Genomic DNA, 134,294 nt, shown 5'->3' on the forward strand with positions numbered 1-134,294 from the left:
CGAGCCACTAATATTTCAGCATGTTTATTTATTGTTACTTGCTGAGATCAAGTTCTATTTTGTGTTAACGACTTATAAGATTTGTCGAAATCACTTTTAAATTTTTTAACTCCTTGTATAACTCATTCCATTCCATTATGGTATGGATGTGAATTATTTCCTATAAACTACCATTATAAGAGTTCTACCCAGTATGTCATGATCGTCTATAATCGATCTTACTTGAATACCTGGGATTGTACTCAATATAATTGCTTTCGCGTCGCAGAGCAATGCATTAATGGCGATATGTCAAGATTAAAAATATCCATATAGTTATATTCTAACCTCGCTAATTTTGGTTGGGGTCGTTGAGACCAACCCGCTGGAATACGTTCAGCGAAGAGACTATCCCTTTCATAACCTTTTCGAATTACCTCTTGGGTATTCATGTCTTTTATTCATATAGTTTATATAATATATGTGGAATATTTGATTTGACTCTAGTCCAAATGTAATAACATAACCACGAGTTTCCAAGATAGGTTTTTATACACCCATACAAAAATAAGATCTTATGTTGTCTTGTTTTTCACAAGCTACATTATCAAATATCATAATATTATTTATTATTATTATTATTATTTATTTTTTGCTTCACTGGGGTCTAATACACCATCGTTATGAGAGAAAGTATGATATCCCATTCCTTTAATAGGTTTTATTAATTTTTCCAAGTACTCATATTAAGGTTGATATAAACTCTTAGAAAACACGTAAATATTTTCGAATTTCAATCCGTAGAGAGTCCCTATGACTGAGTCCCTAAACTGAGCATAATGTTGGTTTTGCCACAATTCGAAGGTCCAACAATAAGGGCTCTTATTGTATTAATTAAGAGAGAACTATGTCTTGGGGGTTGTTTTTTCTAGTTTTCATCGTTGATATTTATTACGATAATTTTTTGTTTTTGACTTATTAAAAGCATTCTTAAAGCTTATGTTCCTCATTCGATGGGAAATCTTTGATGATTAAACATCAATATAATGGGGAAGCGTTTTTATAATCGATTCATTAGTGTTGGAGTGGGGCGGATTAAATTTTCACACGGCAGATATATCGCAATTTTATCACTTTTTATTTTCGGTAGTCAACCGTCTTCGTACAGTGTTAAATTAGAATAGAACTTAATTCTACGGGGGAAAAAGCAAGTGCCGCTCGGAGAGCGGAGTGGAGACCCTTAACAGTGCGAGAGAGCGAGATGAGAGCGATCTGGAAGAACTGCTCTCACGACTGTTAAGGCCACCAGGGCCGGAGGAGTAGACTGGACTGGCGGACTGGAATTGGGCCGCTTTGGCGTGAACGGATACAAGCCACTCGAATACCGTGCTCTGTGCTACGGGCAGCCCGTCACGTATATTTAGGAACCCGGGCCGGATTACCGCGGGGTATACATCCGAGCCTAACACCAGTGAGACTGTTGTCGGGCGATGGAACCGCTCGTCGGCAAGACGGATATCTCTGAATTGGGCGCGCATGTCATCACAGAGTGCGCAGATCAGGGTCCGGATGCGTAGGCTGGGACTGATCTTCAGGAGCACGTCGATTCGGAAATCCCCTGTTCTTGACCGGATGGTCGTCGAACAGACCTCTTCGCCTCCCACTGCCGTCGTGGGTAATTTGAATGCCGCTGCCAGGGAGCTATCGATGGTGCTGACGGACGTGCACGAGTTGATCAACGCCACCGTCTCGAAGGTGTTGGTCCCAGATTCCAGTAACACGAGGGCCGTCGGGAGAATGTGGAGGCTCTGATGCTGCAGTAGCGCCGCTATTGATGGGGTTGCTGCTGAAGCTGGACGTCGTACCGGTGTACGCGCTTGCCTTGCCGATGGAGGAGTCCGGGAGACTGACATTGACAGCCGAGCGGTCGATACGGGTTGCTTCGAGAACGGCGATTGGCGGCGTTGTGGGGAAGGCCGCTGACGCCGTGGCGGGGAAGGTGGCTGACGCCGTGGCTGAATGGGCTGTCGACGAGAAATCCCGGCCCTTTCGTGCAGATGGAGCAGCGTGTGATGGTTCTGCCCGCACTTTTTGGATGTATCGGCACTGCGACATTGCTCCCCGGAGTGTTGATGAGCCAGGCAATTCGCACAATATTTATTGATGAGAACGGCGCGGAGCCGCTTCTCCCCGCTGAGCCTGAGGAACCGGGTACACTTCCGTAGAGGATGGATGCCCCGACAGACTCGGCAGTGGTAGGATTGAGTACCTCAGGAACGTCTGTCGTCCAAAGTTTAGGAGTTGTGAGGACGTGGAGCCATGGTTTTGATGCTTTAATAATACAGAAACAAATGGAAAATTATAAGAGAAATTAGTCTGCATTATAAACGAATTTTAAAGCAGCAGGAAGGAATTCGTTATTGCGGAGTTTTAGCGGTTGCCTTAGCCTCCATAGGAAGGAGAACCAGTTTGTGGATCGGACGTTGAATGGTTCCGCGAGACGTAAGGATGTCCCCGACGCGTCGTCGCGACGCACACTCTAGCATCAGCTCCTGGAATAGCAGCTACTATTCTGCCGAGCCGCCAGTCGTTTGATGGCAAGTTATCATCCCTGATAACGACCATATCGTCCACTTCCAGGTTTCTGGATGGACTTAGCCACTTGTTGCGCTTGTGGAGTTCCTTTAGATACTCTTCTTTCCATCGCGAACTAAATTGTTGATCCTGGGCCTTGAGATGTTGCTGATTTCAGGCCCCGAATAGAAAATGGCCTGGCGTCAGTGCCAACAAGTCTGTCGGGTCTTCAGACACATTCAGAAAGTGGTCTGGAATTAAGGCAGGCTTCCATCTTAGCAAGAAGCGTGGAAAGCTCTTCGAAGGTATACTTGCGAGCGGACGTGGATTTGTAAAACAGAGTTTTAAAACTCCTTACTCCTGCCTCCCACAGGCCTCCCATATGAGGAGCTCCCGGGGGTATGAAACGCCACACGAGTCCCTGGTGGCTATACGCTGCAGTAACCGACTCCTTTAGTGCTTGCGTAAAGTCACGGGAAAGAAGACTTGAGGCACCAACAAAGGTTTTGCCGTTGTCGGAATGGACCCGCTGAGGACAACATCTTCTAGCGACAAAACGAGCAAACGCTGCTAGAGGGTATGGAACTTTCACTTCGCAACAATCGAAGCTCGAGCGCGTACTCTTCGCGCTGGGCAAGTATTATGTAGGTCCTCTCAGCCCCCCGGATTTACCGATTACTGAGCTGCCTATCCGGACTTACCGGAGCCTTACGACCTCTGGACGTAAGCTAGGACTGGTAAAGCCTTGTCCAGTCTGGAGAAACGTTCGAGGAAATCATCGACGGGGAGCTGCAGGAAATGAACTTTCACCGCGCGTTGCTCTAAATCCGTGACTGGGTGTGGATCCGAAGTTTCAGGCCATTGAAGTTTAGGCAGTTGAAGCCATTGGGGGCAATGCCACCAGTGGGTGCTATCGCACCCGGCTGAGTTGTGTTCTGACCGCACATGGAACCAATTCTCAATCTTTGTAGCTTCAGCGATTTTGTTTACGAGGTTGGCTACGAATGTGGTCCAGGAGCAGGCCGGTTTTTTAAACCATGCCAGGACAATGGTGGAGTCTGTCCAGCAGAAAATCTCGGAGCTGTCTGACAGCATATTTGGAAGGATGGTGGATGCCATATCTGCCAGCAATAGGGCACCACATAGCTCAAGTCGGGGGCGGGATACCGTTTTCACCGGGGCAACCCGGGACTTTGCCGTAAGCAAATAGTCAATATCTGCTGACCGACTTCAACATACAGTGCAGCCCCATAGGCCTTTTGGGTAGCGTCACAGAACCCGTGAAGCTCAATTTTTACATCGGGCTGGTAGCTGATCCATTTCGGAATACGGATTTGATCGAGATCGGAATAACTTTGCAGGAACACTTGCCATCTATGGCTCATTTCGTCGGGAAGGTTGTCATCCCATCCTAACTCTTGCAGCCAGATCTCCAGCATAAAAATTTTGGCCCGGACGATGAACAGGGCAAGCCAGCCAGCGGGATTGAATAGCTTTGCGATCTGGGAGAGGACTTCTCTTTTCGTATAGGAGGACTTGACGGATATCTCTGGGGGCACGAAGTAGAACTCGTCGGTGGTTGCTTTCCAGCGAATGCCGAGAGTTTTGGCGGTGCTTTCGGCATCAATATTCAGGAACTCAGCATTGAGAAGATGATCGTTTGGAATGTCCTTTAAAACCCCCTTGTGGTTGGAGGTCCACTTCATAAGATCTGCCTATACATTTTCGTGATGTCCGCACTAAAGACATACTAAACGAGCCACTAATATTTCAGCATGTTTATTTATTGTTACTTGCTGAATCGTTCTATTTTGTGTTAACGACTTATAAGATTTGTCGAAATCACTTTTTAAATTTTTTAACTCCTTGTATAACTCATTCCATTCCATTATGGTATGGATGTGAATTATTTCCTATAAACTACCATTATAAGAGTTCTACCCAGTATGTCATGATCGTCTATAACCGATCTTACTTGAATACCTGGGATTGTACTCAATATAATTGCTTTCTGCGTCGCAGAGCAATGCATTAATGGCGATATGTCAAGATTAAAAATATCCATATAGTTATATTCTAACTCGCTAATTTTGGTTGGGGTCGTTGAGACCAACTGCTGAATACGTTCAGCGAAGAGACTATCCCTTTCATAAACTTTTCGAATTACCTCTTGGGTATTCATGTCTTTTATTCATATAGTTTATATAATATATGTGGAATATTTGATTTGACTCTAGTCCAAATGTAATAACATAACCACGAGTTTCCAAGATAGGTTTTTATTAAGTTTTTGAATATATATTTTAATGAATTAAAGTCTTAATTGCTTTAGTTATTATATGTCGGAGCAGTTAGGTCCTGCTCAAAGAACGTCCTATTTTACTCTGTCTAATTTTGTTTTTTACCTTCTTCCAGGTTGCCATTAGTTGAGGCAGTTATTTTCTTAGTTGCTTTTCTTTTAGTTTCCTTATTTATTTTTGTAAGTTCTGCCTGTATTTCTGCACATCGACTAGGGTCTTTGCACCTAGCTAACATGTCCTTTAATCCTGCCCTTTTTCTGATGGAAGTAACTCTAATGCCTCCCCCTCTTTTCGGAATTTTGACCTTAGGGATCTCTGTCAATTTTTCTTCCCTTTGTCTAATTTTTTTTAATTCTCCTGTTCTTTCTTTTAATTCTTTTATTGTGAGCGGCTTGGGGCCCGCTGAAGGCTTCTCTTTAATGGCTTCCTGAAGAGTTTTTGACATTATGTGGAAGGGACTGACTCATTATATTTATTTGTATATAATATATGTAATATATATTTTTTTTTATATTTTATCTAAATCATTGGCCCTGCTCTGAAATCTTTTCTTTAACTTCTTATTATGCAGAGCATTAATCTTTAGGATTAAATTGATTACGTTTACGCAATCACTAAAAGCAAGATCCACAGACTTAATTTCATCTGTGTGTCATTAATGACATTGGCTGTATTATCTTTTGCCTGGCTCTCTTCGGAGCTAAACCAGCTACCCATTTTAACAGGGTTCTATTAAAAAAAAAGAAATCTCACAAAAAAATAAGAGAAAAAGGAAGAGAGAAAAAAAAAAATTTATCTTGATTCCTAGCTGGTGGTATGAGTTGTTAGTGTATATGAGATGGCTTACATAAACAAATTTTTTATTTTTTTTTAGTTTTTATTTCGCCTGTTCTTCTCAGCGGTGGCACAGGGGGCGGTCCAATGCCTCCCGCGCTTTCGATATAACTTCCAACGGCGGCACATTCGTACATTCGGTTGCGGTGAAGAATATTACATATTTTGCAGTAAAATATTTATATTTCTACCGGCGTGGTTTCTATTCGTATTTGTTGTATATGAATATTTTAAATACACAAGGAACTCGGTTTCAGATACCGCGCGCTTGGCGCTTTTTTTTTTTTACACGTCCGAAGATTGTGATTATGTCACGGTCGCCATATAATAGTTTTGAAATAAATTGGTACACACTGTGGTTAGTTTAGGTTATTTTTATATATTTATTAAACTTTTGCATGAACCATATTGTTCGGATCTTCACTTGATAATGTCGCTCTCAGCTTAAGAAATATTTGCCTTGCCTTACAATTCATATAGCTGCGCGAGCAGTGACGCGGCCAAACGTTTATGTATATAAACATATATATTAATGTACGTGTGCCGCTGCAGAGCAGCGGTCAATGATTATGCATAAGTGTATATTTCTTCTATATGTACATATGTTGAAATGGTCGGGCATATCTACATACATCAAAGTGTATGCCTAAATGGAAATAGCAGTACTATAAAAGAAGCCGGAATATTGCGATCGTTTGCACAAATGGAAATAGCAATACGAAAAAAAGCAGCCGGAATATGGCGATCGTATGCACAAATGGAAATAGCCGATCAGACAGATTTAAAAAAATTGGGTTCGTAGGTGTTTAGGTGAGGGGCCGCTGAAGAGCGCATCCGCGCTAAAGAGCGTATCCGCGCTGAAGAGCGCATCCGCCCTCGCCCCTCTCTGCACAATCTTGCACTCTCGCTCTCTCGGGTCCAACTGCAGCGGTCGGCCGTCGGCGATCGTCTTTTTTCTTATGCTAAGCTAAGTTAAGTCAGTTTTTCTGTATGAAGTGAATAAAGCTGACAGCTCAATCCACGACGCCCCCGACTTCATCTTATCTGCAAACAAGAGGCATCTTTTTGTGGCAACACCGCCCCACTACAACATTTTGGTCCTTCGAGCCGGATTTTCTGGATATTCTGGATATTTTGGATACCAGCAGTTCCCGGCAGTGTTCCGCAAAAGATAAGTACGAAATTTTTCCGTCTCCGTCACTCTGCCGGTCTTCAGCAGTGGTCCGAACATTAAATTTCGTTCACACTGCTGCAAGATTTTATTTTCCTTCCGTGTCTACTCCAAGTCCGAGTTTTCCGACACAATGGCTGTGTGAGATTTTCTACTCTTCTTCGTCTTCAAATTCTGCCAATTTTTCCATCCGACTCCGTTTTGTGTGCCGCCATATTCCTCGCCGTTTTCGGCCTCCCCGTTATTTGCTATTCCGCTATTCGCTTGCCAACGGTCGAGGATACACACATACAACCATACCTTTTTTTTTTGGTGCAATTTATCCGCGAAAAATTGACCAAGTAAACAGTGAAATTGTGTGGTGACAAAAATAAGGCATAATTAATATTGGCCAGCCGGTGTGATTTATTTCCAAAAATTCCTAAATTCATTTAACAGTCCGCCGCTGGCGTAATATTTTTTTTCCAATCAGTTTTTTTTTAGACCACACAGCTTTCTGTTGCTCCATTTATACAGTCCACAGTCCACTGTGCCAACCTAGGCCTCACGTGCATACATATACCTACATATATACATGCTTGCATGCATGCCATATGTTTTCTACCTCCAATTTCAGGAAATAAATACATGACAAAATTAAACTGAAATAAAATCTGAAATAAAAAAAAACCGCCATTTCACTACAAATCCGTGATTGTGTCGCCTAAGTTCTCTACCTCGCCGCCTCAGTAGCCGTGTTGTGTTTTTTTTTTGTCCATTCTCCGTGCCTTTAGCCCAGCTTTTACTCCGCATCATGCAACATCCGCCTACAATCTCAACAAACCTCGTCTACTTCTGCGTTGATTTTTTTTGGTTCCTGAAGTTTTGTTTTCACATTCGATTTGTGCCGCACACGATCTTCTTTTCGACATCGGCGCCGCTAGTGCCCACTAGTTCCTTGTGATCGCAATCCATCCGCGATCTCAACGTTCTTATCTTTTTAGTGTGACCGGCCACCGCTTCGAACGAGGCCCCCTATTGCGCAAGTCAGTCGACAAGCGCTGACCAGCGAATTGATTTTTGAGAATGCCCACGGGAGACGACAAAAATCCGCGTCCGATCCCAGCCATCAGTTTGGACAGATCTCAATCCGCATCTCCGCGGACTCCTCTTTTGAAGCCTAAGGCGACCAGGGCCATTCCAAGGGAAAAGAGTGACGAAAACGTCAATACAATCCCCGATCCTTCACAGAGGCAGACTCGCTCCGTTCTAAAAATGGCTCAAAATGCGGTCGAAGTGGCGCTGAAAAAGTTCATCGCTACAACAGATCGAATTAGCCAATTTGAGGCCAACATCAATACCCCGGGAGCACCAGAAACGGAAATAGGCTCCCAATACATGTGCGAAGTCCATCGAGACCAAAATCACTCTGGGAGAAGGTGGAGAAGTGCTATGAGAGCTGCTCCGATTTGCTCGCCGTGTCCGACGACAATTCGGCCACCTCAGCAGTGCTGGAATCGAAGTACAGCTACTGTTACTCCGTATATTCGAGGTGTATTGTCCGGCTTCGGAAGAAAATTGCCTCCAAATCTACTCAGGCTTCCGTCAATGTCCACACGCCCGCGTCTACAGGCTGTCGGTTACCTCCAGTGGATACCGAGGTCTTTGCGGGTGATTATCTTCGGTGGCCCACCTTTAGAGACTTGTTTACGGCCATTTACATCCAAAACTCGCGGCTCACCCCGGTAGAGAAGTTGTTCCACTTGTTGTCCAAAACAAACCCCCCATGAGGGGTTTGTCGCAGCGTGGCAAAGTCTCACAGACCGTTTTGAGAACCGGCGGCTATTGGTCAATAGCCAGTTGAAGATCCTTTTCAACCTCCAGGCTATTTCTCAAGAGTCCGGGGTCTCGCTGAGGGAACTGCAAGCCAACATTCAGAGTTGTCTGACAGCCCTAGAAATGTCCGCCATCCATGTTGAGGCTTGGGATTGTCTCCTAGTTTTTATGATTTCCTCGAAGCTCCCCAAGGTCATACTTTCTATGTGGGAGCAATCCGTACATAATAAGGCCGAAATTCCAACATGGAAGGAATTAGATAACTTCCTGACAGAGCGCCATCGCACTCTGGAGGCCATCGACGACGTCAGGCCTAGTGGCTCCGGGCAATCTCCGCCAAGGTCGGGACTTCCTACTGCCCCTGCACGGATGCTCAATTCGTACGAGACTCGAGTGGCTCCGGGCCAAAAGAACCGACTACATTAAGAGGAAGCAGTTATGCTTGAACTGTTTTGCCCGAGGGCACCAGCAGTGAGACTGCTCGAGCGCCCATACCTGCTTCACATGCCACAGCCGACACCACACCCTCCTGCACCGCGGCAATCCGTTCGCTACCGCTCCAAGTCCGCCTACTCCAGCAAGGGATCGACCCGCACAAACTGCTAGAAGCACAAACGGCTCAGAGGATCAGTCGGATGTGCAGGTGTGCTTCGCTTCCGGGTCTGGAGCCGTCCTACTGGGCACTGCCCTTATCAACGTGGGACAATTGGGGTGCAGTTTCCAGGCACGAGCACTGATAGACTTAGGGTCCGAAGCGACTTTCATAACCGAATGATTGTTCAACCTTCTCAAGCTTCCCTTCAAGACGATTCAAGCCCAAGGGTCCGGTCTTAATCAGACCATTTCCGCGCAGTCTAATTGTGCCATTTCTCCATTCGGTCGCCGTCTAGACCCGGGCTAAAATTAGAGACTGCGGCCTACGTTCTTCCGCAGTTGGCAGGAAATCTGCCATCATATCCGATTCCGCGAGATCGTCTCAAGGGGCTGCCCAATATTCCCCTGTCGGACCCCAACTTCTTTGAGAGCTCCTAAGTCGATGTGTTAATAGGAGCTGACATTCTTCCGTCCATTCTCCTCGGTAATACCAAGGCTAACATCTGCGGGTCACTTCTCTGTCAGGAAACCATTTTTGGATGGGTGCTGACAGGCCCATTATCTCCAGCCAACCCTCGCAGCGTGTCCATTTTTTCCACACGAGTTGCCCGTAGCCTCGGTGACTCGCTGGATCAGCTCCTCACCAAATTTTGGGAGGTGGAGGATGTGGCTACACAGATCAATTCGGAATCGGATTCAGTTTGCGAGCACAATTTTGTCCAGACGACGAGAAGAGACGAGTGTGGCAAGTACGTTGTGACCCTCCCCTTACCCCGAGCAGAAGGGTTCCGAGCTATCGGCTTCACGGTCCTTTGCTCTTGCTCAGTTCCTGCGTAATGAGCAGCGCCTGAAGAGGGATATGACTCGGTAATCAAGGAATACATCGACTTACGCCACATGACCGAGGTCTCTCCCACGAGCAGTTCCGCTACCTACTACCTCGCACATCATGCCGTCTTCAAGCCCGAAAGCACGACCACCGAGGTGCGGGAAGTCTTCAATGCTTCGAGCCCGTCCGCAAACGCGACCAGTCTGAACGACATTCTTTACGCGGGCCCGGTCTTACAATCCGACCTGACGATTCAAATCCTAAAGTGGCGATACTTTAGGTTTGTCTTCAACGCCGACATCGAGAAGATGTATCGGCATATTGGATAGACCCTAAGCATACTCCGCTCCAACGTATTTTGATTCGCAATCCGGATGGGGAGATCCGCGACTACGAATTAAAAACGGTCACCTTCGGTGTCAATTGTGCCCCGTTCCTAGCGATCCGTGTCCTGCAGCAGCTCGCTGACGACGAAGAGTTGAAGTACCCGCAGGCAAGCTAAATTATCCGGCATTTTATGTACGTTGATGACGTTCGCGCGGGGGCAGACTCCAAATCCGAAGCACAAGTGGTGATTCGGGAGCTAAAGGGCGCCCTAGAGCCGGCAGGTTTTCCACTGAGGAAATGGACGTCGAATAGCAAGGCGATCCTGGCCGACATTCCGAGCGACCACCTTCTTCGTGCTGATTTCCTCACCATCGATGCAGAGAGCACGGCCAAGACATTCGGCATGCGCTGGAAAGCGACGAGCGGTGAGTTTTTTTTGTTCCGCCAGAGTTGACTTCCGGCTCGTCCTTCACGAAGCGCCAAGTCCTCTCCCAAATTGCAAGATTGTTCGATCCAGCAGGTTGGCTCGCTCCTTTCATTGTCCGGCAAAAATGTTCATGCAGGAAATTTGGCTTCTGGATCTGGGGTGGGACGACGCCCTCCCTCAAGATTTTTGTCAGCGATGGGTTGACTTCCTAAAGAATTACTTGGTGCTCGATCAGATTCGTGTTCCTCGATGAGTCGATGGGTCGACCCACACCTAAGGGTCGAGCATCACGGGTTCTGCGACGCTTCAGAGAAGGCGTACAGCGCAGCATTTTACGTCCGTGCCGAGGTTGGGTCTACGGTCATAGTGAACCTGCTGACTGCAAAGACTCGAGTGGCCCCAGTTAAAACGGTGTCGCTCCCTCGGCTAGAGCTGTGCGGCGCCTTGTTGCTGTCGGAAATGGCCACCGCCGTTCTGCCAAAGATGCCAGGGCCCGCATCTGCCCCATACTGTTGGACGGACTCGACTATTGTCCTCGCATGGCTGCAGAAGCCAGCGTGTCAGTGGACAACGTTCTTAGCCAACCGGGTAGCCAAGATCGCCCAGTTCACCGACGTGCAGAAATGGGCACATGTCCGCTCCGAGCAGAACCCTGCGGACCTCGCCCGCCGAGGCGTAGCTCTCCAAGATCTTGCGGATAACCAGATGTAGTGGCACGGGCCTGGCTGGCTGCGAGGGCCTCGCAGCGAGTGGCCCACTCAAGGCAACGAGGCCCCTGTGACTGAACTCGAGAAGCGAGCAGTCAAGGTCCATGTCGCGAAGGCGCCCCCCGAAGATCTCCTTGAACGTTTCTCCACACTCGACAAGGCACTACGAGTCCTTGCCTATGTTTGTCGCTTCATCCAGCGCGCGAGGAAGATACGCGAAGAGCACGCGAAGAGTCAGCTGAACGTCTTCTAGTTTCCGTCACTCAGCGCAGACACTTCGTCTCTGAAATGGGCTGCTTAAGCGAAAAGCGTCGGCGAGGAATTTGGTCAAGTCCGTCGTCTATGTTTGTAAAGTATGTGTCATCCACAAGAAGAAGTTGCAGACGCAACTCATGGGAGAGCTACCGAAGGAACGGACGTCCTTCTCGCGCCCATTCACGTACACAGGTGTGGATTATGCCGGTCCTTTCGAGATAAAGAACTATACGGGGCGAGCCTGTCTCATCACAAAGGGGTATGTGTTGGTGTTTGTGTGCTTCTCCACTAAGGCCATCCATTTAGAGCCTACGTCGGACCTTACGACCGAGAAATTTCTGGCTGCTTTCGCTCGGTTCGTGTCCCGGAGAGGATGCCCCCGTCAAGTGCAGTCGGACAACGGGAAGACCTTTGTGGGGGCAGCTGCCTTACTATCTCACGATTTTCTCCAGAGCCTAAAAGGGGCTGCGACAGGTGCCTACAGTCACCAGCAGCTTCTCTGGCATTTCATTCCTCCGGGAGCCCCCCACATGGGGGGCCTGTGGGAGGCAGGCGTCAAGAGCTTCAAGACCTTGTTCTACAAGTCCACCGCCACACGGAAATACACCTTTGAGGAGCTGGCTACTCTCCTGGCGAGGATCGAGGCGTGCCTAAATTCGCAGCCGCTCGCGCCAATGTCTGAAGACCCTGCTGATCTGATGGCTCTTACACCCGGGCACTTTCTGGTGGGAGGTCCTCTTCTCGTCACGGTCGAACCCGAGCTAAAGGGGGATACTACGTCAATTATTAATCGCTGGCAGCACCTGAAGGCTCTTCAATAGCAATTTCGGCTGCGATGGAAGGAAGAGTACCTCAAGGAGCTCCATAAGAGGAACAAGTGGCGTGCCCCTACAAGGAATCTCCGCGTTGGGGTGGTCATCAAGGAGGACAACCTTCCGTCCAATGAGTGGCGATTAGGCAGGATTGACGCGGTGTATCCAGGATCCGATGGCCATGTCCGCCTGATCGACATCCGCACCGCGCGAGGGCTCGTCAAGCGGCCCGTCGCTAAGGTCGTCCTTCTTCCGATGGACGCGTCCGCCTGCCCACAATAATTATGCGTTTCTTCCTTTCCAATGTCCCTGTTCATGTGCTGACTCGTAGCTCTGCCCGTAATTCCAAGTCGAACTTCACACCAATTCTGATAACGCTGTTTTGTTTCTTCATCATAGTTCCGCCAGTCATATTCAGCACGATGTCGCCACGTCCACGCAGCGCCCAGTCAATGGAGAGCAGATCTACTCGAGGTACACAGTCCTACCGATGCCGAGTCTGCAGAGGGATCCATCCTTTGAAGCAATATCGGCGCTTTCTACGTCTCAGTGCCGAGAAGCGGCTCCGGGCGGCACTCCGACGGATCGTGTCGGCGTGGGGACTGCTGTAGAACGTGTGGTCAGGATCTCCACTGGCTGCTGCACCTCGTGAAGAAGCCGCGGGCTCGGCGCCAGCCGCGTCAAAAGGAGCATCGACTTCCCGGCGCTCGTCGGCAGCTCCTCAGCATTCTTCCGCCACTGGCCGGCGAGCTTCAGGTGCTCCACGGCCTTCGTCCGCCACTCATCGGGTGCCGTCCACCGCTCGTCCGCCCGCGTCATCCGCGCCTAGGCAACTTTCCGCCTCTCGCCAAGGGACCCCGCAGGACGCAGCCGCTGCGCTCACCCTATCGTCGATGCTGCAGCGGAACAGCGTCAACGCGTATCATACAGCCGGGCTTCCTGAAGATCTAGGACGGGCTGCCGGTGGCCCAGAGCACCGTTTTTGGATGGGTCGTGTCCGGAGCCTGTCACGAACCGTAGAGACGAGGGAGCTGTTGCAACCCGAGTAATTGCAAGGGGGGCGGGATGTTTAGGTGAGGGGCCATTGTGCCGCCGCTCATCCACGCTGAAGAGCGCATCCACGCTGAAGAGCGTATCCGCGCTAAAGAGCGCATCCGCGCTAAAGAGCGCATCCGCGCTGAAGAGCGCATCCGCCCTCGCCCCTCTCTGCACAATCTTGCACTCTCGCTCTCTCGGGTCCAACTGCAGCGGTCGGCCGTCGGCGATCGTCTTTTTTCTTATGCTAAGCTAAGTTGAGTCAGTTTTTCTGTATGAAGTGAATAAAGCTGACGGCTCACTCCACGACGCCCCCGACTTTATCTTATCTGCAATCAAGAGGCATCTTTTTGTGGCAACACCGCCCCATTACAACAGTAGGAAATATCTAACTGGTCGGCAATGGAAATATGGAAAATTCGTACTTATTGCGGTGAGAAATCCGCCTGTTAAACGTTGGTATGGTATTTGATCGTCTCTTGGAAGATCCGGCTCGAAGGACCAAATGTTGGAGTGGGGCGAACTAAATTTTCACACGGCAGATATATCGCAATTTTATCACTTTTTATTTACGGTAGTCAACCGTCTTCGTAGAGTGTTAAATTAGAATAGAACTTAATTCTACGGGGGAAAAAGCAAGTGCCGCTCGGAGAGCGGAGTGGAGACCCTTAACAGTGCGAGAGAGCCAGACGAGAGCGATCTGGAAGAACTGCTCTCACGACTGTAAAGGCCCCCATGCCCGGTGGACTAGACTGAACCTGCGAACTGGAATATGGCCGCATTGGCGTGAATAATTAGTGTTTTCAATTGTAAACGAGGTGGTGGTCTTGTCAACAACTTAATACATTACCGTTTGAAGCCCATATACCAGGATTTCAATTTTGTGGGCCGGGTACACAGTTAGAAAAACGTTGTAACGAGGTGATCAAGGAATAAAGAAACTGGATGAGGCTTCTAAAGAACATGATATAGCATATTTCCATGAAAATGATTTACATGAACGTCACATTGCAGACTCTCTATTAATTGACAAGGCTTGGGCATGTGTAAAAGCACCAGACAGTACTCTTGGTGAAAAAGCAGCAGCATATTTGGTGACCAACATTATGAAAGCAAAGAAAAAATTTGGAATGGGAATTTCAAAATCAAAAAAGATATGTAAAGGGAAGACGACGAGGAAAAAAGTAAAGTTGACGAATCTGTCGACTGTTATTAACCCTGCTACTAGAACATTAAAAAAACAAAAGCCATTGGATATTATGAGTGCAATTCAAATTGCACGAAAACCAGTTCAATCGACAATGGCTTCAAAGAAAAACGTGACAGTACCAAGAATAATTAATGTACCCAAAACAGGTGGCTTTTTACCAATCCTACCTATTTTGATTGCCCTAAGTGCCCTCGGTAGTTTAGCTAGTGGAAGTGCAGCCATTGCAAAACCAATAAACAACGCTAGAATGGCGAAAGAGGATATGGAGGAGAAGAAACGACATAATAGAAAAATTGAAAGTGTTGCTGTAGGAGAAGGGTTATATCTCAAACCGTATAGAACAGGTTATGGATTCTACCTAAAACCATTAAGTATTAAGAAGCGAAAAAACTAATAAGTCAGCTACCCAATAGACCACTTTCAAATATAGACATTACAATTTTTGCTCAAAAATAAATATACCAAATTTTCGAGGAGTATATATGAGGGATTTACTTCCACGCTCTACAAGAATTCGAGAATGTGGTATAGTAAACCTAGATGATTCACAATTAAGTGGTACAAATTGGGTCGCATATAACAAAAATAAAAATGATATACATTATTCTACATTATCTACAACCACCTATAGAAGTTGTCAAGTATTTGGGAAAACAAATACAATACAACTACGAGAGAGTTCAACATTTTGATACATACAACTGTGGTCATTTATGTCTTTTATTTCTACTTTCCTTTGTAAATGGAGTGAGCCAATAACCCATCGTTTTGATTGGCTTTTACACTTAGGACGTGGAGGGAGGGTGAAACAAATGTGTCGTATATACGTTTGTATGTGTGACTTCTGGATGGTATAAAAATTCAAAATTCACAGTCCAAGTTTCGACTTTACATTCAACAGACGTTGTACAAGTGAACAAAAAAACAACTGCTAAACAACTGCCAAGCAATAAAAAACAACTGCTAAACAACAAAATACAATTGTTAAACAATAAAAAACAACTGCTAAACAACAAAAAACACTGCTAAACAACAAAAAGCAATATATTTAATGAAATAAACATGGAGAACAACGACTATAAGAACGAGGAGATTGCAGAAGTCGAATTCGATCCTACTGACGAGGATAATAGGAAGACACCTGTTAATCCGACAAGTTTGGTTTTCTTTTTCAACGAAAAGAACGATGAAGATGATGATGCCACAGAAACAGCGTTCATACCAATTGATGTTGAACATAATGCTAAACGAATAAAGCTTGAGACGGTAACTCAAGAATTCAGTATATGTAATAAGAAACCTATTTTGTCAAAGGCAAGGATGCCTTAAAATGTAAAGTTCCCCATCTTCAAGGCGGAGTGTTAAAGGACGAAGATTGGAAAATCCCTGGAGTTGGAGGATTACTTTCTATACACCCCGGAAAGGTATACACATCTTCGGGAGGAATTTATTGAGGAAATGGTTGATGGGAAATTTAATATTCATAAATGAATATATAGAATGATAATTTATATTTAGAAATAAGTAATTAAAATATAAAACAAATAATAATAAAAATCACATATTTTATATAACGTTAAATAAATACAATTTAAAATCTATAAAAACAATACATTTTTTTTATTTCATGGGATGTATGGGGTGGATATAAATATTAGAAGTTATAGTTTCCAGTAAACAGTATAGATCTAGTAACTGAAGAGTGATTACATAAAGATTATATATTTTCCTAAAATTTACTTAATCTAAATTTATGAACGTTACAATAATGAATGTGTTAGCTCAGTTAACAAAAGCGAGATCTGTTTTAAAGAGAAAGTTTGATGACCTAAAACATCTAAGGAATCAAAGTGTTATAGAGTTGGAGGACACATTTAAACCTATTACAGAACCTTTACTTGAACTTGTTAACGAAAATAAAAAGCAAACATTTTTAAAAACAAATGTAGGAATCAAGGTTAAACGTGAATTATACGAAAATGAAAAGTATAAGAATGATATGACAGATGACAATGATCTGTACTATACAACCAATGGTTGTTTCAGACAAAACGAAATTTATCTCAATACCGATCTATGAATGATAGTGATTCGTATAATGATTTCTTTTCACAAACAAATGTTTTTGAAAAAGGAAAGAAAGGCGCAACATATAATGATGATGTAGACAAAGGGAGTGAGCCGGAAGCTATATCAATGCCTTACAAAAATTTCAAATCTTGAAAATAAAATAGAGGTCTATAACAAGAGAGCAAATAGTACTCATAAAATATTTGAGAAAGTTCTTGAAAAGATAAAAGTTATTGAGGACTATATTTTTAAGTATGTAACAAAACCGACAGCCGAAATAGAAGGTGTAGCCTATACACCAATTCGAAGAATATGATTAAACCAGCAATTGAAGACGAGTCAGGGAATAAACGATCTGTGGCAAGCAGATTTGGTTGAAATGGGGAGTTATTCCACATCTAACAAGGGTTGTCGTTACTTATTAAATGTAATTGATAATTTTCTAAATTTGCTTGGGGTGAAGCACTACAATCAAAAAATGCCAATGATGTTTCCCAAGCAATGGAGGAAATCTTAAAAACAGGTGATGATACACCAAAAAATTTACGAACAGATGATGGAAAAGATTTTTTTAATACAAAATTTAAACAATTAATGAAACGATATGATATAAATAATTATTCGACGTTCTGCACTCTTATGGCATCAATTGTCGAGCGTTTTAATAGAACACTAAGAGTCAATGTGGCGTGAGTTTAGTTTCAATGGGAAATATAAGTGGATTGATATTTTTAAAAAATTTGATATTTGATTACAATAATAGGGTACATAGAACCATAAAAATGAGGCCAATTAGTGTCGACACAACTAATGAAAACAAATATTAAAAGACTCATATAATCACATAAAGATATATGTTGAGAGTAAACTACGAAATGGTAATCACGTTCGTATCGGCAAGTATAAACATGTGTTTGAAAAAGGGTATACACCGAATTATCCAACAGAAATCTTTAAAATTAGAAAAGTCAACAATACATTCCACAAAACATACTTACTTGAAGATTATAAAGGTAATCCCATTCAGGGTGGGTTTTATAAAGAAGAACTCAAAAAGACTGAATTCCCGAACACATTTCTAGTTGAGAAAATTTTAAGGCGAAGAGGTGATAAAATTTGGTAAAATGGCTTGGCTTTCAAATGGACGATGCCAGCTGGGTAAATAAAGATGAAATTTTAGTACAAATACCAAATTAAAAAACAATGTAATATTTAATTTTTATTTTGTTTTTTATTATTATTTTTTTGTTTTTTCTTATTATAACATATAATTAAATTTAATAAATATATTTACATATGTATAAATGTACAATTTTATAATGTCTATAAGAACAATTTTAATAAAATATTATAAGTTTTTTACAATTTATTTTTGTTTTACTTATATTTACCACAATCTCGATCAAAATAAAACATTTCCAATTCAATTGACTTATAAAATAATTCTTGTTCTATGTTTACTTGCTTATCTCTAAGTTCATTTAATGTATTGACATCTGTATTTCTCCCATTTATTATATCTCTTAAGAATATATTTTCAAGTTCTAAGAAATTGATACTATCCACAACGTCCTTTTCCATTAACCTTTTATGTTTTATTGATAGAGTACCATGATCATCGAGATTTAACATTGCAAACTCTGTTTCATTATGTTTACGTTTTCTTTTACTATTATTAGCACAAGGCACATTCTTATATACCCTATTTGTTGATATTTTGTGTGCCCTTGATCTTAACATTGTTTTACTACCATATAGTGGAGTTCCAGTGAGTAATAAATTTTGATAAATAGTTAAATTTCTGGAACTCACACCTTTTGCTTTATTATAAGAGTTTTAAACTTTATATATTTTATAACTTTAAGCTTTGGAGCATAGACCTATAAATTTACTCATTGGTTTTTCATTCAACTCATCTTAAAATATTCTAACCTCTTTTTATTAACTTTTTTAAAATTATATAAATCGATTCTTCTATCTGAATAATCGGATGTTTCAAATTTTGATTCAATATCACCACAAATATCCTTATAACAATAATCATTTTTTATTGTATTGATGAATGAGTTTTATCATAAGATCCAGAAGGAATTATGATTACATTAATTCCAATATGGAAGAGATTGTTTTTTTCGTCTATATTTGGGATTGAATTGTACATATTAAAATCAATTAATGCACACTCAAAACAACTATCCGATTCGATTGGTGGAAAGTAGTTTGTATTTATAATAGAACTATTTCCTTTCATGGACAAGGTCACTGATCTAGACATAGTGAAATCTGTTGTTAAACTGTTGAAATGTGTTTTTAGACAAATCTAATAAATTTTTAAATCAAAATAAACTGATCAAAACCTTTTCTATATCTTCCATTATCCATATCGTTATCTTTACTTATAAGCAAGAATTCAAATTTATGCTTCCAACATTTTTACAAATTTCCACGAATGTGTCGTACCCCATATCTGTATTAATATGATCTCCATATATATGTCGCATATTTAAATCATCTTGTTTAAACATTATTATAAAGTTTGCATTATCACGAATCAAGTGTTTAGGTTTGACATAAGGTGGTGGTCTTGTCAACAAATTAATTAATAAATTACCGTTTGAAGCCCATATACCAGGATATCAATTTTGTGGGCCGGGTACATAGTTAGAAAAACGTTTGAAACGAGGTGATCAAGGAATAAATAAACTGGATGAGGCTTGTAAAGAACTTGATATAGCATGTTCCCATAACAAGGATTTACAAGGATTGACAAAGCTTGGTCACGTGTAAAAGCACCAGACAGTACTCTTGGTGAAAAAACAGCAGCATATTTGTTGACCAACATTATGAAAGTAAAGAAAAAAGATGACGAATCTGTCGACTGTTATTAACGCTGCTACTAGAACATTAAAAAAACAAAAGCCATTGGACATTATGAGTGCAATTCAAATTGCACGAAAATCAGTTCAATAGACAATGGGTTTAAAGAAAAACGTGAAAGTACCAAGAATAATTAATGTACCCAAAACAGGTGGTTTTTTACCAATCGTACCTAATTTGACTGCCCTATGTTCCCTCGGTAGTTTAGCTAGTGGAAGTGCAGCCATTGCAAAAACAATAAACAACGCTAGAATGGCGAAAGAGGATATGGAGGAGAAGAAACGACATAATAGAAAAATTGAAAGTGTTGCTGTAGGAGAAGGGTTATATCTCAAACCGTATAGAACAGGTTATGGATTCTACCTAAAACCATTAAGTATTAAGAAGCGAAAAAACTAATAAGTCAGCTACCCAATAGACCACTTTCAAATATAGACATTACAATTTTTGCTCAAAAATAAATATACCAAATTTTCGAGGAGTATATATGAGGGATTTACTTCCACGCTCTACAAGAATTCGAGAATGTGGTATAGTAAACCTAGATGATTCACAATTAAGTGGTACAAATTGGGTCGCATATAACAAAAATAAAAATGATATACATTATTTTAATAGTTTCGGAAATCTACAACCACCTATAGAAGTTGTCAAGTATTTGGGAAAACAAATACAATACAACTACGAGAGAGTTCAACATTTTGATACATACAACTGTGGTCATTTATGTCTTTCATTTCTACTTTCCTTTGTCAATGGAATGAGTCAATAACCCATCGTTTTGATTGGCTTATACTTAGGACGGGAAGGGAGGGTGAAACAAATGTTTCGTATATACTTTTGGATGGTATAAAAATCGGGACTGCCTACTTCAAAATTCACAGTCCAAGCTTCGACTTTACATTCAACTTTATACAAGTGAACAAGAAACAACTGCCAAACAATAAAAAACAACTGCTAAACAACAAAAAGCAATATATATAATGAAATGAACATGGAGAACAACAACTATAATAACGAGGAGATTGCAGACGTCGAATTCGATCCTACTAACGAGGAAAATAGGAAGACACTTGTTAATCCGACAAGTTTGGTTTGTTATTTCAACGAGAAGAACGATGATGCCGCAGAAACAGCGTTCATACCAATTGATATTGAAAATAATCCAAAACGAATAAAGCTTGAGACGGTAACTGAAGAATTCAATATATGTAATAAGAAATCTAATTTGTTAAGAGCAAGGATGCCTGAAAATGTAATGTTCCCCATCTTCAAGGCGGAGGCTAAAAGGACGAATATTGAAAAATCCCTTGTTCTGGAGTTGGAGGATTACTTTCTTTACACCCCGGAAAGATATACACAACTTCGGGAGGAATTTATTAAAGAAATGGTTGATGGTAAATTTAATATTCATAAAAAGAATGATAATTTATAGTTAGAAATAAATAAATAATATATAAAAAAATAAATAAATAATATATAAAAAAATAAATAAATAATAAAAAACAAATATTTTATATTACGTCGAATAAATACAATTTTAAAATCTATATAACAATACATTTTTTATTTCATGGGATGGATGGGGTGGATATAAATATTAAAAGTTATAGTTTCCAGCAAACAGTATAGATCGAGTAAGTGAAAAGTGATTACAAACAGATTATATAAAATTTTTGAAGTTTATTTTATCTAAATTTATGCAGGTTCCAATAATGAATGTGTTAGCTCAGTTGACAAAAGCGAGATCTGCTTTGAATGAATGATATGAATAATAGTTTTTGAAAAAGGAAAGAAAGACGAAACATATAAAGATAATGTGGACAAAGAGAGTGAGCCGGAAGCTATAAAACGAGATAGATAATAAAAGTTATGATTTTAATATCAGTCATTTGAGTCAGAAAAATATATTGTACAAGGCTTACGGTCCTAAAAAAAGCTAAGATAATGTATTAACATTAGGAAATAGGGAACTAAAAATTATTAATAATAAGATTCATTTGTCTAGTGGAATGAGTTGCTAGCTAACTCCTGGTCTGCACTCTCTTATATTTCATAAACACCCCCAAAATTATAATGATCATGATTTAAATATATATAAAAATACTATTTTAGAAACAAATGTTCACAGATTAAGTTATAATGTGAATAATCGAATTAAAGGTTCACGCGCAGTTAAACATGCTAAAATTATTAAAAAATAATAAACGATAATGAAAATCCTACAACATCCACTCCACTTATACATATTAGAATGATGTGAATGAACTAGTCGAACGGTTACAAATTTTAGTGGCGTCAAAGACAGCGGGTGACAACAATCACAATAATGAGATTTTCTCAATATTAGAAGAACTGCGAGAGGAAGGAATTATTGTTTAATTCGAGTGTATATAATATACACAAAAAAGATTTTTATTTATAATCATCATGTCTGTTGACAAGTTTGGACATTTTTCTAATGATAGGGAGCTATCAAATCATTTAAAATGAAGTGTTAAATTGTATGAATCCTTTTAATTGATACTGATGGTAATCTAAACGCTCAAAATAAAAGAGTCAAAAACGCTATTAAGCCCTTAGATGAGAATGACTTGACCACTAAACAAATGGAAACGCTATTGTCGAGTGCCGCGACTATAAGATACCCGTTACTGTTTTACACAATTTTACACATGTTGCTTGTGGAAATTCCCCAAGCGCCACCTATTGTCGGAAAAAGCATATTGAGTAACTGATAGTGTCATCACTGCCCTTGTGACCTTATAACCTTAATTTATTCATAAGTAGCGAAATAATGTTCCGATTTAAAAAATCTTTGGTAAAACGATAGATATTAACAAAAATAAGTTATACAAGGTCAAACGAAGGCATTCATGATATTATTATAGACGCCACGGTGTTCCGTGGTTTCTGCGCTTTAGAGTGGTAGAGTCTTTTAGCTTGGTGGGCGTATGGGTGGGTGTGGCCAGATAGTAGTACCACAAAAAGATGCGTTTTTCGTGATTTGCGGGCGTTAGAGTGGGCGTGTCTGGATGCTAAAATAAACTTGCGCTGTCCCGGGACCTCAAAAATCTTCTTGCTTAATCTCTGTATCTGCTACAGTTCCTGAGATCTCAGCGTTCATACGGACGGACGATGTACGGACGGACGGACGACGTACGGACGGACGGACGGATAGACGGACATGGCTCAATCGACTTCGCTATTGATCCTGATCAAGAATATATATACTTTATAGGGTCGGAAACGCTTCCTTCTATCTGTTACATACTTTTCAACGAATCTAGTATACCCTTTTACTCTACGAGTAACGGGTATAACAATATACAGATAAAAAAGATAAAGATAAAGATAAAATATGATTAAACGAGCAATTGTAAATGAGTTGCACGGACCGTCTCGTAAACGTTTTCAACGAAGACGAGTCATTACGAAGGGAATAAACGTTCTGTAGCAAGCAGATTTGGTTGAAATGGGGGGTTATTTAACATCTAACGAGGGTTATCGTTACTAATTAAATGTTATTGATAAGTTTTCTAAATTTGCTTGGGGTGAAGCACTACAATCATAAAATGACAATGATGTTTCCCAAGCAATGGAGAAAATCTTAAAGAACACCAACAAATTTACAAACAGATGATGAAAAAGAGTTTTTTAATACAAAATTTAAACAATTAATGAAACGTTATGAAATCATTATTCGACGTTCAGCACTCTTAAGGCATCAATTGTCGAGCGTTTAAATAGAACACTCAAGAGTCAGCGGTAATGCAAAAACCAAACGTCAGCGGCGGCAGAGCGACAGCACAGCGACAGAACGTCAACGGCAGAATGGGACCGGCAGAACCGCTGCTGTCAGCGTCGGACTGCTGCAACCGCTCTGCCAGCGTTATGCGGTCAACAAGCCATGCAAATTATGATTGAAAGCAACTTCGATTTGTACCCCCGAGGCAACCAGACGACTGTTCTTTATAATAATAAAACCATTGTAACGTATGAAAACGCTTACTGTTTTATTTTAACGTAGCTGCGTAGAAAGAAAAGCCTTAGTTGTGGAGGAAGGAACTGGAAAACCAAGTTGTGGACGAAGGGATTGGAAATCCAAGATATGAGGATGCTCATAACGTTGACTAGGTGGTATCCGGGGGAATGCTCCGCCCTCTGGTCATGTCTGACCATAACTGGCGCCCGGACAGATTCCACTTTCTCTCGAAAGTGGGAATCAAAGACTCCCAAATATATAAGAAAGAATGAAAAAATGAGGCATGACACAGTTCTTGGAACTGTCGAATTCTAGGAAGTGTTGTCTTGATTAGCGAGCATCGAAGCTGATGCCACAATTCCAGAAGTTGACCAATTCCTGGTATCCGAAGTAAAAAAGTTCTATACCAGTCAAAAAAAAAAAAAATTCAAACAAATAAATGCAAAGGTATTCCAAAAGTTATAAAGAAACAAAGAATAAAAAAAATTTTAATTTTGGAAACAAAAGAAAATTAAGAATTAAAAAATTAAAGAAAAAATCAAAAATGTGGCGTCGTGCGTGTGAAATTTAAAATAAAAAACCAACAACAAAATTTATGTTAGAGCTGGCATTCCGCACGGGTGCAAAAAAAATTGTGAATAACTTAGTACCTCCCGCGTCAATTTGTCCACGTACCGTGTGACGCGGCATATTCGCGGCCACAAAACACTCAGTAATATAAAAAAAAGAAGCAAAGGTCCGCTGCGGCCATAAGTCCACACCATTGGGTAGGTTATTCGCGAGTGTAAGAATTGAAATTTTAATTAAATAAACACAGACAACCGCTGCGGCAATTAATTTGCGAGCTGCAAATGTTGTAAACCTAGTTTGAAGTTAAACATTTTTTTTCCAATTATAAAAAATGTGTCGTGTAAGTGGCAATCTGCTGGAAAGGCTAACGGATGTGGAATGCATTCAAAAAAAGCTGCCCAGTGGATTGTGAGGCAACCGTATATTAGTAGGCACAATTCCAAAACGGATAAATACGGACCACCGCGCCGATAAACACAATTACACAGAAATAAAAAAATAAAGAACCAAAAACACGAATTTCATTAAAAATCGCACAACGCTCAAACGAAAATTGAAAATTTTTTTTTTTTTAACAGAAAGCAAATTACATACTAATTATAATCTAATTTCAGAATAATAATCCTGTAAGAGAGAAAACAGAAGACCTCGAAAAATTTAAACACTGAAAAATTAAAACCACGAAACAAGAAAAAGGAGGAAAATACTGAGGGTAAGTGAAACGATTCTTTATACGCACGTCTCTTAATATTAATAAGAAAAATAAATAAAGTAGAAATTAATTTACAAAAAAAGCAGAAAAGTGTTGTTAAATTCCCTGCTTCGACCCAGAAAAAAAAAAACTCCTGAGGAAATTTAATCTAAAAAATGGAAGAAATGAATGAAGTTTTTTACCGTCTTGATGCTATCATTTCGGCCTTAACCACTCAGATGGTGGGCATGAAGGAAGAGGTTAGGAAAATAGGAAATGGGGTGAACTGACTTCGAGCAACGCAACCCGGTATCAGAGATACCGCTACCACTAATGCGTCCGCATACGGAGTACGAACTCAAGGAGACATTGGCCGTACCGAATTGCGTAAGGGAGCTTGTGACTTTCGACGGAGATTCCGAGAAATACAACTCTTGGATTAATAGGGCTCAATCCATTGTTAACGATTTCGACGTTGTTCGGGTGAAACCCCTATATAGGTCAGTCCTTATTCAGATTAGACAAAAAATTTGAGGCAACGCTGACAAGTCACTCAATACCTATAACGTGCGGGATGACGATTGGGCACAGGTCAAACGGATATTGGCGTTACACTTTGCCGATAAACGAGATGTTGGTACGCTTGAGTACGAACTAGCTCAAATGACACAGGGAAGCCGAAAACTGGACGACTTCTACCTTCGGATCAATAATCATGTCTCGCTCATAATGAAAAAAATTAAAAGCATGAATTATTCTACGGAAATAACCGATGTTTTTCTTGCCGGTCAAAGAGACAAAGCTCTTAATGCCTTTATTAGGAAAGTAAACGGCGAATCTTCTAGGCTACGGATAATCCGTAAGCCTGCGGACGTCCACGAGGCATACTCTATTTGCCTAGAATTACAAAAGATAGAACCGAGGAACCCTGCGCCAAGGGCGCCTTTCTTTAGACAGGCCTTAAGCCAAAGCCACCGGAATTATAGACCTATCGTACCAAGGTTCAATAACCATTTAAACCATAGGGTACAAATTAATTCAGGAGACAACTTTGCTCCGAGCGAAAGGCCGCAGAGCCCTCCAAGATTCCAGGGAGCTAGAGCAATCAAGCATGAGTCAAACCATTCAGGCCAAAGTTATAGATCCAATTTTAACTCGCGTCAAGGAGAGGCCGGCGGAATCAAACGAAGCCCGAGCGCTAATTCCAATTTAAACCCCTTCCGTAAAGCCCAAAGGCCTTACCATATCCAGTCCACTCCATCATCAGACCCCGTTCCCAATGAGTGTTATCAACAGCATTCTGCTAATGAGGGGGAGGAGCTGGAACACTCATCGCAAGGGGTAGAACATTGCTCTCCCTTGGAGGAGATACAGTGTATTGGCTATGGTGAACAAAATTTTATGACCGACGCCTCTCTAGTATACCATACATAGAGTATGAGACTAAAACAGGGACCAAGCTGCAATTTCTAATAGACACCGGCGCTAAGAATAATTTTATAAGCCCCAAGAACTCCGCCGGCTCTATAGCATTACCCACACCGTTTGTAGTTCAGTCCGCGGGGGATAATGTAAAAAAAACACATTGTATCACTGGACAATTTTTTAAGACGATTGGGAACAATACCGTTCTCACCTTTTTTTGTCCTTCCCGGACTAACATCATTTGACGGCATCATAGAAGACGACACCTTAAGAACTTTAAAAGCCCTGATCGACAGGAAAAATGACCTCTTGACAATATCACCCGATATTAAGATTCTTGCTAAAAAATCCTTAAATGTACACCTACTGTTAGATAAAAAGCACCCTGAGTCTGCAAAGGAAGCTTTAAACGCTCGTATTGGCGAGTATTTCAAAATCTTCGACCCAGTCTCACAAGGAGGTGCCGTAGACACAAGCGTTAGGGCTGAGATTCGCACAAGCACCTCAGACCCTATATACACAAAGAGCTATCCCTACCCTACCAACATGAGAGGGGAAGTGAATAGACAGATAGAAGAACTCTTTCGGAATGGAATCATCAATCCATTTAAAAGTCCCTATAACTCCCCGGTCTAGGTAGTACCAAAGAAACCCAAACCGAACGGAGAGAAGCGATACCGCATGGTCATCGATTTTAAGCTCTTGAATGCTGTTACGATTGCAGACACTTATCCTATACCGAACACAAACAAATCTTAACCAATAATGGGCGCAGTAAAAATAGAGGCGACCCAATTTCCTATGAACAAGGTGACACCGTGTATGTCGCCAATAAACAGATTAAAACCAAAGAAAAGCAGCGATTCAAGGCGGAGGAGGTTGAAGATGACCGAAAGGTCACTATCAAAACAAGGTCGGGAAAAAATTTTCATAAATCCCATCTAAGAAATTAATTTTTTTTTTGATTAACAGTGTAGTTTATAATTTTCTCGACAGGGAAGACTGACAACAGAATAACATAATATTGAAATTTATCTAAACAAAAGTGCGTACTGAACGTTTCAGTGACTCATAATCTCCTTCAAACACAAACAAACAAATAAACACTAGACATAAACAAAAATAATTCAATAATTCAATTCCTAGTTTAAGTTAAGCAAAAACAAAAAAAAAACCTCTCATAACAGGGGAACATTTAATCAGAATGACATTGAACCACACCAAATAAAATTTTTTTAGTAATAAGAACATACGAATAGTACAACAAAATACAAAGAACACCACCACAAACATTAGGCTTAAGACAAAGAAACTATTTTATTATAAGAATCTACAATTTCATGTGCACATAATCCCCTGCCGACGTTACAAGTGCGTCCACAATCTACGTGGCGGAATCTCACGCATGGTTGGCGCACCAACACGAAGACAACGCTCAATCGACTGGCTAGGATCAGCCTGGAAGTGGGTCGCGGGATCACCGGACCAATCGGATTGGAATGCCATCTTGAAAGAGGAGGACACCTTGGCGAGAAACAACAATCAGCAGATTCGCATCAATACTAAGTTGTTTGACACAACACACGAGTTGCTCCTGAAGTTGAACGACATTATCGGGAGAGTAAACGCAATAGATGGGGACTTCGACGTGACGACGGCCATTCTCCACAAAGCAATTATAATAGCGGACCAGCTCATTGAAATACTGAGGGATTGCCAACTAGGAAAGACTGGAGTGGTCAACGCGAATCTCCTGGACCACGACGAGGTCGACACAATACTAGCGGAGGTGGACAGCCTCCCTTATCAAAACGTTGTTGAGGCCGTCGAATTTTCTAAACCCACAATCCTGACAAACGGGACTGCTCTTTTGTACATCTTGGCTATGCCCAAGGTAGTGGATAGGAGGTACAGATTGATGAGGATCTACCCGACGGGTAGATGGGAAACAAGTTGTTCTGAAATACAACACATTGGCGATAGACCGCCTGGAAACATACGCCCTCCTCGGAAAGTGTGTATCCATCGGCAACACAACGGTCTGCCGAGAAAATGACTTGCTTAAATTGGAGGAGGACAGTTGCATAACTAGACTGTTAAAAGCCGAATGCGACTATCTGATGATCATCCAGGAAAAGGTAGATCTAATCGATGACAGCACACTCTTCTTAACCAACTTCAATGGGATGATATCCACACCAGCTAAAAAGTACAAATTAGATGGCTCGTATGTCCTACAATTTGACAACGAGACAATTTCAATCGGCGACCGAAACTACAGCAGTTACTCATCAACATACCTTATGCCAATGCCCGCCGTCCTAACCCAGGTAAAAACAACGGGTTACGAGCTATCGCTGTAATATGACCATGAATTCACCATGGAAAACCTAAAGAAGTTATCTGTCATGTCAGATGAGATATGGATATCCTTCTCAGTGGAGATAGTCATAGCCCTCCCCATTATGACAACGGTATTCATCGTTTGGAAGAAGATAACGTCGACAAAAGAAATCCCTAAATTGCGGGACCCGCCTATAAGCCTGGAAGCGCAGGACACTCTGGAACCCGCAACCAAAGCCTAATAATTTGTGGGACACAGATCTTGTGGTGGGGAGGAGGTGCCACCGGCCAAGCGCCGGACTACTGCAACCGCTCTGCCAGCGTTATGCGGTCAACAAGCCATGCAAATTATGATTGAAAGCAACTTCGATTTGTATCCCCGAGGCAACCAGACGACTGTTCTTTATAATAATAAAACCATTGTAACGTATGAAAACGCTTACTGTTTTATTTTAACGTAGCTGCGTAGAAAGAAAAGCCTTAGTTGTGGAGGAAGGAACTGGAAAACCAAGTTGTGGACGAAGGGACTGGAAACCCAAGATATGAGGATGCTCATAACGTTGACTAGGTGGTATCCGGGGGAATGCTCCGCCCTCTGGTCATGTCTGACCATAACTGGCGCCCGGACAGATTCCACTTTCTCTCGAAAGTGGGAACCAAAGACCCCCAAATATAAAAGAAAGAATGAAAAAATGAGGCATGACACAGTTCTTGGAATTGTCGAATTCTAGGAAGTGATTAGCGAGCATCGAGGCTGATGCCACAATTCCAGAAGTTGACCAATTCCTGGTATCCGAAGTAAAAAAAATTTTTTAAGACAAAAAAGAAATATAATTCAAACAAATAAATGCAAAGGTATTCCAAAAGTTCTGAAGAAACAAAGAATAAAGAAAAATTTTAATTTTGGAAACAAAAGAAAATTAGGAATTCAAAAATTAAAGAAAAAATCAAAAATGTGGCGTCGTGCATGTGAAATTTAAAATAAAAAAACCAACAATAAAATTTATGTTAGACCTGGCATTCCCCACGGATGCAAAAAATTGGGAATAACTTAGTACCTGCCGCGGCGATTTGTTCACGTACAGTGTGACGCGGCATATTCGAGGGCACAAAACACTAAGTGATATAAAAAAAGAAGCAAAAGTCCACAGCGGCGATAAGTCCACACCATTGGGTAGCTTATTTGCGAGTGTAAAAGATAATTAATAAGATAATCTTCGGTCTCATTTGTATGGTGCCGGGTCCATCAAGATTTACACCGATCACCAGCCTTTAACACTTGCCCTAGGCAATATAAATATTAACGCTAAGTTAAAACGAAACAATTCCGAACTAATATACAAACCGGGGAAGTCAAATATAGTGGCCGATGCACTTTCAAGGGTTACAACGTACGTTAACCATCTGGGCTCTGGCACTGATACCGCCTCCGAGTCAGATTCTTTAGCTACAATTCATAGCGCTCTTCAAGACGCATCTCATTTAATTTCCCACGTTGAAACACCGATTAACGCCTACCGAAATCAACTGATTTTTCATACAGGCCTGTCCGATTACTCTTATAAGCACCCACATGCTGGATACGTGCGCCACTCAATTCCAATTAATGACTATATCTCTTTAAGTTTACTACAAAAGTACTTGAAACCTTCGGTAATCAACTGGACTAAAATTCCGGATGATTACCTACAACTCCTTCAAACCTGTTGCTTCCAGAAAATGAAATCCGCATAACACAGCGCTTAGTTCAGGATATTACGGACGAAGAGCAAGTTTGCGAAGTCATCGAAAAAGAGCATCGCAGAGCGCATATGAATTCAAAAGAGGTCCGTATTCAGATCCTAGAAAGGTACAATTTTCCACGGATGGCCCCAACTCAGAAAATCGAAGTAAACGGTCAGGTAGAAAGATTCCATTCTACCTTCATGGAAATATATCGATGATGATTGGTCCGAGGTCAAACGGGTATTGGCGTTACACTTTGCCGATAAACGAGATGTTGGTACGCTAGAATACGAACTAGCTGAAATGACCCAGAGAAGCCAAAAACTGGACGACTTCTACCTTAGGATCAATAATCATGTCTCGCTCATAATGAATAAAATTAAGAGCATGAATTATTCTACGGAAATAACCAATGTTTTTCTTGCCGGTCAAAGAGACAAAGCTCTTAATGCTTTTATAAGGGGAGTAAACGGCGACGCTTCTAGGCTACTGATAATCCGTAAGCCTGCGGACGTCCACGAGGCATACTCTATTTGCCTAGAATTACAAAAGATAAAACCGAGGAACCCTGCGCCAAGGGCGCCTTTCTTTAGACAGGCCTTAAGCCAAAGCCACCGGAATTATAGACCTATCGTACCAAGGTTCCCCCAGACGAATCAGTTCAACAATAACCATTTAAACCATAGGGTACAAATTAATTCAGGAGACAACTTTGCTCCGAGCGAAAGCCCGCAGAGCCCTCCAAGATTCCAAGGAGCTAGTTATAGATCCAATTTTAACTCGCGTCAAGGAGAGGCCGGCGGAATCAAACGAAGCCCGAGCGCTAATTCCAATTTAAACCCCTTCCGTAAAGCCCAAAGGCCTTACCATATCCAGTCCACTCCATCATCAGACCCCGTTCCCAATGAGTGTTATCAACAGCATTCTGCTAATGAGGGGGAGGAGCTGGAACACTCATCGCAAGGGGTAGAACATTGCTCTCCCTTGGAGGAGATACAGTGTATTGGCTATGGTGAACAAAATTTTATGACCGACGTCTCTCTAGTATACCATACATAGAGTATGAGACTAAAACAGGGACCAAGCTGCAATTTCTAATAGACACCGGCGCTAAGAATAATTTTATAAGCCCCAAGAACTCCGCCGGCTCTATAGCATTACCCACACCGTTTGTAGTTCAGTCCGCGGGGGGATAATGTAAAAAAAACACATTGTATCACTGGACAATTTTTTAAGACGATTGGGAACAATACCGTTCTCACCTTTTTTGTCCTTCCCGGACTAACATCATTTGACGGCATCATAGAAGACGACACCTTAAGAACTTTAAAAGCCCTGATCGACAGGAAAAATGACCTCTTGACAATATCACCCGATATTAAGATTCTTGCTAAAAAATCCTTAAATGTACACCTACTGTTAGATAAAAAGCACCCTGAGTCTGCAAAGGAAGCTTTAAACGCTCGTATTGGCGAGTATTTCAAAATCTTCGACCCAGTCTCACAAGGAGGGGCCGTAGACACAAGCTTTAGGGCTGAGATTCGCACAAGCACCTCAGACCCTATATACACAAAGAGCTATCCCTACCCTACCAACATGAGAGGGGAAGTGAATAGACAGATAGAAGAACTCTTTCGGAATGGGATCATCAATCCATTTAAAAGTCCCTATAACTCCCCGGTCTAGGTAGTACCAAAGAAACCCAAACCGAACGTAGAGAAGCGATACCGCATGGTCATCGATTTTAAGCTCTTGAATGCTGTTACGATTGCAGACACTTATCCTATACCGAACACAAACAAATCTTAACCAATAATGGGCGCAGTAAAAATAGAGGCGACCCAATTTCCTATGAACAAGGTGACACCGTGTATGTCGCCAATAAACAGATTAAAACCAAAGAAAAGCAGCGATTCAAGGCGGAGGAGGTTGAAGATGACCGAAAGGTCACTATTAAAACAAGGTCGGGAAAAATCTTTCATAAATCCCATCTAAGAAATTAATTTTTTTTTGATTAACAGTAGTTTATATATTTTCTCGACAGGGAAGACTGGCAACAGAATAACATAATATTGAAATTTATCTAAACAAAAGTGCGTACTGAACGTTTCAGTGACTCATAACCTCCTTCAAACACAAACAAACAAATAAACACTACCCATAAACAAAAATAATTCAATAATTCAATTCCTAGTTTAAGTTAAGCAAAAACAAAAAAAACCTCTCATAACAGGGGAACATTTAATCAGAATGACATTGAATCACACCAAATAAAATTTTTTTAGTAATAAAAACATACGAATAGTACAACAAAATACAAAGAAACTATTTTATTATAAGAATCTACAATTTTATGTGCACATAATCCCCTGCCGACGTTACAAGTGCGTCCACAATCTACGTGGCGGAATCTCGCGCATGGTTGGCGCACCAACACGAAGACAACGCTCAATCGACTGGCTAGGATCAGCCTGGAAGTGGGTCGCGGGATCACCGGACCAATCGGATTGAAATGCCATCTTGAAAGAGGAGGACACCTTGGCGAAAAACAATAATCAGCAGATTCGCATCAATACTAAGTTGTTTGACACAACACACGAGTCGCTCCTGAAGTTGAACGACATTATCGGGAGAGTAAACGTAATAGATGGGGACTTCGACGTGACGACGGCCATTCTCCACAAAGCAATTATAATAGCGAACCAGCTCATTGAAATACTGAGGGATTGCCAACTAGGAAAGACTGGAGTGGTCAACACGAATCTCCTGGACCACGACGAGGTCGACACAATACTGGCGGAGGTGGACAGCCTCCCTTATCAAAACGTTGTTGAGGCCGTCGAATTTTCTAAACCTACAATCCTGACAAACGGGACTGCTCTTTTGTACATCTTGGCTATGCTCAAGGTAGTGGATAGGAGGTACAGATTGATGAGGATCTACCCGACGATATCCGACGGGAAACAAGTTGTTCTGAAATACAACACATTGGGGTTAGACCGCCTGGAAACATACGCCCTCCGCGGAAAGTGTGTATCCATCGGCAACACAACGGTCTGCCGAGAAAAGGACTTGTTTAAATTGGAGGAGGACAGTTCCATACCTAGACTGTTAAAAGGAGGCCAGGCCGAATGCGACTGTCTGATGATCATCCAGGAAAAGGTAGATCTAATCGATGACAGCACACTCTTCTTAACCAACCGCAATGGAACGATATCCACACCAGCCAAAAAGTACATATTAGAGGGCTCGTATGTCCTACAATTTGACAACGAAACAATTTCAATCGGCGACCGGAACTACAGCAGCTACTCATCAACATACCTTTATGGCAATGCCCGCCGTGCTAACCCAGGTAAAAACAACGGGTTACGAGCTATCGCTGAAATATGACCATGAATTCAGCATGGAAAACCTGAAGAAGTTATCTGTCATGTCAGATGAGATATGGATATCCTTCTCAGTGGAGATAGTCATAGCCCTCTCCATTATGACAACGGTATTCATCGTTTGGAAGAAGATAACGTCGACCAAAGGAAATCCCTAAATTGCGGGACCCGCCTGTAAACCTTGAAGCGCAGGATACTCTGGAACCCGCAACCAAAGCCTAATAATCTGTGGGACACAGATCTTGTGGTGGGGAGGAGGTGCCACCGGCCAAGCGCCGGACTGCTGCAACCGCTCTGCCAGCGTTATGCGGTCAACAAGCCATGCAAATTATGATTGAGAGCAACTTCGATTTGTATCCCCGAGGCAACCAGACGACTGTTCTTTATAATAATAAAACCATTGTAACGTATGAAAACGCTTACTGTTTTATTTTAACGTAGCTGCGTAGAAAGAAAAGTCTTAGTTGTGGAGGAAGGAACTGGAAACCGAAGTTGAGGACGAAGAAACTGGAAACCCAAGATATGAGGATGCTCATAACGTTGACTAGGTGATATCCGGGGGAATGCTCCGCCCTCTGGTCATGTCTGACCATAACTGGCGCCCGGACAGATTCCACTTTCTCTCGAAAGTGGGAACCAAAGACCCCCCAAATATAAAAGAAAGAATGAAAAAATGAGGCATGACACAGTTCTTGGAATTGTCGAATTCTAGGAAGTGATTAGCGAGCATCGAGGCTGATGCCACAATTCCAGAAGTTGACAAATTCCTGGTATCCGAAGTAAAAAAAATTTTTAAGACAAAAAAGAAATATAATTTAAACAAATAAATGCAAAGGTATTCCAAAAGTTCTGAAGAAACAAAGAATAAAGAAAAATTTTAATTTTGGAAACAAAAGAAAATTAGGAATTCAAAAATTAAAGAAGAAAACAAAAATGTGGCGTCGTGCATGTGAAATTTAAAATAAAAAAACCAACAATAAAATTTATGTTAGACCTGGCATTCCCCACGGATGCAAAAAATTGTGAATAACTTAGTACCTGCCGCGGCGATTTGTTCACGTACAGTGTGACGCGTCATATTCGAGGGCACAAAACACTAAGTGATATAAAAAAAGAAGCAAAAGTCCACAGCGGCGATAAGTCCACACCATTGGGTAGCTTATTTGCGAGTGTAAAAGATAATTAATAAGATAATCTTCGGTCTCATTTGTATGGTGCCGGGTCCATCAAGATTTACACCGATCACCAGCCTTTAACACTTGCCCTGGGCAATATAAATATTAACGCTAAGTTAAAACGAAACAATTCCGGACTAATATACAAACCGGGGAAGTCAAATATAGTGGCCGATGCACTTTCAAGGGTTACAACGTACGTTAACCATCTGGGCTCTGGCACTGATACCGCCTCCGAGTCAGATTCTTTAGCTACAATTCATAGCGCTCTTCAAGACGCATCTCATTTAATTTCCCACGTTGAAACACCGATTAACGCCTACCGAAATCAACTGATTTTTCATACAGGCCTGTCCGATTACTCTTATAAGCACCCACATGCTGGATACGTGCGCCACTCAATTCCAATTAATGACTATATCTCTTTAAGTTTACTTCAAAAGTACTTGAAACCTTCGGTAATCAACTGGACTAAAATTCCGGATGATTACCTACAACTCCTTCAAACCTGTTGCTTCCAGAAAATGAAATCCGCATAACACAGCGCTTAGTTCAGGATATTACGGACGAAGAGCTAGTTTGCGAAGTCATCGAAAAGAGCATCGCAGAGCGCATATGAATTCAAAAGAGGTCCGTATTCAGATCCTAGAAAGGTACAATTTTCCACGGATGGCCCCAACTCAGAAAATCGAAGTAAACGGTCAGGTAGAAAGATTCCATTCTACCTTCATGGAAATATATCGATGATGATTGGTCCGAGGTCAAACGGGTATTGGCGTTACACTTTGCCGATAAACGAGATGTTGGTACGCTAGAATACGAACTAGCTGAAATGACCCAGAGAAGCCAAAAAACTGGACGACTTCTACCTTAGGATCAATAATCATGTCTCGCTCATAATGAATAAAATTAAGAGCATGAATTATTCTACGGAAATAACCAATGTTTTTCTTGCCGGTCAAAGAGACAAAGCTCTTAATGCTTTTATAAGGGGAGTACACGGCGACGCTTCTAGGCTACTGATAATCCGTAAGCCTGCGGACGTCCACGAGGCATACTCTATTTGCCTAGAATTACAAAAGATAGAACCGAGGAACCCTGCGCCAAGGGCGCCTTTCTTTAGACAGGCCTTAAGCCAAAGCCACCGGAATTATAGACCTATCGTACCAAGGTTCCCCCAGACGAATCAGTTCAACAATAACCATTTAAACCATAGGGTACAAATTAATTCAGGAGACAACTTTGCTCCGAGCGAAAGCCCGCAGAGCCCTCCAAGATTCCAAGGAGCTAGTTATAGATCCAATTTTAACTCGCGTCAAGGAGAGGCCGGCGGAATCAAACGAAGCCCGAGCGCTAATTCCAATTTAAACCCCTTCCGTAAAGCCCAAAGGCCTTACCATATCCAGTCCACTCCATCATCAGACCCCGTTCCCAATGAGTGTTATCAACAGCATTCTGCTAATGAGGGGGAGGAGCTGGAACACTCATCGCAAGGGGTAGAACATTGCTCTCCCTTGGAGGAGATACAGTGTATTGGCTATGGTGAACAAAATTTTATGACCGACGCCTCTCTAGTATACCATACATAGAGTATGAGACTAAAACAGGGACCAAGCTGCAATTTCTAATAGACACCGGCGCTAAGAATAATTTTATAAGCCCCAAGAACTCCGCCGGCTCTATAGCATTACCCACACCGTTTGTAGTTCAGTCCGCGGGGGGATAATGTAAAAAAAACACATTGTATCACTGGACAATTTTTTAAGACGATAGGGAACAATACCGTTCTCACCTTTTTTGTCCTTCCCGGACTAACATCATTTGACGGCATCATAGAAGACGACACCTTAAGAACTTTAAAAGCCCTGATCGACAGGAAAAATGACCTCTTGACAATATCACCCGATATTAAGATTCTTGCTAAAAAATCCTTAAATGTACACCTACTGTTAGATAAAAAGCACCCTGAGTCTGCAAAGGAAGCTTTAAACGCTCGTATTGGCGAGTATTTCAAAATCTTCGACCCAGTCTCACAAGGAGGGGCCGTAGACACAAGCGTTAGGGCTGAGATTCGCACAAGCACCTCAGACCCTATATACACAATGAGCTATCCCTACCCTACCAACATAAGAGGGGAAGTGAATAGACAGATAGAAGAACTCTTTCGGAATGGGATCATCAATCCATTTAAAAGTCCCTAAAACTCCCCGGTCTAGGTAGTACCAAAGAAACCCAAACCGAACGGAGAGAAGCGATACCGCATGGTCATCGATTTTAAGCTTTTGAATGCTGTTACGATTGCAGACACTTATCCTATACCGAACACAAACAAATCTTAACCAATAATGGGCGCAGTAAAAATAGAGGCGACCCAATTTCCTATGAACAAGGTGACACCGTGTATGTCGCCAATAAACAGATTAAAACCAAAGAAAAGCAGCGATTCAAGGCGGAGGAGGTTGAAGATGACCGAAAGGTCACTATCAAAACAAGGTCGGGAAAAATCTTTCATAAATCCCATCTAAGATATTAATTTTTTTGATTAACAGTGTAGTTTATATTTTTCTCGACAGGGAAGACTGGCAACAGAATAACATAATATTGAAATTTATCTAAACAAAAGTGCGTACTGAACGTTTCAGTGACTCATAACCTCCTTCAAACACAAACAAACAAATAAACACTAGACATAAACAAAAATAATTCCATAATTCAATTCCTAGTTTAAGTTAAGCAAAAACAAAAAAAAAAACCTCTCATAACAGGGGAACATTTAATCAGAATGACATTGAACCACACCAAATAAAATTTTTTTAGTAATAAAAACATACGAATAGTACAACAAAATACAAAGAACACCACCACAAACATTAGGCTTAAAACAAAGAAACTATTTTATTATAAGAATCTACAATTTTATGTGCACATAATCCCCTGCCGACGTTACAAGTGCGTCCACAATCTACGTGGCGGAATCTCGCGCATGGTTGGAAGAAGACAACGCTCAATCGACTGGCTAGGATCAGCCTGGAAGTGGGTCGCGGGATCACCGGACCAATCGGATTGGAATGCCATCTTGAAAGAGGAGGACACCTTGGCGAGAAACAACAATCAGCAGATTCGCATCCATACTAAGTTGTTTGACACAACACACGAGTCGCTCCTGAAGTTGAACGACATTATCGGGAGAGTAAACGCAATACATGGGGACGACGTGACGACGGCCATTCTCCACAAAGCAATTATAATAGCGGACCAGGTCATTGAAATACTGAGGGCCTGCCAACTAGGAAAGACTGGAGTGGTTAACACGAATCTCCTGGACCACGACGAGGTCGACACAATACTGGCGGAGGTGGACAGCCTCCCTTATCAAAACGTTGTTGAGGCCGTCGAATTTTCTAAACCTACAATCCTTACAAACGGGACTGATCTTTTGTACATCTTGGCTATGCCCAAGGTATTGGATAGGAGGTACAGATTGATGAGGACCGCTTGGAGACATACGCCCTCCTCGGAAAGTGTGTATCCATTGGTAACACAACGGTCTGCCGAGAAAAGGACTTGTTTAAATTGGAGGAGGACAGTTGCATACCTAGACTGTTAAAAGGAGGCCAGGCCGAATGCGACTATATGATGATCAACCAGGAAAAGGTAGATCTAATCGATGACAGCACACTCTTCATAACCAACTTCAATGGGATGATATCCACACCAGATAAGAAGTACAAATTAGAGGGCTCGTACGTCATACAATTTGACAACGAAACAATCTCAATCGGCGACCGGAACTACAGCAGCTACTCATCAACATACCTTATGGCAATGCCCGCCGTGCTAACCCAGGTAAAAACAACGGGTTACGAGCTATCGCTGAAATATGTCCATGAATTCAGCATAGAAAACCTGAAGAAGTAATCTGTCATGTCAGATGAGATTTGGATATCCTTCTCAGTGGAGATAGTCATAGCCCTCTCCATTATGACAACGGTATTCATTGTTTGAAAGAAGATAACGTCGACCAAAGGAATCCCTAAATTGCGGGACCCGCCTGTAAACCTGGAAGCGCAGGATACTCTGGAACCCGCAACCAAAGCCTAATAATTTGTGGGACACAGATCTTGCCGGACTGCTGCAACCGCTCTGCCAGCGTTATGCGGTCAACAAGCCATGCAAATTATGATTGAAAGCAGCTTCGATTTGTACCCCCGAGGCAACCAGACGACTGTTCTTTAAGAAAGAAAAGTCTTAGTTGTGGAGGAAGGAACTGGAAACCGAAGTTGAGGACGAAGAAACTGGAAACCCAAGATATGAGGATGCTCATAACGTTGACTAGGTGGTATCCGGGGGAATGCTCCCCCCTCTGGTCATGTCTGACCATAACTGGCGCCCGGACAGATTCCACTTTCTCTCGAAAGTGGGAACCAAAGACCCCCCAAATATAAAAGAAAGAATGAAAAAATGAGGCATGACACAGTTCTTGGAATTGTCGAATTCTAGGAAGTGATAAGCGAGCATCGAGGACCACGACGAGGTCGACACAATACTGGCGGAGGTGGACAGCCTCCCTTATCAAAACGTTGTTGAGGCCGTCGAATTTTCTAAACCTACAATCCTGACAAACGGGACTGCTCTTTTGTACATCTTGGCTATGCCCAAGGTAGTGGATAGGAGGTACAGATTGATGTGGATCTACCCGACGATATCCGATGGGAAACAAGTTGTTCTGAAATACAACACATTGGCGATAGACCGCCTGGAAACATACGCCCTCCTCGGAAAGTGTGTATCCATCGGCAACACAACGGTCTGCCGAGAAAAGGACTTGTTTAAATTGGAGGAGGACAGTTGCATACCTAGACAGTTAAAAGGAGGCCAGGCCGAATGCGACTATATGATGATCAACCAGGAAAAGGTAGATCTAATCGATGACAGCACACTCTTCATAACCAACTTCAATGGGATGATATCCACACCAGATGAGAAGTACAAATTAGAGGGCTCGTACGTCATACAATTTGACAACGAAACAATCTCAATCGGCGACCGGAACTACAGCAGCTACTCATCAACATACCTTATGGCAATGCCCGCCGTGCTAACCCAGGTAAAAACAACGGGTTACGAGCTATCGCTGAAATATGTCCATGAATTCAGCAGGGAAAACCTGAAGAAGTTATCTGTCATATCAGATGAGATTTGGATATCCTTCTCAGTGGAGATAGTCATAGCCCTCTCCACTATGACAACGGTATTCATTGTTTGAAAGAAGATAACGTCGACCAAAGGAATCCCTAAATTGCGGGACCCGCCTGTAAACCTGGAAGCGCAGGATACTCTGGAACCCGCAACCAAAGCCTAATAATTTGTGGGACACAGATCTTGCCGGACTGCTGCAACCGCTCTGCCAGCGTTATGCGGTCAACAAGCCATGCAAATTATGATTGAAAGCAGCTTCGATTTGTACCCCCGAGGCAACCAGACGACTGTTCTTTAAGAAAGAAAAGTCTTAGTTGTGGAGGAAGGAACTGGAAACCGAAGTTGAGGACGAAGAAACTGGAAACCCAAGATATGAGGATGCTCATAACGTTGACTAGGTGGTATCCGGGGGAATGCTCCCCCCTCTGGTCATGTCTGACCATAACTGGCGCCCGGACAGATTCCACTTTCTCTCGAAAGTGGGAATCAAAGACTCCCAAATATATAAGAAAGAATGAAAAAATGAGGCATGACACAGTTCTTGGAATTGTCGAATTCTAGGAAGTGATTAGCGAGCATCGAGGCTGATGCCACAATTCCAGAAGTTGACCAATTCCTGGTATCCGAAGTAAAAAAGTTCTATACCAGACAAAAAAGAAATATAATTCAAACAAATAAATGCAAAGGTATTCCAAAAGCTCTGAAGAAACAAAGAATAAAGAAAAATGTTAATTTTGGAAACAAAAGAAAATTAAGAATTAAAAAATTTAAGAAGAAATCAAAAATGTGGCGTCGTGCATGTGAAATTTAAAATAAAACAAGAGGAAACGCTATAGTCGAGTGCCGCGACTATAAGATACCCGTTACTGTTTTACACGATTTTAAAATATTCATTTTGCTAGCTGAAATTACCCAAGCGCCGCCTATTGTCGGAGAAAGCATGTCGAGTAACTGATAGTGATTTCGCTGCCCATGTGAGGCCTAATAACCTAAATTTCTTCATAAATACCGAAATAATGTTCCGAATTGAAAAATCTTTGGTAACTCGATAGATATTAACAGAAATAAGTTACACAAGGTCAAACGAAGGCATTCATAATATTATTATAGACGCCACAGTGTTTTGCGGTTTGTGGGCGTTAAAGTGGGCTGGATAAAAACCGGTGGAGAAGTTGCAGTGGCATCCCTAAAATACGTATTTTTAACCCTAACTTTCTAGCTCTTTTAGTTCCCGAGATTTTTGCATTTTTGGTTTTTCGGGTTTTGTGGGCGTTGAGGTAGGTTGGGGGTAGATAGGAAAAAACAATTCTCATTTGGGGCATCATAAAAATCTACATGGGTAATCCGGACTTTCTATCATTTATAGTTACCGAGATATCAGGTTTTCTTGAAAATGCGAAAACCGTCTTTTGAGCTTGGAGGGCGTATGGGTCGGTGTGGCCAGAGAATAATACAATTAAAAGATGCGCTGGGATAGAAAGTTTATACATACTGAATTTCAACTTTCTAGCTCTAATAGTTCCCGAGATTAGTTTTTCGCGATTTGTGGGCGTTAGAGTGGGTGTGGAAGGATGCTGTGCTGTCCCGGGACCTCAAGAATCTTCATAATTAATCTCAACTTTGTATCTGCTATAGTTCCTGAGATCTCAGCGTTCATACGGACGGACGGACGGACGGTCGGACGGACGGACGGACGGACGGACGGACAGACGGACATGGCTAAATCGTCTTCGCTATTGATCCTGATCAAGAATATATATACTTTATATGTTCGGAAACGCTTCCTTCTATCTGTTACATACTTTTCAACGAATCTAGTATACCCTTTTACTCTACGAGTAACGGCGTGCATATTCGAGGGCACAAAACACTAAGTGATATAAAAAAAGAAGCAAAAGTCCACTGCGGCGATAAGTCCACACCATTGGGTAGCTTATTCGCGAGTGTAAAAGATAATTAATAATATAATCTTCGGTCTCATTTGTATGGTGCCGGGTCCATCAAGATTTACACCGATCACCAGCCTTTAACATTTGCCCTAGGCAATAGAAATTTTAACGTTAAGTTAAAACGAAACAATTCCGAACTAATATACAAACCGGGGAAGTCAAATATAGTGGCCGATGCACTTTCAAGGGTTACAACGTACGTTAACCATCTGGGCTCTGGCACTGATACCGCCTCCGAGTCAGATTTTTTAGCTACAATTCATAGCGCTCTTCAAGACGCATCTCATTTAATTTCCCACGTTGAAACACCGATTGACGCCTACCGAAATCAACTGATTTTTCATACAGGCCTGTCCGATTACTCATATAAGCACCCACATGCTGGATACGTGCGCCACTCAATTCCAATTAATGACTATATCTCTTTAAGTTTACTACAAAAGTACTTGAAACCTTCGGTAATCAACTGGACTAAAATTCCGGATGATTACCTACAACTCCTTCAAACCTGTTGCTTCCAGAAAATGAAATCCGCATAACACAGCGCTTAGTTCAGGATATTACGGACGAAGAGCAAAATTGCGAAGTCATCGAAAAAGAACATCACAGAGCGCATAGAAACCCAAAAGAGGTCCGCATTCAGATCCTAGAGAAATACTATTTACCACGGATGGCTAATATTATTCGCACGCAACTGTCAACCTGTGCTACTTGTAAATTGCACAAGAATGACTGGCACCCAAATAAACCACCACTACAGCCAACCCCTATCCATAACTACCCATGTGAAACACTTCATATCGACGTTTTCACATTGGAGAAAAAAGTATACCTCAGTTGCATCGACAAATTCTCTAAATTTGCTAAACTTTTCCCCTTACATTCGAAATCAGCAGTCCATCTTCGCGAAACACTATTGGATGCACTCCATTACTTCACGGCGCCTAGAATGATAGTTACTGATAAAGAAAGAGGCCATCTATGCCCAACTGTCCTAAAGCTGCCTTCGAACTTTGGAAATTGAGCTCTACCATACCCAAACTCTGAAAAGCGAAGTAAACGGTCAGGTAGACAGATTTCATTCTACCTTCATGGAAATATATCGATTCTTAAAAGGCGAATACCCCACCTTTAAATCAAACGAGCTTATCTCAATTGTTGTAGACAGAAACAATAACTCTGCCCACTCGGTGACAAATAAAAAACCCGTTGACATTTTTTCAACCGAACTTCTAGAATAAATTACCGTGGGCTATCTAATTTTAAACTGAAACTCTTGAGGACATTCGAGGCCCCATTGAACACTTAAACCCATTGAGCACTAAAACTTAACCAATAATGGGCGCAATAAAAATAGAGACGACCCAATTTCCTATGAACAAGGTGACACCGTGTATGTCGCCAATAAACAGATTAAAACCAAAGAAAAGCAGCGATTCAAGGCGGAGGAGGTTGAAGATGACCGAAAGGTCACTATCAAAACAAGGTCGGGAAAAAATCTTTCATAAATCCCATCTAAGAAATTAATTTTTTTTTTTGTTTAATTAACAGTGTAGTTTATAATTTTCTCGACAGGGAAGACTGACAACAGAATAACATAATATTGAATTTATCTAAACAAAGTGCGTACTGAACGTTTCAGTGACTCATAATCTCCTTCAAACACAAACAAACAAATAAACACTAGACATAAACAAAAATAATTCAATAATTCAATTCCTAGTTTAAGTTAAGCAAAAACAAAAAAAAAACCTCTCATAACAGGGGAACATTTAATCAGAATGACATTGAACCACACCAAATAAAATTTTTTTAGTAATAAGAACATACGAATAGTACAACAAAATGCAAAGAACACCACCACAAACATTAGGCTTAAGACAAAGAAACTATTTTATTATACGAATCTACAATTTCATGTGCACGTAACCCCTGCCGGCGTTACAAGTGCGTCCACAATCTACGCGTGGCGACAACCCTCCACATATATCTGCAACACGTTTCAGAGGGAATCTCGCGCATGGTTGGCGCACCAACACGAAGACAACGCTCAATCGACTGGCTAGGATCAGCCTGGAAGTGGTTCGCGGGATCACCGGAAAAACCGGATTGGAATGCCATCTTGAAAGAGGAGGACAGTTTGGCGAGAAACAACAATCAGCAGATTCGCATCAATACTATGTTGTTTGACACAACACACGAGTCGCTCCTGAAGTTGGACGGCGTTATCGGGAGAGTCAACGCAATAGATGGGGACTTCCACGTGACGACGGCCGTTCTCCACAAAACAATTATAATAGCGGACCAGGTCAACGAAATACTGAGAGCCTGCCAACTAGGACAGTGTGTATCCATCGGCAACACAACGGTCTGCCGAGAAAAGGATTTGTTTAAATTGGAGGAGGACAGTTGCATACCTAGACTGTTAACAGGAGGCCAGGCCGAATGCGACTATATGACGATCAACCAGGAAAAGGTAGATCTAATCGATGACGGCACACTCTTCATAACCAACTTCAATGGGATGATATCCACACCAGCCAAGAAGTACAAATTAGAGGGCTCGTACGTCATACAATTTGACAACGAAACAATCTCAATCGGCGACCGCAGCTTTCACACGCACGACGCCACATTTTTGATTTTTTCTTTAATTTTGTAATTCTTAATTTTCTTTTGTTTCCAAAATTAACATTTTTTTATTCTTTGTTTCAGAACTTTTGGAATACCTTTGCATTTATTTGTTTGAATTATGTTTTCTTTTCTTGACTGGTATAGAACTTTTTACTTCGGATACCAGGAATTGGTCAACTTCTGGAATTGTGGCATCAGCCTCGATGCTCGCTTATCACTTCCTAGAATTCGACAATTCCAAGAACTGTGTCATGCCTCATTTTTTCATTCTTTCTTTTATATTTGGGGGGTCTTTGGTTCCCACTTTCGAGTCCGGGCGCCAGTTATGGTCAGACATGACCAGAGGGCGGAGCATTCCCCCGGATACCACCTAGTCAACGTTATGAGCATCCTCATATCTTGGGTTTCCAGTCCCTTCGTCCACAACTTGGTTTTCCAGTTCCTTCCTCCACAACTAAGGCTTTTCTTTCTACGCAGCTACGTTAAAATAAAACAGTAAGCGTTTTCAAACGTTACAATGGTTTTATTATTATAAAGAACAGTCGTCTGGTTGCCTCGGGGGTACAAATCGAAGTTGCTTTCAATCATAATTTGCATTGCTTGTTGACCGCATAACGCTGGCAGAGCGGTTGCAGCAGTCCGGCGCTTGGCCGGTGTTGCCTCCTCCCCACCACTAGATCTGTGTCCCACAAATTATTAGGCTTTGGTTGCGGGTTCCAGAGTATCCTGCGCTTCCAGGTTTACAGGCGGGTCCCGCAATTTAGGGATTCCTTTGGTCGACGTTATCTTCTTCCAAACAATGAATACCGTTGTCATAATGGAGAGGGCTATGACTATCTCCACTGAGAAGGATATCCAAATCTCATCTGATATGACAGATAACTTCTTCAGGTTTTCCCTGCTGAATTCATGGACATATTTCAGCGATAGCTTGTAGCCCGTTGTTTTTACCTTCGTTAGCACGGCGGGCATTGCCATAAGGTGTGTTGATGAGTAGCTGCTGTAGTTCCGGTCGCCGATTGAGATTGTTTAAAATAAAACAAGAGGAAACGCAACAGTCGAGTGCCGCGACTATAAGATACCCGTTACTGTTTTACACGATTTTAAAATATTCATTTTGCTAGCTGAAATTACCCAAGCGCCGCCTATTGTCGGAGAAAGCATGTCGAGTAACTGATAGTGACTTCGCTGCCCATGTGAGGCCTAATAACCTAAATTTCTTCATAAATACCGAAATATTGTTCCGATTTGAAAAATCTTTGGTAAATCGATAGATTCATAATATTATTATAGACGCCACAGTGTTTTGCGGTTTGTGGGCGTTATAGTGGGCGTGGAAGTAAACGGTCAGGTAGAAAGATTCCGTTCTACCTTCATGGAAATATATCGATTCTTAAAAGGCGAATACCCCACCTTTAAATATAACGAGCTTATCTTAATTGTTGTAGATAGAACAATAACTCTGCCCACTCGGTGACAAATAAAAACCCCGTTGACATTTTTTTAACCGAACTTCTAGAATAAACTACCGTGGGCTATCTAATTTTAACTCTGCCCACTCGGTGACAAATAAAAAACCCTTTGACATTTTTTTAACCGAACTTCTAGAATAAACTACCGTGGGCTATCTAATTTTAAACCGCAAACTCTTGAGGTCATTCGAGGCCTCATTGAACACAAACAAAACTTAACCAATAATGGGCGCAATAAAAATAGAGGCGACCCAATTTCCTATGAACAAGGTGACACCGTGTATGTCGCCAATAAACAGATTAAAACCAAACAAAAGCAGCAATTCAAGGCGAAGGAGGTTGAAGATGACCGAAAGGTCACTTTCAAAACAAGGTCGGGAAAAATCTTTCATAAATCCCACCTAAGAAATTAATTTTTCTTTTTTTTTTTAATCAACAGTGTAGTTCATATTTTTTTCGACAGGGAAGACTGGCAACAGGATATCATAACTCCTCAAAATATTGAAATTTATCTAAACAAAAGTGCGTACTGAATGTTTCACTGACTCATAACCTCCTTCAAACACAAAACAAACAAATAAACACTAGACATAAACAAAAATAATTCAATAATTCAATTCCTAGTTTAAGTTAAGCAAAAACAAAAAAAAACCTCTCATAGCTGGGGAACATTTAATCAGAATGACATTGAACCACACCAAATAAAATTTATTTAGTAATAAGAACATACGAATAGTACAACAAAATACAAAGAACACCACCACAAACATTAGGCTTAAGACAAAGAAACTATTTTATTATAAGAATCTAAAATTTCATGTGCACGTTATCCGTGCCGGCGTTACAAGTGCGTCCACAATCTACGTGGCGACAACCCTCCACATATATCTGCAACACGTTTCAGACGGAATCTCGCGCATGGTTGGCGCACCAACACGAAGGCAACGCTCAATTTACTGGCTAGGATCAGTCTGGAAGTGGTTCGCGGGATCACCGGAAAAATCGGAAAATTGGAATGCCATCTTGAAAGAGGAGGACAGTTTGGCGAGAAACAACAATAAGCAGATTCGCATCAATACTAAGTTGTTTGACACAACACACGAGTCGCTCCTGAAGTTGAACGACGTTATCGGGAGAGTCAACCCAATAGCCGTTCTCCACAAAACAATTATAATAGCGGACCAGGTCAACGAAATACTGAGAGCCTGCCAACTAGGAAAGACTGGAGTGGTCAACACGAATCTCCTGGACCACGACGAGGTCGACACAATACTGGCGAAGGTGGACAGCCTCCCTTATCAAAACGTTGTTGAGGCCGTCGAATTTTCTAAACCTCTACAGTCCTGACAAATGGGACTGTTCTTTTGTAAATCTTGGCTATAACCAAGGTAGTGGATAGGAGGTACAGATTGATAAGTATCTACCCAACGATATCCGATGGGAAACAAGCTGTTCTGAAATACAACACATTGGCGATGGACCGCCTGTAAACATACGCCCTCCTCGGAAAGTGTGTATCCATCGGCAACACAACGGTCTGCCGAGAAAAGGATTTGTTTAAATTGGAGGTGGACAGTTGCATACCTAAACTGTTAACAAAAGGCCAGGCCGAATGCGACTATATGATGATCAACCAGGAAAAGGTAGATCTAATCGATGACGGCACACTCTTCATAACCAACTTCAATGGGATGATATCCACACCAGCCAAGAAGTACAAATTAGAGGGCTCGTACGTCATACAATTTGACAACGAAACAATCTCAATCGGCGACCGGAACTACAACAGTTACTCATCAACACACCTTATGTTCTAACGCAGGTAAAAACAACGGGCTACAAGCTATCGCTGAAATATGTCCATGAATTCAGCAGGGAAAACCTGAAGAAGTTATCTGTCATATCAGATGAGATTTGGATATCCTTCTCAGTGGAGATAGTCATAGCCCTCTCCATTATGACAACGGTATTCATTGTTTGGAAGAAGATAACGTCGACCAAAGGAATCCCTAAATTGCGGGACCCGCCTGTAAACCTGGAAGCGCAGGATACTCTGGAACCCGCAACCAAAGCCTAATAGTTTGTGGGACACAGATCTTGTGGTGGGGAGGAGGTAACACCGGCCAAGCGCCGGACTGCTGCAACCGCTCTGCCAGCGTTATGCGGTCAACAAGCCATGCAAATTATGATTGAAAGCAACTTCGATTTGTACCCCCGAGGCAACCAGACGACTGTTCTTTATAATAATAAAACCATTGTAACGTATGAATACGCTTACTGTTTTATTTTAACGTAGCTGCGTAGAAAGAAAAGCCTTAGTTAAGGAGGAAGGAACTGGAAAACCAAGTTGTGGACGAAGGATCTGGAAACCCAAGATATGAGGATGCTCATAACGCTGACTAGGTGGTATCCGGGGGAATGCTCCGCCCTCTGGTCATGTCTGACCATAACTGGCGCCCGGACAGATTCCACTTTCTCTCGAAAGTGGGAACCAAAGACCCCCCAAATATAAAAGAAAGAATGAAAAAATGAGGCATGACACAGTTCTTGGAATTGTCGAATTCTAGGAAGTGATAAGCGAGCATCGAGGCTGATGCCACAATTCCAGAAGTTGACCAATTCCTGGTATCCGAAGTAAAAAGTTCTATACTAGTCAAAAAAGAAAACATAATTCAAACAAATAAATGCAAAGGTATTCCAAAAGTTCTGAAACAAAGAATAAAAAAAATGTTAATTTTGAAACAAAAGAAAATTAAGAATTACAAAATTAAAGAAAAAATGAAAAATGTGGCGTCGTGCGTGTGAAATTTAAAATAAAACCGCCGCGACTATAAGATACCCGATACTGTTTTACACGATTTTAAAATATTCATTTTGCTAGCTGAAATTACCCAAGCGCCGCCTATTGTCGGAGAAAGCATGTCGAGTAACTGATAATGACTTCGCTGCCCATGTGAGGCCTAATAACCTAAATTTCTTCATAAATACCGAAATAATGTTCCGATTTGAACAATCTTTGGTAAATCGATAGATATTAACAGAAATAAGTTACACAAGGTCAAACGAAGGCATTCATAATATTATTATAGACGCCACAGTGTTTTGCGGTTTGTGGGCGTTAAAGTGGGCTGGATAAAAACCGGTGGAAAATTGCAGTGGCATCCCTAAAATACGTATTTTTAACCCTAACTTTCTAGCTCTTTTAGTTCCCGAGATTTTAGCATTTTTGGTTTTTTGGGTTTTGTGGGCGTTAAGGTAGGTTGGGGGTAGATAGGAAAAAACAATTCTCATTTGGGGCATCATAAAAATCTACATGCGAAATCCGGACTTTTTATCATTTATAGTTACCGAGATATCAGGTGGGCGTATGGGTCGGTGTGGCCAGAGAATAATACAATTGAAAGATGCGCTGGGATACAAAGTTTATACATACTGAATTTCAACTTTCTAGCTCTAATAGTTCCCGAGATATTAGCGATTTTAGTTTTTCGCGATTTGTGGGCGTTAGAGTGGGTGTGGAAGGATGCTGTGCTGTCCCGGGACCTCAAGAATCTTCATAATTAATCTCAACTTTGTATCTGCTATAGTTCCTGAGATCTCAGCGTTCATACGCGGACGGACGGACGGACGGACGGACGGACGGACGGACGGACGGACAGACGGACGGACGGACGGACGGACAGACGGACATGGCCCAATCGTCTTCGCTATTGATCCTGATCAAGAATATATATACTTTATATGTTCGGAAACGCTTCCTTCTATCTGTTACATTCTTTTCAACGAATCTAGTATACCCTTTTACTCTACGAGTAACGGGTATAAAAACAAACAATAAAATTTATGTTAGAGCTGGCATTCCCCACGATTGCAAAAAAAATTGTGAATAACTTAGTACCTGCCGCGGCGATTTGTCCATGTACCGTGTGACGCGGCATATTCGCGGGCACAAAACACTAAGTAATATAAAAAAAAGAAGCAAAAGTCCACTGCGGCGATAAGTCCACACCATTGGGTAGCTTATTCGCGAGTGTAAAAATTGAAATTTTAATTAAATAAACACAGATAACCGATGCGGCAATTAATTTGCGAGCTGCAAAAATTATAAACCTAGTTTGAAATTTTTTTTTATAGCTTTGCTTTTATTTATTGAATCTACTCTTAATTTTGAGACTAACAATAAGTTGACGAATCTTAACATTAACATTTAACTAACAGTATACTAAGACTGCATTCTGGTTGCGCGTCTCTCAGGTCGGTCGCTGGGTGGGTAGGTCATTGCGACGAAGGCGTGATAGTTTGCTCAACCTTGTTAGACCTCTCGCCAGGTGGTTAGGGTGCACCGATAGCTTGGTGAAGTACTTTATCTTTTGTTCTGCGTTCACTTCTTTGACTGGTTGAATGTTTAAGTCGCGGTGTATGTTTTCGTTGCGAACGTACCACGGTGCCCCGGTGATTGTTCTCAGTTGCTTAACTCGGGCATTTAGAACGGCTAAGAATAGCTGTGTCATCGCAAACGTAGATGTTGTTAGTCGTGTGCTTGTCGGGATGTCTGCTGTGTAGAGGACATATAGTGTTGGCCCTGGCACGCTACCTTGAGGAACTCCAGCTCCAACAGTGTAATCATCAGATATAGCAGTGTTGAACCTCACAACAAATTTTCTGTCGTGAAGGTAAGACTCTAAAATCTTGAGGGTGCTGTAGGGTAGCATTGTCTTGATTGTACATTAGACCTTCTAGCCAGACTCTATCAAATGCTTGAGAGACATCTAAAAATATGGCAGTACAGTATTCTCGTTTTTCGAAAGCGTTTCGAATATCTGATGTTATCCGGTTGACCTGCTAAATTTTTCCATGCTTTTCACGAAACCCAAATTGGTGTGACAGGATTCCTTCCTGGATTCTCAGGTATGTGCTTATCCGAGTCATTAGGCATTTTTCAAAGAGTTTAGATAGGAAAGGGAGTAGGCTTATAGGTTTATATGACGTGGGGATGATGTGGTCTTTCCCCGGCTTTGCTATCATTATTATAATTGACTTTTTCCATCTCACTGGAAAGTTGCCAAGTTTTGCGATGGCATTAAAGAGCTGGGTGAGAGTGCAAACGGCGCAGTATGGGAGCTCAATGATCATTTTGGGAGTTATGAAGTCGCAGCCCGTGGATTTTTTCGGATTCAGTTGTCTTTTGATGATGTTTTCGATTTCGTTTGAAACTCAATTGGCTCATGTTGAGGCTAAGCTCATATGAGAGAGTCGGCAAAGTACACGCATTAGTGGCAGGATTTGGTTGGAAGACATTTTTAAGGTGGTTGGCAAACGTGCTGGCTCGGTCTGCGTCACTGCGCGCCCAGCCGCCCGTGGAATTTCTAATAGGCATCACTGTTTCTTTCGGTGAGCTCAGAGTTGGGTGAGCTTTCCATAGTGAGTGTTTTGTACAATTAGTTGGCAACTGCTCAATGTAGCGGCGGTGGACATATGTTTCTTCTTGCTGTAGAGCTTGAGCAAGTTTACGTGAGGCATGTTTCAAGCTTTGCTTAGCAGATGGCGATCTGTGAAATTGCCATGCTCGACGTAAGCGTCGCTTTTCGAGGACGAGCTGTTCGATTTGTAGATTTGACTTCTTTTGATTGCTGTGTGTGTTTATAGTATGAGGTGTTGAAACTCGAGCTGCAGAGACGAGTACAGATTCCAGTGAATTAACAAAACTGTCTACGTTGGCTTCATTGCTGAGGTGAGGACTTAGCTCAATGTGTGAGCTAATATACTTCCTGTACTTAACCCAATTGGTTTTATGTGAGGTCAGTTTTAATGGTTGATCCCATGTTCCTGGATGTCGGAGTAGAATAAAAAGGACAGGCGATTGATCAGATGAAAGATCCGAAAGGCACTCGGCGCTTTTCATATTTTTAGGAATGTTTTTGGTGATAGCAAAGTCTATTAAATCTGGAAGTTTCTTTGGGTCTGCCGGCCAGTATGTTGGTGTGCCAGAAGAAACATAGTCGAGCTTGTTCTTGGCTTTGATAATTGCATTATAGAGCTGCTTTCCTTTTGGAGTCACGAGACGAGATTCCCAGTGTGTGTGCTTGGCATTGTAGTCTCCTGCTGCTATGAAGTGGTCTCCGAGTGAGTTGAAAAACTGCATAAACTTATCTTCGGCTATGGTGAAGCGTGGGGGGCAGTATACGGCGGGTAGCATTAATTGCTTGCCAGTATTTAGGTGTATATTTATGGATGTGGCCTTTAGGTAGTTTTTAGCAAATTTAGTATGATATTAGTGCTTAATACGGCTCCTGATTAAAATACCAGTCCCGCCGTGTGCTTTACCATCTGGATGGTTTGTTCCATAGAATGAATATCCTCGTAGTTGAAAATTGTATCTGTTTGTAAGATGTGTTTCTGAAAGCAGCATTACGTCGATTTGATTGTCTAGTAGGAATTGCGCTAACTCGAGTTTATGCTGCGAAACGCCGTTAGCGTTCCACGTAGATATTCGTAGGGAAGTCATCATTTGGATTGTTGTGAAACCAGCATTTGTATTAATAGATTTTGGTTTCGCATCAGATCTTGTTGTACGCATAAACGACATAAACTCCGTTAGGCTTTGTTGTAGACTGCACCATAGCTTCAAAGTTACCTTTTCGCTGCTCTGGCAGTTGATGCTGCTGAGCCGTGTTCGGTTCTTGGTATGCTGATTGCGGCAATGAGCTTTTTGAGGCTGGGGTAGCCAGTCCTGATTTTAAAGCACTTGTGTATGTAATATTTTTGGTAGAGTTTATGGGTCCTAGTGAGGATCTGGTTGCAGTCGAGAAGAGGACTTCAGGGTTTGACCTGGAGGCTATCAACTGTTTATTTTGGGTGCGGGCAGTAATTCCCCTCTGGTGGATTCGACATTTCAGCTCCTTATAAATTGGGCAACCTCTATAGTTAGCAGTGTGATTTCCACCGCAGTTGCCGCACTTGTTTGAGTTGTGGTCATTTCTGCTCGCTGGGCAGTGTGCGGAGTCATGAAGTTCACCACAAACTACACACACAGGGCGCAGTTTACAGTAAGACCTTGTATGGCCAAATTCTTGGCAGTTCGCACATTGTACTGGGCTACTGCGTTTGTTCGGCTCCTCAACCGTAATTCTGCGGTCCAGCAGGAACTGAAGATTGTATATAGGGTGCACTTCGTATTTCTTAAGGGGCTTAATTTCTGGTTCGAGCTCAACCTTAAAGAGTGGCTGCGGCTTTCTTTCCCTGTTAAGGATATTGAAGACTGTCTTAGCGCTAAATCCCTTCTCTTGTATCGCCTTTGTTATCTTTGCAGGCGATACTTCGGACTCTATACCCTTAAGTACGACTTGCAGGCCCTTGCTACTTTTTAGCTGATACGTATAAAAGTTATTTTTTTTGTCGGTGAGATATTTTGATAATGCTCTGTAATTATCTTTAGACTTCGTTTGAACTTTTGTTTCCTGGATGTTGCCCTTTACGAGTGGTATTATGTAAAAATTGTCCTTGCCAATAAGCTCTAAAATTTTGTTGATAAGAACGTTGGAACTTTTTTCTCGTATGTAAATTGGCGGGGGCTTAGTCTTCCTTTTTTCGACTTCAGTAGATTCGGCATCATCCTCATAGTCTGCCAAGATTTTAAAAAGGTTTGAGTTAGAGGGCGTTTCAATTGCAGCTATGTTAGCATTGCCACGGGTTATTTTGCGTTGAGAGTTTAGGGGGCTTAGCTTTCTTTTGATTTGGATGTAGCGTTCCATACCAGTCTGCACATCCGGCTTAATATTTTCTTTGATTTTGTTCTCTTTTTCGGCAGAAAAGTATCAATGTTTGCGCTGCTAGCTGATGACGTCGTTAATCGCGCTGTCGCTACAGTTGCGGTTGTTGCTGCGCTCTTTGGCTGCAGAGACTTCGATGGTAGCGAGGGGGAGCAAGAACGCGCTCTTTCGCCCTCTACGTTTAAGAATTCGGTCAAGTTTGGGGTAATTGACCGTGTTTTTACTTTCGGTTTCTTTGTACTGAGAGCCATCTCTAGTCTTGCTCACGTTGACGTTGTGTGCGAACGTCGTTTAAACTCATTGCAGTCGAGGTTGAGTTTGTTAGAATTTTTAGTGTTTTGTTTTATATTAATTAATTAATTAATCAATATAAACATTAGCGGTTTTCATCGCTGAAAGCGTCTTTTCGCGTTGTTTTGGTTTACGAAACCAGTCACTGCACTTTTTTGGATATTATTGAATACTTTTTTTTTCTCCCGGAGCACAATAAAAAATACACGTCTGCATAATTCGAAATACATCTAGTTTGAAGTTAAAAATTTTTTTTCCAATTATAAAAAATGTGTCGTGTAAGTGGCAATCTGCTGGAAAGGTTAAAGGATAGTGTGGTAACCGTACCTTAGTAGGCACAATGCCAAAACGGATAAATACGGACCACCTCGCCGATAAACACAATTACACAGAAATAAAAAAAATAAAGAATTCATTAACACGAATTAATTCATCAAAAACACGAATTTCATTAAAATTGCAAATTTTTTTTTTTAACAGAAAGCAAATTACATACTAATTATAATCTAATTTCAGAATAATAATCCTGTAAGAGAGAAAACAGAAGACCTCGAAAAATTTAAACACTGAAAAATTAAAACCACGAAACAAGAAAAAGGAGGAAAATACTGAGGGTAAGTGAAACGATTCTTTATACGCACGTCTCTTAATATTAATAAGAAAAATAAATAAAGTAGAAATTAATTTACAAAAAAAGCAGAAAAGTGTTGTTAAATTCCCTGCTTCGACCCAGAACAAAAAAAAAAAAACTCCTGAGGAAATTTAATCTAAAAAATAGAAGAAATGAATGCAGTTTTGAACCGTCTTGATGCTATCATTTCGGCCTTAACCACTCAGATGGTGGGCATGAAGGAAGAGGTTAGGAAAATAGGAAATAGGGTGAACTGACTTCGAGCAACGCAACCCGGTATCAGAGATACCGCTACCACTAATGCGTCCGCGTAAGGAGTACGAACTCAAGGAGACTTTGGCAATACCGAATTGCGTAAGGGAGCTTGTGACTTTCGACGGAGACTCCGAGAAATACAACTCTTGGATTAATAGGGCTCAATACATTGTTAACGATTTCGAGGTTGTTCGGGAGAAACCCCTATATAGGTCAGTCCTTATTCAGATTAGACAAAAAATTAGGGGCAACGCTGACATGTCACTCAATGTCTATAACGTGCGGGATGACGATTGGCCACAGGTCAAACGGATATTGGCGTTACACTTTGTCGATAAACGAGATGTTGGTACGCTTGAGTACGAACTAGCTCAAATGACACAGGGAAGCCAAAAACTGGACGACTTCTACCTTAGGATCAATAATCATGTCTCACTCGCAAGGGGTAGAACATTGCTCTCCCTTGGAGGAGATACAGTGTATTGGCTATGGTGAACAAAATTTTATGACCGACGCCTCTCTAGTATACCATACGTAGAGTATGAGACTAAAACAGGGACCAAGCTGCAATTTCTAATAGACACCGGCGCTAACAATAATTTTATAAGCCCCAAGAACTCCGCCTGCTCTATAGCATTACCAACACCGTTTGTAGTTCACTCCGCGGGGGGATAATGTAAAAAAAACACATTGTATCACTGGACAATTTTTTAAGCCGATTGGGACCAATCGGATTGGAATGCCATCTTGAAAGAGGAGGACACCTTGGCGAGAAACAACAATCAGCAGATTCGCATCAATACTAAGTTGTTTGACACAACACACGAGTCGCTCCTGAAGTTGAACGACATTATCGGGAGAGTAAACGCAATAGATGGGGACTTCGACGTGACGACGGCCATTCTCCACAAAGCAATTATAATAGCGGACCAGGTCATTGAAATACTGAGGGCCTGCCAACTAGGAAAGACTGGAGTGGTCAACACGAATCTCCTGGACCACGACGAGGTCGACACAATACTGGCGGAGGTGGACAGCCTCCCTTATCAAAACGTTGTTGAGGCCGTCGAATTTTCTAAACCTACAATCCTGACAAACGGGACTGCTCTTTTGTACATCTTGGCTATGCCCAAGGTAGTGGATAGAAGGTACAGATTGATGAGGATCTACCCGACGATATCCGATGGGAAACAAGTTTTTCTGAAATACAACACATTGGCGATAGACCGCCTGGAAACATACGCCCTCCTCGGAAAGTGTGTATCCATCGGAAACACAACGGTCTGCCGAGAAAAGGACTTGTTTAAATTGGAGGAGGACAGTTGCATACCTAGACTGTTAAAAGGAGGCCAGGCCGAATGCGACTATATGATGATCAACCAGGAAAAGGTAGATCTAATCGATGACGGCACACTCTTCATAACCAACTTCAATGGGATGATATCCACACCAGCCAAGAAGTACAAATTAGAGGGCTCGTACGTCATAAAATTTGACAACGAAACAATCTCAATCGGCGACCGGAACTACAGCAGCTACTCATCAACATACCTTATGGCAATGCCCGCCGTGCTAACCCAGGTAAAAACAACAGGTTACGAGCTATCGCTGAAATATGTCCATGAATTCAGCATGGAAAACCTGAAGAAGTTATCTGTCATGTCAGATAAGATTTGGATATCCTTCTCAGTGGAGATAGTCATAGCCCTCTCCATTATGACAACGGTATTCATTGTTTGGAAGAAGATAACGTCGACCAAAGGAATCCCTAAACTGCCGGACCCGCCTGCAAACCTGGAAGCGCAGGATACTCTGGAACCCGCAACCAAAGCCTATTAATCTGTGGGACACAGCTCTTGTGGTGGGGAGGAGGTAACACCGGCCAAGCGCCGGACTGCTGCAACCGCTCTGCCAGCGTTATGCGGTCAACAAGCCATGCAAATTATGATTGAAAGCAACTTCGATTTGTACCCCCGAGGCAACCAGACGACTGCTCTTTATAATAATAAAACCATTGTAACGTATGAAAACGCTTACTGTTGTCTTAGTTGTGGAGAAAGGAACTGGAAACCGAAGTTGAGGACGAAGGAACTGGAAACCCAAGATATGAGGATGCTCATAACGTTGACTAGGTGGTATCCGGGGGAATGCTCCGCCCTCTGGTCATGTCTGACCATAACTGGCGCCCGGACAGATTCCACTTTCTCTCGAAAGTGGGAACCAAAGACCCCCCAAATATAAAAGAAAGAATGAAAAAATGAGGCATGACACAGTTCTTGGAATTGTCGAATTCTAGGAAGTGATAAGCGAGCATCGAGGCTGATGCCACAATTCCAGAAGTTGACCAATTCCTGGTATCCGAAGTAAAAAAGTTCTATACCAGACAAAAAAAAAATATAATTCAAACAAATAAATGCAAAGGTATTCCAAAAGTTCTGAAGAAACAAAGAATAAAGAAAAATGTTAATTTTGGAAACAAAAGAAAATTAAGAATTAAAAAATTAAAGAAAAAATCAAAAATGTGGCGTCGTGCATGTGAAATTTAAAATAAAAAAACCAACAATAAAATTTATGTGAGACCTGGCATTCCCCACGGATGCAAAAAAATTGTGAATAACTTAGTACCTGCCGCGGCGATTTGTTTACGTACAGTGTGACGCGGCATATTCGAGGGCACAAAACACTAAGTGATATAAAAAAAGAAGCAAAAGTCCACTGCGGCGATAAGTCCACACCATTGGGTAGCTTATTCGCGAGTGTAAAAGATAATTAATAAGATAATCTTCCGTCTCATTTGTATGGTGCCGGGTCCATCAAGATTTACGCTAACTCCAAGTTAAATCCCTTCCGTAACGCTAAAAGGCCATATGCAATCCACTCCATCATCAGACCCCGTTAATTCGTTCACATTCTAGTAATGAGGGGGAGGAGCTGGAACACTCATCGCAAGGGGTAGAACGTCGTTCTCCCTTGGAGGAGATACAGTGTATTGGTGACGGTGAACAAAATCTTTTGACCGACGCCTCTCTAGTATACTATACATAGAGTATGGGACTAAAACAGGGGCCAAGCTGCAATTTCTTATGGACACCGGCGCTAACAATAATTTTATAAGCCCCAAGAACTCCGGCTCTATAGCATTACCAACACCGTTTGTCGTTCAGTCCGCGGGGGGATAATGTAAAAAAAACACATTGTATCACTGGACAATTTTTTAATTCGATTGGGAACGATACAGCTCTCACCTTTTTTGTCCTTCCCGGACTAACATCATTTGACGGCATCATAGGAGACGACACCCTAAGAACTTTAAGAGCCCTGATCGACAGGAAAAACGACCTCTTGATAATATCACCCGATATTAAGATTCCCCTTCTTGCTAAAAAATTCTTAAATGTACACCTATTATTAGATGAAAAACACCCTGAGTCTGCAAGGGAAGCTTTAAACGCTCTTATAAGCGAATATTTCAAAACTTTCGAGCCACTCTCACATGGAGAGGCCATAGACACGAGCTTTAGAGCTGAGATTCGCACAAGATAGACAGATAGAAGAACTTTTGCGGAATGGGATAATCAAACCATCTAAAAGTCCCTATAACTCCTCGGTCTGGATAGTACCAAAGAAACCCAAACCGAACGGAGAGAAAGAATACAGAATGGTCATCCAGTTAAAGCGCTTAAACGCTGTCACGATTGCACACACTTATCCTATACCGGACAAAAACTCCTATTTGGCAAGCCTATGGAAAGCCAAATATTTCACTACTCTCGATTTAACCTCGGGATTCCATCAGATTTATATGTCTAATACCACTAAAACAGCATTCTGTACAATGAATGGGAAGTACGAATTTCTTCGCCTTCCGTTTGGTTTGAAAAATGCCCCAGCGGTTTTTTAAAGAATGATCGACGATGTATTACGGGAACACATTGGCAAAATTTGCTACGTGTACATCGACGACATAATAGTCTTCAGAGAGGACTATGATAGCCACTGGCAAGACCTTCGCGCTGTCTTCAAGAACCTGGAGAAAGCCCGACTGCAGGTCAACTTAGAAAAAACTAATTTCCTATCAACTCATGTTAAATTCTTAGGATATGTAGTAACTGCAGATGGTATCAAAGCAGACGAGAAAAAGGTAGAGGGTGTCACAAAAATGACACCACCCACCAATGTAAAGGAATTAAAAAGTTTCCTTGGCATGACATCTTACTATAGGAAATTTATTAAGGATTATGCAAAGGTTCGTCACAGTCGAAAAAAATTCCCATTGAACTCGACGAGGCCGCGATGAAAGCCTTCAATGATTGATTGATTGATTGATCAACAGCAAACTCTTGAGGACATTCGAGGCCTCATTGAACACAAACAAAACTTAACCAATAATTGGCGCAATAAAAAATAGAGGCGACCCAATTTCCTACGAACAAGGTGACACCGTGTATGTCGCCAATAAACAGATTAAAATCAAAGAAAAGCAGCGATTCAAGGCGAAGGAGGTTGAAGATGAGCGAAAGGTCACTTTCAAAACAAGGTCGGGCAAAATCTTTCATAAATCACACCTAAGAAATAAATTTTTTTTTTTTTTTAATCAACAGTGTAGTTTATTTTTTTTTCGACAGGGAAGAGTGGCAACAGGATATCATAACTCCTCAAAATATTGTAATTTATCAAAACAAAAGTGCGTACTGAATGTTTCACTGACTCATAACCTCCTTCAAACACAAACAAACAAATAAACACTAGACATAAACAAAAATAATTCAAAACCTCAATTCCAAGTTTATGTTAAGCAAAAAAAAAAAAAAAACCTCTCATAACAGGGGAACATTTAATCAGAATGGCATTGAACCACACCAAATAAAATTTTTGTAGTAATCAGAACATACGAATAGTACAACAAAATACAAATAACACCACCACAAACAGTAGGCTTAAGACAAAGAAACTATTTTATAATAAGAATCTAAAATTTCATGAGCACGTAACCCCTGCCGGCGTTACAAGTGCGTCCACAATCTACGTGGCGATAACCCTCCACATTTTTAAATATGATGCACCGGTTGTCCCCTTGCAACAAGGTACCGCCTGGAGGACCAATGGAGTTTTCAAACTGGCTCACGTCATCAATCTAGGCCACATGCAGCAACTCATCGACCAGGTGGCAAAAGAGGCTATGGTGGTAACCGACCAACGTATCAAAGCATTGGTTGGCCACTATCTGCAACACGCTTCAGAAGGAATCTCGCGCATGGTTGGCGCACCAACACGAAGACAGAGCTCAATCGACTGGCTAGGATCAGCCTGGAAGTGGGTCGCGGGACCACCGGACAAATCGGATTGGAATGCCATCTTGAAAGATTCGCATCAATACTAAGTTGTTTGACACAACACACGGGTCGCTCCTGAAGTTGAACGACGTTATCGGGAGAGTAAACGCAATAGATGGGGACTTCCACGTGACGACGGCCGTTCTCCACAAAATAATTATAATAGCGGACCAGGTCAACGAAATACTGAAAGCCTACCAACTAGGAAAGACTGGAGTGGTCAACACGAATCTCCTGGACCACGACGAAGTCGACACAATACTGGCGAAGGTGGACAGCCTCCCTTATCCAAACGTTGTTGAGGCCGTCGAATTTTCTAAACCTACAGTCCTGACAAATGGGACTGTTCTTTTGTAAATCTTGGCTATGCCCAAGGTAGTGGATAGGAGGTACAGATTGATGAGGATCTACCCAACGATATCCGATGGGAAACAAGCTGTTCTGAAATACAACACATTGGCGATGGACCGCCTGTAAACATACGTCCTCCTCGGATAGTGTGTATCCATCGGCAACACAACGGTCTGCCGAGAAAAGGATTTGTTTAAATTGGAGGAGGACAGTTGCATACCTAGACTGTTAAAAGGAGGCCAGACCGAATGCGACGATATGATGAACAACCAGGAAAAGGTAGATCTAATCGATGACGGCACACTCTTCTTAACCAACTTCAATGGGACGATATCCACACCGGCCAAGAAGTACAAATTAGAGGGCTCGTACGTCATACAAGACGTTAAAAGGAGGCCAAGCCGAATGCGACTATATGATGAACAACCAGGAAAAGGTAGATCTAATCGATGACGGCACACTCTTCTTAACCAACTTCAATGAAACGATATCCACACCAGCCAAAAAGTACAAATTAGAGGGCTCGTACGTCATACAATTTGACAACGAAACAATCTCAATCGGCGACCGGAACTACAACAGTTACTCATCAACACACCTTATGTTCTAACGCAGGTAAAAACAACGGGTTACGAGCTATCGCTGAATTATGTCCATGGATTCAGCATGAAAAACCTGAAGAAGTTATCTGTCATGTCAGATGAGATTTGGATATCCTTCTCAGTGGAGATAGTCATAGCCCTCTCCATTATGACAACGGTATTCATTGTTTGGAAGAAGATAACGTCGACCAAAGGAATCCCTAAACTGCGGGACCAGCCTGCAAACCTGGAAGCGCAGGATACTCTGGAACCCGCAACCAAAGCCTATTAATCTGTGGGACACAGCTCTTGTGGTGTGGAGGAGTTAACACCGGCCAAGCGCCCCCCTCCCTTCACCGCCTCTCGACCCGGATACCAGACACCATGACTTCCCTCATCACTCTACTCAGCCAACCCGACGACCAGCAGAGACACAGCAGCTGTAGTGCAAATACCAAACGTCAGCGGCGGCAGCGTTATGCGGTCAACAAGCCATGCAAATTATGATTCAGAGCAACTTCGATTTGTATCCCCGAGGCAACCAGACGACTGTTCTTTATAATAATAAAACCATTGTTACGTATGAAAACGCTAACTGTTTTATTTTAACGTAGATGCGTAGAAAGAAAAGTCTTAGTTGTGGAGGAAGGAGCTGGAAACCCATGTTGTGGACGAAGGAACTGGAAACCCAAGATATGAGGATGCTCATAACGTTGACTAGGTGGTATCCGGGGGAATGCTCCCCCTCTGGTCATGTCTGACCATAACTTATATGTTGAGAGTAAACTACGATATGGCGATCACGTTCGTATCAGCAAGTTTAAACAAGTGTTTGAAAAAGGGTATACACCGAATTATACAACAGAAATCTTTAAAATTAGAAAAGTCAACAATACATTTCCCAAAACATACTTACTTGAAGATTATAAGGGTAATCCGATTCAGGGTGGGTTTTATAAAGAAGAACTCAAAAAGACTGAATTCCCGAACACATTTCTAGTTGAGAAAAATTTAAAGCGAAAAGGTGATAAAGTTTTTGTAAAATGGCTTGGCTTTCCTATGGACAAAGCCAGCTGGGTAAATAAAGATGAAATTTTGTAGTACCGGATACCAGACACCATGACTTCCCTCATCACTCTACTCAGCCAACCCGACGACCAGCAGAGACACAGCAGCGGTAGTGCAAATACCAAACGTCAGCGGCGGCAGCGTTATGCGGTCAACAAGCCATGCAAATTATGATTCAGAGCAACTTCGATTTGTATTCCCGAGGCAACCAGACGACTGTTCTTTATAATAATAAAACCATTGTTACGTATGAAAACGCTAACTGTTTTATTTTAACGTAGCTGCGTAGAAAGAAAAGTCTTAGTTGTGGAGGAAGGAGCTGGAAACCCATGTTGTGGACGAAGGAACTGGAAACCCAAGACATGAGGATGCTCATAACGTTGACTAGGTGGTATCCGGGGGAATGCTGCCCCCTCTGGTCATGTCTGACCATAACTTATATGTTGAGAGTAAACTACGATATGGCGATCACGTTCGTATCAGCAAGTTTAAACAAGTGTTTGAAAAAGGGTATACACCGAATTATACAACAGAAATCTTTAAAATTAGAAAAGTCAACAATACATTTCCCAAAACATACTTACTTGAAGATTATAAGGGTAATCCGATTCAGGGTGGGTTTTATAAAGAAGAACTCAAAAAGACTGAATTCCCGAACACATTTCTAGTTGAGAAAAATTTAAAGCGAAAAGGTGATAAAGTTTTTGTAAAATGGCTTGGCTTTCCTATGGACAAAGCCAGCTGGGTAAATAAAGATGAAATTTTATAGCACAAATACCAAATTAAAAGATTTTTTGTTTTTTCTTATTATAACATATAATTAAATTTAATAAATATATTTACATATGTATGAATGTACAATTTTATAATGTGTATACTCACAATTTTTATAAAATAGTATATGTGTTTTACAATTTATTTTTGTTTTACTTATATTTACCACAATATCGATCAAGATAAAACATTTCCAATTCAATTGACTTATAAAATAATAATTGTTCTATGTTTACTTGCTTATCTCTAAGTTCATTTAATGTATTGACATCTGCATTTTTCCCATTTATTATATCTCTAAAAAATATATATTTACAAGTTCTAAGAAATTGATACTATCCACAATGTCCTTTTCCATTAACCTTTTATGTTTTATTGATAGAGTACCATGATCATTGTGATTTAACATTGCAAACTGTGTTTCATTATGTTTTCGTTTTCATTTACTATCATTAGCACAAAGCACATTCTTATATACCCTATTTGTTGATATATTGTGTGCCCTTGATCTAGACGTTGTACTACTACCATATAGTGAAGTTCCAATGAGTAAACATTTTTATAATGATCCATAGTTAAATTTCTGGAACTCACACCTTTTGCTTTATTAACAGAGTTTTCAACTTCATCTATTTTATAACTTTAAACTTTGTAGAATATACCTATAAATTCACTCATTGGTTTTCCATTCAACTCATCTTTAAAATATCCTAACCTCTTTTTATTAACTTTTTTAAAATTATATAAATCGATTCTTCTATCTGAATAATCGGATGTATTAAATTTTGATTCAATATCACCACGAATATCCTTAAAAAATCGTCAGTTTTTATAGTATAGATAAATGAGTCTGTATCCATGTAATTTAAAACCAAATTTTCTTGAAATTTGTGTTCCATGTAATGGTAATGAAAATCATAAATTTTCCACTTTGATAAGTCCAATACAGCAAAACCCATAGAACTCGTCATTTATTTTAGTTGCACTATGGAAATCGAATTTTGAAATTAAATTTTTAGCACATTGATTTTTCCGACCGATTTTATGTACATCTGTAGACTCCCATGTAGTTACAAATTTAACCTCTACAAGCTTTTCAGGATTTTCCATAGTTTTCCCATAGACCGAGTTGTTCATTAATTTAAAAAAATCTTTTTCAAATTCATTCTTGGCATTCTGTCTATGTAAAGTATTTAAGTCAATATAAGTCTTTAGCCAAGGTTTTTGCAAAAATCGAACCCCTCTATGAATCTTTTTTAATATTAACCCATTTTGTATGCATTGCTGCAAATTTCTATAATAGATTACATCATTTTTTTTGTTCCCGAGGTCAGCTATTAATTTTTTAGAGTTATCTTATTTAAATGCAAAACAATTTGACGGACAAAACGGACAATCATGAAGGCGATAGGGGTAAATTAGGTCTACTCCCTAAAAATATCCATACTCACTATCAATAGATATGTTATGAATATCAAAATTGTTTAAGTTATTAGGGGACAACCATTCAATGTGACAATCTCTTTTATATAAAGGGATTATATAAAAGAGATTGTCACATTGTCCAACCATATAAATTGCTTGCATCCAAATACATTAAAAATGATGATTCCTTTTTTGCATCAAAATCTGTGAAGTATTTGTTATTTGCCTTTGTATATCTATGGCAACATTGTACTAAGCCCCTTCGAATGCTATTTTGAATAAATCTATACATATCGATATCTACTAATAACTCAAGTTGAATATTTGTGGTCCTTAACATGGCTGCCCAAGATAGACCTGGTGTAGTAAGAAGGGGATCTAGTAAATAAATTTGTAAACATATTTTTCTAAAATTTTCAAACGTATCAGTCAATAGGAAAACATCAGTTTTTAAATACAACTCTAGATAATCCTTTAGACTTGAACAAGAGAATTGTGACCAAAAATTATGTGCGTGTTCATAATCATCTTGAGAGCATTGCTTTTCTGTCAAGTTACTATAGAATGCTGCTCTTGATGGTAGGGAAGTTTCCTCAAGTCGACTAGCTGAATCTAAATATTCATATGGAAAGATACCCTTTTTATACATTAGCCTGAATTCTGTTTCATTTTTAAAAAATGTTTTTACTGTATTTAACTGATCATCAATTAAGTTAAAAGCAAGGGTATCTAAACTTGATGGCATAAATCAGAAAGTGTCAAGAAATCTAATTTCAGAACTGTTTCCATTTAAAATTTGTATGGTTTTGGACACCGAAATATATTGTTCTTTATTTACTGGGATTGCATTAATACTACCAAGAATTTTAGCCAAGTCTTCAATAAATAAATTACAGTCATACTTAGAAAAATTGTGGAAAAACACCGGTATAAATTTACATAGTCTATGTAACTTGCAGACATTTAGAATGAGCTGCACCCCTAAATAAACCTGTTAAATGGCAATGATCCCTAACTCTATCATTTAATAATATTTTTTACAAATATGACAATTAAATGAATCTTGCAATTCAAACTCGTCTTCAGGAGTCATTATGATTGGTTAACTTTATACAAGTACTCATCATTCAGTTTTGATAAATCTTGTACAAGAGAGTCTACAAAATTTGATCCTGCGTTTCTACCTGTTTTTATTACAAATTTATCTAGCTTAGAATAAATGGAACATTTATCTCTTATAATTCCGGCAGCCTGGAGACTTTTCCGCTACAAACAGTTTTATTTTTTAGAGCAGCATCCTCAGATCCAGAGAAATTTAGGCAAACATTACACAGCCATTGTGATCTGTTCTGAGACCCCTTTTGCCTTGTTAATAATCTATTAAACAATTAATTTTTATTTAGTATGTTTATTTATAAATAAATATATAAATATATATATATATATATATGTAAGGTGGCATGGGTACAATCACCTCACAAGTTGGCACACCCATCCTTGACACACACCACCTATCATTCCCACCCTTTGCTAATATGCTAAATTTGGACAGATGAGAAGTTTGCAGCGCCGAAGAAGATAAGAGAAGGAGAGTCGAGAAGTAGTCAAAAAAAGCAAGTCGAAGAAGCCAGTCGCAGAAGTCCTAATAAAGTTGAAAGTTGACAAAATTTCTGTCGGTCATTGGAAATCTGTATTAACATTCATTTACCTGTTCGGCTATATACTTAATCGTATTCATATTAAATAAACCTATAATCTAATAATAAATCTTACATGGGGGCTCATTTAACTCTTTGTGAAATTGTTTAAGAAGTTGTGAAATTATGATGAGAACAAATAAAAAGAAGAAAAATACTGCGCAAAACAATAATTCTACGACATCAAAGAATCCAGAAAAACTTAACGAATATTTGCAAAACAGCACATTTCAATTAAATAGAAGGAGCATTGGCGAAAAAACATTCAATATAGGCGATCAAAGTAGTGAAAAAGAGACAACTATTGCAGAGCTCAAGCCGTTACATACACAATCTCAACTTGACGAAAGTTTGCCATTAAAATCGGACGTAGTTGACCAAGAATTTGCAGACAAAATGAGCAATATAGACTTTGAAGATTCACACACATTTGTGAACAACGGGGACTTGGCCAAACTAATAAAAATGATTGCAGAAAAATGTGAAATTGGTGAAAATAAAAGTGGTGTTTCGGTGGAAAGCTTTGGGAAAGTGGTTCCTAATTTTGACGGTGTCTCGATCCCCATTAGGCAATGGTTGGTGAATTTTGACGAAAATGCAGAAGCTTAGGAATTAAACGAGAAGTAAAAATACGTCAACGCCAGAAACAAAATGAGTGGAACAGCTAAATTGTTCCTCGAAACGGTTGCAGTATCAAACTATGAAGATTTGTGTGAAGTTTTAATTGACGAATTCGACAAACAGTTGAGTAGTGCGGAAATTCACAAAATGCTAAGAAACGTAAAAAACGTGCGTCGGAAAATTTCCATGAATATGTTCTCCTGATGGGAAAGATTGCAGCACTGGGTCATTTCGAGGATCAGTCGATAATAAGCTATATCGTAGATGGCTTAGAGGTACGTGATGACTTAAAATTTCCACTCATTCTTCGACGTCATTTAAGGAGCTCAGAACTCGGTTTGAGTTGGCAGAGTCGGTTGTTAAAAGCAATTCGTTTAAACGTAAGCCGAATTTCGATCGCGCTGAAAAACAGGAAAATCCATTTAACCGAAAGCAACAGCATTGCTATAACTGTGGGTCCGCTGACCATAAGATAGCTGAGTGTAAGGGCGACCTAAAATGCTTCAAGTGCAACGGTGTGGGCCATATTGCCAAACATAGTCCAGACGGAAATTCAATTAGAGAAATTCACTATAACTCTAAATAGCAGGGGTTATACCTTTGCGGCGACACAGATGCAAAATAATGAAGAACCCTCCCAGTCAAATGTATTCAACGTGGTAAGCTCTACCGAAGATTTTGATATAAACGTAAATCCCAAACATGCGACTGCTGTGAAAGAAATGATATACAACTACAAGCCGAAAAGTAACCCTGAAGAATGCCCAATAAAACTAAGTATCATACCAAAGGACAGCATTGTCTTCCGTGAAAGTCCAAATCGCTTGTCGATCCCTGAGCGAGAATTTGTTAGGAAACAAGTAGAGGAATGGCTAAGCCGTGGTATTATTCGACAATCGTGTTCGGACGTAGCAAGCAAGGTAGTTCTGGCCAAAAGGAAAGAAGGAACGTACAGATTATGCGTAGACTATCGCAAATTAAACACTCTTGTTTTGAAAGATAGATTCCCCGTTCCCATCGTAGAGGAGGTCTTAGAGAAGATGCAAGCAGCCAAATTTTTTACAGAAATGGACCTAAGAAACGGTTTTTCCATGTTGCAGTTGACGAGCAATGCCGAAAATACACGGCATTTGTTACAAAGGAAGGTCTTTACGAATTTAACAGAGCTCCTTTCGGATTCTGTAACTCACCGGCCGTCTTCGTTCGATATGTTAACTATATCTTCCAGATATTAATAAATGATGGCATAATGGAGATATACGTAGATGACATAGTTGTGTTTGGTGATTCGGCGGAGCAATGCCTTAAAAACATGCAGATCGTCTTAAAGCAGGGTGAAAAGTTTGGCTTGGAAATCAAATGGTCAAAATGCCAATTCTTGAAGGAGAAGATAAGCTTTTTGGAACACGAAATAGAAAACGGACATGTTTGGCCAGGCCGGGAAAAAATAAAAGCTGTGCAAAATTTTCCAATACCCAAAAATATAAGAGGAGTACAGGCATTTCTTGGACTGACGGGGTATTTCCGAAAATTTATCCGAGAGTACGCATTAATGGCAAGACCACTCACTGAACTCCTAAAGAAAGACGCAGAATTTGCAGATTAAAATAGAACATCGTGCTGGCACCAGAATGAAGCATGTAGACAGTCTTAGTCGATTCCCAGTCATGATCGTCACGTCAGAAGTCCAGTCGCAAATTCTAAGGGCGCAGAAAAAAGATGAACACCTATCAGCGGTAGCAGAGATCCTAAAGGAGAAGCCTTATGCGCAATACAGAATGAAAAATAACTTAATTTACAAACAGGTTCCCGGAGCAGAGTTGCTTGCTATTCCAAAGTGTATGAAAAAAGAAATTATTCGAACTGCTCATAATTTTGGTCACATGGGATCAGAGAAAACAAAGCATGCAATTCAACAGGAGTACTTCATACCTCATTTAGACAAAAAAGTGACGGAAGTTATTGCAAATTGCATCGAGTGTATAACCCACAATAGAAAACTCGGAAAACAAGAAGATTACTTGCATTGCATAGACAAGGGAGATAAGCCGTTATCAACCCTCCACGTCGATCATCTAGGATCCTTAGATATAACGGCAAAGAAGTACAAGTACATATTCGAAGTTATTAATTGCTTTTCAAAATATACCTGGATATATCCCACTAAATCGACTGACGCTTACGAAGTCATTAACGTAAAGCGGAACGGTCGATATGACGTTCAAAAATCTGCAGAGTTCCAAGGCCCAAATCAGACGTCAACCGCTGCTGATTCCATGAAATTGTGGCGTTACTTTGGTTGTAGCGAAGACGAAGACGACGAGGACGAAGGATCATCTGGGTCAGATGATGATCAGGATGGCCGAGTGTAAGGTGGCATGGGTACAATCACCTCACAAGTTGGCATACCCATCCTTGACACACACCACCCAACATTCCCACCCTTTGCTAATATGCTAAATTTGGACAGATGAGAAGTTTGCAGCGCCGAAGAAGATAAGAGAAGGAGAGTCGAGAAGTAGTCAAAGAAAGCAAGTCGAAGAAGCCAGTCGCCAGTCTGTCGGTCATTGGAAATCTGTATTAACATTCATTTACCTGTTCGGCTACATACTTAATCGTATTCATATTAAATAAACCTATAATCTTATAATAAATCTTACATATATATATACATATATATATATATATAAGTTAACACCGGCCAAACGCCCCCTTCCCTTCACCGCCTCTCGACCCGGATACCTGACACCGCGACTTCCCTCATCACCCCACTCAGCCAGCCCGACGACCAGCAAAGACACAGCAGCGGTAGTGCAAACACCAAACGTCAGCGGCGTCAGAGCGACAGCGCAGCGACAGAACGTCAACGACAGAATTGCACCGGCAGAATTGCAACGGCAGTAGCGTGAGAATGGAAGAGCACTGACCGCCCGCTAGCTGCCTCAGCAATACCTGCCGCTACCCCTTCCCATCGCTGCGGCCAACCCAAAATGCAGAGCTAGCACCTGGAGGTTAGCAACTCGTTGGCCCAAATATCCAGAACCGCTGCTATCAGCAGCGCGACAATGGAAGAGCACTGACCGATCGCTAGCTGTCTCAGCCATAGGTTCCCCTTCCCCTGCACACGGACGGAAATGCAACACCAGCACCTGGAGCATAGCAACACTTTGGCCCAAAACCCCCAAAACCGCTGCTGTCAGCATCGGACCGCTGCAACCGCTCTGCCAGCGTTATGCAGCCAACAAGCCAGCCAAAGTTATGTTTTAGATGTACTTCGATTTGTACCCCCAAAGCCATCACACCTTGATCAATTGTTAATAAAACCATTGTAACGTGTAAACACGACTTACTGTTTTATTTTAACGTGGCATCGTTGAAATTAATTGGCGAGCTGCGAAGGACGAAGGGACTTGTAACTGGAAACACGAGAATGCAGATATCACTAACTAGGTAATATCCGGGGGAATACTCCCCCCTCTGGCCATGTCTGGCCATAACTTATATATATATATATATACATATGATACATAACTTGAAATACTTTTAATGAACATATAATGTTCATTTCCGCCATCTTCCAAAAACAGTATGTTAACGTGACACGGTTTCTCAATCTCCAATTTAAACAGCGGCCCAATTATTTGTTTGGTATCTTCATTATACCTAAAGATGTTTATACTCATGTAGAGATTATTCTTTAAAAAATGTTTCATACATTTTATTTCAATAGGGAAATTTAGATTGGTGAAATCCAATATTAATCCATTGTTCAAGTATATTTTTTCATTGGATATATCAACGTTATAGGAACTACATCTTTTTTTTAACATTTATTAAAGCCGATATCAAGGCCCATTTGAAACAGTATGCATCATTTTCATTACATACATTAATAATTTTTTCATTTTACTCTAAAAACTTTTAATCCCAATTTCTTCCGTTTCATTCTTAAAGAGTATATATTCGGCAATTAACTCGAAATTTACTTTTACCGATATATAACTCTCTAATTATGTTCTGAGATGTGTGTGCAAAAACGATCCTGCTTCACTCGTCAACATACATGTAATGGAGAATCCTTTTTTTTTAAGTCCTTCCGAAATTTTCTTGATGTGTCCATCGACGGGTCGAATTGCATCCTTGTTATGCGTTTCCGTGCGGACATGGTTTGTCCACTTGTTCTTAATAACAAACAATTGGCACGCATAACAAAACTCGAATTTATTATTCATTTTTTTTTTTTTTTTTTGTTATTTGTTTTTTATTGATTAAGCTTTGGTTTTGCTTTTCTTTCTGTTTTTTAATTTATTATTCGATTTTTCTTTATTTATTTATTTTATAATACTTGATACACTTCACTACACTTTTAGTTGTTTGCTTCTTATTAGAGTTTTCAAACTAACAATTTTGCCCGGTGAATGTCTTGGAAAGAACCAATTAAATTTCTCCGATTTTGTACACAGTTTTAAAGTGGGCGTTCGCACATTTTAGAAGTCTGGGAGTTAAACTTCTAGGTTTCAAAAATAGCAGCTCAAATAGATTCCTAGAAAGTATGAGATTGTTCGAAACCAAATGGAATCTCAGTTTTAAAAATAAAGTCCTTTGGTTAGAATAGATCAGAAATAGTTTCTTCAAGATGCAGATTGACCAAGAAAAGGAAAACCAATAGAGTGTGACTTTAAAAATAGATGACCTGTAGTTAGAAGAGAGTAGAAATAGATTTTTTTCAAGATAAAGATTGTTTGAGAAAAAGTAATCAATAGAAACCGGGTTTAAAAATGGTCTTGGAATAAATTGAAATTAATGACTTTTCATTTGCAGGACTTAAGATATCTACAAGTCAGGGTAGAAAAGATGAAGAAAACTAGAAATTAGAAATTAAAATTAGAAATCAGAATAAATTCGGTAAGCAGGTGGTAAAGAGCATCATTTCTTGGATGTACATTATGTATTCGGATGAAATTAAATTGTTTCTCAATCAGTTTAATGGCGTTCTACTTGAGTGTGAAGAAGTTGAAATGATAACTTCTATCCCTGGTGTACACCGAAAAACATGTATCTGGAGTAAGGATTCAGCTACGGAAGGAATCGACACTTGTGGATGTCATAAAAATTTTGAGTACGAAAGGGAGGCAGCAAAACATTTTGAATATATATTATAATCTATAAAATAGAATGAGAAGAAAATAAAGAATACAAAAAAGTATTTCAGACTATAACTTTATTTCAGATAATTAAATATTGATTTCATTATATAATGAAAACAAAATCACTGAAATAAAGAAAATAATGAAATAAACACATTTGTTGATAAAGTAAATATTTGTTTTATTTATTTCAGTTAATATGGGGCGTGAAAAAATAAAAGATTTTTTACATTTCAATTTTAAATATTTTTATTTATTTTTATTTTTATACCATTTTTTATTTAAATACCTAAGCTATTGGCAACATTTATTAAAAACTCATCGTCTTCACCTTTCATTAAATCTAGATATTTATTTTCTAAATCATCTACTTTTATGTCGTCAAAGAGGTAGTCATCTTCAGGAAAAACAATTTCTTCCGGGTCATCTTTATCAATCCTTTGACCACAGTGAAAGTGCTCATACAAAAACTCATTTTCAAATACATCCATCGTTTCATCTCCAAATGGGTAATCATCCAATTTGAGTGATTCAAACTCTTGTGGAATTGTTTGAGTAGATGACGAGTAGGGTGCAAATACTTCCCTCAGATTCCTGTCTATAGTATCTTCTTCGTCTAGAGCTATTACATAGTTTGGCTCCGAGTCTTCGATGACCACCACATCGAAGTCTTGGTCACCGATTTCAATGTCCGTCAACAATTCCAAAGCCTGAATTGAATCGACGAATTCCACAGATATTACGCTCATGGCGATTTTGGTGCTCCTGACGAACTGATGCTGAACAATTTGACTGCTATCCTTTTTATACTTAAAGGGCATACAGATATGTTATACTCCTAGACCTCCCAACAATCCAATTCAGTATTTCAACTTTATTGAAAGTCAGATATCCCAAACACTTTGAAATATGAATAGAAATGTCTTAGAAACATGTTCTCAGAAAACAATCACTGCAACGTTACACTCCTTGTATCCCTTTCCTCCTTCAGTTAATTGAGTTGTTCCATGTTTACCCAATAACTGTATGCATATGTATTGACATTTTTATTACGGTGAAATATGCGAGCGTTAAGAAACGACGACTGCAAAGCATACAGTTTAGTCTGTGTTTAAAGTTCTGAATCTAAAAAATCTGAAATTTGAATAAACAACTTGAAACATTGACTTATACTTGATTATGCACTTGACAATTTTATGGTGGTGCGTCCATGAACGTATATCGGTTCTCCATATCGTGATAAGTATCCGACCCTCTTCCCACACATCCGGGGTTCCCACTCAACCATACATACGCACACACATAGACAGAGACTTACATATATAGAAATTTACAGTGTGTTTTAAGAAAATTCAACCCCTTAAGACGTTCCCAATCCTCCTAATTAGGGTCAGCTGCAGTTTTTTGCGCCTGCTTCAAAGCCCGGGACTCGCTATTTTGTCTTGTTTCGAAACGAGGGGGTGCTTTCCACGGGCGCAGTATTTTGGCCTGCTCCAAAGTGGGTTTATTTTGTCTGTTTCGAAACGATGGCGAGTATTTGTTTACCCGTACGAACAACGGGGTCCAAGCGCCTTTCCCTACGGGCTGCAGTATTTTGCGCCTGCTCCAAAGTCCGGGACGCGCTATTTTGTCGTGTTTCGAAACGCCGGCGAGTATTGACTGCTCATTCACCCGTACGAACAACGGGGTCCAAGCGCCTTTCCCTACGGGCTGCAGTATTTTTCGCCTGCTCCAAAGCCCGGGACTCGATATTTTGTCGTGTTTCGAAACGATGGCGAGTATTGAGTGCTTGTTTACCCGTACGAACAACGGTGTCCAAGCGCCGTTCCCTACGAGTTTCAAAACGACGGCGAGTATTGACTGCTTGTTCACCCGTACGAACAACGGGGTCCAAGCGCCTTTCCCTACGGGCTGCAGTATTTAGCGCCTGATCCAAAGCCCGGGACTCGCTATTTTGTCGTGTTTCAAAACGACGTCGAGTATTGTATACTGAGAATGTGTATTTTCTATCCTCTCCATCTCTGCATACTGCTCATTTCCCCTAGTTATCCTACTTCTTAATATGTGTTGCCTAGCCCGTTGAGACGCAGTGGGTCTACGCAAACGAGGCATTTTTTTTAAACAAATATTGTAGAAATACAAATATTATTGAAGTAATATTTTTTAAAGAAAACGGGTTTATTCATTAAAAATAAAGAAATTGTAAGTATCATATTGTAAATTAGTATTAGTGGAATATATAAAATAATAATTATAATAAGAATAATATATATAAAAGGAATTATATTTTTATAAAGGGTAAACATGGGACAATATTAAGATGTTTTTTTTTATTTAAAAGTTAAATTATGAAATATTATAAGCAAAAAGCGGTGCCAGTGACGTGATATAAACCACTTGCAACCGGGTAAAAATGGGATTTCAATTTACTTTAATTTTCGGTCAAGGCCAAAAATTTTAATGTGGGGACTTTTAATTTAAAAGGGGCAAGTCAAGTTTAATAATTTAAAATATTAAAGCAAATAAGTTAAGGGAAAGTCTTTAAAAATAGTTAATCTAATACTCTAATAATATCTACTTTAAAATGATACTTAGAATCGAGAGCAGCAATCAGAAGCAGCAATGAAGTCAGTAGAGGCAGCAACCACGCACAAATTTATTTACAAAAAGAAAGTTACTTTAATTTTTAATCAAGGGCAAAAAAGGAAATCAAAATTGAAAAGCACAATTATTTTTATTTATGAACTTTAATTTAAAATTTATCATTAACACAAAATATTAAATATTTGGCAATTCACTTTTTAAATTCGACTTTTACTTTTGAGAGTTAGTCAAAAACTGACAGTAGTGGACAATTCAACATCACTGCCAAGTTTTTACCACCAAAATTATACGCAGGAATTTATCTGTTCTTATTAAGTGCGAGTAGCGCTTTCTGGCTTTTCTCATCACTGACTATCTCTCTTTAGCATTGTGCAGCATTTTTGAAAAAAGGAATAGAGAAAAATATGTTAAGATCGAAGATACTCAGCTGTTTCGCCCATTTCAGTTCTTTCCTATTACTATTTTTTATTTAAAGAAATAAATAGTACCTATTTCAAAAATACATAAAGAAATAATAATAATAAATACTTTAACCTTAATAAATCATAAGGTAAATGCGGGCTCTTTCAAATATGGCAGACCTATTCGTTACTTTTCGAACTTTAGCGCCAGTATTGAGCAACATGCTTTTCTTCTTTATCGTTACTCGTTGGTCTTTGTTCGTACCTATCAAGCAATCCTTTCAAAAATATGTCGGTTGAATTCGGAGGCATATTTTGAAGGTCGCGTGTAGGTTTTAACATACGAACTCGTTGTTCTGGAGGGAAGGTGTTAATGTAAACGCATTTATTGCTAGTTTCCGATACCGCCATTCCCAGACAACAATATACGGCTTCCTGAGCTGATATCTCAGGGCCTGAATTAAACTTATGACCAAGATACTGTAGCTTTTGACGAACGCTTGAATTGCCTCCTTTAATTTCATTGGCTGCTTCGCGCATTATCTACGAAATAACCCTTTAGGATTTGTTAATATAATTAATAATATAGCTACAGCAAGCAACAGGGTCTAAAATTAACTGGATATCCATATGTTGCCCTTTGCATAGAAAGAATGTGCTTATTATATTTACTTGAATTTCCGATATATCGGTTCTCCATATCGTGATAAGTATCCGACCCTCTTCCCACACATCCGGGGTTCCCACTCAACCATACATTCGCACACACGTAGACAGAGGCTTACATATATAGAAATTTACAGTGTGTTTTAAGAAAATTCTACCCCTTAAGACGTTCCCAATCCTCCTAATTAGGGTCAGCTGCAGTTTTTTGCGCCTGCTTCAAAGCCCGGGACTCGCTACTTTGTCGTGTTTCAAAACGACGGCGAGTATTGGCTGCTTGTTCACCCGTACGAACAACGGGGTCCAAGCGCCTTTTCCTACGGGCTGCAGTATTTTGCGCCTGCTCCAAAGGCTGGGACTCGCTATTTTGTCGTGTTTCAAAACGACGGCGAGTATTGGCTGATTTTTCACCCGTACGAACAAGGGTCCATGCGATGTTCCCTAAGAGCTGGAGTATTTTGCGCCTGCTCCAATACCCGAAACTCGCTATTTTGTCATGTTTCAAAACGACGGCGAGTATTGGCTGCTTGTTCACCTGTATGAACAACGGGGTCCAAGCGCCTTTCCCTACGGGCTGCAGTATTTTGCGCCTGCTCCAAAGACCGGCACTCGCTATTTTGTCGTGTTTCGAAACGATGGCGAGTATTGACTGCTTGTTTACCCGTACGAACAACGGGGTCCAAGCGCCTTTCCCTACGGGCTGCAGTATTTTGCGCCTGCTCCAAAGTCCGGGACGCGCTATTTTGTCGTGTTTCGAAACGCCGGCGATTATTGACTGCTCATTCACCCGTACGAACAACGGGGTCCAAGCGCCTTTCCCTACGGGCTGCAGTATTTTTCGCCTGCTCCAAAACCCGGGACTCGATATTTTGTCGTGTTTCGAAACGATGGAGAGTATTGACTGCTTGTTTACCCGTACGAACAACGGTGTCCAAGCGCCTTTTCCTACGGGCTGCAGTATTTTGCGCCTGCTCCAAAGGCTGGGACTCGCTATTTTGTCGTGTTTCAAAACGACGGCGAGTATTGGCTGATTTTTCACCCGTACAAACAAGGGGTCCAAGCGCCGTTCCCTAAGAGCTGGAGTATTTTGCGCCTGCTCCAATACCCGAAACTCGCTATTTTGTCGTGTTTCAAAACGACGGCGAGTATTGGCTGATTTTTCACCCGTACGAACAAGGGTCCATGCGATGTTCCCTAAGAGCTGGAGTATTTTGCGCCTGCTCCAATACCCGAAACTCGCTATTTTGTCATGTTTCAAAACGACGGCGAGTATTGGCTGCTTGTTCACCCGTACGAACAACGGGGTCCAAGCGCCTTTTCCTACGGGCTGCAGTATTTTGCGCCTGCTCCAAAGGCTGGGACTCGCTATTTTGTCGTGTTTTAAAACGACGGCGAGTATTGGCTGATTTATCACCCCTACGAACAAGGGGGTCCAAGCGCCGTTCCATAAGAGCTGGAGTATTTTGCGCCTGCTCCAAAGCCCGGGACTCGCTATTTTGTCGTGTTTCGAAACGATGGCGAGTATTGACTACTTTTTACCCGTACGAACAACGGGGTCCAAGCGCCTTTCCCTACGGGCTGGAGTATTTTGCGCCTGCTCCAAAGTCCGGGACGCGCTATTTTGTCGTGTTTCGAAACGACGGCGAGTATTGACTGCTCGTTCACCCGTACGAACAACGGGGTCCAAGCGCCTTTCCCTACGGGCTGCAGTATTTTTCGCCTGCTCCAAAGCCCGGGACTCGATATTTTGTCGTGTTTCGAAACGATGGCGAGTATTGGCTGCTTGTTTACCCGTACGAACAACGGGGTCCAAGCGCCTTTTCCTACGGGCTGCAGTATTTTGCGCCTGCTACAACGGCTGGGACTCGCTATTTTGTCGTGTTTCAAAACGACGGCGAGTATTGGCTGATTTTTCACCCGTACGAACAAGGGTCCATGCGATGTTCCCTAAGAGCTGGAGTATTTTGCGCCTGCTCCAATACCCGAAACTCGCTATTTTGTCATGTTTCAAAACGACGGCGAGTATTGGCTGCTTGTTCACCTGTATGAACAACGGGGTCCAAGCGCCTTTCCCTACGGGCTGCAGTATTTTGCGCCTGCTTCAAAGCCCGGGACTCGCTATTTTGTCGTGTTTCAAGACGACGGCGAGTATTGGCTGTTTGTTCACCCGTACGAACAACGGGGTCCAAGCGCCTTTTCCTACGGGATGCAGTATTTTGCGCCTGCTCCAAAGGCTGGGACTCGCTATTTTGTCGTGTTTCAAAACGACGGCGAGTATTGACTGCTTTTTCACCCGTACGAACAAGGGGGTCCAAGCGCCGTTCCCTAAGAGCTGGAGTATTTTGCGCCTGCTCCAATACCCGAAACTCGCTATTTTGTCATGTTTTAAAACGACGGCGAGTATTGGCTGCTTGTTCACCTGTACGAACAACGGGGTCCAAGCGCCTTTCCCTACGGGCTGCAGTATTTTGCGCCTGCTTCAAAGCCCGGGACTCGCTATTTTGTCGTGTTTCAAAATGACGGCGGGTATTGGCTGCTTGTTCACCCGTACGAACAACGGGGTCCAAGCGCCTTTTCCGACGGGCTGCAGTATTATGCGCCTGCTCCAAAGGCTGGGACTCGCTATTTTGTCGTGTTTCAAAACGACGGCGAGTATTGGCTGATTTTTCACCCGTACGAACAAGGGGGTCCAAGCGCCGTTCCATAAGAGCTGGAGTATTTTGCGCCTGCTCCAATACCCGAAACTCGCTATTTTGTCATGTTTCAAAACGACGGCGAGTATTGGCTGCTTGTTCACCTGTACGAACAACGGGGTCCAAGCGCCGTTCCCTACGAGTTTCAAAACGACGGCGAGTATTGACTGCTTGTTCACCCGTACGAACAACGGGGTCCAAGCGCCTTTCCCTACGGGCTGCAGTATTTAGCGCCTGATCCAAAGCCCGGGACTCGCTATTTTGTCGTGTTTCAAAACGACGTCGAGTATTGTATACTGAGAATGTGTATTTTCTATCCTCTCCATCTCTGCATACTGCTCATTTCCCCTAGTTATCCTACTTCTTAATATGTGTTGCCTAGCCCGTTGAGACGCAGTGGGTCTACGCAAACGAGGCATTTTTTTTAAACAAATATTGTAGAAATACAAATATTATTGAAGTAATATTTTTTAAAGAAAACGGGTTTATTCATTAAAAATAAAGAAATTGTAAGTATTATATTGTAAATTAGTATTAGTGGAATATATAAAATAATAATTATAATAAGAATAATATATATAAAAGGAATTATATTTTTATAAAGGGTAAACGTGGGACAATATTAAGATGTTTTTTTTTATTTAAAAGTTAAATTATGAAATATTATAAGCAAAAAGCGGTGCCAGTGACGTGATATAAGCCACTTGCAACCGGGTAAAAATGGGATTTCAATTTACTTTAATTTTCGGTCAAGGCCAAAAATTTTAATGTGGGGACTTTTAATTTAAAAGGGGCAAGTCAAGTTTAATAATTTAAAATATTAAAGCAAATAAGTTAAGGGAAAGTCTTTAAATAGTTAATCTAATAATCTAATAATATCTACTTTAAAATGATACTTAGAATCGAGAGCAGCAATCAGAAGCAGCAATCAGAAGCAGCAATGAAGTCAGTAGAGGCAGCAACCACGCACAAATTTATTTACAAAAAGAAAGTTACTTTAATTTTTAATCAAGGACAAAAAAGGAAATCAAAATTGAAAAGCACAATTATTTTTATTTATGAACTTTAATTTAAAATTTATCATTAACCCAAAATATTAAATATTTGGCAATTCACTTTTTAAATTCGACTTTTACTTTTGAGAGTTAGTCAAAAACTGACAGTAGTGGACAATTCAACATCACTGCCAAGTTTTTACCACCAAAATTATACGCAGGAATTTATCTGTTCTTATTAAGTGCGAGTAGCGATTTCTGGCTTTTCTCATCACTGACTATCTCTCTTTAGCATTGTGCGGCATTTTTGAAAAAAGGAATAGAGAAAAATATGTTAAGATCGAAGATACTCAGCTGTTTCGCCCATTTCAGTTCTTTCCTATTACTATTTTTTATTTAAAGAAATAAATAGTACCTATTTCAGAAATACATAAAGAAATAATAATAATAAATACTTTAACCTTAATAAATCATAAGGTAAATGCGGGCTCTTTCAAATATGGCAGACCTATTCGTTACTTTTCGAACTTTAGCGCCAGTATTGAGTAACATGCTTTTCTTCTTTATCGTTACTCGTTGGTCTTTGTTCGTACCTATCAAGCAATCCTTTCAAAAATATGTCGGTTGAATTCGGAGGCATATTTTGAAGGTCGCGTGTAGGTTTTAACATACGAACTCGTTGTTCTGGAGGGAAGGTGTTAATGTAAACGCATTTATTGCTAGTTTCCGATACCGCCATTCCCAGACAACAATATACGGCTTCCTGAGCTGATATCTCAGTGCCTGAATTAAACTTATGACCAAGATACTGTAGCTTTTGACGAACGCTTGAATTGCCTCCTTTAGGATTTGTTAATATAATTAATAATATAGCTACAGCAAGCAACAGGGTCTAAAATTAACTGGATATCCATATGTTGCCCTTTGCATAGAAAGAATGTGCTTATTATAAACATTTACTTGAATTTCTGCAAATGTTCTCTTCAGAAAAATGTTTGCTTTTTTCAAACGAGACCTAATACCATATATGTAGTCACTCACTTGATCGTGAGAAAGAAAATTTTCAAATATGCTAAAATGGCTAATCAAATCATCAGTTTGATTTCGAAGTAAAAAGTTTCGAATTCTTTTAAAGTTTTCGCGATGAAGAGAAATTTTTTGAGTTTTTTCCGGAAGTGGCTTCAGTATTTCCGTTCGGGGCATTGGAGGGTATGGAATACCGAATCGACAAATAGATTGTCCACGCACATTTTTTAGACACGAATGCCCATGCTTGTGCTTTTGGTACTCAATATACGTAGCCAAATCCGTGCTTGTGGCATCCACAGTCACAAACTGATCTATGAAGGCTATTACGTTAGATATATCTTCATTGTTCAAATCTATTTTAGGGGCGTCTTTCAGCCAAAACATGCCGTGAATATGAGGTGATCCTCTCTGTTGAAACTCAACTCGCCAATAATAGGTAGTAACGAAATTGCTGCCGAAGATACCCCCAGGTTTCTTCATCAGCTTCAGAACTTCTCTATATCTATAATCCAAATATCTAGCACACGTCACTGGGTCTGTTCTGATCAAGCGCGCTTTTTCCTTAAACTGCAAGATTATAGCTTCTTCCTCGCTTATATTAACCCTATCTACATTGCGTTTGAGCAGTACAAACAGCTCAGGCCACCTGGTTTCAGCGGCCGATAGTGTTATGAAAAAGTTGTCAGGCCAAACTGGCGAATCATAGCCATGACTTTTTTCTTTTCATCTTCCCAGTGGGCAGGAGACGTGCGAATATCCCTAAGAATTCTATACCCTTCATCATGAAAAATTAAATTTCCCATAAAGTACGTTAGCAGCTGTGATTGCGCTAGAAGCACTACGCTTACGTAAGCAAGTTAAAATGTTATTTCGAATCTTTATTAATTCCAAGTTTTTATAATTGAAGAATAATTTGTAAGTTCTACAACCTCTTCTTTCTACATTCCTAAGCTCTGATTTAACTATGCTTGTATAACTGGGAATGCCAACTCTTCAGAATATTCATCGAGAATCACAATTCCTACATCGTGTGTGTATTTCTTGCTTGCTCGACGACTCTGCGATCCCTAACACTCCTAACTGTAGCTCTCCTAGCCCTATCCCGCTCTCTTTCTAGCAAACGTTCCTGAGTATACCGGACCTGTGATCGTCGCAGGGTATTTGCTTCTTGCTCACCCGCACGATAAACAGTATCCAAGCGCCTTTCTCTACGGGCTGCAGTATTTTTCGCCTGCTCCAAAGCCCTGGACTCGCTATTATGTCGTGCTTCGAAACGACGGCGAGTATTGACTGCTCGTTCACCCTTACGAACAACGGGGTCCTAGCGCCTTTCCCTACGGGCTGCAGTATTTTTTGCCTGCTCCAAAGCCCGGGACTCGCTATTTTGTCGTGTTTCGAAACGATGGCGAGTATTGACTGCTTGTTTGCACATATACATAAAGAAATAATAATAATAAATACTTTAACTTAAATAAATAATGAAGTAAATGCGGGCTCTTTCAAATATGGCAGACCTATTCGTTACTTTTCGAACTTTAGCGCCAGTATTGAGCAACATGCTTACTAAATTTACGTTCATTTTTCATAAGGGGTCAAAAATTTAATGAATTTATATTATTTAATGTATAATGCAGGGTTTGCATTTACTACTTCGTAGCAGCGAGATTCTTTGCTACCGCTCTAACTTTGAAGAGTGCCGGAGCAGACCGGGAACAGAGTCGGAACTGAGTCGGAACAGAATCGGAGCAGAGCCGGAGAAGAGCCATAGCAGAACATAGAAAAATGATGAGCTCTGCTCAGCTCCGAGGTTCGACGAGTGGCGAGCTAAGGTATAGCACTTCGCGCGGCACTTTGGAAAAATGCATCAGAAAAAATTCCATTTCATTTTATTTCTATTACTTTTTTGATTTACTTTAAATGTTAAAGAATTAAATTAGTCTAATTAATTATAAACAAATCGTGGACTGGATGCGCTGTGTTTTATCGCCAATGTTGGTCAACGTTTTTTCTAAGGCAATGGATTTCAAAGAGCAATTTGAAGGATAAAATATATTTAATCTACAAGAACAGTAATTCATTTGAATAAATAAATCTGTCAATGATATCACCGCTATTCGGATTTTAACTTTTTAAGTGCTGGACAACGTTTTAGCTAGTGCCACCAAATATTAATAAAAACAAAATAAAACATAAAAACATAAATAATAGCTATTTAAAATTCTTATTAAGTATTTCTTTGAAAGCGGTAATAGCTTAAAAGATTATACATATACATATATATAAATTGTTTGCTAATATATGGGACTTTACACCTTTATTTAAAAAGAAAATGCATATGTACATATGAATGCAGGTGCATACAGCATGAGCTGTCTCTGACTGACGTCATTGCGTGTTTCCATTTCTTAGAAGTTTGACATTTAATCTATGTATGTTGGGTAATCAATTGGAAAATAATTCTCCGATTTGAAAAATTTGATTTGGTAAATCGATAGACATTAACAAAAATATGTTATATAAGGTCAAACGAAGAGAAACATTATACTATTATGGACGCCACGGTTTTCCGCGTTTTGTGGACGTTTAAGTGGGCGTGGCCAGATGAAATCTTACGGCAAGCTTCAATCAAACTCTAAAATGCGTAATTCCAAGCCTAACTTTCTAGCTCTTTCAGTTCTCCAGATTTTCGCATTTTGAGTTTTCTGTGTTTTGTAGGCGCTATAGGGGAGTGGCTAGATGAGAACAAAATGATTCGCATTGGGGGCATCATAAGAAACTACATGATTAATCCCAATTTTCTATCACTAATAGTTACCGAGATATCAGCTTTTCTAAAAAATGCGAAACCCGTCTTTTGTGCTTGGTGGGCGTAAGAGTGCGTGTGGCCGGAGTACCACTACAAGATGTGCTGGCATCCAAAGATTATACATACTGAATTTCAACTTTCTAGCTCTAATAGTTACCGAGATTTCAGCGATTTTAGTTTATTCTTTATAGGGTCGCAAACGCTTCCTTTTATCTGTTACATACTTTTCAACGAATCTAGTATACCCTTTTACTCTACGAGTAACGGGTATAAAAATCGGACGACAACTGACTGATTCCAATTCGCGACTTCACTATTGCGTGTATTTTTTTGTTGCTTGAGCACTAGTTTCACCAATGCCCCGCAAACTCATACCCAAGTCCTCCCTTTTAATTTGTAGTCTCTGAGCGAGCTCATCGGTCACAAAATTTAATTGCGAACCAGAGTCAAGCAACGCTCGATCCATCGGAATTTCGCAACTTTTCGTTAACACGCTCAAGATAGCTGTGGCAAGAATAACTCTATCCGATACAGTCGCACGCAAAACATGCGAAGTGGATGGAGACTCTTGCGTGAGCGCGGGCTGAGGAGGAGGCGGCAACGCGAGATTTGTATTATCAGAGTATCTATGCAACAATGTGTGGTGACAAGCTTTGCACACCCTGCACCTGTACGACTTTCATATTTTAACAGTGTGACCTTTGCGAATGCAGTTAATGCATAAGGGCATTTTTTTACAAGAGGAAGCGAAAGAAGTGCAATTTCCTATTCTATGCTCTGCCGAGTTGCAATACACACTTGGACAGGGTCGTCCCTGGCAGCGACCAACGAAAAACTAATATTTCCACTGTTCTTCGGGAGCGTATTGCTAGGCTGAACATTTTTGGTATTGGAAGCCTCTTCGGCGTCCATGTGCTGGTATCGCTTATCCGTCTCCAAAGGGGATCAACTGTTCCTCCCACTTTCTCTTTATTCCTGCATCTACTTTGCTCATTATTAAATGGATGAGGATGGCATTCGCTATCCGTTTGTCATCCCCAATAGATAGCAGAGAATCATAAAGAATCTGATTGCGTCGAATAGGTTTCTCAATGCTGTAGCTGATGGCTGGGACATTTTCGGCAGATTGAAAAGTGTCGATATATTGTCGAAGAAAATCAAACAATAATTATCGTACACCCCCTTTGGGCTAGCCAGGGCTTTTGGGTAATTAACCGCAGTGACTTGGAACGCCCTAATATGCCTAAAGCGTCGCCAGCCTGACACGATATCAAATTAATAAATTTTTCAATATCGTGCAGAGTGTCATCTTTGTCGACAAAGGTTTCGAAAAGGCTTATAAAATTTTTACATTCGAAGTGCCTTCAGCTGAAGGTCGGAAGAGTATCGCTCGGCAAACGGCATTGGGAAGTGCGCTTCACCGGTGAAGCAGCATCATCGGCGCTCATACGCCTGCCTTTGCTTACTAGCGAAATTAGTAATGATTTTGCCATTACGGCACTCTCTTCCAGTTACTCGCGTAGATGCGATTTCCATTTGATTCTAAATCAAAGAAGCATTTTCAATTCAAAATTTGTAATCGACATTCTAATTCGACTGGACTTAGAGATAGTTGACCCTCTTGTAAATATACTCCTTATTATTCCATCTCTCCAGCTCTTCGATATTTTTGCTCGTCATGTTACTGTTTAGTAAAATTTCTTAAGAATCGAAGAGTGTGATAAAAAAATTTTTTTTAATTCGAAAGAAATAACAAAACAAATAAAAAAATAATAAAAAATATACTAGTGGTATATTCCGAACGTAGGCAAGCAGGGGACTTGTCGATGAATTTTCGAAAACATAAAATAAAATTAATATTTTATTTGTTAATTTCTTCGGCGCTAATACGACGCACGCACAAAATTTAGAGGGTAGCACAAGCTCAGCCAGAATACAGAAAACGCTGCGAAAAACAAAGGGAGAGAGTGTCGAAAGAACTGTCTGCGATATCATATATAGATATATGTAACGACACTAAGCGGAAAATGATAAATTTAACACCCAAAGCGATTCCCTATTTTATCTTAATATTTATTTTGCAGGTATAATACATATAAAGTAACTTTTTAGTGCATGCGAATTTGTATTTGTGTTAAACTATGTGTTAAATGCTCACTTTCTACCGTTTTTACACGAATGCAAAAAGTTGAAAGATGGGCCGAAATTATTTTAAAAAAACTTCCCTCTTTGGCTCCATGTATCGTCTTTTGATCGGGCTTCTGGGTCTTCTGGCTGCTGCTTGATTTTGACAGACGCGGAGGTTTATTAAACACAATAAATTTAAATCACTTCCAAAAACAACGCCTGCAATCACGTCGGGGTCACCATGAAAATTTAAATAGACTTTGTGAAATGCAGGGTTTTTATTAATACTTCGAAATTGAATTTACTGTGACGAAAAGGCACGGCGCGTGCAATCGAAAGGGAGTATCAATTTGAACTCGACGGAAGGACACGGCACGTGCGAACAAAAGGGAGTATAAAATTCAACTCGACCAAAAAGGCACGGCGCGTGAGAAAGAAAGGGAGTATCAATTTGAACTGATTTATTCGACTTAAATTATCTTATGCTATGGACAGCAGACACAACGAGAGAGGGAGAGAGGAGAGCGAGGGCCGAATTCGCCTGAGCTCTACACTGAAAGACCGGAATAAAAAAATACTACATAACAAAACCAAACAAGAGAGAACGCTATAGTCAAGTGACGCGACTATAAGATACCCGTTACTCAGCTTAAAAAAATGAATATGCCTTTAGATATGCATTTCGCCTCTCGAATCAGCTCCGGATTATAGTGTGTACATCGGTATCCAGGGAACACCACGTGGAGGACGTTGTTTTGCGAGTAGACTTGAGTTTCCAAACTTTATACAAGTTGGACCACTCCATGTTCCCCAAAAAATTTTTTCCGTAACATACTGAAGGCATATTTACTTATTTAATTCTTAATGAGATATTAATATGAGACAATATGAAATATTATCTATTATTAATATATTATATTAGTTATTTTGTTAATAATAATTAAGAAAGCATACTTAAACTAAATATATTTGTTTGGTTTTTAGTATATTAGTTTTTCTTTTGTTAATAATAATTAATTATACATTCTTTTACTAACTAGATTTTTTTTGGTTTTTAAATTTTTTTGTTTTAATTTTCTTTTTGTTTTTAATATATTAGAATTAATAATAGTAATAAAAAAGGTAGCTTTATAATAATTAATTTAGCATGCATTTACTAACTATATTAAAAAATTTTTTTTTCTTTAGTCATATTGTCATATTTAGTCATATTTGTTTCTGTGTAGGGGGGCGATGTTGCCACAAATGATACCACTTTGTTGTAGAGAAGATGAAGTCGTGGGCGTCGAGGAGTAAGGCCGTCAGCTTTATTCTGCTGCATACATGAAACTGACTTAACCTAGCTTAACATAAGAAAAAGCCGCTACCGCCAGAGCGGACGATCCCCGACGGCCGACCGCTGCAGTTGGACCCGAGAGAGAGAGAAAGCAAGATTGTGCAGAGAGGGGCGAGGGCGGATGCGCTCTGGGCCACCGGCAGCCCGTCCTGGATCTTTAGGAAGCCCGGCTGCATGATACGCGGGTACATATCCGCGCCCAGGACAACGGAGATCGTCGCTGGCAGATAGAACCGCTCATCCGCCAATGTCACGCCTCGGAAGTGGGCACGCACCACCTCGCTCAGCTCGAGACGGCGTACGAACGCGTACGTGAGGCTCGATTTTGAAAACGACCTCCAGCCGAACTCTATCATCAGTTTTGGAACCCACGGTGGCCGAACAAATTTGGGTCCCTTGACGAGAGACGGAAAATTGCCGAGGCGCGGATGACGCGGGCGGACGAGCGGTGGACGGCACCCGTTGAGTGGTGGCCGAAAGCCGTGGAGCACCTGAAGCTCGCCGGCCAGTGGCGGAAGAATGCCGAGGAGCTGCCGACGAGCGCCGGGAAGTGGATAGCCGTGGACCGGCTTGTGAGTGCCGGAAGGTGGCGGACGAAGGCCGAGAAGCAACCGAACTGCGCCAGGAGTTGACGGACGACGGCTGAGTGCCAGCTGAGACACTCCGTGTACTGTCTCCCGCGCTCCGAGAGCGGTGCGGCTGGCGCCGAGCCAGCGGCTTCTCCACGAGGTGCAGCAGCGAGTGGTGATCCTCACCACACGTTCTACAGCAGTCCCCACGCCGACACGATCAGTCAGAGTGCTCGTGAGCCAGGCAGCTGGAGCAATACCGGTTCACGAGAACCGCCTGGAGCCGCTTCTCGGCACTGAGACGTAGAAAGCGCCGACATTTCTTCAAATCCATCCTTTGAAAAGGGGCCACACTCGTCTCTTCTCGTCGGCTGGACAAAATTGTGCTCGCAAACTGAATCCGATTCCGAACTGATCTGTGTGGGCACATCTTCCACCTCCCAAAATTTGGTGAGGAGCTAATCTAGTGAGTCACCGAGGCTACGGGCAACTTGTGTGGAAAAAAACGGACACGCTGCGGGGGTTGGCTGGAGATAATGGGCCTGTCAGCACCCAGCCAAAAATGATCTCCTGACCGAGAAGCGACCCGCAGATGTTAGCCCTGGTATTACCGAGGAGAATGGACGGAAGAATGTCAGCTCCTATTAACACATCGACTTGGGAGCTCTCAAAGAAGTTAGGGTCCGCCAGGGGAATGTCGGGCAGCCCCTTGAGACGATCTCGCGGAATCGGATATGATGGCAAATTTCCTGCCAACTGCGGAAGAACGTAGGCCGCAGTCTCTAATTTTAGCCCGTGTCTAGACGGCGACCGAATGGAGAAATGGCACAATTTAGTAGACTGCGCGGAAATGGTCTGATTAAGACCGGACACTTGGGCTTGAATAGTCTTGAAGGGAAGCTTGACAAGGTTGAACAGTCGTTCAGTTATGAACGTCACCCCAATTGTCACACGTTGATAAGGGCAGTGCCCAGTAGGACGGCTCCAGACGCGGAGGCGAAGCACACCTGCACATCCGACTGATCCTCTGAGCCGTTTGTGCTTCTGGCAGGTTGTGCGGGTCGAGCCCTTGCTGGAGTAGGCGGACTGGGAGCGGTATCGAACGGAATGCCGCGGTGCAGGAGGGTGTGGTGTTGGCTGTGGCATGTGAAGCAGGTATGGGCGCTCGTGCAGTCTCGCTGCTGGTGCCCTCGGGAAAAACAGTTCAAACATAACTGCTTTCTCTTAATGTAGTCAGAGCGCCCATCCACGTTATTTTCTAGGAAACGCGGGCATAAGCGAATAGGGTGGTTCTCCCTCGAACAGAGATCGCATCCCTTTTGGCCCGGAGCCACTCGAGTCTCGTACGAATTGAGCATCCGTGCAGGGGCAGTAAGAAGTCCCGACCTTGGCGGAGATTGCCCGGAGCCACTAGGCCTGACGTCGTCGATGGCCTCCAGAGTGCGATGGCGCTCTGTCAGGAAGTTATCTAATTCCTTCCATGTTGGAATTTCGGCCTTATTATGTACGGATTGCTCCCACATAGAAAGTATGACCTTGGGGAGCTTCGAGGAAATCATAAAAACCAGGAGACAATCCCAAGCCTCAACATGGATGGCGGACATTTCTAGGGCTGTCAGACAACTCTGAATGTTGGCTTGCAGTTCCCTCAGCGAGACCCCGGACTCTTGAGAAATAGCCTGGAGGTTGAAAAGGATCTTCAACTGGCTATTGACCAATAGCCGCCGGTTCTCAAAACGGTCTGTGAGACTTTGCCACGCTGCGACAAACCCCTCATGGGTAAGCGGAGCCTTAGAAACGATGGCGTGTGCGTCACCACTTGTTTTGGACAGCAAGTGGAACAACTTCTCTACCGGGGTGAGCCGCGAGTTTTGGATGTAAATGGCCGTAAACAAGTCTCTAAAGGTGGGCCACCGAAGATAATCACCCGCAAAGACCTCGGTATCCACTGGAGGTAACCGACAGCCTGTAGACGCGGGCGTGTGGACATTGACGGAAGCCTGAGTAGATTTAGAGGCAATTTTCTTCCGAAGCCGGACAATACACCTCGAATATACGGAGTAACAGTAGCTGTACTTCGATTCCAGCACTGCTGAGGTGGCCGAATTGTCGTCGGACACGGCGAGCAAATCGGAGCAGCTCTCATAGCACTTCTCCACCTTCTCCCAGAGTGATTTTGGTCTCGATGGACTTCGCACATGTATTGGGAGCCTATTTCCGTTTCTGGTGCTCCCGGGGTATTGATGTTGGCCTCAAATTGGCTAATTCGATCTGTTGTAGCGATGAACTTTTTCAGCGCCACTTCGACCGCATTTTGAGCCATTTTTAGAACGGAGCGAGTCTGCCTCTGTGAAGGATCGGGGATTGTATTGACGTTTTCGTCACTCTTTTCCCTTGGAATGGCCCTGGTCGCCTTAGGCTTCAAAAGAGGCGTCCGCGGAGATGCGGATTGAGATCTGTCCAAACTGATGGCTGGGATCGGACGCGGATTTTTGTCGTCTCCCGTGGGCATTCTCAAAAATCAATTCGCTGGTCAGCGCTTGTCGACTGACTTGCGCAATAGGGCGCCTCGTTCGAAGCGGTGGCCGGTCACACTAAAAAGATAAGAACGTTGAGATCGCGGATGGATTGCGATCACAAGGAACTAGTGGGCACTAGCGGCGCCGATGTCGAAAAGAAGATCGTGTGCGGCACAAATCGAATGTTGAAACAAAACTTCAGGAACCAAAAAAAATCAACGCAGAAGTAGACGAGGTTTGTTGAGATTGTAGGCGGATGTTGCATGATGCGGAGTAGAAGCTGGGCTAAAGGCACGGAGAATGGACAAAAAAAAACACAACACGGCTACTGAGGCGGCGAGGTTGAGAACTTAGGCGACACAATCACGGATTTGTAGTGAAATGGCGGTTTTTTTTTATTTCAGATTTTATTTCAGTTTAATTTTGTCATGTATTTATTTCCTGAAATTGGAGGTAGAAAACATATGGCATGCATGCAAGCATGTATATATGTAGGTATATGTATGCACGTGAGGCCTAGGTTGGCACAGTGGACTGTGGACTGTATAAATGGAGCAACAGAAAGCTGTGTGGTCTAAAAAAAAACTGATTGGGAAAAAAATATTACGCCAGCGGCGGACTGTTAAATGAATTTAGGAATTTTTGGAAATAAATCACACCGGCTGGCCAGTATTAATTATGCCTCATTTTTGTCACCACACAATTTCACTGTTCACTTGGCCAACTTTTCGCGGATTAATTGCACCAAAAAAAAAGTATGTTTGTATGTATGTATATTATATGTATGCACATATGCCTCGACCGTTGGCAAGCGAATAGCGGAATAGCAAATAACGGGGAGGCCGAAAACGGCGAGGAATATGGCGAAACACACAAAACGGAGTCTGATCAAAAAATTTGCAGAATTTGAAGACACACACTCACACTGCCGTTGTGTCGGAAAACTCGGACTTGGAGTTGACACGGAAGGAAAAAAATCTTGCAGCAGTGTGAACGAAATTTAATGTTCGGACCACTGCTGAAGACCGGCAGAGTAACGGAGACGGAAAAATGTCGTACTTATCTTTTGGCGGAACACTGCCGGGAACTGCTGGTAGAAAAAGTGTCCAAAATATCCAGAATATCCAGAAATCCGGCTCGAAGGACCAAAATGTGTAGGGGGGCGATGTTGCCACAAAAAGATACCACTTTGTTGTAGAGAAGATGTAATCGGGGGCGTCGTGGAGTAAGGCCGTCAGCTTTATTCTGCTGCATACATGAAACTGACTTAACCTAGCTTAACATAAGAAAAAGCCGCTATCGCGAAAGCGGACGATCCCCGACGGCCGACCGCTGAAGTTAGACCCGAGAGAGAGAGAGAGTGCAAGATTGTGCATAGAGGGGCGAGGGCGGATGCGCTCTTCAGCGCGGATGCGCTCTTCAGCGCGGATGCGCTCTTCAGCGTGGATGCGCTCTTGAGCTCAGATGAGCGGCGGTACAATGGCCCCTCACCTAAACAATTTATTTAAAATCCGTTTGGATTGGTTGTGAGTTTGTATAGAACTAATTAATTCTAACTTAAATGTTCCCCAAGAATCTGCGGAAGCGCCGCAACCGTGGGATCGCTGATTCAGTGGCTCGTGCCCGGTGCATCCCGCCAACTACTCAGCGTCTTAGGTTTTGTATTTTATTTGTTCAGACTGCTGATTCGTAGAGTTGAATCCTGTCCTGCAACTTTTTTTGTCTCCACGCTAACATTGATGTATGTACATACATACCTGTTAAAACTTTCCAACTAATACATTATTCCTTTTGACTTGGTTGACGCGGAATGGATTAGGGCTATGGATAGTTAGTAATGTTTAAGTTTAGCGCCGCTAGAGATCGTGTTATTCGGTCACTCTAAACGGGGCTATGACGAACTTACATTTGGCGTGCTAAGTCATACCGATTTGTGCTATCACAAAGAGAGTCAAGGAAAACTTTGTATTCTAGGTTAAGTTGTCTGAATCACAATATAGTCATTGAGTGTTCGGAAGGCATTTCCGTGATCGGCTAAGCGGCGTCATTTCCTTTTATTCGCACTTTGCGAGAAGATACCCACGAAGCACCGACTGGACGTCTCGGCTGTTCCCGCAACTGCGACCCCACGGTCAAAGCAACTGGCAACCCGGCCAGCTCTGCGAGTTTGGCCGGTGATCGGCAGCGGCCACAGACTTCGAAGGAAATTGGAACAGCTGCCTGAAAGCGGCAAGAAACCTGCAGCTCAATGTGACGGGGCAGATTACGGACTACACGGCTGTACAAGTAGCGGCTCTAATTGAAAGGATCGCACATCTAGAGTCGGAGTTGGTGAAACCAAATTCAAGTGGGGGATAAGCAGAGGCCGCCAGGGATCCCGTTGAACTCGGAGCACGCGGCGTTGCGGTGGGCGGTGTGCCGAATACACGGCCATGTCTGCCCAGGCAGATAATGGTAATCTGCAAGTGGAGCTTGTAGTGACGCCATGCTTTGACGAGCCGTTGCCGGCACATTTAGTGGAAAATTTGGCGTCAACACTGACATATACACAAACAACTGTGAGCTATTCTCCGCCATTTTGTGTTAACGCCACGGCGCAGCCTGAACTAGGTTATGTTCACCCATCACGGGAGGCGACACACAATTTGGAGGTATCGACACCAACGCCCTAATCTTATGTTGCGACGGTGAGCATACCTGGATAAATCGAGGGTCAGCCAGAGAAATGGCCAATATTCCTGTGCGCGTTCACGGAGACAACGGCAGCTTACCAGTGCACAAAATTGGTGCGCCTTGTAAAACCCTCGGGTCGGGGATTCAACTTCTACAAATGTCGAATGAGGCGTCACTATCTACTCCATAAATCAGCTGGACACCCCAGACGGCCGCCAGTCGCAGATGGAGGCTGCAGGAGGGATCAGAAGAACAGTCAAGACCGGCAACTGTACAGAAACAGCAGCAGCAGCATATACGCGAGGAAGATGAATAGGGACCGACGGGCAACCGCCAAGATTTATCGCACCGTATCTTTTTCGAATTCTACACGTAACGTTGTAGGGGAGAATACGCAGGTTGATACCTACGCACTGCTGAATGAAGGATCGTCTATCATGCTCATCGAAGACGTACTTATCGGCAGCCTGAAACTGAAAGGCGACAGTCGACAAATGAAGTAGTTTGGCGGAAAATATGCCAAAGAATGCAATAGAATGGTTAGCCTGCAGATCAGTGCAGCGGGCAAGCCAAAGCGGCATGGGCTAAAGAACGTGTACGGTGTAGCCAATTTGAGCCGACGATATGAGACTGGGCTTCTATGGAAAGACGACGAGGTGAGACTGACAGAGAGCGTCCGTATCGCACTCAAAAGACTCGTCAACATCGAACGGAAAATGAATAATGGCTGATTATGCAAAAAAAAAAAGGATACGCACGACGTCTGGAGCCCCAGGAAGTCTCAGGAAGGCAAGGTATGGTAGGTGCCGCAACCTGAAAAACCAGAACAAGCCCCGAAAAATCCGGCTGCTCTTCGACGCGGTGAGCAGGAGTGTCACTGAATTTAGCGCTAATAAAAGGCCCACAGCTACAAGGAGCAGTTCGGCTTTGTGCAGATATAAAGGAGATATTCCTTCAGGTATTAATTCAGTATATATCGTCGGAAGCCCTAAAAAACACGAGCTGCTACCAAAGGAGTTAGCCACAGACTTTGAGAACTGGCGGCAAAAAAATGAGCAGGATTGAGAAGTTCCGATGTCCTTGCTATTACTTCGGTATGGAGTAGTGCCAACGCTACAGTAGAACATCTTCGTTGATTCCAGCCAATCGGCGTTCTCAGCAGAGTCCTAATGGTGGGACACATTTGAACGGATGCACGGAGACGTGCAGGCGCCTTTCGTATGCTTTAAGACAAAGTGCGCTGAGGACTGCATTAATACCGGGACTGGAACTTCAAGCTGCATTATTGGGCACGAGACTGATGAATACCGTCAACCAGGATTATGGCGTGGCGACCACCGGCTGCGTATTATGGACGGACTCTAAGACCGTGCTGCACTGGATAAGCAGCACCCACCGGCGATACAAGCAGTTCGTCGGAAACCGGGTGTTAGAGATTTTAGAATTCACGAAGACGTCCCAATGGAGATCGATTCCGCTTGCTGAAAACGTGGCAGATGATGCGACGAGGCCACGCAAGGCCGTGGTCTTGAGCATTGGTTCGCGATGGCTAAGCGGTCTGGCATTTCTGCGAGGACTAGAAGAGAGCTCGGCGAGATCGAGTGAGCACTGGGTTGCCCCGACGCCACATGAAGAGATGAAATTTGAGTTTGCCTGGTCATGGCGAACTTTATATGCTTAGATAGATTTTTAAATGATTTGTGAGCAGCACCGCATGGGTGATCAGATTTATTGGACGATGCCGTTGACTAGGACGGAGTAGTGCGAGTCTGCGACGAAGCGGCGTGCGTGCCATACAGAGCGCGTGCACCGATCACAAAACGATGAGCCACCGAAACACGGAAGCAGCTATCGGAGCAATCCGGCAGAAGTTTCGGATAACGAACTTACGGAGCCTGCTTCAAAGGGTGATTAGTAAGTGCAACGTCTGCAAGCTACGGATTGCGCGACCAAGGCAGCCCGAGATGGGTCCCCTGCCAGAGTACCGTTTGGAGACCAACGGATGGCCATTTAAATATACCGGCCAACAGGGTTACTTGGGACTTGGGGATGGCTCCAGATTTGTCTACAGATTCCTGCATAATCGTAATGGGGAACTTCATATTCGGCGTGGACCGGTAGAATAAGAATAAGGAGCGACAACGGGAAGCACTTCGTTTGAGCCAATCGCGAAGCCAAGAGGAAGGACGAAGAAGAGGAAGTATCTGAATGGATCTTTAATGGCCCGGTAAACCCAGGTGAGGATGGCGCCTAGAAAAGGATGGAACAGTGCGTAAAGATGGTTCTGGCGAACACAATGAAGGAGCTCGCGCCCAAGGAGTACGTACTGTAGAACCTGTTGATTAAGACGGAGAGCATAGTGAACTCTCGCCGGCTCACCTATCCCTTACCAGTGACGGTGGACCAGTAAGCTCCACTGACACCCAAAGATTTGATAAAGAAATCCCCTATATTCCGGATCTTTGGAGGGTGACGGACAGGAATCCGAGAGATGCGCTACCAGGAAGGAATGGCGCGGAGCAATATTGATGCGGGATCGAATATATGAGTACCTGCCAACACTTGTCCGCAGCGAGGGATGGTGCAAGCACGCCGAGCTCATTCGTCGTCGAGATCTAGTGTTCATATGTGATCTGGCCATACCACGAAGTGGAAACGAGGCGTCGTGAAAGAGGAGTTCACCGGAAGAGATGGACTACCCCGTCGAGCGGCTGTGCGGACTAACACTAATTTGGCTTTTATTGACGGAATCATGGATTCCATAAATATTTAACTATTTTTGAAAAAAATTTGGTGGAAAGTGCAGAAGATTTGGGAATATAGGATAAATACCGATTCTACCAAAATAATGACCCCAAGCACACTGCTAGCAATGTAAATCTTTCGTTTGTCTGAAACTGCTCCCATCTAGTAAAAACAAAAGCACAGTTGCACAGTAAAATTCCAGTGGGATCAAAAATAAATTGTTCAATTCGTTTAAAAGTCGTCAAGAAACAAATTTGAGGTCCAACCAAGTATTAACATTAGGAATTAATTTAATATTTTTTAAAGCTGGCACAAAACAAGCTTGCGCATCCGCAAGCTACATAGTTCAGTAGCGGTGTTTTTATTCTCGCACGAAATAAGCTTTTTTCAGTTGAAACATCTTGATATTTATTCCAAATATTTTTCTCCAGATTTTTGGGTACGCTAAGGGCTTTGAACTATTCAGTCAGAAACAAAAAGAAAACTTATAGTCTTGTCAATTATTAAAAAATGCTCCGATTCGAAAAATCGATATAATTTGAATATAAAATATTATTAACAGTAAAACTAAAACTTAAAAAAAATATTATGGACGCTATTATTTATCGCGAAATGTTGGTCTTAGCGTGGCCGAATGATGAAACCGCCTAGTGCTGGACTGGCATGTTAAGAATATACATACATATGTATGTATATACACAGTTACATATGCATTTATGTATGTAGATCACTGCGTGCCTACAGAAAGGGTCGCAGGGATTCGGATTCGTTAGGTGATGATAGAGTGGACGCCATCTTATAGGCGATGAAACAATATCACGTATGGCTAACGGATCTTATATTTTTTTTTTAATATTTTGCCTGCGCTGTCATCTCTAGAATTCGCCTCATTCTTATTTTTGTTCAATTGAGTTAAAAACCATTACGGTGAAAGCGATTAGGCAGCTGAGGGGAAGTAAATGAAAAATTTAATATAAATCAATAAACCTGTATTTGTAACTTTAAAAAAAACTCATATTGTATTTCTACACAGAAAAATGTTTTGGTATATTTTTGGTTTTCGCCGTATGTATGAGATGTCGCGTTGTGGTCACACTATTCTCCATTATATGTTTAATGCTGTCTTATAATATCATACTTTGTGTCAGACCTAAATTGGTAGCGCAGGAGTCAGACAGAACATCAAAAGAACGATGGCCGAGCTCCCGAAAGAACTTCAGCAACTCTTTGCGTAAGTATAAGCGTATTAAGCTAAAATGAGTTTAATGTGTGCACTTCTGCCCTGCATACTCAAAAAATCCATGGGTAAACAATACTGTTTTCGGAAACGGCATCTTGGCATCGAACTTAGAATTGATAATAATTTATAATCCTTGACATATAACGTGGTAGCAAAACATTCGTTCTGAAAGAATCTTACTAATATTCAAGCTCTCGATCTCTGGAGAGAAATGGGTGAATATGCTAAAACGTCATATCTTTATGTGGTTAATGGTTTATCTGCATTTTATTAGCGATCTGACTGTCTAACACTGTGGTGCTTAAATTCGTCTTACGATATTTAGTAATGCTTTCGTGTTGGTTTGTAGCTGTATAATAAGAGAAAGAAAACACATTTTTTTCTAACCAATTTATCGCGTCGATGGCACACTGTGCAAACTGTGAAGCAAACTCTAAATTGCAAATGGAAGTTTTAAAGAATGAATTTCAGTGTAAAGGTTTGATGACGCTCCTGGAAAAAACAATATTAAAATATATTGCAGTTGGCGACGAAATGAGGCGGAAAGAGGAAAACTAAACATTGTTGGTGGAATAGCGCTGCGAGCGCTTAAAGCCGAGCAACCCCATATGCAGCGAGCATTTACTAAAAACAAATTAGCTCTCAGAGCACAGGCGTTGAGCACCCCTGGTCTTAAATTAAAAAGTTTGCTCTTATCGCCACAGATAAAAAATCTACATTCACAAACCTAATTTATAGCATATCCCCTGAGCTGAGACCAGAATTCTTCTAGATGGGTTTACATAACAGCATTTATCAGCTTAATAAACCCATTCATACATATTTAATAGTTTAACTTTAATCGCTTTTCAGATTTATTGACGCAAAAAAAGGTGATTACATTGAAGCCCTAAAAACTGTTGTGGGAATTCAGTCTGTTTCGGCGTGGCCCGATAAGCGCGGCGAGATTGATATCATGGTAGACTGGACAGCGAATCGACTAAAGAGCCTGGGCGCCGAGATAGAACTGGCAGATGTCGGTCAGCAGAAATTGTCAAGCGGCCAGATAATTCCTCTGCCGAAGGTTTTACTCGGCACTCTGGGCAAAGAAGTTTCAAAGAAGACAGTGTTAGTCTATGGTCACTTGGATGTGCAGCCTGCCCTAAAGGAAGATGGATGGAAAACTAATCCTTTCGAGCTTACCGAAGTGGACGGTAAGTTGTTTGGGCGAGGATCGTCTGACGATAAGGGACCCGTACTTTGCTGGATTCACGCTATCGAGGCTTACCAAAAGCTCAATATTCCACTGCCACTGAATGTGAAATTCGTTTTTGAGGGGATGGAGGAGAGCGGCAGCGAAGGCCTCGACAACTTGTTGATGGAACGCAAGAATGAGTTCCTAGCTGGTGTTGATTATGTCTGTATTTCTGACAACTATTGGCTTGGGAAAAAACGTCCATGCCTTACATATGGGCTCCGTGGACTAGCCTACTTCCAAGTAGAGGTGGAATGCTCAAATAAAGACTTGCACAGTGGAGTATTTGGGGGCACTGTTCACGAAGCTATGCCGGATCTGTGTTACTTGCTTAGCGTTCTCGTTGACAAGAACACAAAAATCTTGATCCCTGGAATTGATCGTGACGTGAGTACTTTGTAGAACTAACACAAAAATTGTATTGGTATTACAAAATTTTTTCGCACTAAAGGTGGCTCCCCCGTTAAAAAACGAGCTATCAATGTATGAGAGCATTGACTTCGATGTTTCTGAGTACAAGTTAGTTTATCTTATCTTTCTCATGCGTTCATAAATGTCTAATTCGTTTTTTTTTTTGTTTTAGAAAAGACATTGGTGTGGACCAACTGCCGCATAATGGCGACAAAACCAGGCTGCTTCAAGCCAGGTTTCGTTTTCCCAGCCTCTCTGTCCATGGAATCGAGGGTGCATTCTATGAGCCAGGCGCGAAGACCGTCATTCCGAAAAAGGTGATTGGCAAATTTTCCATTCGCCTTGTGCCTGACCAAAACCCAACGCACATTGAGGAGTGTGTTGTTAAATACCTTAACGATAAATGGACTGAGCGTGGCTCACCAAACAAAATGAAGGTTTGACTTAGTACCACTGTTTCCCTTTGGTGTAGTTTTAAATTAGTATGATTAAAGGTAACTATGCTTTCGGCTGGCAAACCCTGGACAGAGGATCCAAACCATCCGCATTATGAGGCTGCGAAACGCGCCATAAAACATGTTTTTGATGTAGAACCCGATATGACTCGCGAGGGGGGATCCATTCCCGTAACATTAACATTGCAGGAAGCTACTGGCAAAAACGTCATCCTTGTGCCAGTGGGAGCATGCGACGACGGTGCCCACTCTCAAAATGAAAAAATAGATATATACAACTACATTGAAGGCGTAAGCTAGGATAGCGGCATATCTACACAAATTGAAACTTTTATTTTTTTAGACTAAGCTGCTTGGCGCCTACCTGCACGAAGTTGGAAAATTATAAAAACTAGCTGATGAAATACAACAAGAATATCAGATTTATACTCTTATACTTGCAAAAAAATGCCGTTAAATAAATATTACATTGAGCAATTACTAAAAATATTTCGAATTGAAGTACTACTTAAATTAAAAAGGTGTCATGTTAAGCATTGCGGAATGAAGTCGTGTAAATAGCTGACTAGCTAGAGATAATCAGACCCAAGTCCTTTTGGTTAAAAACAAAAACTGATATAAAAAAGTACAGTTCCGCGATTACAAAATACCCGTATTTGAGTTATTGAAACGCCATGTACAATTATACGAGACGCACTTATTTCCAGAACCAGATATATGTATTTATTCCATAATGATGACGTCACTGACCATGTCTATAACCTACACTTTTTAATTTATTGTGAAATGTTCCGAGTTGATTAAATTTGAGTAAACTAAAAATAAAATATTAGGTTGTCAAAAAAGTCTTGCGGTATTTTCGCTAGTTTTAGTTGTAGTAGTTGTTGTATTATTCGTCGCATCAGGTCATACTATACCTTTTTGGAAAGCTCATTTCACGCGCTAACACGTATTTTGCCGAAGGTTTTACTCCTCACTCTGGGCAAAGAAGTTTCAAAGAAGACAGTGTTAGTCTATGGCCACTTGGATGTGCAGCCTGCCCTAAAGGAAGATGGATGGAAAACTAATCCTTTCGAGCTTACCGATAAGGACGGTAAGTTGTTTAGGCGAGGATCGTCTGACGATAAGGGACCCGTACTTTGCTGGAATCACGCTATCGAGGCTTACGAAAAGCTCAATGAATGAATGTGAAATTCATTTTTGAGGGGATGGAGGAGCGCGGCAGCGAAGGCCTCGACAACTTGTTGATGGAACGCAAGAATGAGTTCCTAGCTGGTGTTGATTATGTCTGTATTTCTGACAACTATTGGCTTGGGAAAAAACGTCCATGCCTTACATATGGGCTCCGTGGACTAGCCTACTTCCAAGTAGAGGTGGAATGATCAAATAAAGACTTGCACTGTGGAGTATTTGGGAGGAACTGTTCACGAAGCTATGCCGGATCTGTGTCACTTGCTTAGCGTTCTCTTTGACAAGAACACAAAAATCTTGATCCCTGGAATTGATCGTGACGTGAGTACTTTGTAGAACTAACACAAAAATTGTATTGGTATTACAAAATTTTTTCGCACTAAAGGTGGCTCCCCCGTTAAAAAACGAGCTATCAATGTATGAGAGCATTGACTTCGATGTTTCTGAGTACAAGTTAGTTTATCTTATCTTTCTCATGCGTTCATAAATGTCTAATTCGTTTTTTTTTTTGTTTTAGAAAAGACATTGGTGTGGACCAACTGCCGCATAATGGCGACAAAACCAGGCTGCTTCAAGCCAGGTTTCGTTTTCCCAGCCTCTCTGTCCATGGAATCGAGGGTGCATTCTATGAGCCAGGCGCGAAGACCGTCATTCCGAAAAAGGTGATTGGCAAATTTTCCATTCGCCTTGTGCCTGACCAAAACCCAACGCACATTGAGGAGTGTGTTGTTAAATACCTTAACGATAAATGGACTGAGCGTGGCTCACCAAACAAAATGAAGGTTTGACTTAGTACCACTGTTTCCCTTTGGTGTAGTTTTAAATTAGTATGATTAAAGGTAACTATGCTTTCGGCTGGCAAACCCTGGACAGAGGATCCAAACCATCCGCATTATGAGGCTGCGAAACGCGCCATAAAACATGTTTTTGATGTAGAACCCGATATGACTCGCGAGGGGGGATCCATTCCCGTAACATTAACATTGCAGGAAGCTACTGGCAAAAACGTCATCCTTGTGCCAGTGGGAGCATGCGACGACGGTGCCCACTCTCAAAATGAAAAAATAGATATATACAACTACATTGAAGGCGTAAGCTAGGATAGCGGCATATCTACACAAATTGAAACTTTTATTTTTTTAGACTAAGCTGCTTGGCGCCTACCTGCACGAAGTTGGAAAATTATAAAAACTAGCTGATGAAATACAACAAGAATATCAGATTTATACTCTTATACTTGCAAAAAAATGCCGTTAAATAAATATTACATTGAGCAATTACTAAAAATATTTCGAATTGAAGTACTACTTAAATTAAAAAGGTGTCATGTTAAGCATTGCGGAATGAAGTCGTGTAAATAGCTGACTAGCTAGAGATAATCAGACCCAAGTCCTTTTGGTTAAAAACAAAAACTGATATAAAAAAGTACAGTTCCGCGATTATGAAATACCCGTATTTGAGTTATTGAAACGCCATGTACAATTATACGAGAGGCACTTATTTCCAGAACCAGATATATGTATTTATTCCATAATGATGACGTCACTGACCATGTCTATAACCTACACTTTTTAATTTATTGTGAAATGTTCCGAGTTGATCAAATTTGAGTAAATTAAAAAGTATTGACAAAAAAGATTACAGAAGGTAAAATAAAATATTAGGTTGTCAAAAAAGTCTTGCGGTATTTTCGCTAGTTTTAGTTGTAGTAGTTGTTGTATTATTCGTCGCATCAGGTCATACTATACCTTTTTGGAAAGCTCATTTCACGCGCTAACACGTATTTTGCCGAAGGTTTTACTCCTCACTCTGGGCAAAGAAGTTTCAAAGAAGACAGTGTTAGTCTATGGCCACTTGGATGTGCAGCCTGCCCTAAAGGAAGATGGATGGAAAACTAATCCTTTCGAGCTTACCGATAAGGACGGTAAGTTGTTTAGGCGAGGATCGTCTGACGATAAGGGACCCGTACTTTGCTGGAATCACGCTATCGAGGCTTACGAAAAGCTCAATGAATGAATGTGAAATTCATTTTTGAGGGGATGGAGGAGCGCGGCAGCGAAGGCCTCGACAACTTGTTGATGGAACGCAAAAATGAGTTCCTAGGTGGTGTTGATTATGTCTGTATTTCTGACAACTATTGGCTTGGGAAAAAACGTCCATGTCTTACATATGGGCTCCGTGGCTAGCCTACTTCCAAGTAGAGGTGGAATGATCAAACAAAGACTTGCACTGTGGAGTATTTGGGAGGAACTGTTCACGAAGCTATGCCGGATCTGTGTCACTTGCTTAGCGTTCTCTTTGACAAGAACACAAAAATCTTCATTCCTGGAGTTGATCGTGACGTCAGTACTTTGTAGAACTAACACAAAAATTGTATTGGTAAGGATTAGACTAAGCTTCCTGGCGCCTACCTGCACGAAGTAGGAAAATTATAATAACTAGCTGATGAAATACAACTAGAATATCAGATTTGTACTCTTATACTTGCAAAAAAATGCCGTTAAATAAATATTACATTGAGCAATTACTAAAAATATTTCGAATTGAAGTACTACTTAAATTAAAAAGGTGTCATGTTAAGCATTGCGGAATGAAGTCGTGTAAATAGCTGACTAGCTAGAGATAATCAGACCCAAGTCCTTTTGGTTAAAAACAAAAACTGATATAAAAAAGTACAGTTCCGCGATTATGAAATACCCGTATTTGAGTTATTGAAACGCCATGTACAATTATACGAGAGGCACTTATTTCCAGAACCAGATATATGTATTTATTCCATAATGATGACGTCACTGATCACACTTTTTAATTTATTGTGAAATGTTCCGAGTTGATCAAATTTGAGTAAATTAAAAAGTATTGACAAAAAAAGATTACAGAAGGTGAAATAAAATATTAGCTTGTCAAAAAAGTCATGCGGTATTTTCGCTAGTTTGCGCTGAAAGCGCGTATTTGTTGTATTATTTGTCGCATTATACCTTTTTGGAAAGCTCATTTCACGCGCTAACACGTGTTTCGTCGAAGCTTTTACTCGGCACTCTGGGCAAAGAAGTTTCAAAGAAGACAGTGTCAGTCTATGGCCACTTGGATGTGCAGCCTGCCTGGAAGCCTGGAAGATGGATGGAAAACTAATCCTTTCGAGCTTACCGAAGTGGACGGTAAGTTGTTTGGGCGAGGATCGTCTGACGATAAGGGACCCGTACTTTGCTGGATCCACGCTATCGAGGCTTAGCAAAAGTTCAACATTCTACTGCCACTGAATGTTAAATTCGTTTTTAAGGGGATGGAGGAGAGCGGCAGCGAAGGCCTCGACAACTTGTTGATGGAATACAAGAACGAGTTCCTAGCTGGTGTTGATTATGTCTGTATTTCTGACAACTATTGGCTTGGGAAAAAACGTCCATGTCTTACAAATGGGCTCCGTGGCTAGCCTACTTCCAAGTAGAGGTGGAATGCTCAAACAAAGACTTGCACTGTGGAGTATTTGGGGGCACTGTTCACGAAGCTATGCCGGATGTGTCACTTGCTTATCGTTCTCGTTGACAAGAACATTAAAATCTTGATCCCTGGAGTTGATCGTGACGTGAGTACTTTGTAGAACTAGCACAAAAATTGAATTGGTATTACAAAATTTTTTCGCACTAAAGGTGGCTCGCCAGTTAAAAAACGAGCTATCAATATATGAGAGCATTGACTTTGATGTTTCTGAGTACAAGTTAGTTTATCTTATCTTTCTCATGCGTTCATAAATGTCTAATTCGTTTTTTTTTGTTTTATAAAAGACATTGGTGTGGACCAACTGCCGCATAATGGCGACAAAACCAGGCTGCTTCAAGTCAGGTGGCGTTTTCCCAGCCTCTGGAATCGAGGGTGCATTCTATGAGCCAGGCGCGAAGACCGTCATTCTGAAAAAGGTGATTGCCAAATTTTCCATTCGCCTTGTGCCTGACCAAAACCCAAAGCACATTGAGGAGTGTGTTGTTAAATACCTTAACGATAAATGGACTGAGCGTGGCTCACCAAACAAAATTAAGGTTTGAATTTGTACTGCACTGTTTCCCTTTGGTGTAGTTTTAAATTAGTATGATTAAAGGTAACTATGCTTTCGGCTGGCAAACCCTGGACAGAGGATCCAAACCATCCGCATTATGAGGCTGCGAAACGCACCATAAAACATGTTTTTGATGTAGAACCCGATATGACTCGCGAGGGGGGATCCATTCCCGTAACATTAACATTGCAGGAATCTACTGGCAAAAACGTCATCCTTGTGCCAGTGGGAGCATGTGACGACGGTGCCCACTCTCAAAATGAAAAATAGAAATATAAAAATTAGTTATTTTTATTGTAGAGGTTCCCTCGCTGCTGTCTCCGTGCAAAAGTCCGGTTAGTTATTTCCTTCTAAGTATTTAAGTTCACAGTGGAGGTTCCCTTGCCGCTGTCGCGGTACAAAAGTCCGGTTAGTAATTTCTCTCCAATGGTGAATTACGAAGTTTAGGATGGAAGGGTGTTCGTAACCTGCTGGCCTAGAGACTCAGTTTGTAAATGATAAAATGGTTAACGGCGGTTGGCGGAGTTATATTGAATGAGCTTGTGCTCTTTATTCGGTGAATATCAAAATTGAACTGAACTTAAAGCTAACATAAAAAGGGACTCATAGCGCCCACTCCAATGGGTAGTGCTTGCCGGCTATGCACGGGCTTCCGGCCAGACGCTGTGTAAGCAATTTGGCCGGAGCGAACTTTCGGACGATCGGTCATTGCCGTCGCCCGGTTAACTTAGTTAACTTTCCCCCCCTCAGGATTAAGGCCGCCCTCGGCTGACCCTATTTGGACGATCATATCTGCTGTCTGGGCCGCAGCTCTCCTGGCCTGGATGACTCGCCGATAGGTGAAACCGACGCAGATCAACGCGCAGCATATTGCTCCTGCCACCAGTAATATCTGATGTGAATGATAGTCGTTGATATTCTCCCCGACTCTCTTGATGTGTTCCAGATTACGCTCACTCAAGCGGTGAAGGTATGGAAGACTGAGGATGTTGTGCTCCATAGTAATATTCAGCGAGAGCAAGCTGGCTACTCCTGGGACACTCTTCTGGGCCCTGTCATTGTTGACATCGGGTTTCATTAACCATGGCACTCTCAGTAAAGGTAATGAGATGCGTGCCTCGTACATGGATGTAAGTGCCATTATCCACACTCACACGTGCCGGACGATCGTTTACAATTATGATGCCTTCATCTACGTGAGTAATTGGATGTAGATCGCTGTGCTGGATGTCACAGTGCGCTATGCCTCCAGCGTGGAGCTCTTGCGCGCACGACCTTCTTAACGCCAGCTGGCAAAATGTGGCTCCAGGTGTTGCGGAGCGATTGTTGACCGTGTGAATCGCTCCATTGCAATCAGCTATTATTTTGTCCTCCAGCCTGAGCATCGTGTCATGATGGGACACGGGAAAAACAGTGATTTTAATACACGACGATTTGATTATTAGAAATTTAATGACAAAATACAAAAGGTTAGCGGACTGTAATATTTCAACGGAAGCAACGGACAATAAGTCTTGATGGGGGTATCTGTGGGCTCTTCTATCCATATATCTTCTAGGTCTGCATGATCTAGTATAGTAGAGCTCTCAATGTTGGCCTTAGCTAGAGCTATCGCTAGTAATAAGTTTTGCAGCTCCATACTAATCATTCTATTTCGGGATAATATTCGGAAATAGTCGGAAATGGCCACCGCCGTTCTGCCAAAGATGCCAGGGCCCGCATCTGCCCCATACTGTTGGACGGACTCGACTATTGTCCTCGCATGGCTGCAGAAGCCAGCGTGTCAGTGGACAACGTTCGTGGCCAACCGGGTAGCCAAGATCGCCCAGTTCACCGACGTGCAGAAATGGGCACATGTCCGCTCTCCAAGACCTTGCGGATAACCAGTTGTGGTGGCACGGGCCTGGCTGGATGCGAGGGCCTCGCAGCGAGTGCCCCACTCAAGGCAACGAGGCCCCCGTGACTGAACTCGAGAAGCGAACAGTCAAGGTCCATGTCGCGAAGGCGCCCCCCGAAGATCTCCTTGAACGTTTCTCCACACTTGACAAGGCACTACGAGTCCTTGCCTATGTTTGTCGCTTCATCCAGCGCTCGCGGAAGATACGCTCTCCGTTCGAAGAGCACCTGACTGCTAATGAGATTACGTTGGCTGAACGTCTTCTAGTATCCGTCACTCAGCGCAGACACTTCGTCTCTGAAATGGGCTGCTTAAGCGAAAAGCGTCCAGTATCAGCGTCCAGTCCGGTTCAAAATCTGAACCCCTTCATGGATTCGCAGGGCCTTATGAGAGCCTGCGGCCGGGTCACGTCCTCTGAACTTCTCCAATACGACGAACGACATCCGATAATCCTTCCATACGACTGCCATCTGTCTCGACTCCTTGTTCAATTTACGCATCGCATCACGCTGCACGGTGGCAATCAGCTGATGATCCGCCTGATTCGGGCCAAATTCTGGATTCCAAGGGTGAGGAATTTGGTCAAGTCCGTCGTCTATGCTTGTAAGGTATGTGTCATCCACAAGAAGAAGTTGCAGACGCAACTCATGGGAGAGCTACCGAAGGAACGGACGTCCTTCTCGCGCCCATTCACGTACACAGGTGTGGATTATGCCGGTCCTTTCGAGATAAAGAACTATACGGGGCGAGCCTGCCTCATCACAAAGGGGTATGTGTTGGTGTTTGTGTGCTTCTCCACTAAGGCCATCCATTTAGAGCCTACGTCGGACCTTACGACCGAGAAATTTCTGGCTGCTTTCGCTCGGTTCGTGACTCGGAGAGGATGCCCCCGTCAAGTGCAGTCGGACAACGGGAAGACCTTTGTGGGGGCAGCTGCCCCCCTGTCACCAGCAGCTTCTCTGGCATTTCATTCCTCCGGGAGCCCCCCACATGGGGGGCCTGTGGGAGGCAGGCGTCAAGAGCTTCAAGACCTTGTTCTACAAGGCCACCGCCACACGGAAATACACCTTTGAGGAGCTGGCTACTCTCCTGGCGAGGATCGAGGCGTGCCTAAATTCGCGGCCGCTCGCGCCAATGTCCGAAGACCCTGCTGATCTGATGGCTCTTACACCCGGGCACTTTCTGGTGGAGGTCCTCTTCTCGTCACGGTCGAACCCGAGCTAAAGGGGGATACTACGTCAATTTTTAATCGCTGGCAGCACCTGAAGTTTCTTCAACAGCAATTTCGGCTGCGATGGAAGGAAGAGTACCTCAAGGAGCTCCATAAGAGGAACAAGTGGCGTGCCCCTACGAGGAATCTCCGCGTCGGGGATATGGTGGTCATCAAGGAGGACAACCTTCCGTCCAATGAGTGGCGATTAGGCAGGATTGACGCGGTGTATCCAGGGTCCGATGGCCATGTACGCGTGATTGACATCCGCACCGCGCGAGGGCTCGTCAAGCGGCCCGTCGCTAAGGTCGTCCTTCTTCCGATGGACGCGTCCGTCTGCCCACAATAATTATGCGTTTCTTCCTTTCCAATGTCCATGTCCATTGTGCTGTCTCGTAGCTCTGCCCGTAATTCCAAGTCGAACTTCACACCAATTCTGATAACGCTGTTTTGTTTCTCCATCATAGTTCCGCCAGTCATATTTAGCACGATGTCGCCACGTCCACGCAGCGCCCAGTCACTGGAGAGCAGATGTACTCGAGGTACCCAGTCCTACCGATGCCGAGTCTGCAGAGGGATCCATCCTTTGAAGCAATGTCGGCGCTTTCTACGGCTCAGCGCCGAGAAGCGGCTCCGGGCGGTTCTCGTGAACCGGTATTGCTCCAACTGCCTGGCTCACGAGCACTCCGACGGATCGTGCCGGCGTGGGGACTGCTGTAGAACGTGTGGTCAGGATCACCACTCGCTGCTGCACCTCGTAGAGAAGCCGCAAGCTCGGCGCCAGCCGCGTCAAGAGGAGCACCGTTCACGGAGCGTGGGAGACAGTACACGGAGTGTCTCAGCTGGCGCTCAGCCGTCGTCCGTCAACTCCCGTCGCGGTTCGGTTGCTTCTCGGCCGGACTCACAAGCCGGTCCACGGCCATCGACTTCCCGGCGCTCGTCGGCAGCTCCTCGGGATTCTTCCGCCACTGGCCGGCAAGCTTCAGGTGCTCCACGGCCTTCGTCCGCCACTCATCGGGTGCCGTCCACCGCTCGTCCGACCGCGTCATTCGCGCCTAGGCAACTTTCCGCCTCTCGCCAAGGGACCCCGCAGGACGCAGCCGCTGCGCCCACCCTATCGTCGCTGCTGCAGAGGAACAGCGTCAACGTTCTGCCGACCGCGCTAGTGCGCATTGACACCGGGACCCGGATCTTCAACACGGGGGCCCTTATCGACCCGTGTACGCCCTCGAGCTGCATCGACGCATCGCTAGCGGCGTGCTTCCGTCTGCCCACTACCAGCGTGGGGGACGAACAAGTTTGTTCGGCCACCGTGGGTTCCAAAACGGATGATAGCGTTCGGCTGGAGGTCGTTTTCAAAATCGAGCCTCACGTGCGCGTTCGTACGCCGTCTCGAGAGCTGAGCGAGGCGGTGCGTGCCCACTTCCGAGGCGTGACATTGGCGGATGAGCGGTTCTATCTGCCAGCGACGATCTCCGTTGTCCTGGGCGCGGATATGTACCCGCGTATCATACAGCCGGGGTTCCTGAAGATCCAGAACGGGCTGCCGGTGGCCCAGAGCACCGTTTTTGGATGGGTCGTGTCCGGAGCCTGTCACCATCCGTAGCGACGAGGGAGCTGTTGCAACCCGAGTGATTGCAAAGGGGACGGGATGTTCAGGTGAGGGGCCAATGTGCCGCCGAAGAAGAGCGCATGAAGAGCGCATCCGCGCTGAAGAGCGCATCCACGCTAAAGAGCGCATCCGCTCTGAAGAGCGCATCCGCCCTCGCCCCTCTCTGCACAATCTTGCATTCTCGCTCTCTCGGGTCCAACTGCAGCGGTCGGCCGTCGGCGATCGTCTTTTTCCTATGCTAAGTTAAGTTAAGTCAGTTTTCTGGTATGAAGTGAATAAAGCAGACGGGCGATTCGACGACTCCCCCGACTTTCACCACCATCAAGAGGCATCTTTTTCCGGCAACACCGCCCCACTACAACATAATGTATTAATATATGTAAATATGTATATATATTTTGTATAATTTAAATTGTGCTTCAAGAAAAAATTGAAAATAAATAAATGCCAAACAATGCATGTAATTGCGTTTTATTACTTAAGAATTTTATTTACAGGAATCCACGAGTTGTGACTCGAATTAAATACGCTCCACTTAACGAATACTTGATTATTATTTCTTTGGAGTATTTTTTCTACTAGGAATGCATTCTTATCTTTCACTTTATGAAGTTCCTGTTCATAAAATGAACCCTAAATAGAGTTGCCTTTGTAATCTTCTATCCCATATGTGACTGGATATGTAGACTTAACTTTTATAACTTTCATATGCCTTCATAAACGCTCCCTTGTATTTACTTATTCAAACAAAATCATCTACCCAAAAATGTATGTTTTGGAAAATCTTTTTGGAAATTATAAACCGTTTTCAAAATAAACTCCTCAATTTTAATGCAAACATTAACTGGGTTCATTTTAATGGTTCGGTGATATGAATGGTTATACTGGTTTACAAGATATTTTATGTTATGAATCCATTTATAATTTCCTTGCATACTAAACATTTTCCACATGCGACTTTTTAATGTTCGATTAAGCCGCTCGCATATAAAAGCCTTAAGATGTGTGAAAGTGTGATAATGATTTATATTAAATGTATCCATTAATGTTTTAATTGTTGATGAACAACTTGTTGTTTATCATTTTAAGACGTTGATTTATTTTATTTTGTTTTATTTTTATTTGATAGTTACATTTGCTTAGTTAACAAGGACTGCTTATATACAAATATCTTTTTTTCATTCTCCACGCATCTTTTTAGAAATATCGAAATATAATCGTGTTAAATCTATTTGCACATCTCTATCGAAAGTGCCCACTAGGTCATCTATCTGAATATCATACTTTTGTAATGAAACATACTTAGGAATAATATGATTATAGTAAAGATATATGACTTGTTGTCGTAATATTATATTCCAACATAAGAAAGTTGTAAAAAATATACCTAGCCTAGTAAAGACCGCAAGGACTCAGAGTCAAACTAAATTTTGTTGTCATACTGATTCATTACAAAAACATACTGGTTATCCGATTTTCTAAATCTAAACTTACACTTTATAGACGATATGCATGGGTTATCTAAAATTGTGTCAGGCATCAAAAAGTCATACTGGTCCAGTTTCAACTGAATATATTCCTTATAGGTGAGGAGTTGCATCCATTCGTCTTTACCAAATCCAACGAAATTACTTTTACTTTGCTGCATCCAGATCATTGGCATACATTTTTTAGAAGTGGATAAACCACATTTCAACTTTAAATTATGTACAACATAGTATTCGAATCCGAAAATGATCTCATGGTCCTGTTTCTTTCGTGAAGTTTTATTTCTTTTCGTTACACACATGTCTATTAGGTTAGAGCACTTTACTTTAACTTAAACTTTGTTTTAATCTGTCCGGTATATAAAGGAAAAGGCCTTGTACACCCTCAGTCCAGTTCAAAATTTCAAACCATCGTGAACACTGTAGATCGTAATTCAAGCGTTATTGTTGATTTTCAATATTTATTTGGAAACAACAAACAAATTTTTGTTAAGGAGCTTGCATTCATGCCCGCAGGAACGGTGATACCAAATTTCTTTCATTTCAAACCGCCATTCAACATAAAAGAATTGGATAAGGAAACTCTTAAGCAGCAGCACTTAAACCAGCAAAATTTAAATGGATTGGAATGGTCCACTGGAGATATACCATATACAGCCCTAGAAGAAATTCTCCCGCCACTCAATAAGTATAGTTCAATAATTGTTCGTGATGAAATTAAACAAAATTTTATCAACGTATTTGTCAGCGTCCATAATCGATTTAGAGATCGGAAGAAGCTAACCCAGCTACCCAATTATTTCACCAATTGTAAAATACATACGACAAAACTTCCTCAACGGTGTTCAATAAATAATTTGTTTAAGCTATTTGTAATCTTGGAAAACGCAAATTATGAAGTATATTGCAATACTATAACATACGTTTAAGCTTCAGTAATAAATAAATAGGTAAACCGAAAAGTTGTCTTATACGATGGAGTCCTTCAATGGTTTGTTTGATTGTGATCCGCGCAAAAGGGGATACACACAACTGACTTATTGTAATTATTGTGGATCTGATACTCATTTTGAGAAGAACTGCGTTAAAAACGCGATCAGGAAAAACATAAATGAATTTAATGTAATTTAAGGCTAACATATAAATAAACAAGAGGAAACGCTATAGTCGAGTGCCGCGACTATAAGATACCCGTAACTGTTTTACACAATTTAAAAATATTAATTTTGCTAGTGGCAATTCCCCAAGCGCCACCTATTGTCAGAGGAAGCATGTTGAGTAATTGATAGTGAAGTCACAAACCATGTGAGACCTTTTAACCTAAATTTCTTTATAAATGGCGAAATAATGTTCCGATTTGAAAAATCTTTGGTAATTTGATAGATATTAACAGAAATAAGTTATACAAGGTCAAACGAAGGCATTCATAATAATATTATAGACGCCAAAGTTTTCCGCAGTTTGTGGGCGTTAAAGTAGGCGTGGCAGAATGCAACTTTGTGGAAAGTTGCAGTGGCATCTCTAAAATACATATTCCTAAGCTTAACTTTCAAGCTTTTTTAGTTTCCGAGATTTTTGCATTTTTGGTTTTTCGGGTTTTGTGGGCGTTAGGGTGGGCGTGATCACACCCGAAACACTCAGGTCATTTGAAGACACCCGAATCACCCATCCCAAAAACATGGGTGTTTCAGACACTCCCTTCATTTGCTATAAGTGATTTGGGTGTCTGTGCATTAGAATCATGTGCATAGAATTGAGTGGGTGACAAGAACGCAAACACAGAAAACACCCAAAGCGAACTGTGCACTCGGGTGTGTGTTTTTTTCTTGCTGTTCGTGAGTGCGACAAACACTCGAAATGTATAAGTGTGATTCGGGTGCCGAAAAAAGACACCCTTGATGTTCTCTGATGTTGATGCATGATGCTGAATTAAAAAGTATAAATAAAACGAAAGAAAAATATCTAATAAAGAACAAGAACTTTAGATATTGAATTTTATAAAGTGTTTTATTTTATAATATTTTTAGAAAAATAATACAAATATTAGCAGTCTAATCTTAAGAGAACATCCAGAAAAACAGAATCCTGGTCGTCATCGATAAGTTGGTGATATATGCTCCCTAGTTTATTTTCAATTATTTCATTAAAAATGTGATCATCATTCGGAAATAGGCTAGGCTCTGGGTCATCCAAATCAAACGATTGAGTACACTACATATTCTTATAACGGTCTTCGCTTTGATCAAGCAAAATTAGTTTTCTTAAAACATCCTGTGCATCCTTCCCCATAGGAAAATCATCGAAGTTTAAAGATTCCAATTCTGATGGAGTAGTTTGAGTTGACGACGATGGTGAGTCAAATACTCCTCGTAGGATTCGATCCACAGTGTCTTTATGGTTGATATCCAGTGCGTTGTCCGGCTCTGAGTCTTCAATAATTCCTACATCGGAGTCCGGATCGATCACTTCATCGTTTATACCGATAGGGTCTTCTCTTCCTCAAAAGAGTTATAAAATTCCACAGTGAGATCCATAGGTCTGTAGTTCTGAGGCATTTGAGTAACTGATTCTGAGCAATTTGAGTGGTGTCATTTATATAGTCTCTAGACAATGTTCACCTAATGTTATCTATAGGGAGTGCATACAGGTATGTTTTACTCCTAGAACCAATCGTATTGGTTTTGAGTATACATAGGAGCCCCGGACGCCAGTCATATGGTATTGAAGGATAAGGAAGACAAGGATGGCAAACAAATTAACGGATGATGATAATGAGGCCTGAGAGTTCAGTGAAAGTAAATATCGGTGTGTACGGAAGACTGGTCAGGAAAATGACAAGTGCAATAAATATTTCATTTAATGGTTCAAATAAACATTTTCTCTTTATATACTTACTTGTAACCACATTAAAGTCAGCATTTGCATTCGATCATGCACCAATTTAAAATTTCTGAAGCCTTAAGCAGAAAGTAGCTAGAACATAGGACATAGGCTGATTATAATACATCAGTTTTACATTTAGCTGACTTGATTTTAAAATTTTAAATACTTGTATGTACGGATACTTCGTATGTATTTGTGCTCATGAGTGAGGTATTCTATAAGATATGAGTGAGGTATTCTATAAGATTCTCTCTCCATTCGTAAAAATTTGTAAAAAATGTTGGGAGTATAAATTTGAATTCTTGCTTATAAGTAAAAATAACGATATGGATAATGGAAGATATAGAAAAGGTTTTGATCAAATTATTTTGATTTAAAAAAGTTAATGGATTTGGTACAAAAATAGATTAAAAATAAACATTTCTACAGTTTAACAACAGATTTCATTATGTCTAGATCAGTGACCTTGCCCTTGAATGGAATAGTTCTGTTATAAATACAAACTATTTTCCACCAATCGAATTGGATGGACATTTTGAGTAGGCATTAATTGATTTTAATATGTACAATTCAATCCCAAATATAAACGAAAAAAACAATCTCTTCCATATTTGAACTAATGTAATCAACTTTCCTATTAGATCCTATGAACTAAATGATATAACTGATTATATTTATAAAAAACTTTAAGATTATGGTATTGAAAAATCTTTTAAAATTGAAAGAATTTAAAAGAGTTTTAGAGCCTCACCCAACATATCTATCGGATCAGACTGTCAACATTTTTAAAATTCCTACTATTCGTTTGGAATGTAACATAATTAGTGGTTCATATATTGATAATACACCTAATCATACGTTACATGAATTCAGTATTAATGTTCCTCCTGGCTATAAAATGAATGTGACATTACATAATCTTATTTACTTGTCAATCAACAATCAAATCATACGCATCGTAGATCAAATAGGAGATTTGTTTAATTTACGTGGTTAAAACATTTCGATTCGGTTGCATATTCGCATGATAGAATGATTATTTATAATAAAAGACCTGGTTTATACCCTCAACCAAGCATTACTTTTTAAAGTCTCTAGGCTTCAAAGTTAAAAATAAATAAAAATATACTGGAAGAAAACAATGAACTCATACCCATATGATAATTTGAATGTCGACTTCAATAAGAATCAGTTTGCTCACCTATATGAAATATATTCAAGATTTCAATCCAGTTACTACAATCGTGAGTCACAACCATTTTTAACACCATTGGAATTTAAAATGAAAGCTCCAATTATCGTAATTTATCTATCATATCAAAATAAAACACTAAAATCTAGTCCTATTGACGTGAGAATTTCATCTGAACTGAAGACACCAAGTGACGAAAATACCCAAGCTTATTGCCTACTCATACACGATCGATTAGTCGAATATAATTCCCTTGAACGGATTAGTGCAACGAGTTGTTTGATATTGTTTAAAAATGATTAAAGATATTATATCAATTGATATTCAAGGTTTCTTTCACAATAACAATAAATTTATTTAAATTTATATTTCGATAAATAATGAAATTTCTTGAAGAAATTGATAATTTTTTTCTACAATTCAATGGGAAGATATTTGAAAATAATTTTCAATACCTTCTTAAAACCAAAATTATGTTCATGAATCAAGGTGCACAAGATCTAAAAACAATGAAATATGGTGAACACTTTACATTCTTTAACACCGATTCGAGGTTGTTTATGTAAATCGAAGGAATGGAGGTAGAAAAAGAGGAAACGCTATAGTCGAGTGCCGCGACTATAAGATACCCGTTACTGTTTTACAAAATTTTAAAATATTATTTTGCTATTGGGAATTCTCAGGGCGCCACCTATTGTCATAGGAAGTATGTTGAGTATGCTTATAGTGACGTCACTGCCCGTGTGAGGCCTTATAACATTATTTTCTTTATAAATAGCGAAATAATGTTCCAATTTGAAAAATCTTTAAGAAATCGATAGATATTAATAGAAATAAGTAAAACAAGGTCAAACGAAAGCATTAATAATAATATTATAGACGCCACAGTTTTCCGCGGTTTGTGGGCGCTAGAGTGAGCATGGCAGATGCAACTTCGTGGCAAGCTGCAGACGCATCTCTTAAATACGTGTTCCTAAGCAAAATTTTGTAGCTTTTTTAGTTTTCGAGATTTTTGCATTTTTGGTCTTTCGGGTTTTGTGGGCGTTAGAGTGGGTGTGGCTTGATCGGAAAAAAACAATTTGGGAGCATCATAAAAACCTACATGCTTAATCCGAACTTTCTATCTTTTATAGTTACCGAGATATCAGCTTTTCTAGAAAATCCGAAAACCGGCTTCTGAGCCTTGTGGGCGTGTGGGTGGGTGTGGCCGGATAGTAGTACCACTATAAGATGCGCTAGCATCTAAAGATTATACTTTCTGAATTTCAAGAGATTTCAGCAATTTTAGTTTTTGGCGATTTGTGGGCGTTAGAGTGGGCGTGGCAGGATGCTTTAATAAACTTGCGCTGTCCCAGGAACTCAAGAATCTTCATGGTTAATCTCAACGTTGTGTCTCTTATAGTTCCTGAGATCTCAGCGTTCATACGGACGGACGGACGGACAGACGGACATGGCTCAATCGACTTCGCTATTGATCCTGATCAAGAATATATATACTTTATAGGATCGCAAACGCTTCCTTCTATCTGTTACATACCTTTCAACGAATCTGGTATACCCTTTTACTCTACGAGTAACGGGTAAAAAAATAATTTCATTGTATCAATAATTAATAAATAAACGTATTATGTGAAATGAAAAAAAAACTTGTTTTCTTACTTTTGTATGAGTAAGGGAAGGGAAATACATATATATAGACTCACTTGCACATGTACAGTCATCTATTATGATGTACACTACCCCCGGAACTCAACCGCAAGTGACCCTTTATTAGGATTGAAATTACTTAGCGCTGTGAAACAATGACTACACACGCAAAGCCACAACCTCTTGTATGCTTTTTATCTATGTGTCGGAATAGAGAGATAAATACTAAAACACACATTTTATTACGGTGCGAGCATGGATCTTCCTCATCGGTTCCACATGTCATGTTTCCACACACATCTGGGGTTCCCACTCAACCATACACACGCACACACGTAGACATAGGCTTACATATATAGAAATTGACTTTTAAGACGTTCCCAATCCTCGTAATTAGGTTCAGGAATACATTTTAATATTCCCAAATAACGGATAGGGGGGTGGAAAACTAATCATGACGTAATCGTCACATTTTATTACTTTTTTGAACACGTGCTCTGATTTTAAAAACTATAATTTATGGGTTTATGATTTCTGTGCCAGAATCCATACTGACTAAAAGGTAGGTAAGGGGAATCCTTATCACAGGAGAAGACGGATAATGGGTTTCGGGGTGGGGGAAACCATGTTTTTATCACTAATGTGACAGCTTAATAGCCCATAAATCTGTGCCAGAACCAGCTTTATTAACCTACTAAAGTTTAGAGTAAGAGCTTTTTTGGAGGAGCATGATCCGTTGATAGTAATTGATGAGATAGATATCGAAGTGAACGATAAAAAAAAAACAAAAAGGCTGAAAGAGCTGTAAAGAATTTGATCATTGAATACTTAAGTGATTAATTTCTAGCGTTTGCTAGCAGTGACGATGGGGTCAGGCAGATTTTTGCGAATTTAGATGTCATTTACAAAAGAAAGAGCCTAGCATCGCAACTATTACTTCGTAAGAAACTTTTGGGGCTTAAATTAAAAGCTGATGCTTCACTTTTAAATGTTTTCAATTTCTTCGGTGACCTTATAACCAAACTTATAGCATCAGGAGCAAGGCTAGACGAGATGCATAAAGTTTCCCATCTACTCCTTACTCTTCCACGCAGTTACGACGGAGTTATAAATGCGACAGTAACCGAACCTTAGCATTTGTGAAGCCATGACTTCTAGATCAGGAGATAAAGCTTAAGAACTTAAACAAAGATACTAGTCACAAAGCGCTGCAGGCAATAGGAAAAAAGGAACTTAAAGATAAGTTTAACAAAAAAGTAGGAGCAAAATTTGGAAAGAAACTAGTCAAACCCTTTGTTAAGTCAAAAACCAAATGCTTTTATTGCGGAAAACCAGGCCATTACAAAAAGACAGGGAAATCAAAATTCATTTGAATGTATTGGAAAGGAAAGGCAAGCTCAAATGGCAGCAGCAATAACAGCAGTGGCAGCGGTGGTAGCACAGCCGGAGCGTAGTTTCGCTTTTATGATGACAAATACAACATCAAGCTCGAGCATGGATGAGGTCGAGTTTATCTTAGACTCGGGAGCATCGGACCATCTCATAAATGACATAGCTTTATTCTCCAACTATGAGCGTTTGCAATCGAATGTGGCTATAGAGATTGCCAAACGCGGAGAATATAGTCATGCTACAGCCAAAGGAGTGCTTCATCTTACCAGCTTTGGAAACCAAATTACCCTATAAAACGGATATTCCTCACAATTTGCTCTCGGTAAAAAAGATGCAGGATGCTCGGATGACCATTGAGTTTAACCCAGAAGGCATAAAAGTTTCGAAAAAAGGCATTTTGGCCTTTGCTGGATTTTGAGAACAGTAAGGTATTTACTACTAGAATCCCAAATAGTGCTGAGTATCGACTGTGGCATGAACGATTGGGCCATATAAGTGTAGGAAAATTATTAGAAATAAAACGAAAAGGTCTCTTTGAAGATAATAATCTTTTAAACAATGTTGAGTCAAATGTTGAATTATGTAAAGCTTATGTAAATGGCAAGCAATCTAGATTGAAATTTGAAAAATTTAAGAACAAGGAAAATATCCAATGACCTCTATTTGTGATCCACTCCGATGTTTGTGATCCAATTACAGCACAAACCATAGATAATAAAAACTATTATGTAGTTTTCATTAATCAATATACACATAACTGTGTGACGTATTTGGTAACATATAAGTCGGATGGTGTATTTCGTTTTCAAAGATTTTGTGGCTAAAAGTTAGGCTCATTTTAACTTAAAAGTTGTTAATTTATATATTGATAATGGTAGGGAATACCTTTCTAATGAAATGCGTGATTTCTGTGTTGAAAAAGGCATAAGCTATCATTTGACTGCACATACTGCACAATAAAATGGTATGGAATGGAGAAGTGGCATAATAAAAAGCCTGTTTTAAAGTATCTCCAATATTTGGTTCGACAGTGTATGCACTAAATAAAGTTAGAAAACGAAAGTCTGATCAAAACGGGTATGAACCAAATGGGTATAAATTGTGGAATGAGGAGAATCGAGGAAATTTATGACAGCTAGAGATGTTGTGGTGGATGAGATTAACATGTTAAAATCTAGAGTTTTACATGGAGAAGAATCTGTGGTTCAAAGTAATAATGTTGAACCAAATATTGACTCTTTAAATAGAGGAAGTGGAGAGTTGGATTTTCCTTTGGAGGAAGAAATTGAATCTGTTGATTCTGGATTAAATTTTCAACTCAATGAAAATTCCGCAAATCTTGAGAATGCCGATCAAGTTGTAACTGGTGATAAGTCGAAAGAAAATGAAAATGAAGAAGAAATCTGACGCAGTGAAAGACTTAGAGGTAAACCAAAATTATCGTATCGCTTTTAGAGAAATGTCTTATGAATACTCAAATATGCTTGAGTGATATTCCAGTTAATTTTGACGAAATTAAGTTTTGTGATGACAGATCTTTATGGGAAGAAGCCAGAAAAGATGAACTTAACTCCCATTTTGAAAATAATACTTGGTCCTTAGTGCAAAAGCCAAACAACAAAAACATAGTTGATTGTAAGTAATATGAATTCGGTAACTTAGTAAGTACAAAGCTAGGCTTGTGTCGCGAGGTTTTATCCAAGAGTATATGACTGACTATGAAAAGACATTTGCACCAGTTGCACAAATCTCAAGTTTCAGATTTCAAATCAATATGATTTACTTGTCCATTATATGGACGTTAAAACTGCATTCCTAAATGGAACTCTAAAGGATAAAATCTACATGAGTATTGCAAAAGGCTTTAACCAATTTTCTGAGAATAAAGTTTGTAATGGTCTTGTATATGGTCTTAAGCCAGCCGCTAGATGCCGGTTTGAAGTCTTTGAAAATGTATTGAAAGATGTTGGATTTGAAAATCCAGCAGTTGACCGTCGTATTTACATTTTAAATAAGGGATGCCTGTTTAAGAGCTGAGAGTTTGAGAACTGTTTGATTTCATGGAGCATCATGAAGGAAGAAGCTCTATGGTTTAAGTCACTAATAAAAGAAGGCTGTATTAGTATTGCCAACAATCCTACATTCCACAAAAGAACAAAGAACATAGACATTAAATATCATTTTACCAGGGAACAAATTAGGGTGTGCGTGGCCGGTTAAAAACTCGTAGAAGTTGCAGTGGCATATCTAAAATACATATTCCTAAGCCTAACTTTCTAGCTCTTTTAGTTCTTTAGATTTTTGCATTTTTGGTTTTTCGGGTTTTGTGGGCGTTAGGGTGGGCGTGGCTAGATGGGACAATAAAATTTGCATTTGGGGCATCATTAAAATCTACATATTTAATCCGAACTTTCTATCACTTAAAGTTACCGAGATATCAGGTTTTATTGAAAATGCGAAAACTGTCTTTTGAGCTTGGTGGGCGTATGGGTGGGTGTGGCTAAATAATAGTACCACCAAAAGATGCGCTGGCATCCAAAGTTTATACATAATGAAGTCGAATTCGATCCTACTGACGAGGATAATAGGAAGACACCTATTAATCCGACAAGTTTGGTTTGCTTTTTCAACGAGAAGAACGATGAAAATGATGATGCCACAGAAACAGCGTTCATACCTGTGGGAATCTGCACAGAGCAGCGAGATCGCCAAGGAGAGCGACGATGCTAGCAGCGGACACGAGTGATGAGTGTCAAGAGAGACGAGAGTTTAGTTTTAAATAAGTGAACGAGCAAGACAGACGTGTGTTAATAAAGAAATGAAATAAACCGAATTTAAGTACACTAAAGTGCGGGTCTATTACTTGATATCACGGGTCGTTACATTGGCGACGAGGTAAATTTACTATTTTGTGCAAAAAATATATGGATATATATATATTTCTAAGTGAAACTTAATTCTAGTGAATTGAAATATAATTCCAATGTAAGTACACAAAAACGAAAAAAGAGTGCGAAAGTAGAGCACAAAACGAAAGATAACGGTTCTTGTGTCTACGTTGGCGTGAGAGGCTTCGCACTCAGAGGCGATGTTCTCCATGCAAGACGAAATCTCTAAGCAAAGAGTAAAAGAAAAGAGAAGTAGAAAATTATGAAGTGTTAAATTTAACAAGTCCATCGCGGCAACGTACACACATTTGTATGTGAGCCAAAGAGAGTGAAATTATTCTAACAAAAAGAGGCTGAGTGTCATACAAGCCAAAATATTAAGAGAGACATTGTATATGGGGAAGGCTGGGTGTAGGAGATAAATCTATGCAAGCCACATATACAGATGCAAATAAGTACGAATATACATATGTACATAAAAAGAGAAGGCTGTGCGAAAGAGTTTCGTCTTGCGTAAGCCAAATATTAAATCGATCGTGTATAAAATACCAGTCGACAAAAAGAAAACATGTAAAAGGCTGAGTAATAACAAGCCAATATTTACCTATAATAAAATCTCGTTTTTAAGATAAGACAAGAGGAAACGCTATAGTCGAGTGCCGCGACTATAAGATACCCGTTACTGTTTTACAAAATTTTAAAATATTATTTTGCTAGTGGAAATTCACAAGGCGCCACCTATTGTCAGAGGAAGTATGTTGAGTATGCTTATAGTGACGTCACTGGCCATGTGAGGCCTTATAACCTTAATTTCTTTATAAATAGCAAAATAATGTTCCGATTTGAAAAATCTTTGGTAAATCGATAGATATTAACAGAAATAAGTTATACAATGGCAAACGAAGGAATTCATAATAATATTATAGACGCCACAGTTTTCCGCGGTTTGTGGGCGTTAGAGTGGGCGTGGCCGGATGCAACTTCGTGGCAAGTTGCAGAGGCATCTCCTAAATACGTGTTCCTAAGCAAACTTGTGTAGCTTTTATAGTTTTCGATATTTTTGCATTTTTGGTTTTTCGGGTTTTGTGGGCGTTAGAGTGGGCGTGGCTCGATCATTTACATTGGGAGCATCATAAAAACCTACATGCGTAATACGAACTTTCTATCTTTAATAGTTACCGAGATATCAGCTTTTCTAGAAAATCCGAAAACCGTCTTTTGAGCCTTGTGGGCGTATGGGTGGGTGTGGCTGGATAGTATTACCACTATAAGATGCGCTGCCATCTAAAGATTATATTTTCTGAATTTCAACTTTCTAACTGCAATAGTTCCTGAGATTTCAGCATTTTTAGTTTTTTGCGATTTGTGGGCGTTAGAGTGGGCGTGGCAGGATGCTGTAATAAACTTGCGCTGTCCCGGGACCTCAAGAATCTTCATTATTAATCTCAACTTTGTATCTGCTATAGTTCCTGAGATCTCAGCGTTCATACGGACGGACGGACGGACGGACGGACGGACGGACGGACGGGCGGACGGACGGACGGACGGACGGGCGGACGGACGGACGGACGGACAGACGGACATGGCTCAATCGACTTCGCTATTGATCCTGATCAAGAATATATATACTTTATAGGGTCGCAAAAGCTTCCTTCTATCTGTTACATACTTTTCAACGAATCTAGTATACCCTTTTACTCTACGAGTAACGGGTATAATAACTGATAATATTCTTAAACCATTTCTATGTGACAAGATTGAAAAATCGGTGCTCAGAAATGAATGGAAAAAAATGGTTAAGAGCGTTCACCATAGCTATGGAGGTTGACCAAATTAAGTCACCAAAAACCAAGAGAACAAAACTACTTTATTTGGGTGGAGTACAGTTGCAGACTGTTGCATACTCATTACCAGGCGCAATAATTGAGTACGATGAAAAGCTGGACAATGATGTTTTCGTTATTTTAATTGAGAAGTTAACGACCTACTAAGAACTGACATCGGTGTGTTAGTGTTTTACAAAACTTGACCCAAATGGGTAGCTCGTCGAATGATTGTTTCTCATCGTAGCTGAGTCGAGTATCTGCGTGCACTTTTGAAAGAACCAGTCCACTTTTAAAATCATTATCGCGTTCATAATATCATCCGCGCTGCCCAAAGATAAGAGAGATTCTCGGATAGCTGACAAACAGTTTAACAAATAATTAAATTTATCGATCTGAGGAATTATGGGATCACTATATAAAAGGTTAGTTAACGCTTCCTCTAATCGTTTGTAATTGCTGAAGGTTCCGTCGAAATTTGGACGGAATTTTTAATCCGTATTTTTGCACAAGTTAACCTCTGCACGTGGCTGCATATCGTAAGATTCCGAGCTTCCGGCTGGTTTACCTGTCTCCAGACAGGCGAACAATGCTGCTGATGTCTCTGCTGATGTTGGTTGCCGCTGTAGTTGCTTGTCGTTGGTGCGATGCGCTGGACATTTTTCCAAATCTGAAAAAATTCTGAACTTCCGATTATTCCGTACTGCGTCCTGTCACGGTCGCCAAAGTGTTCGATCGACTGCCGAACTTGTTTGCCAATCGAAAGTACTTCAGTAAGAATTGTATCTTAAGCCACGTTATGCAACACTAGATAGTAGTAGCTAGGGCTAGCTTGCAAAGTTGCCATACAGTTACATTGTATAAACTAAATTTACTTTATATTCATATGCTCCCTGACACCATATATCTGTTACTTTTAATTAAAAAAAAAATTATAATTATATTTTCTTTGTTTCTCCATTAGATTACTCGGTAAACATATGACGAAAAGTAAGAGGAAACTGATTTTATGCAATAGCTTCTACAGAATTTTGACATTTGCAACAAACTGGAAAAACTTAGTCTGGAGTGTAATAAAATTATACCTGAGATGCCGCCAAATAACGATTCTATATTTAGATTTAAAAATTTTAAAAATCAATTAGACGTTCTTTTTGACGTATATGCAGATTTTGAATGTATTTTAGAGGAGTTAGATATTAAAAGTTCGGATAACATAAATTAAATTCAAAAGCATATACCGTATGCATTTAAGTTTTGTATAAAATATTCATTTGATAATAAGTTGAATTACAGATACATATATGTATATATCTACTATATACAAATTATTCGGGTTTTTCTTCCTGACGCTATAACTCCAGAACGCACAAAGCGATTTCCATGGTTTTGCATTCGTTGGAAAAGTCTCGCGCTCCGTGAGGTTTATATCAAACAACGATGAGAAAAAAAAAAAAAAGGAAAGCGGGAAAACCTTTTTTATTTAAGTTATGCGTTTCCTGACATTTCAATTGGAACAGCGGGCAAGCTACTGATTGAAGTAGGAATGATTGTGCCAAATCGATCGATGTATGATGCATGTCCTTGAAGGGCAGCAACCTTGACGCCTTGTCGTTCTGCCGAACTTGTTCGCCAATCGAAAGTACTTCAGTAAGAATTGTAGCTTAAGCCACGTTATGCAACACTAGATAGTAGTAGCTAGGGCTAGCTTGCAAAGTTGCCATACAGTTACATTGTATAAACTAAATTTACTTTATATTCAAATGCTCCCCGACACCATATATCTGTTACTTCTCGACAAGAATGACAAACATCCCTATGTACGGATTAAAAATATTTTTAAGTAATTATTAAGTTGGGAAATTAAAAAAAAAATTATATATATTTTTTCTTTGTTTCTCTATTAGATTACTCGGTAAACATATGACGAAAAGTAAGAGGAAACTGATTTTATGCAATACCTTCTACAGAATTTTGACATTTGCAACAAACTGGAAAAACATAGTCTGGAGTGTAATAAAATTATAACTGAGATGCCAGCAAAGACGTTCCTTTTGACGTATATGCAGATTTTGAATGTATTTAAGAGGAGATATATATTAAAAGTTCGGATAACATAAATTAAATTCAAAAGCATATACCGTATGCATTTAAGTTTTATATAAAATATTCATTTGATAATAAGTTGAATTACAGATACATATATGTATATATCTACTATATACAAATTATTCGGGTTTTTCTTCCTGACGCTATAACTCCAGAACGCACAAAGCGATTTCCATGGGTTTGCATTCGTTGGAAAAGTATCGCGCTCCGAGAGGTTTATATCAAACAACGATGAGAAAAAAATAAAAAAAAAGGAAAGCGGGAAAACCTTTTTATTTAAGTTATGCGTTTCCTGACATTTCAATTGGAACAGCAGGCAAGCTACTGATTGAAGTAGGAATGATTGTGCCAAATCGATCGATGTACGATGCATGTCCTTGAAGAGCAGCAACTTTGACGCCTTGTCGTTCCAACAACTGCCTTTAGTACTGCAACACGTTTCAGTATTACAGAGGGTGGTCAAAAGACCGCCCTTGTTGATCAAAACGTTGCAGTTGCCTGCCTCCAATGGCCACCTCATCGTTGCCCTTATTGTACCCTTATGATTCACGAACTTGCACTTGGGATATATCTTTCCTTGTTCTCCACGTTGCATTTGGCACTTGCTTACACATACTAGTCCGAGATGCTGCGATCTTCAGATTCATTGACCACAGCACGCTTGCGACTCATGTCACCAGAGGCACGGGTGGAGGTACACAGTGATTTGCTGAAGGACTGTATCGTAGCCGTGCAGGCGGCTGGGGTATTGTTCAGGCTCGCCGACCAGCAGCTTGTGCTTCTTGAACTGAGCTACGTCTTGGCCGTGACGCTCGCTAGTATTATCTAGTTCCTGCTCCAATTCACGTACGAGCTGAAAATCGTGAGTCTTGGCATTTAGACTGTCAATACGAACACGATTTGAGCGCAACTCTTTGATAAACTTGTGCGTGCAGCAGCCCCTTGCAGACGACGGACTTTATCCTCGTATAGGGACTTAATAAATTGAGTCTGCTCCTCATACTGGGAGCGCAGCTCCTATAGCGACGGCTTCAACTTGGCATAATAGTCGGAGCTGAGGCGTCCGTTGATGTCGCATTACTCTGTCTGGCGGATGCGGCGCGACTTATTGATCTCATGTAAGTGGATCTGATCCTTGTAATTAAGTGAGCTTCCTTTTAGAGTTGATTTTCTTTCTAACGCTTTACAATTAGTAATGCTTGGTTGAATGTATGCACCAGGTCTTTTATTATAAATAATCATTCTATCATGCGAATATGCATCCGAATCGAAACGTTTTCACCACGTAAATTTACCAAATCACCGTTTTGATTTACTATGCGTATGGAGAGTGTGCATATTTCATTACTGTTAATTGGCAAGTAAAGAAGATTATGTGGTGTCACACTCATTTTATAGCCAGGAGGAACATTAATACCGTATTCGTATAACGTATGATTGGGTGTATTGTCTACATATAAATACGTATACAGGATATATGGGTTATGGCTCACTCTGATATCGGGTACAGCTTCTGGCTCACTTTGATAACGTATACGGCTTTGGCTCACTTTGATAACGTATACGGCTTCTGGCTCACTTCCGGTTATGTGGTTTTATTATCAGTTGTAGTTAATATAGATTTATTATCAGTTGTGGTTTTTGTGGTCTATGCGGTTTCCGGTTTTTGTAGGCTCTGTAGTTTTAGTATCAGTTGTAATGTGTATGTGTTTGTGTGGGTTGTGTAGTTTTACAGAATGCCCCAAGTAGCAATTGCTTTTTGAACTATCGATAATTTTGACTTTGACATTTCGAATGTCATTGTCAATGTGTCAGATATTTAGTAGAAGGTTTTCGGTTTACGGAATAGTTTATTTTACGCTCGAAGAATTCTGAGTGCTATGCCAACCACCCAGAGACGATTGACGACCTAAAGCACGAGATGGAAGTCGCCATGATGGACAATGAGGGCCATACCATCGAAAATGTGTTTAAAAATTGGGTCGACCGAATGGGCTACTGTAAAGCCAGCCGACACGTGTTCTGAGATTTAAGATCGTTCGTATATCGTGTCTACTTGGGGGCACGCTTTCTGAAAAATATTTTCTAGAACATTCACGATTTGATATTCTTTATTTTATCATGTACCCCACTTAATCCCCTCTCTCCATCCACCCCTTCTCGGACTTTACATACACATCATCGATGAAGGCTTTAGATATTTTTTTCTGAATGAGCGCAAAAATTGTATATAAACTTAAAAATTCAGTTCTCATATTTTTTTCGAAAAAAAGCCGTTATCACAAACCACAAATATTCAGTTATCACAAACCACAAATTTTTTTTTTGTAAAAGGAAGTATTTATCTCAAACCGCAGTTCTCACGCTTGTTTTTCTGAAAAATAATATAAATACTGAATGCGAGCAACAAAATATTTTTTTTCCCACGCTTTGTTGTTTCTGAAAATGGTTTAAATACTGATACCATACTGACCAACAATACTGACCAAGTCAGAAGAAATTCATGCTATTTGTGCCATACAAACTCGTACTGTTTTAGCTGCCTCCTAATTGCTTACCTACAGGATGAGTGGATCGAGCGCGGTGCACTATCTCTGCCATCAATAAGGATCATAAGATCAATGCCTTTAATTAACCGGTATCAATAGAAAACGCAGAAGTCAGGAGAACGCTGACTTAGTTATGATTCTGCCAGAGCGTTATCTAAGACGGCTGTGCAGTATGTTTCGAAAGGGAACTAGAAATTCGTCAAAGAAACCTTATTCTCTGAAGAAGAGAAATTAAAAAAAGAATAAAATGTATTTAAATATTGAAAAACAAAAAAAAACAAAATGGTTGTAGTTTTTTGCGAGTTTTGTGGGGATATTTTCCAGAATATAGCTTTTGTTGATCAACTAAGAGTTTTTAATTGCTGTAGAATAAATAAACCGGGGCAGTTCAATTTACAAATTTTACTCCGAGTTCAAATCAAACAAAATCCACTTAGCACAAAGAACACGGCGAATGTACAAAACGAAGCTGCTGAAGAATACGTTTGTAAATACATACAAGTGCAAGAGTTATATGTATATTCATACATCACATTTATTGTGTATGTGTTGATAGAGAGGGATCTAAGAAGGTAACAACAACAGTGCCTTCTGGTTGTAACCCTCACACATTCTTCTTCTTTTGTGCACGCGTCAATCAGTGTCACTTCAGATTTGGCGCGAGATAGTGCGGTTCTGGTTGCTTGGTGGGACAATTTTAAATTAAAGATTTCTATTGGTTATGGGCCCAGTAGCAATTGCAACGGCAAAATAATAGGAATACGTTGATTGTTGAAATAAAACTAAGTTAAAGTGAATAAAAAAAAAGTGAAAGCATATGTGAATGTTTGTGTGCATATATGTATGCAGTTTGCAGTCACCATCGAAATATAAATGCTGGAAGTGTTTGATTATTGTGTGATAGAAATTTCACAATATAACTATTTAATTTCACAAAAAATGACGCTGCGACCAATTCACATATATTATATTTCCAGGAAGAAGCCAAGACGAATTCGCCGAAGTGACGAATTTGCTGAACTGTGTTGGTGGACCGTGTTGCTGAACTGTGTTGCTGGACTTTATTGCTGAACTGTGTTGCTTTATTTTTATTGCTGAACTGTGTTGCTGGACTGTGCCGCTGTGCTGCTAAAAAGTTGTTTGCTAGGAAGTATTGCTGTGATGGTGAAAAGTACTCTATTTGAAAGTTAGTAGGTTAATAAAACTGGTTCTGCCACAGATTTATGGGCTATTAAGCTGTCACATTACTGATAAAAATATGGTTTCCCCCACCCCGAAACCCATTATCCGTCGTCTCCTGTGATAAGGATTGCCCCTCACCACCCTTTTAGTCAGTATAGATTCTGGCACAGAAATCCTAAGCCCATAAATTATAGTTTTTAAAATCAGTGCACGTGTTCAAAGAAGTAATAAAATGTGACGATTGTGTCATGATCCGTTGTGCCCCTATCCGTTATTTGGGAATATTGAAATGTATTCCTGGCTCTAATTAGGAGGATTGGGAACGTCTTAAGGGATTGAATTTTCTGAAAACACACCGTCAATTTCTATATATGTAAGCCTCTGTCTACGTGAGTGCGTGTGTATGGTTGATTAGGAACCCAGATGTGTGTGAAGAGGGTCGGATACTTATCACGATATGGAGAACCGATATACGTTAATGGACGCACCATAATAAAATTGTCAGGTGCATAGTCAAATTCACAATTCTCTTCCGAAGCGAACGGACGTGTTTTTCTACTCTCGTTAACTTCGTTGATTATTTATGAATATACGCTTAACCCGATTCGAATTGCTTTGTATTAATAAAACCTTTAGCCGTTTGCCTTCCGCGCAGTGAATTAAACTGTGTAGCTTCTGTTTTTTTGTTTAAACTCTTAATTTACTTAAATTATTTTCACATTCTCCTATTTCTCGTCTTTCGCGATTAACGGTTCCTCTCCCGCCCGCGCCTCTCTCGCGTGCTTATCTATACCTTATCTTGATTTCAATCTATTCTCAATTCTTATAGTGTGCACATCTAAAACATATCTTGTTTTTATTCAGTGGTATGCTTTATACGATTGTAACTTAAAAACTGCAACTTTTCATTAAAACGCTTAAAAATAAATTTTTACACCTCCGCGCACAAGCAGATATCAGCACACACTTGAGGGTTGGGGTGAGTTCGCACCTCCACGCACAAGCAGACCTGAGCGCACACTTGAGGGTAGGGGTGAGTTCTCAGGTGGACTCATCCAAGGGATAGCAAAGGGTCACGTCTTCCAGAAAACCAATGGAGGGAGGATCTTATAGAATACCTGACTCAGGCGACACATACATACCGAGTATCCGTGCATACAAGTATTTTAAATTTTAAAATCAAGTCAGCTAAATGTAAAACTGATGTATTATAATCAGCCTATGTCCTATGTTCTAGCTACTTTCAGCTTTAGGCCAGAAATTTTTAATTGCTTCACGATCGAATGCAAGTGCTGACAACGTGGTTACAAGTAAATATATATATAAAGGTAAAATGTTTATTTCATAGCGATTGTGCATGACCGTTTCCGATTCCTTTTAAGTCCTAAAATAAATATTTATTGCAATTGACGGTGTTCTGACCGTTATTTCCCACACACCAGTATTTACATTCGTGGAACCCTTGGGCATCGTTCTTATCAAGTGAACATAGAAAGGGAAAATCTTTCTTATACGGAGATTGTGCACGAACTATCCCGCTGTCCGTAGAAACCATTAAATGAAATATTTATTACACTTGTCATTTTCCTGACCAGTCTTCCGTACACACCGATATTTACTTTCACTGAACTCTCAGGCCTCATTATCATCATCTGTTAATTTGTTTGCCATCCTTGTCTTCCTTATCCTTCAATACCATATGACTGGTGTCCGGGGCTCCAATACGATTGGTTCTAGGAGTAAAACATACCTGTATGCACTCCCTATAGATAACATTAGGTGAACATAGTCTAGAGACTATATAAATGACACCACTCAAAATGCTCAGAATCAGTTACTCAAAGGCCTCAGAACTACATTAAAAGTCTCGGTGCTTTATTGTGTTTATCTTCGTCATTTTCGTCGGTGCTTAAAAATTGTAAACAATTTTTACAAATATATATATATATATACAAATACATTTCAAATATTTTAATAACTTAAAAACTGCATCGTTTAAATCAAAAAATGGAGTCAACAATTGCATGTGATTTGTGTGAAGATGTGTGAGTTTAGTGATCACTATGCCAAGTGTTCCAAACCTCGGAATGCCTTCGAGGTTTTAATGGCAAGTTCTAAAATAAGATGTGACTTGTGCTACCGTATAGTCCCCAACTATAAATTTGACGAGCACTATAAGAATTGTGAAGGACCGCAAAATGCATTCAGCATTTTAATGAACAAGAAGGATAATAAAGGAAAACAACAGGAACCAGCTATTGTTCGAGACGATATTCCCTCAACATCAGCAAATGCCCTCAAGCGGATAAGAATGGATGAGGGTAAGGAACCAAATAGTCCTACAAAAAAGCTTAAGATTTCGGGAAATACACAAGAGCAAAAAAGAGAAATTTTATGTCATACTTGTGGTATCCAGTATATTGAGTCTAGGGAACGTCAGCATATGCTAACCGATTACCATAAGAATGCTTCGGTTCGAGAAGATGTAAATTATAAAAATATTTCACAAATTGTGAGTAACTCCAAGTTTCCTGTAAAAACATATAGAATTAAATGTCCCAACGAAAATGTAATTGACTTAAATGATTTTTATCAATTTTGTCAATCAAATCTACTTAAAATAATTGAGGATTGCATGTCAGAATATAGAGCAATCAAATTCTCGTTAAGAGTGTACGGGACTTATATGAAACAAATAGATGACGGAGAAACCGTTGAAACCAGGAAACATTTTGGAACGGCATATAGATCGGTATATCAAGTTGAAAATATTACTATAGAATTAAATGCCGCAATAGAATCTCTAATAACATCGAGCAGTGAGTTCCAGGAAAAGGATTCTGGTTGGGCTATCAAGAACTTTGATTATTTTGAAGCCACTATAGTTAAACTAGAAAACATTTCTGCAAGCGGTTTCATACCAGCTCCGAATAGCATAAGATCGCGAAATGCGATAATAAATATTCAAAACACAGACGTATTTTGTTTTAAGTGGACAATTTTAGCATTTCTAGCTAACAAGCGATTTCAGAATGCTACTTTTGCAACGCCGCAACAAAAGATATATTCACGGGAGAAATTAACGAAACCGGCAAACTACCACATAAATATCAATGCAGAAGTCATTGTTTATGAAGGAATGAGACTGGATTTTTCAGGAATTGAGTTCCCAATTACCAAAAAAGGAATAAGTCAGTTCGAGAAAAAAAATAAAGATTTCAGCATCAATGTGTATGAAATTGATAATGACGGTAAAAAAATTGTGGGGCCTACATTTAAAACTCAAGAGATTCTACCAAACCACGTAAATATATTAGGAATTAATAACCGTCAAAATATGCACTATGCCTATATTACGTGCATCAAAAGATTATGCGGCTCGCAGCATTCAAAATCGGACGCAGGAAAATATTTTTGTGATAACTGTCTGCAGTTTTATACAACAACGAACACTACCTACAATAAGCTTGAATGTGGAAAAGTGGCTTCGTACTATCCTGAACCTAATACGACCACTTCTTTCAATGGATATCATAAGAAGCTATCACCTTCAGTAGTTATATATGCAGACATAGAGGCGGTCCTTGAAAACTATGAGATCTGCTTAAATAATCCGGCTACTTCGGCAACAACAAAGGTGCAAAAACATTCAGCGTGCGCGGTATCCTTCTACATTGCACACAAATATGATCCAACTCTGAGTGAGTTATGGACATATGAAGGTAAATTAAAAAAATTAAGTTAATAAATTTGAAATAATTTAAATTTTATAAAACTACAGGTGAATATTGCATTAAGCAATTTTGTAAAACTCTCAAAGAAAGGACTTTGAGTTTATTTTACAAATATTGGGCCACAGCAAAAAGTCCCAGTACAGATCCAATCGATGACTTTGACCAAGAAGGAAGTTGCTGTGCCTGTGAAAAGGTAATCAACGATGGCGACCTGGACAAACACTTCGACCAATTTTCTGGGAAATACGTAGGTCCTATTCATAAGAACTGTAAGCCAAAATATAATTTAAGCGATCCATTTTTTCCTGTAGTTTTTCATAATTTATCTAAGTATGATATACATTTATTTATTACTGAATTGGAAGGAGGTTTAAACCCCATTCCTTGTAATAAAGAATTGTACATAGCTCTTACACAAACTATAAAACTAAATGCATTAAATAGATATAAAATTAGGTATATAGATTCAGTACGGTTTCTAAATTCTAGCTTGGAAAAATTATCAAGCTATATGGAAGTTTATTGTTATCTGTTTGCATAAAGCATTTATTGCAAACAAATATCAACAACTGTGGTCTGTATTCTTACATATTCTTGTACTTTGCTTTGTGCTATTAGTAACGGAACTTTCACCGCTTACCTCTCCTAGTACAATATCTGTAGATCTCTGTTCTATATCTCCCACCAAAAACTCTCTCGAAAACACACTCTCTCTCCCTCTCTTATACAACTTGCACTCTCTTATAACACCACTCTCTCGCTAGCACTCTCTCGCTTACTCTATAGCCCTTAACTGTTTCTCTCAAACTCCCTTTCATTCTTCCCTATAATATTTTCTGGCACAGTGGTTTATATTTTAAATTATTTTGCCAAAATGTCTGATATCATCTGTTGTATTAAAAATGCAATAAAATTGTGTCGGTTGACCAAGTAAGTGTCCACTGTTGGCTGTGTGATAACATTGCGCACCCAAGTGTGCAGGGTTTAAGTCAGCCACCATTCCGGATGCTTTGGGTCGTTCCGACTCTGGCTTACACTACTGTTGTGACAGATGCCGTGAGGCCCAGAAGGAAATTAGATCTTTTATGCGGCAGACTAAAAATGGGTTCGGTCAGGTATTGGCTTTCGAAAAGCTAATGACCTGTTTTCTGCGCTGGACACCCAGTTCAACAATTTACAACTGTTGAATGAGTCTCCCAAGCGCAAAAACGTCCCGTTTGCCGCCGGCGGTTACCGCCAGTAATGCAAATATCTTCCTTCTCCCTCCGTCTGATGTTCAACAGTCTCCTGCATTGTCACCGCTGCCGTCCACCACTCCAATCGTGACGACACCGGTAACAGCCCATATTTCGGATCCCGAAAATGTTGCTAAGGTGCGTAGGCATTTGTCCGATGAGCAGTCCGAGGTAGTCGCATTGGACCCCTCCCCGTGCCAAAGGTTCTACAAGCCCAAAAATGTACCCTTAACTCACCAGAGGAACTTAGGGTCCGATTACCGGCACCCACTGGTAGCGTGAGCAAACCTCCCGCCCTGCCAAAACCCTTGATTGGTATTCCTCTAGAGAAACTCATTTTTGTTTCCCGGCTTTCCCCTGATACGTCCGAATCGGACATCTTAGCTTACATTCAAGCAAAACTTAAAGTCGATATTAGAGTGGAAAATACGAGGTGTGTTCAAAAAGTAAGGTGACTTTTCAAATTTCGCGGGCAACATATTTTCGATTATCGTTTTTTTTGTTTTGTTATATTGGTACACTCTTCCCTAACATCTGTACCAAGTTTCAATGGAACATCCTCTTTTGTTTGGTTGTGAGAGGCGTAAAGGTACAAGTTGTTTTGCGAGCTCGGCGATTTTTTGCTATCGAAAAATATGGATCAAAGGATTTGCATCAAATTTTGTGTAAAAATAAAATTAAGTGCTCTGAAACACTTGAAATGTTGACAGTGGCATACGGTGAAACTGTTCTGAGTAAAAAATGTGTACAAGTGGTACAAACTCTTCCAAGATGGCCGGGAAGATGCCAATGACCAGCCTCGCTCTGGACGCCCAAGCACGTCAACAACTGATGAAAACGTTCAAGCAGTGACGAAAATTGTTTTGGAAAATCGTCGAATCACTATCAGAGAAGTTGCTGAAGATGTCGGTATATCGCTTGGCTCGTGCCATGAAATTTTTTCAAACGTTTTGGGTATGAGTCGTGTGTCAGCGAAGTTTGTTCCGAAATTGCTGAATTTTGAGCAAAAGAACCGTCGCATGAGCATCGCTCAAGAGCTGTTGAATGACGTCAACGACGACCCAGATTTACTCAAAAGGGTCATAACTGGTGACGAATCATGGGTATATGGTTATGATATCGAAACCAAAGCCCAATCGTCCCAATGGAAGAGCCCAGACGAGCCAAGACCGAAAAAAGCAAAAATCGCCGAGCTCGCAAAACAACTTGTACCTTTACGCCTCTCACAACCAAACAAAAGAGGATGTTCCATTGAAACTTGGTACAGATGTTAGGGAAGAGTGTACCAATATAACAAAACAAAAAAAACGATAATTGAAAATATGTTGCCCGCGAAATTTGAAAAGTCACCTTACTTTTTGAACACACCTCGTATTACTAAATATAAATATTCCTA

General features: G+C 40.9%; 2 protein-coding genes and 1 pseudogene across 2 annotated transcripts; all 3 read left to right on the forward strand.

Moving 5' to 3' along the window:
- The first annotated feature begins 8,351 nt into the window (after window positions 1-8,351).
- LOC121529861 lies at window positions 8,352-107,134 on the forward strand (annotated as a pseudogene).
- Window positions 96,566-99,305, forward strand: LOC108105563 (cytosolic non-specific dipeptidase). Its single transcript, XM_041817864.1, has 6 exons — window positions 96,566-96,707; window positions 97,569-98,337; window positions 98,402-98,469; window positions 98,534-98,798; window positions 98,856-99,107; window positions 99,160-99,305. The coding sequence occupies exons 1-6, from the start codon at window positions 96,670-96,672 to the stop codon at window positions 99,202-99,204; spliced, it is 1,437 nt and encodes a 478-aa protein (XP_041673798.1). The 5' UTR covers window positions 96,566-96,669; the 3' UTR covers window positions 99,205-99,305.
- LOC121529862 (cytosolic non-specific dipeptidase-like) lies at window positions 100,019-101,296 on the forward strand. Its single transcript, XM_041817865.1, has 5 exons — window positions 100,019-100,328; window positions 100,393-100,460; window positions 100,525-100,789; window positions 100,847-101,098; window positions 101,151-101,296. The coding sequence occupies exons 1-5, from the start codon at window positions 100,251-100,253 to the stop codon at window positions 101,193-101,195; spliced, it is 708 nt and encodes a 235-aa protein (XP_041673799.1). The 5' UTR covers window positions 100,019-100,250; the 3' UTR covers window positions 101,196-101,296.
- Window positions 107,135-134,294: the final 27,160 nt, after the last annotated feature.

Source organism: Drosophila eugracilis, unplaced genomic scaffold (assembly GCF_018153835.1).
Source record: "Drosophila eugracilis isolate 14026-0451.02 unplaced genomic scaffold, ASM1815383v1 contig_1987, whole genome shotgun sequence".
NCBI lineage: Eukaryota > Metazoa > Arthropoda > Insecta > Diptera > Drosophilidae > Drosophila > Drosophila eugracilis.

Bases quoted from the DNA above. Each gene is read 5' to 3' on its own strand.
- LOC108105563 (XM_041817864.1), top strand. From the start codon at position 96,670: ATGGCCGAGCTCCCGAAAGAACTTCAGCAACTCTTTGC. The intron at 98,470-98,533 runs GTTAGTTTATCT...TTTTTGTTTTAG, and splicing joins TTCGATGTTTCTGAGTACAA to AAAAGACATTGGTGTGGACC. The intron at 99,108-99,159 runs GTAAGCTAGGAT...TTATTTTTTTAG, and splicing joins TATACAACTACATTGAAGGC to ACTAAGCTGCTTGGCGCCTA.
- LOC121529862 (XM_041817865.1), top strand. From the start codon at position 100,251: ATGCCGGATCTGTGTCACTTGCTTAGCGTTCTCTTTGACAAGAACACA. The intron at 100,329-100,392 runs GTGAGTACTTTG...TTCGCACTAAAG, and splicing joins TCCCTGGAATTGATCGTGAC to GTGGCTCCCCCGTTAAAAAA. The intron at 101,099-101,150 runs GTAAGCTAGGAT...TTATTTTTTTAG, and splicing joins TATACAACTACATTGAAGGC to ACTAAGCTGCTTGGCGCCTA.